The sequence below is a fragment of the Somniosus microcephalus genome, chromosome 6 (assembly GCF_052327205.1).
Source record: "Somniosus microcephalus isolate GS21.2 chromosome 6, FLI_Smic_1.0, whole genome shotgun sequence".
Lineage (NCBI taxonomy): Eukaryota > Metazoa > Chordata > Chondrichthyes > Squaliformes > Somniosidae > Somniosus > Somniosus microcephalus.
Window position 1 is genome coordinate 6,306,741 of NC_140992.1, and position 131,151 is coordinate 6,437,891.

The 131,151-nt window shown below is 45.1% G+C and overlaps 2 protein-coding genes and 1 pseudogene across 2 annotated transcripts; all 3 read right to left on the reverse strand.

Moving 5' to 3' along the window:
- Positions 1-13,449: 13,449 nt before the first annotated feature.
- Positions 13,450-67,674, reverse strand: LOC147115403 (extracellular calcium-sensing receptor-like; annotated as a pseudogene).
- A 10,539-nt stretch (positions 67,675-78,213) lies between these two features.
- On the reverse strand, positions 78,214-85,962 carry LOC147115404 (extracellular calcium-sensing receptor-like). Its single transcript, XM_085989408.1, has 6 exons — positions 85,754-85,962; positions 83,044-83,335; positions 80,965-81,798; positions 80,574-80,796; positions 79,228-79,356; positions 78,214-79,121 (listed from the first exon to the last, which is right to left on the reverse strand). Exons 1-6 carry the CDS (start codon positions 85,960-85,962, stop codon positions 78,214-78,216), a joined length of 2,595 nt encoding a protein of 864 aa, XP_085845534.1.
- A 22,335-nt stretch (positions 85,963-108,297) lies between these two features.
- LOC147115405 (extracellular calcium-sensing receptor-like) lies at positions 108,298-118,270 on the reverse strand. Its single transcript, XM_085989409.1, has 6 exons — positions 118,062-118,270; positions 114,325-114,616; positions 112,685-113,518; positions 112,274-112,501; positions 109,474-109,597; positions 108,298-109,380 (listed from the first exon to the last, which is right to left on the reverse strand). The coding sequence occupies exons 1-6, from the start codon at positions 118,268-118,270 to the stop codon at positions 108,476-108,478; spliced, it is 2,592 nt and encodes an 863-aa protein (XP_085845535.1). The 3' UTR covers positions 108,298-108,475.
- Between the last annotated feature and the right edge of the window lie 12,881 nt (positions 118,271-131,151).

The following is a 131,151-nucleotide window of genomic DNA, read 5'->3' on the forward strand; positions in this document are numbered from 1 at the left end:
TTTGCCCCGGATTATTGTCTCTAAAAGTTTCCCCACCACCAAAGTTAGGCTGATTGCCCTCTAATTGCTGGATTGATACCTTTCCCCTTTTCAAACAAGATTGCAACATTTGAAACCTCAAGTCTTCTCTCACTACCCCATATATAAGGAGGATTGGACGTTATGGCCAGGGCCTTCAAAATTTCGAACCTTAATTCCCTCAGTAACCTAGGATGCCTTCCCAAGCCTACACTTGCACGTCACTCCTCACACCAACCTACCTTGCAGCTGCACCCATCCCTCACTGTCTATGCACCTACTCCACATCTGACTAACCACCACTGACACTGACCCTTAGCCTAAAGCAATCCTAGAAAGCAACGCCTATTTGGCAATTTCATGCCACTTCCTGATAGTCGCCCTCTACAGATGTAGCCCATCTATTCCTTACTCTCATTGCATCACTCTCACTCATAGTTCTCCTCTTTCCTTCCTTCCAGGAGAAGAGAGAGCAGAACAGGAAAGAAAGTGAAAGGACCGTAGGTAGCCATCCAATATACACTAAATTGAGGCCAACTGTGGAAAATGCGATTGAAATAACTGGCATGGCAAATCTGCTGGCGGTGGTAGACGATGGGGGACGTCCCAGCAACCTGGTGACAGAACTAAATATCTCACATGGCATTCAACAATCACTCATGGCAACTAATGTGAGTAGCCAGTGAAATATCATCATATGCATAAAGGTAAAATTACACATTCTTATCATAAGACTTCTAATTCATGTATTTACACTCCCACAGGTCAATCAAGTGCCCACCCACACCCAACCACCGCCCCGCCCCCACTCTCCAGCCAGAGGAGGAAGATGACTCTTCAGAGGAAGCTTCGTTCTCTTAGGGTGCACCGTCATCAGAACCATGTGCACCCAGCAACAGCAAAGATACGCGCAAGTTGTTGGGTCCTGCGAGAAAAAGGCCCAGAAATTCGGGTCCCAATGCATCAGTACGCACGGGGTACTCACAAGTGGACCCGATGGAAGTGCCGGTTTCTTGCATGCACTACGCATGCGCGGGAAACCGGCACTTCCGATCCTCTGAACGAAGGGGTTCAGAGGTCGAATGCGTGCACGCGGGAGTCTGCGCGTGCGCTTTGAACTTTCTTTGTTTTTCCATGTTTTTCCATGAGGGTAAGTCTTTATATTTTAGAAATGTAAAAACCATGCGGAAGGACTTCATTTTAAAAGGTAAGTAGTCAATTAATTAAAAGTAAAACATTTTTTCCACAGGTTTATTACTTTTAAATACTTTAAAGCAAGGTAAGTTTATTTTTAGCCCAGTTTTTTTGTAAAATTATTTTTTTCAAAAATTTAAATTATTGTTTAAAATAGTTATTTAATGTAATTTATAGTTTATTTTAAAAGTGTGATTTTACTTTAAATTTATTTGAAAGTTAAGTACTGTTTTGGGGGCCGGAGTATTCATAAGTTTGACAGGTCTTTCTGTCAATCATATGAATGGGCTTTTCCCTCCTCCGATTGGCTGCCCATGGCTCACGTGATCCCAGGGGATGCATCGCACTAACTACACCCCTGGGATACGCAAGCACTGCGTGCCGGGAGCTGGACCGGCCAACAGAGAGGAAATCCATGGAGCCCTAAAGCTCAACTGCCGGCGCGCAATATAAGTGTAGGTCGGGGGCTTGCGGGGGCCATAGAGTAGTGTTGTCACCTGGTGACTCATATATCACAAGTGAGCAAGAGCAGATGGTGGAAACAGGGACAGCGGTGGAGAGTCCTCGCTGGAGGGTGCAGGACGCTCCAACCTCTGCTCACCTGGATACAAATGCTGAACCTTGGGGGCAGTCGACAAAGAGTTTGATCTTGGGGGAGCAGAAACAAATGCGCAAGGCTCTGGCAACTTTTCCAGCCATGTTGTGCGTGATTGTAGAGAGAATGGAGGAATCCATCTCCAACAAGAGTGGCACCATATTGCAGGCGATGGTGGCGATGTGCTTTTCCATGGAAACGATGGCCACTTGCAAGGGGCAGCTAATGCACCAGTCAAACGATTGCAGATTCTTATTGACCCAATCTATAGAAGGGATAGCAATGTAGACTTGGGCATTCATTGCCCCATTGATGTTAAGCAATGTGCTGTCCAGCTCCTAGCTAGCAGGGATATGTGGGTGACCCATGAGAATGATGATGGTGAGAGAGCACATGGAAGTGGGGACTCTGCTCAAAGCGTGCCCACTTCTCCACCGTTACCTTCCCATTAGTCAGAGCCCCACATGCTGCCTCGGATCCCAATGGCCGAGTCTGCCCCTGCACAGTCGCAGGAGGAGCTGTCTTTGGCGGGGCCCTCACAGGCTCCAAAACCCAGTTTCTGTCCGCCAAAAGTGTGGAAGCAGTCACAGCAGGCAAGCCTGCCTTTACCTCTGCTAAAGCCACAGGTGTTGTATCTCGTTGTAGCACTCGGAAAAGAAAACAGACACAATCGTCGATGCAAAAGGGTATGCACGTGGGTGTTTGCCAAAATGTTTGTGTTAAGTTTCAGTTCTACTTATTTCGCACCTAGATTTATTTATTTGCACCACTTTCCTGACTTCTCCATTTTTGCCTGTTACCTGGGAAGTGGCCTTGTCAGTTGGAGTGAATATTGAGGCAATACTTAACATCGAGTAATAGGTTTGCGTTTGACAGGAATGCTTTGGTCATTTTAGGACTGCTTTGTGGTGTTGTTGGGGGGCGGAGGCATTGGTACCGCATCTGGGAGTCAATCGGACCATTATGAGGCAGTCCCCGGGCTCCCAGGCGGCAAAGTGCGCTACTGTTGGTGCCAATCCACCTCAGGTTCCTCCTCCTCTTCGTATTCCACCTATTCCGACTCCTCTGAAGAGTCTGTGCGCTCTGTGCCATACTCCTCCTGCAGCTCCAGTCCTCACTGCTGCGCTATGTTGTGCAGCACGCAGCATACAGCGGTGATTTTGGAGATGCTGGCTGATGTGTACTGAAGGGCTCCTCCAGATCTGTCAAGGCATCAGAAGCACAAATTCAACTTGCTGAGTGCTTGCTCTATGACACATCTGGTCGACATGTGGCTTTCATTATAGCGCTCTTAGGCCTCATTGCTTGGCCTCCTCAAGGGTGTCATCAGCCACATATTCAGTGGATAGCACTTGTCGCGAAGCAGCTAGGCAATAAGTCTGTTCAGAGGTGTGAAGAGCTGATGGAGGGTGGACTGGCACAGGAGGAAAGAGTCATGACAGCTCCCTTGATGATCTTTTTATGGTTGCAGATGAGCTGCACATTGAGGGAGTGGAAGCCCTTCGGTTCACAAACATTTCTGGGCGACCTGGAGGTGCGTTGATGGCCACATGTATGCAGTCAATGGAGCTCTGCACCTGTGGGGAGGCAACCTGAACCGCAAAGCCGAGCGCCCACTGAGTAACACTGGCTTCATCAGTGGCAAAGTGTACATAAGTGGCTGACTTGTGAAATATGGCAGCATCACGGTATCATGTCTGCTTCAGGAAGCTCAGGCCATCGTGCCAGGTCGTCGTAGACATTTATAGTTTCCTGGAACGAGACCTGCTGCTCAATGGACCTAGTGGACATGCATTATCAGTGGCTGTCAAAATCACCACCACCCTTAACTTCTTCGCCTCAGGCTCCTTCCAGGGATCTGCAGCAGACATTTGCAGGATCTCACAGACGGCCACTGTTATAGACCGAAAGAGTCATGACAGCTCAATGGGGCGACTGGGGGATCCTGCAAATGTCTGCTGCAGATCCCTGGAAGGAGCCTGAGGCAAAGAAGTTGAGGGCGGTGGTCATTTTGACAGCCACTGGTAAGGCGTGTCCACCAGGTCCACTGGGCAGCAGGTCTAGTTCCAGCAAGCTAAATATGTCTACAAAGACCTGGTGCAATGGTCTGAGCCTCCTGAAGCTCTGCTGCTCAGCTATGTCCAGGAAGCTCATTCTCTGAAATAACAACAGAAAATGCTGGGAAAACTCAGCAGGTCAGGCAACATCCGTGGAGAGAAATTTGAGTTGACGTTTCGGGTCGAAACCCTTCTTCAAAACTGGAAAGAAAAGAAAATAGATCGAAGGCAGGGCTGTGATCAGACAAAAGAAGTGAAAGAAACAAAAGAAGTAAAAGAGACAATAAAAGGTATTAGAAGCTAGACGAGATGGTAATAGGCTGAGATTAGGTGTAAAGTGTACTAGCAGGGCAGGAGATAGCTGCCAGGTGTGAGAGAGAAACAAAATGAAAGGGGGTGGGGAAAGGAGTGGAAAAATTACAATAAAAAATCTAATAGGGGCCGAGGTTATGATCTGAAATTGTTTAACTCGACATTGAGTCCGGAAGGCTGCAGAGTGCCTAATCAGAAGATGAGCTGCTGTTCCTCGAGTTTACGTTGAGCTTCCGTGGAACAATACAAGAGGCCAAGGACAGTGAGGTCCGAGTGGGAATGGAGCGGTGAATTAAAATGACAGGCGACCGGAAGCTCGGGGTCAACCTTATGGACTGAATGGAGGCGTTCCGCAAAACGGTCACCCAATCTGCGTTTGGTTTCCCCAATGTAGAGGAGACCGCATCGTGAGCAGCGAATATAGTATACTAGATTGCACGAAGTACAAGTAAATCGCTGTTTCACCTGGAAGGGGTGTTTGGGGCCCTGGACAGTGGGAAGGGGGGAGGTATAGGGGCTGGTGTTACATCTCCTCCGCTTGCACGGGAAGGTGCCAGGCAAAGGGGAAGGGCTGTTTGGGGTGATAGAGGGGTGGACTAGGATGTCTCGGAGGGAGCGGTCCCTATGGAATGCTGAAAGGGGAGGGGAGGGGAAGATATGTTTGGTGGTGGGATCACTTTGGAGGTAGCGGAAATGCCGGAGGATGATCCGTTGAATGTGAAGGCTGGTGCGGTGAAAGGTGAGGACAAGGGGAACCCTATTATGGTTCCGGGAGGGAGGGGCAGGGGTGAGGGTTGAAGTGCAGGAGTTAGAACTGACACGGTCGAGGGCAGTGTCAACCACGGAAGAGGGGAATCCTCGGTTGCAGAAAAAGGAAGACATGTCTGAAGCACTGGTGTGGAAGGTGGCATCATCGGAGCTGATATGGCAGAGACGGAGAAACTGGGAGTATGGAACAGAGTCCTTACAGGAATCGGGGTGGGAGGAAGTGTAGTCCAGGTAGCTGTGGGAGTCAGTGGGCTTGTAGTGAATATTGGTCGATAACCTATCCCCAGAGATGGAGATGGAGAAGTCGAGGAAGGGAAGGGAAGAATCAGAGATGGACCATGTGAAGGTGATGGAAGGGTGGAAATTGGAGGCAAAGTGAATGAAATTGTCAAGTTCGGGGTGAGAGCAGGAAACGGCACCGATACAGTCATCAATGTATCGGAAAAAGAGGTGAGGGAGGGGACCCGAGTAGGACTGGAACAAAGATTGTTCCACATAGCCCACGAAAAGGCAGGCATAGCTAGGACCCATGCGAGTACCCATGGCAACACCTTTGATTTGGAGGAAATGAGTGGAGTTAAAGGAGAAGTTGTTCAATGTGAGAACAAGTTCAGCCAGGCGGAGGAAGGTGGTGGTGGATGGGGACTGGTCAAGCCTCTGTTGAAGGAAGAAGCGGAGCGCCCTCAGGCCATCCGGGTGGGGGATGGAGGTGTAGAGGGATTGTACGTCCATGGTGAAAAGGAAGCGGTTGGGGCCAGGAAACTGCAAACTGTTAAAGTGGCGGACGGCGTCCGAGGAGTCACGGATGTAGGTGGGAAGAGACTGGACAAGGGGAGAAAAGATAGTGTCAAGATAGGAAGAGATAAGTTCCGTGGGTCAAGAACAGGCTGAAACGATGGGTCTACCAGGGCAGTCCTGTTTGTGGATCTTGGGAAGGAGGTAGAAGCGGGCTGTGTGGGGTTGGGGAACTATGAGGTTGGTGGCAGCGGGGGGAAGATCTCCAGAGGAGATGAGGTCAGTGACAGTCTTGGAAACGGTGGTTTCATGTTCGGTAGTGGGGTCATGGTCCAGGTGGAGGTAGGAGGAGGTGTCGGAAAGTTGGCGTTCAGCTTCCGCTAGGTAGAGGTCAGTACGCCAAACGACAACAGCACCACCCTTGTCAGCAGGTTTAATGGCAATGTCAGGGTTGGATCTAAGAGAATGGAGTGCTGCAAGTTCAGAGGGATGTAGGTTGGAGTGAGTGAGGGGAGCAGAGAAATTGAGACGGCCGATGTCACGGCGGCAGTTAGCGATGAAAAGATCTAGAGAGGGTAAGAGGCCAGGGGGAGGGGTCCAGGTAGAACGGGAATTCTGCAAGCGGGAGAAAGGGTCAGTCGTGCGGAGGGAAGACTCCTGGCCAGAGAAGTGGGCACGGAGATGAAGGCGGCGGAAAAAGAGCTCAACATCATGCCGAGCTCGAAATTCATTCAGCTGGGGGCGTAAGGGGATGAAGCTCAGGCATTTGCTGAGGACTGATCGTTCAGGGTCAGAGAGTGGATTGTCAGAGGGGATAGTGAAAATGCGGCAGGTGGTGAGATTGGGAGAAGGGGGGTCAGAGGAAAGTGAAGGGGAAGAAGGTTCCGGAGGGGCGTTGGTGTCCAAGAGTTGATGGAGCTTGCGAACCTTGACATCGGAAAGGAAGGAAAAAAGTTTTTTGTTGAAGCGTCAGATGAGTCGAAGGATGAAATGGAACTGTGGACCCGAACACCTTTGAGATAGAGTGCGCTGGTGTTGCTGAAGGGAGAAGTCGAGAGTGTTCATGTGGCGCCGCATGGCGTTGAGCGTGGATCTCAGTATGCGGCGAGAGCAGTAGTTCGAGGAACGAGGAATATCTTGGAGATATTCTGTGCCTGTATACCCTCTGTCCATTGTATTGCATGTGGATTTTTCCAGCCTCAGCGGGTCCTGGGCGGGCGAAGTCAGTGGCGTGTGGGGACTTTGCATCTGTCTCCATCCCGGACTCCAACTAGATATTCTGATAATAAGAAGAGGGTCTGATGACGCCATTTGATGATGCGTTCCTTAAAGGGGACATGACCAAATTGATTTTGACAGTTCTGCTGTCAGTGTTCTGCAGCATTGAGGTGCTGCAAACACTAACAAGCACTGCACAAAGGTGTACAGCTGCATCTGGGCTCTCCCATTACTCCCGCCATCTGCTTTTGGAGTGGGTCAAAGCATGCAGTGGGGTTATCTTCCCTTCCAGTAGGCGGAAGGCACCTCCCCAGCACACCAATGCAGCCTGGTGGTACATTGCACAGGAGGATACAAGCAGGGATGCCATCAGGAGGACCAGGCTGCAGTGGTACAAACCTTTCAATGATCTCAGTAGATCATGAAACGTTACTGCCATGTCACACTCAACCTCATCCTGCTGTGCCACTCATCACATCCCCATCAATCTGCCTTCCCTACCCTAATCCTGCACATTTTTACTCACACCAAATAAACTTGCACCTCCACCCATCCCTCTCTATCTACATTCTCACTTCCCCATCTCACTAGGCACCCTCATCCTACTGCAAACATACCAACTAACAACACACAAGCGTAAGCACTTGGGTGGTGTAGCCAATGTTCATGTGAAGTTTCTGGTAAGGTGCTGTCAAACATTGAAATATTTAATTTCAACACTGCGTTCTTGGACAGATTTGTGTGCACCTTTGAAGGTGTTTGAGTGAGCTGCAGTGAATGGTGAGACATAACATCCCCCCTCCACCCCCCCCCCCCCCAATGGTGATGAGTGTGAAATGACTGGCTTTGACATTGTCGGGATGCTTTATGGTGCTGGTGTGATTGCATCATGTAGCAGCCAGGGTGTCCAGTGTTAAGTGAAGCTAATCTGGACATGGTAAGTCCATCGCTGGCATCCTGGGCAGCAATGCGCATGGGTGATGATGCCTTTTGTCCAGTGCAGCATCAGTTGATTGCGGAGAAGGTTGGTGTGGATGTTGGTAATCTTGTGTGCCCGGCGATGCTGTGTTGGGGCTGATCGTTTTGCAATTCTGAGGAGCAAGCTCAGATTTTCTCAAGAGCACCAATAACGATGGATTAGGTGGCAAGTGAGGGTAAGATGACAGACGTAATCTGTCAATGTTGAGATAGGTCGTTCCAACGAGTGATAGTGGATAGAGAGATTACTCCAAATAGTTCAAAAGTGCATAAAGCTCAAAAGTGGGTTCTAAATACTGAAGCCTGAAGCTTCTGAGATTGCAAACAGACCAGATATAAAATGGCAGGTCTGAACCACTTTTGCAGCATTCACCTATTGAAAGAAATGCAGAGTTGTTCAGAACCCGACATACTTACCTAGCGTGAGCCCCGAGCGACGGGAACCTCGAGGAAAACTCGGCAAAATGCTTTGGAACTTGGAAAATTGGGAATTAATTACGGTAAACACACTCCTAACAAGCACAATTGAATGACCCACCGCTTAGTGCGGTGTCTGCAAAGCGCAGGCAGAAATCGCACTTGTGAAACTGACAAGGAGGCGGGATCAGATACCGGCCCCTGTCAATCTTTTTGATTTTGACAGCGGACCTATACCAAACCAGTCCTCTGGCCGCGAATTTATTTCTGGAGGCGAGATGGGGGCGGGACAGCTGGTTTCCGGGTTACGGTCCAACTCCCTGCTGCCTCCGCTCGACTGTTATTTTTCCTTGATTGGCTTTGTTAAGCCCGCCCTGCGGTTGAACGGCCAATTAACAGGAAGCGCGTCTGATACCATCAGTTGATAACGCGTCGTCAGCCGGTTTCCTTAAAGGGACCACGTTCACATGGAGTTTCACAGTTGTTCTGTCAGTGTTTGACAGCACTGATGTGCTGCAAACACTGACAATCACTGCACAAATGTGGACGCTTGTACCCAGGCTCTCCAATGACTCCCTCCATATGCTTATGGAGTGAATCACAGCAAGCAGGGAGGCTCTCTTCCCTTCCAAGGGCAGAAGAGACCTCTCCAGGACACCAACCTACCTGCTGTCAATCTTTGCGGTTTTGCCAGCGGATCCGCCTCCCAACCCGCCCCTTCAGAGCGATTAAATTCGCGGCCTCTGAGCGCCTTCTCAGCCCATTGTGTCTCGGGCCGCATTTAAATTTGGCTGGTGAACTGCAGATGCATTTGGTTTTTCCCACACAGCTGGCCGGTGAATCAACATTAGATGTTTGTTCGCTGTATATAACGGCTGCAGTCCTCAGGTGAGTTGTGGAGGATGGGGTGGGTGAAGCGATTGACAGGGGGAAACGATTGGGAAAGGCTGAAGTGATCAGGAATGAGGGGGCAATTAGGAATTAGTGGGTAATTCCGAGGATAGGGGTGCTTGGGATAGGGGGTGGCTTTTGCTGGAGTCATTTGGGAGGAGGACAAGCAGGAACTAGCAATTATCTCTGGCACTGCACTGGAGCCAGGAATCATAATCATAATCAACTTTATTGTCATTGTTAGTGCACAAGTGCAGTACAACGAAATGTAGGCTTGCGGCTCCCGAGAGTGTACATTTAAATTAAGACATTTAAACATTCAACATTCATTTGGCTTGTAATACATTAACATAAACATAACCATAATAAAGTGCATTGGCAGATGTGCAGGCTTTAGAGTTTATTTGTGGAGTTCAGTAGGATGACAGCCCTGGGAAAGAAGCTGTTCCTAAATCTGGTCGTTCGGGTGTGAATGCATCTGTAGCATCTCCCAGATGGCAGGAGGGTGAACAGACTGTGGCTGGGGTGGGTAGGGTCTTTGATGATGGTCCGTGACCTCCGTAAACAGCGTTTCTGGTATATGTGCTCTATGGTCGGTAGCCGGGTGCTGGTAATGCGTTGGGCAGTTTTGACTACCCGCTGCAGGGCTTTCCGGTCATAGTAGCTACAGCTGCCATACCATACTGTGATACAGTTCGTCAGGATGCTCTCTATTGTGCAGCAGTAAAAGTTAGAGAGGATCAGGGGTGACAAGTTACATCCCTTGAGCCTCCTTAGGAAATATAGGCGCTGCTGGGCCTTCTTCACCAGAGAGGAGGTATTGAGGGACCAGGAGAGGTCTTCCGTGATGTGGACTCCGAGGAACTTAAAGCTGTCCACCCTTTCCACCACAGCCCCATGGATGTGGATGGGGGTGTGACTTCCGCCTTTAGACTTCCTGAAGTCCACAATGATTTCTTTGGTTTTCTTGATGTTAAGGGCCAGGTTGTTATCGGCGCACCACTTCACGAGATGCTGGACCTCCTCCCTGTAGGCTGACTCATCGTTGTTGGTGATCTGGCCTACTACCGTGGTATCATCCGCAAATTTGATGATGGTGTTAGAACCATGAACAGCCACACAGTCGTGGGTGAAGAGGGAGTAGAGGAGGGGGCTCAGCACACATCCTTGTGGGGCCCCCGTGTTCAGGGTCAAGGGGGGGAGGTGTGGTTACCTAATTTGACAGACTGGGGTCTGTTTGTTAGGAAGTCCAGGGTCCAGTGGCAGAGGGAAGTGTTCAGGCCAAGAGTGTGGAGTTTGGTGGCCAGCTTGTTGGGGACGATAGTGTTGAATGTTGAGCTGTAGTCTATGAACAGCATTCTGATGTAGGTCTCTTTACCATCTAAGTGATTCAGTGCAGAGTGTAGAGCAGTTGTGATTGCATCCTTCGTTGATCTGTTTGCACAATAGGCAAACTGGTGTTGGTCAAGAGAGGCGGGAACACTGGCTTTGATGTGAGCCAGGACCAGTCTCTCGAAACACTTCATTATGATGGGTGTGAGTGCGACAGGTCGATAGTCGTTCAGGCACGTCACAGCCGTTTGCTTTGGCACAGGATTAATGGTAGCGGTCTTGAAGCATGTAGGGACTACTGCCTGGGCCAATGACAGATTGAAGATGGCGGTGAAGACATCAGCCAGCTGATCAGCACATTCCTTGAGTACCCGTCCAGGGATGCTATCCGGTCCAGCAGCCTTTCGTGTGTTCACTCCGCGTAGAACACCCCTTATGTCGGAGGTCGACAGAGTGAGCACCTGGTCTTCCGGGGGTGGCAAGGCTTTGGTAGCACTCCTGCACTTCTCAGCACCACATTCAGGTGAGAATCTTTTAACAAACGTACCTTTTTGGTGGCAGCCTCCAGTAGTCCCTTTAAGGACTACTGATTAGGCCACATGTAAACACATTTTCCTGAAAGCAGGAGGCACGTCACTCACTAAGTTCATGGCAGGCCAGTTTTGGTAAGGTGGCTGCACACTGAGTTTAGGACCCCTATATGCATAAGCAATGGAACCAACGCTTCTTTCAGGTGCCGGCCCTGGCCGCCTCATTAATGTCTTGATCAATATGTTGGGCAGCGTGCAAGTCCTCCGCCATACCGGATGCTTATTTTTACGCCTGCAATACAGGCGCGGCACCAAACAATTTCCTCTAGCCAGTCTCCCTTAGCTTTGTGTCATGTGCAAATATACCGTAACTCACCCTCAATAAACTGACGGGATCGGGTGCATCATTGGTTAAACACAACGCCCGAATTACTCTCCATTGCGAACGTTGAGGTAAAAAGTCCAATCAACATCGCTCACCAGCATATGCGCAATTACAGAAAATTCTGACTAAGATAAATTGTGAAATATGTTATATTCAAAGCTAAAAACTTAAGCGTTAATGCATCAGATTGCATAATGCCCTGGCCAACTTTAAAGGTAGAATGTTGTTTGCTGTATTATTTGATTCTCTCTTAGAGTTGATGGTAATTATTGTTTCACCTAAAACACGTCCTGAAAAAAATCAGAAATAAATTGATGCAGATATCAATCCACTTTTCTCAATTGTTACATGCGATATTTCAGTATCAGCAGTTAAAGTGTATGCTTGACAGATTTCAGTATCACTTTTAAAAAGCAGGCGCCTTTTTTCCACAGGTTTATTATTTTGAAGTACTTTAAAGAAAGGTGAGTTTATTTTTAGCCCTGTTAGAAAATGTAATTAATTTTTACAAAAATTTAAATTATTGTTTAAAATAGTCATTTCATGTAATGTATAGTTATTTTAAAAATGTGATTTCTTTTTTAATTTATTTGAACTTTTAGTGATGTTTGGGGCTTATAGTATTTATAGGTTTGACAGCTCTTCCTGTCAAACTCATGAATGAAGCATTCCCTGCTTCCATTGGCTCTCCATGGCCCTCGTGATGCCAGGGGACGCACCGAACTAACTACGCCCCTGGGATAGGTAAGCACTGCACGCTGGCAGTTGGAGGAAGCCCAGGATTGGAACCCCACGCGGGCCCACAGCACAACGGCCGGCGCGCTAGGTAACGCCAATGCGTTCAGAGTACTTGCAGTAAGATTGCTAACAGTAATTTTTGGGTGTGTGTGCGCATGCGAATGAAGTATAGAATTATGCAAGGACACAGGGGGAAATTTTAACTTCGGGCGAGTGTGTGAAACGAGCGCTATCGAATTTGCCGCCTGTTATACATCACGTCCGAATTTCCTTGTGTTGAAGTCAATTGAAATAATAATAAGGACAAATGTAAAAGGAGCTCCTCAAATGTTTTACACGATCGCACAAAGTCAAGATCTACCCCAATGTGAGTCCAACCTGATCATGGTGGGTGAACTTTCTACTCTGCAGCTACCAGACTCACGCAGGTAGTTTATAGCATAACAGCAGACTGCGACATACACAGAGGGATAATTGAATTATCAATTGACAAGTTCCATTTTGTGTAATAGGTCCGTATACGTCTAAAAAAATCAGTGTTCCTTATTATGAACACAACGGGAAATTGCTGTAATGAAAATGTAAACTTGTTATTGTCGACTGCATTTATTAAGTCGTTGTGAACAGCAGTTCACTTTTCCCTTAATGTCGTCAACATTTGCTCTAGGATTTGGAAAACAAATTCAGCTACTTTTTATTTCAGTGCATAAATTAAGCGTTTATCTTTATGGAAGCAACATTTCCCATCATGCTGTGTGTGAGGCGTCTCCCTCTCAAATGTGCGAACACACATGTGAAACAACGATTGAACAATCAAGGATGAACTCACCATCATTTCAACGTCAATTACTTTACCCGGAGTAGGCTGGGACCATGAAGTTAGTTTTAAAACCCGGTAACAGCAAAGAAGAAGATCAGCTCACTCGTCACGAAAAAATGAACCTGAGATCTTCCAGATCTGCGACTCAGTGCCATACAGGGTGGAGCCAGTACCGTGCTATCAATGCATGGATGTGGAATAATTAAATGCGGAACAAAATTAACGTTTGACAGATGAGGTTTCAGTCCAATATGTTTATTAATTATATGTTGGCTTTTAATTCCAATCATTAAAGTCGATGTTTCCAGCACAATATAGTAGAGCAGATCCATCACACTAAAACATATACTTGAGCTTGATAAATGAATCGATTTTTAGGTTTTGATCTAATTGCTACACAAAGCCTTCGAAATACAAATTATGTGCCAGCAAATTTTTATGCAAACAAGTTTTATCGTTCTTTAAAGTTTCTTTTCAATCCCTTTACCCATTAGGTGCTTCTTTGTATTTTTCTCTAGAGTTATCATGATAATGTAAAATTTCGGACCAAAAATGCAGAGCAGCAATCCGAAGCTGGAGGACAGAATCGCAAACACTTCCACCGCTACAGTGTATTTCCCAGGAGAACTCACAGAAGCCGGAATAAAAGTTATCCAAACAGCACAAAAGTTAAGCATGCTGAAAGTTATACATTGAGCCTCGTTGAAATTATCTGGCAACTTCCGGGCAAAAACCACCAAGAGAAAACAAACACACGATAACAAAGCGATGTAACCTGATACAGAATAGAAGGCTGCAGAAGATCCCGCATCGCATTCTAAAATAATAATGTCCCTGTAATAGTTTGTGTTTCTCATGGGAAATGGCGGCGCAGTGATCAGCCAAAGGGCACATATTAAACCCTGAACGAATGTTAGGAGCAAAGCACTTACACGCTGCTGTTTTTGTCCAAACCATTTTATCCTGTTATTGCTGGGATGCGTTGCCTTAAATACCATCAGCACCAGGATAGTTTTAACAAAAATGAAGGAAATACACAGCACAGATGTAACACCGAACGCTGTGTAACATCTGTGGAGGGAGAAACAGAGTTATAGGCCCAGAAATTCGGGTCGGGGGCTTCCCGCGGGTGTAAGCCCCCGACCTGTACTTACCTTGCGCGCCGGCATTTGAGCTGTAGGGCCCCGTGGAATACCGATCCGGGGCCTGGCCCAGCTGCTGGCGCAGTGCTTGGTGTCCCAGGGGCGCAGTTAGTTCGATGTGTCCTAGGGGCGCAGTTAGTTCGATGCATCCCCTGGGATCACGTGGGCCATGGGCAGCCAATCGGAGGAGGGAAAAGCCCATTCATAAGTCTTGACAGGAAGAGCTGTCAAGACCTATAAATACTACGGCCCCAAAATAGCATTAAACCTTCAAACAAATTTAAAAAACATTACATTTTTAAATAAAATGTAAATTACATTAAATAACTATTTTAAACAATTATTTAAATTTTTGAAAAAAATAATTTTATATTCTAACGGGGCTAAAAATAAACTTACCTTGCTTTAAAGTATTTAAAAATAATAAACCTGTGGAAAAAATGTTTTAATTTTAATTAATTGACCACTTACCTTGTAAAAAGCAGGCCATACGCCTGCTTTTTAAATTTCTAAATTCTAAAGAATTACCCTCACGGAAAAACCTGTAAAAAATCGTAATTTCAAAGCACACGCACAGACTCCTCTGCGCACGCGTTCGCCCTCTGAACCCCTTCATTCAGAGGAACGGAAGTGCCGGTTTCCCACGCATGTGCAGTGCATGCACGAAACCGGCACTTCCATCGGGCCCACGCGTGAGTACCCCATGCGTACTCACCCGTGGAGACCCGAATTTCTGGGCCAACGTATCAGGTTGAGAACCTTTCATCAGAGCTGGAAAAAAGCAGGAAAAGGAATTAATATTAAAGCAAGTTAGGGGCTGGGAAAAGAGGGAGGGGATGGAAGATCAAAAGGGAAGGTCAATGATAGGATAGAAAGCAGGAGAGATTAAGAGACATTGAGAGACATTAAGAGATATTCAAGGCAAGATGAGATGGTAATGGGACAGGTTAAGGAACATTGGATGGTCCTGGATGAAGTGTGAATTGTGCTGGCAGAATGAAGGACACCTGCCATGTGGGAGGGAAGAAATAAGGCCAAACAAACGTGTGGATAAAAAAATTATATATATATATATATATGTGATGGGGCCGAGGTTATGACCTGAAATTGTTGAACTCTATGTTGAGTCCAGAGGGCTGTAGAGTGCCTAATCGAAAGATAAGGTGCTATTCCTCGAGCTTACACTGAGCTTCCGTGGAACAATGCAAGAGGCCGATAACGGTGAGGACTGAGTGGGAATGGAGTGGTGAATTAAAGTGACAGGCCACTGGGAGCTCGAGATCCTGCTTACAGACTGAATGGAGGTGTTCCGCAAAGCGGTCACCCAAACTGCGTTTGGTCTCCCCACTGCAGAGGAGACCACATCGTGAGCAGCGAATACAGAATACAAATTTGCAGGAAGTACAAGGAAATCGCTGTTTCACCTGGAAGTGGTGTTTCGGGCCCTGGGCAGTGGGAAGGGGGGGCGGTATAAGGGCATGTGTTGCATCTCCTGCACTTGCATGGGAAGGCACCGGGCGAAGGGGAAGGGGTGCTGGGGTGGTAGAGGAGAGAACCAGGGTGTCACGGAGGGAGCATCCCTATGGAATGCTGAAAGGGGAGGTGAGGGGAAGCTGTGTTTGGTTGTGGGATCACGCTGGATGTGGCGGAAATGGCAGAGGTTGATCCATTGAATGTGGAGGCTGGTGGGGTGAAAGCTGAGGACAAGGGGAACACTATTGTGGTTCCATGAGGGAGGGGCAGGGATGAGGGCAGAAGTGCAAGAGATAGAACGGACATGGTCGAGGGCCGTTTGAACCACAGTAGAGGGGAATCCTTGGTTGAGGAAAAAGGAAGACATGTCGGAAGCACTGGTATGGAAGGTGGCATCGTCAGAACATCTATTTGCGCAGCTAATTCATCCAGCTTATTATGAATGCTCCTCGCATTAAGACACAAAGCCTTCAGGCTTGTCTTTTAACACTCTTAGACCTTTTAGAATTATTGTTTACTGTAGCCATGTTTGATTTACACCCTTGATTTCTCTTCCTTCCACTTTTGCTTTTCTCCTTCCTGTCTTTTGCTTCTATCCTTGCTTCCCTTTCCTCTGTCTCCCTGCACAGGTTCACAACATCCTGCCATTTTAGTTTAAACCCTCCCCAACAGCACTAGCAAACACTCGCCCTAGGACAGCGGTCCCGGTCCTGCCCAAGTGCAAACTGTCCAGTTTGTACTGTCCCACCTCCCACAGAACCAGTTCCAATGTCCCAGGAATTGGAATCCCTCCCCCTTGCACCATTTTTCTGGCCACGTATTCATCTGAAATGTCCTTCTATTTCTACTCTGACTAGCACGTGGCACTGGTAGCAATCCTGAGATTACTACCTCTGAGGTCCTATTTTTCAATTTACCCCCTAACTCCCTATATTCAGCTTTTAGAACCTCAACCCATTTTTTACCTATATCGTTGGTACCTATATGCACCACGACAACTGGCTGTTCACCCTCCCCCTCCAGAATGCCCTGCAGCCGCTCCAAGGCATCCTTGCACCAGGGAGGCAACATACCATCCTTGAGCCTCATTTGCGGCCGCAGAACTGCCTATCTATTCCCCTTAAAATAGAATCCCCTATCACTATAGCTCTCCCGCTCTTTTTCCTCCCGTCCCGTGCAACAGAACCACCCATGGTGCCAGGAAGTTGGTTGCTGCTGACATCCCCCGATAAGCCATCTCCCTCACCAATATCCAAAGTGATATATCTGTTTGAGGGTGGGAAGGCCACAGTGGACCCCTGCAGTACCTGCCTGCGCCTACTACTCTGCCTGGCGGTCACCCATTCCCTTCCTACCCGTGCAGCCTTTACCTGCGGTGTGACCAACTGATTAAATGTGACATCCACGACGTCCTCAGCATCGCAAATGCTCCAGTATGTATCCATTCGCAGCTCCAGCGCCACAATGCGGTCTGCCAGTAGCTGCAGATGGATACACTTCCCACATGCATGGTTGTCAGGGACACAGGAAGTGTCCCTGATTTCCCACATAGTGCAGGAGGAGCATGCCACGGGGCCGAGCTTTGCGGTCATGACTTACCCTTTAATTAATTTAAATAAAATCAATACCACCAATTATACTACAATTAAATGATATACTCAAGGGCCCTTGTTTCCTACCACTCCACGCTCCACAACAGAGACCTTAGAAACTATAACCACAAAATTAAGACAGTGTACAATTCTGTGTGCAGTGCAAAGGAAAGCAAAGAGACTGAGCCCTCGGAATGTCGGCGAGGCACGATCTGCTGAGCTCTGGCTGTCCACTCACTGAAACCCAATTCTCAGGAGGTCCCTTGTGGAGGTAAATAATACAGGAAAATATGAATTGCTAGACGAATAAAGATCAAGGGCCATGTAGTTCACCTTCTACCTTCCTGGTACAATGGTAATGGAGTTGTTGACTAATCATAGCAATCAATCTATACGATTCTATGGCCAGTCTCTATTAATTAGTCTACAACAGACATAGGAGTGGGGAGGAAACCACCAGTGGTGGAAAGCTTTCTGGACCATAGTTTCAAAGTTGCCTGCATGTTTCTGATTTCCTACACTACAACAGTGACTACACTTCAAAAGTCTTTATTGCTGTAGATGGCTTTGCTACGTCCTGCGGTCGTGAAAAGCATGAAATAAAGGCTATTTTTTTCTTTATAACCTGGTGATAGGTGCCTTGCAATAATGTAATGATTCAGTTCGTACTTTTTTTCTGTTCCTTCCAAGCATGATACATTTTCCACTCCATGTCACAAATTACTCATATATTGTACTGCAACGTATCATTTTCTGATGGTATAGTAGGCCTAGAAATTCCGGTTGGAAGCGTAGCTCTGGCCTCAGCTCTGGAGGCAGATGGCAGCTTTCAGGCCCACAGATCCCAGGGATGAAGGTGATTCAGAAAGGTCCCTGGGATCAGGTGGACCCAGTCCTCCAATTACGAAGGACAATTCCTATTGCATCATTTAAAAACGTAATCCCCTAATGATGTGAAATGGAATGTACAGAAATGTAATAATTTAACAATGTACTGAATTGCAAATTTATTCATAAGTTCCTTCATCGCAGTGTTAGATTCGAATTTTGGAGAAACTCTAGATGGAGACGGAATTGAGGACAAATACAGATTTTATTAAACAACTAAAAGAATACGTGTGCACACGGGAGCGTCATCCTGCTTCCTCAAACAAGAGATACTCTCCACGGGATAAACAGTGATTCATTCAAGTTATACAGTTCTATAAGCAACGCCCACTTACCATAGAATGGGCCGCATACGTATAAACAGTGTCATAACAGTTGCTCTTTATTGGTTTATGTGGTTAGTCACTCAGCTGTCGGGTCCACCCTTCAACTGTCGGACCAACCCCCTTGAACTCAGGTAACCCCTGACCATGCTAGCCACAAATGTGGATCGTAATTCTACTCCCGCATTTCTGTTATCTTTTCCTCGCTACAGGCCTTGTTTATAGTTTGCAACTTAGTACAATGTTGGTTTTTAAATTGTACCCTTATCTCCAGGGGAAAAGGGCAGTGTTTAGACACTGCTCTACTTAAAGGGCTGCAGACACACATATTCCCATGCCGTTATCACTTCTATATGTCTTTGATGTTTAATATTCGGCATTGCTGACATTTCTGCTATCCGTTCCCAGCTGCATTTTGTCAGTCTCTGTTATAAGACTTAAAAAAAACATCTTTGCCTTAAGCGGCTAACATAGTCAAGTATCCCAGAGTTCATTGGGAACAAGTTGAACCTTTCAGTTTAACATAGTCAAGTATCCCAGAATTCATTGGGAACTAGCTGGATCCTTCAGCAGCAACCTCAATATAAAATTAACGTTTTTGTAAATAATGTTAAACATCTTAATCCGGGCAAATATTTGCATCAACTCATTTAAAGTGTACGTGCATAATTTTGGATTTTTAAATGTTTTATTTAAGCCTTGTATATACCCTGTCATGAATCATACCATTCATGTAGAAATAACTCATGAGATAACACTGGGCTGCCAGCTGGTGGTGCCGTCCAAGGAAGTATAAATACTCGGGCGTGGGCCCAGCTTGCTCAGGATGTTTCTGTAACCAGGAACCAGTGATGTAACTAGAACTCATGGTTGTGAAACAGTTGATTAAAACCTTGTTTTATACTCAAACCAACTGCTTAGTAGCTTTCTTTCGTCATACCATTACACTGATGCAAGCAGGCCCTAAGTAAGCTTTTACCAGCGGTAAGAGTTGCCTGGGCAATTGCTGGTGTTGAGTTTCTGGGTCTGTGCCAATTAATCCTTTCACTCCTAAGTTCCAAAAGATTCGACTTGACCTGTATTTTTGGCAGTGATTACATTGTATTCGCTAAAGAGAGACTTGATACATTACAGCTTCTGAGCATTAGTTAAACAAGGTGCAATCAAAGTCTATAATACCCGTTGGGCCCTGGGTAGAAAACGCAATCTCCACGGGTCAAACCCCGTTCGACCTGTCCTTTAGGCTCGCTCACCTACCCGGTGTGATGCGTGTGTGTCCTCTGCCAACCCGAACCCCTCCTTGGCTCGACTGGTGGACGTTCTAAACCTTCTTGCCGAATGCCTCTACATCATAAGTGTTTCAGAGACCCCTTCTTACACTTCTTCTTCCCAGCAAAGCCGATGGAGACCAGTTAACCCAATCATACACTTACACATTAAAATCCCAGTCCAATTACAGAAACGCCACGCACCTAAAGATCGTGCCTACCCCTGTCAGGTCCTCATCTCAGGACACCATGACATCATCTGTTTTTGAACATTAAGACTCATATCTGGGGTAGTTATGGCAATACAAATGGAACATTTTTCCATATATAGAGATACATGTCCTTTCTTCTCACTGCGAAAGGCCTATGGGTTTAATTCACTGAAAATATCATAACATTCCAACACATAGGCAGCCACACATTACCTTGCTTCCCATGCCAGCGGACTGCTGTTTGTGCCAGAAAGTCTGCTGGCTGTACATTTAATGCGGCCAAGCTTCGGTTTCTTCCATTTTAAAATATAACTGCTTCTACACAGGGCATATTTCACTAATTTTAAAAGCAAGATTATTCAAGCATCATTGTGCATTGCGTATCAGTTACATAATAAAAACAATCAGATCCCGAGCAACCACATCTGCAGTAAGTGCCTGCAGCTCGAGGAACTTCGGCTCGGAGTTGTCGAGCTGGAATCCGAACTGCAGATATTGCGATGTCTCAGGGAAAGGGAGAGTTACCTGGACACTTTGTTCCAGGAGGCAGTCACGCCCCTTATGTTAAGCAGCACTTTAGAGTTAGTCAATGGTCAGGGACAGGCGAGTGCAACTGCGAGTCAGGAACATATGGGGACAGAGGGCATAGTGATGGAGGAGCGTCAGATCTTGACCTTCTCCAACAGCTGTGAGGTACTTGCTACCTGTGGGAATGAGAACAAGGACTGCAGGGAGGATGGGCAAACTGACCACGGCACCGTGCTACAGGAGGCCATTCAAGGGGGGGTGTAAAAAGGAATGTGTTTGTGTGCGGTGACATATAGTCAAGGGGATACTGTTCCCTGCAGCCGCAACAAGGAGTACCAAAGGCTGTGTTGATTGCCCCGTGCCAGAGTTAAAGATATATCTTCGTGGCTGGAGAAGAACTTGAAGTAGCAGGGGGAGGATCCAGTTGTCGTGGTCCATGTAGGAACCAACGACATAGGTAGAACTAGCAATGGAGTTCTGCTGAGGGAGTTTGAGGAGCTTGCATCCAAGTTAAAAAGCAGAACCTCAAAGGTAATAATCTCTGGATTGTTATCTGAGCCACGTGCAAATTGGCATTGGAACAAACAAATTAGGTGTTTAAATGCGTGGCTCAAAGTGTGGTGTGGGAGGAAGGGGTTTCAGTTTATGGGCCACTGGCACCAGTACTGGGGAAAATCGTACTGGTGGCAGTGCCCCATAATCGAATAACTAGGGCATTAGACATGTCTTTAAACTAATCAAGTGGGGTGGGAGGATTCAGGAAAGAGTTAATTTAAAAGCAGCAAGAATAATGTCATGGCGCTAGAGCAGAGTAGATTTTGAGGTAAAAAGAAGCAGAGTGAGTCAAAAAGGGACATGATGAATAATAAGAAACAGGGCATCAGTGGCTCAGGTGATATCAGGGAAAAATAGAAAAAAGTCAAAGGTAAGGGCACTATATATGAATGCGCGAAGCATTCACATCAAAATAGATGAATTAATATCGCAGACAGAAATTAATAGGTTTGATCTGATAGCCATAACAGAGACGTGGTTGCAAAGTGACCAAGGTTGGGATCTAAATATTCCAGGATACTTATCTTTTAGAAGAAATAGGCAAAATGGAAAAGTTGGAGGAGTAGCCCTGATATCTTAGAAAGGATCTTAGAAAGGATCTTAGCTCTGAAAGTCATAGTTTTAGTGAAGCTTATAAACAGCAAGGGGCAGAAAACATTGGTGGCAATTGATTATAGGCCCTTAAAGAGTGGTTGTAATGTAGTGCAGTGTATAAATATTGAAATTAGAGGCGCATGTAACTAGTGTAATACATTAATCATGGGGGATGTTAATCTACATATAGACTGGGCAAATCAAATTTGCAGTAATAGTGTGGAGGACGAATTCATGGAATGTTTACAAGATAGTTCTCTAGATCAGTATATTGAGGAACCAACTGGGGAACAGGCTATTTTAGATCTAGTATTGTGCAATGAGGAAAGGGTTCATTAATAACCTTGTTGTAAAGGAGCCTTTAGAGAAGAGAGACCATAATCTGTTATAATTTTAAACTCATTCTGAAAGTGATTTAGTTAAATCCGAAACGAGGGCCTTAAATCTAAACAAAGCAAACTATGTAGGTATGAGGGGCGAGTTGGCTACGGTAGATTGGCAAACTACATTGAAAGGTATGATGGTAGTGTTAGTTTCGAATTTCGGAGTAAAACCATACAGAGAGACGGAACTGCTGACATAGTTAAAGTTTATTAGAAAACGGTCAGAAGGCCTTGTGCACAAGGGAGAGGAGGGAGCCTCCTCAGACTCGCACCTGGCTCTCTACCGAAATATGAGAGCAGAGTTGACTAAAGTGGACTGGGAAAATAGATTAAAGTGTAAGACGGTACATGAGCAGTGGTGTACATTCAAGGAGATATTTCACAACTTTCAAGAGAAATATATTCCACTGAGGAAAAGGGGGCGTAAAGGAAAAGACAGCCATTCATGGCTAAGTAAAGTAATAAAGGATAGTATCCGACTGAAAACAAGGGCATATAAAGTATACCAAATCTAGTGGGAGGATAGAAGATTGGGAAGCATTTAAAAGCCAGCAAAGAATAACTAAAAGATTAATTAAGAAAGGGAAGATAGATTATGAAAGTAAACTAGCAAAAAATATAAAAACAGAGTTTCTACAGTTATATAAAAAGAAAAAGGGTGGCTAAATTGAATGTTGGTCCCTTAGAGGACGAGACTGGGAAATTAGTGGTGGGGAACATGGAGATGGTAAAAACACTGAACAAATATTTGTATCAGTCTTTACAGTAGAGGACACTAAAAATATCCCAACACTGGACAAACAGGGGGCTATAGGGGGGAGGAGCTAAACACGATTAAAATCACTAAGGAGGTGGTACTCGGTAAGATAATGGGACTAAAGGCGGATAAATCCCCTGGACCTGATGGCTTACATCCTAGGGTCTTGAGAGCAGTAGCGGTAGGGATTGTGGATGCATTAGTGGTAATTTTCCAAAACTCCCTGGATTCAGGAAAGGTCCCAGCAGATTGAACAACTGCTAATGTAACGCCCTTATTTAAAAAGGGCAGTAGACAAAAGGCTGGAAACTATAGACCAGTTAGCCTAACATCTGTGGTTGGTAAAATGTTGGAGTCCATTACTAAGGAAGCAGTAACTGGACATTTGGATAAGCATAAATTAATCGGACAGAGTCAGCATGGTTTTATGAAGAGGAAGTCATGTTTGATAAATTTGCTCGAATTCTTTGAGGACGTAACAAACAGGGTGGATAAAGAGGAACCAGTGCATGTGGTGTATTTGGACTTCCAAAAGGCATTTGACAAAGTGCCACACAAAAGATTACTGCACAAGATAAAAAATCACGGGATTGGGGGTAATATACTGGTATGGGTGGAAGATTGGCTATCTAAGAGAAAACAGAGAGTTGGGATAAATGGTCCATTCTCGGGTTGGCAATCAGTGACTAGTGGTGTTCCGCAGGGGTCAGTGCTGGGACCCCAACTCTTTACAATCTATATTAACGATTTGGAGAAGGGACCGAGTGCAACGTATCCAAGTTTGCCAACGATACAAAGATGGGAGGGAAAGCAGTGAGTGAGGAGGACATAAAAAAACCTGCAAAAGGACATAGACAGGCTAAGTGAGTGGGTAGAAATTTGGCAGATGGAATATAATGTTGGAAAGTGTGAGGTAATGCACTTTGGCAGAAAAAATCAAAGAGCAAGTTATTATCTAAATGGAGAGAAACTGCAAAGTGCTACAGTACAAAGGGATCTGGGGGTCCTGGGGCATGAAACACGGAAGGTTAGTATGCAGGTACAGCAGGTGATCAGGAAGGCCAATGGAATCTTGGCATTTATTGCAAGGGGGATGGAGTATAAAAGCAGGGAAGTCTTGCTCCAGTTATACAGGGTACTGGTGAGGCCACACCTGGAATACTGCGTACAGTTTTGGTTTCCATATTTAAGAAAAGATATACTTGCTCTCGAGGCAGTTCAGAGAAGGTTCACTCGGTTGATTCCGGAGATGAGGGAGTTGACTTATGAGGAAAGGTTGAGTAGGTTGGGCCTCTACTCTTTGGAATTCAGAAGAATGAGAGGTGACCTTATCGAAACATATAAGATTGTGAGGGGGCTTGATCGAGTGGATGCGGTGAGGATGTTTCCACTGATGGGTGAGACTAGAACTAGGGGGCATAATCTTAGAATAAGGGGCTGCCCTTTCAAAACTGAGATGAGGAGAAACTTCTTCACTCAGAGGGTAGTAAATCTATGGAATATGCTACCTCAGAGAGCTGTGGAAGCTGCGGCATTAAATAAATTTAAAATGGAGATAGACAGTTTCCTAGCTGGTAAGGGAATTAGGGGTTACTGGGAGCGGGCAGGGAAGTGGATGTGAGTCTAGCTTCAGATCAGCCATGATCCTATTGAATGGCAGAGCAGGCCCGAGGGGCCGTATGCCCTACTCCTGCTCCTACTTCTTATGTTGTTATGTTATGTTCTTATACAGCATAAAAGCATTTATTATATCTTTAAATAAGCGATGCCCACTGGTTACAAAAGTGGGCGTACACATACAGACAACGTCACTACAGTTATTCGCTTATTGGTTGAGTGATTAGTCACTCAATGTCGGGAGCTGCCCTGAGGTGTTCTTTGCCTTCCAGCATAACACCTAGTTTCTAGACATCTAGCTTCTGTGAGCAAGGCCGCTTAATTTTTGAGATAATAAACAATGTCAGCTTTTGGTTGCAAACAGACATTACAAAAGAAGATAAGGTGTTTGAGGCAAAGATAGAAATGGCTGACTTCCTATGAAGTTTAGTTTCCCTTATCTCTCAGAAAGTCAGCTGCATTAAACACTGCTTCTGTAACACTGATAAAACAAAGACAGAGACCAAGAGTCTAGTAAATATGCTGTGGTCCACTATATCTACAGTACTTAGTTAAAAAGGGTTAATGATGGTCAAGTGTCCCATCATGCTTTGCAGCTACCTAAATACTACATGTACGTTTTATATATATATTTCCTAATACGTGAAGCTCAACATCCGTTGAATATGATTTCTAATACTACAGCCCTCCCTACAGCTTTGGTTAATGTATTTAAAGACTAGATGATTCAGGCTTTGGTTCACAGGCCTATTTTTGCGATCTAACAGTAGACAAGCAATGGCTAGCATTTAAAGACTTAATACATAATTTACAACAAATATACATTCCTTTAAAACACAAAAAAACCCACAGGAAAAGTGGTCCAACCGTGGCTAACAAGACAAGTTAATGATAGTATTAGATCAAAGGAAGTGGCCAAAGGAATTTTCCCAACAAGAGTAGTAAACCTGAGGATAGGGAGGATTTTAGAATTCAGGAAAGGAAGACCAAGGAATGAATAAGGAAAGAGAAAAAAGAATATGAGTGTAAATTAGTAGGAGACATAAAAACAGATTGTAAACTTTTCTATAGGTATGTAAATAGGAAGAGATTAGTGAAAGTAAACGTGGGCCCATTAGAGGCAAAGACAGGAGAATTTATAATGGGCAATAAGGAAACGGTAGAGACATTAAACAAATAATTTGTATCTGTCTTCACGGTAGAAGACACAAAAAAAATTGCAGAAGTAATGGGGAACCAAGGATCTAGAGAGATTGAGGAACTTAAAGAAATCAGTATAAGCAAAGATATAGTACTGGATTAATTAATGGAACTAAGTGTCTGAGGACCTGCATCCTAAGGTTTTAAAAGAGGTAGCTGCAGAGGGAGTGGATGCACTGGTATTAATCTTCGAGAATTCCCTAGATTCTAGAACAGTCCACAAGGATTGGAAGGTACCAAACATAACCCAGCTATTTAAGAAAGGAGGATGAGAAAACCGTGCATAACTATAGCGGCACGGTGGCATAGTGGATGGCGGCACGGTGGCATAGTGGATGGCGGCATGGTGGCATAGTGGTTAGCACTGTTGCCTCACAGCGCCAGGGACCCGGGTTCAAATCCGGCCTCGGGTGACTGTCTGTGTGGAGTTTGCACATTCTCCCCGTGTTTGCGTGGGTTTCCTCCGGGTGCTCCGGTTTCCTCCCACAGTCCAAAGATGTGCGGGTTAGGTTGATTGGCCATGATAAAATTGGCCCTTAGTGTTAGGGGGGATTAAATATGTGGGGTTACGGGGATAGGGCTTGGGTGGGATGGCTGTCGGTGTAGGGACCGGGTGCTAGGGTTTGGATGATCAGCCATGATCTCGTTGAATGGCGGAGCAGGCTCGAAGGGCCGAATGGCCTACTCCTGCTCCTATCTTCTATGTTTCTATGTTTCTATGTTTCTATAGGCCAGTTAGCCTGACATCAGTAGTAGGCACAATTCTGGAATTTCTTATTAGGGACCTGGTAACATGACACGTGGAAAATCATAATATGATTATGCAGAGTCGAGGGAACGGTAGCATAGTGGCAATGTTACTGGGCTAATAATCCAGAGGCCTTGACTAATGACCCAGAGACGGGAGTGCAAATCCCAATACGGCATCTGGGGAATTCAAATTCAGTTAATTCAATAAATCTGGAATAAAAAGCTAGTATCAGTAATGGTGACCATGAAATTATCAAAAGCATCGACTTTGGCACTGGCTTCGGACACGGCGATGGCACACCCAGCCCAGTCGGCCAAGCAAATTCCTCTTCACGAACATCTGGGGACATGTGACAAAATGCGGAGAGCTGAATCATACCTCTCAGCCAATGACCCAGATTCCTCCATCACCATCCCTATATATGTCCTGTCCCACCGGCAGGACAGGCCCACCAGAGGTTGCGGCACAGTGGTATACGGGACAGAGGGTGTGGCCCTGGGAGTCCTCTACATTGACTCCAGACAACATGAAGTCTCATGGATTCAGGTCAAGCACGGGCAAGGAAACCTCCTGCTGGTTACCACCTACCACACTCCCTCAGATGATGAATCGGTACTGCTCCATGTTGAACACCACTTGGAAGAAGTACTGAGGGTAGCAAAGGCACTGAAAGACAAGGCTGAAGTTTTTGCAATCAGCTTCAGACAGAATTGCTGAGTGGGTTTTCCATATCGGCCTCCTGCCATCACAGAAGCCAATCTTCAGCCAATTCGATTCGTTCCACGTGGTATCAAGAAATGGCTGAGTGCACTGGATACAGCAAAGGCTATGGACCCTGACAACATCACGGCTGTCCTGCCGAAGACTTGTGCTCCAGAACTAGCCGCACCTCCAGCCAAGCTGTTCCAGTACAGCTACAACACTGGCATCTACCCGACAATGTGTAAAACTGCACAGGTATGACCTGACCACAAAACGCAGGACAAATCCAAATCGGCCAATTACCGTCCCATCAGTCTACTCTCAATTATCAACAAAGTGATGGAAGGTGTCATTGACAGTGCTATCAAGCGGCACTTACTCACCAATAACCTGCTCATCAATACTGAGTCTGGCTTCCACCTGGACCACTCGGCTCACCTCATTACAGCCTTGGCACAAACATGGATAAAAGAGCTGAATTCCTGAGGTGAGGTGAGAGTGACTGCCCTTGACATCAATTCAGCATTTGCCTGAGTGTGGCGTCAATGGGCTCTAGTAAAATTGAAGTCAATGGGAATCATGGGGAAAACTTTCCACTGGCTGGACTCATACCTAGCACAAAGGAAGATGGTTGTGGTTGTTGAAGATCAATCATCTCAGCCCCACGACATCGCTGCAGGAGATTCTCAGGGCAGTGGCCTCGGCCCAATCATCTTCATCTGCTTCATTAATGACCTTCCCTCCATCAAAAGGTCAAAAATGGGGATGTTCTCTGATGATTGCACAGTGTTCAGTTCTGTTCGCAACTCCTCAGATAATGAATCAGTCCATGCCCGAAAGCAGCAACACCTGGATGACGTTCAGGCTTGTGCTGATAAGTGGCAGCTAACATTCACGCCACACAAGTGTCAGGCAATGACTATCTCCAACAAGCGACATTCTAACCACCACCCCTTGACATTCAACGGTATTGCCATTGCCAAATCACCCACTATCAACAACCTGGGGGTCACGATTGACCAGTAACTTAACTGGACCAGCCACATAAATAATGTGGCAACAAGAGCAGGCCAGATGCTAGGTATTCTGCGGTGAATGTCTCACCTCCTGACTCCTCAAAGCCTTCCCACCATATACAAGACACAAGTCAGGAGTGTGATGGAATACTCTCCACTTGTTTGGATGAGTGCAGCTCCAACAACACTCAAGAAGCTCGACACCATCCAGGACAAAGCAGCTCACTTGATTGGCTCGCCATCCAGCACCTTATACATTCACTCACTTCACCGCAGGCACACCATGTATGCAGTATGTACAATCTACAAGATGCACTGCAGAAACTGACCAAGGCTTCTTCGGCAGCACCTCGCAAACCCACAAACTCTTCCACCTAGAAGGACAAGAGCAGCAGATGCATGTGAACACTAACATCTGCAAGTTCCCCTCCAAGTCACACACCATCCTGATTTGGATGTATATCGCCTTTCCTTCATCGTCACTGGGTCAAAGTCCTGGAACTCCCTCCCTAACAAAACAATGGGAGCACCTTCATCACATGGACTGCAATGGTTTAAGACGGCAGTTCACCACCACCTTCTCAAGGGCAATTAAGGATGGGCAATAAATGCTGGCCCTGTCAGTGATGCCCACATCCCATTATCTAATATTTATAAAACACGTTTTAAACTGCCGCTTGATAGAACTGTTGACGAGATCTTCTATCACATTGCTGCTGATTGAAAGTAGACTGAAGAGGTGGTAAATGGCCGGATTGGATATGTCCTGCTTTTTGTGGAGAGTACATACCTGGGTAATTTTCCCCATTATCGTGTAGATGCCAGTGTTGTACCTATACTGGAATAGCTGGCTACAGGCAAGGCTAGTTCTGGAGCACAAGCATTTAGCACGACAGCCAGGATGTTGGCTGGGCCCATAGCCTTTGCTTTATCCAGTGCGCTCGGGCGTTTCTTTATATCACTTAGAGTGAATCCAATTGACTGAAGACTGACTTCTGTGAAGATGGGGACCTCAGGAGGTGGCTGAGATGGATCATCCACTCGGCACTTCTGGCTGAAGATGTTTGCAAACTCTTCAGCCTTATCTTTTGCACTCATGTGCTGGGCTCCTCCATCACTGAGGTTGGAGATGTTCATGGAGCCTACTCCTCCCGTTAGTTGTTTAACTTTCCACCACCATTCGCGACTGGATGTGACAGGACTGCAGAGCTTTGTTCTGACCCGTTGGTTGTTGGATCACTTAGCTCTGTCTATAGCATGCTGCTTCCACTGTTTAGCATGCACGCTATCCTGTGTTGTAGCATCCGCAGGATTGGTCCCCTGGAATGAAGTTAATGTTAGAGTGAGGGATATGCCTGGCCATGAGGTTACATATTGTGGTGGATGACAATTCTGCTGCTGCTGATGGCCCACAGCGCCTCATGGATGCCCAGTTTAGCACGGTGGTACTGCTGCACAGCAAGATGGAGGGTGTCCTCATACTGAAGACATGAATTCGATTCCACAAGTACAGTATTGGGAGGTGGTCAGTCCTACTAATACTGCCATGGACAGATGCATCTGTGACACGTAGATAGATGAGGTTTTTCTCTTGTGTTGGTTCTCTGACCATCTGCCGCTGGCCCAGTCTGGCAACTATACACTTCAGGACTCGGCCATCTCATTCAGCAGTGGTGCTACCGAGACACTCTTGGTGATGGACATTGAAGTTCCCCACCCAGAGTTTATTCTGTGCCCTTGCTACCCTCAGTACTTCTTCCAAGCGGTGTTGATTCATGGAACAGTACTGATTCATCAGCTAAGGGAGGGTGGTATGTTGTAATCAGCAGGAGGTTTCCTTTCCATGCTTGACCTGAAGCCATGAGAATTCCTGGGGTCCAGAGTCAATGTTGAGAACTCCCAAGGCTACACCCTCCCGACTGTATACTACTATGCCTCTAGTCGGTCTGTACTGCTGTGGGACAGGACATACCCAGGGATGGTGATGGAGGAGTCTGGGACCACGGCTGAAAGGTATGATTCTACGAGTGTGGCTATGTCTGGCTGCTGCTGGATTAGTCTGTGGGACAGCTCTCCCAATTTTGGCACAAGTCCTCACATGTTAGTGATGGGGTATTTGCAGGGTCGACTGCGCTGGCTGTGCATTTTGTGTGTCCAAAGATGGTGTCCGTCCAGTATTATTCTTGTTATTGTTACTGTTTTCCTTAGCGGTTTGGTACAAATGAGTGGCTTGCCAGACCATTTCAGAGGGCAGTTCAGAGTCAACCACACTGCTGTGGGTCTGGATTCACTTATAGGCCAGATGATGGCAGAGTTCCTTCCCTAAAGGACATTAGTGAACCTAATGGGTTGTTATGACAATCCGGTAAATTCATGGTCACAAGCTAGCTTTAATTCCAGATTTATTTAATTAACTGAATTTAAATTTCCCAGTTGCTTTGGTGGGATTTCGCACTCACGGCTCTGGATCATTAGTCCAGGCCTCTGGATTACTAGTCCAGTAATTTTCCAACTATGCTACCATACCGGGTAATTATTAAAAGAAAGAAATCAAGTTTTTGAGGAAATATGGGTATATAAGGTAATATGGAGAAACCAGTTCGAAAGAATTTAAAATTGCAGCTTAACCAGGAACAGTGGATCCATAGGAACATAGGAACCTAGCTTTGTATCATCAGCAAACTTGAATACATCACACTCGGTCCCTTCATCTAGGTCATTAATATAGACTGTCAATAGCTGAGGCCCCAACACTGATCCTTGCCGCACCCCACTAGTTACAGCCTGCCAACCTGAAAAAGATCTGTTTATCCCTACTCTCTGCTTTCTGTCCGTTAAACAATACACTGTCCGTGCTATTATATTACCCCCACCCCCATGAGCCCTAGTCTTGTGTAATAACATTTTATGTGGCACCTTATCGAGTGCCTTTTGGAAATCAAAATATAGTACATGCACTGGTTCCGCTTTATCTACCCTCTTAGTTACATCCTCCAAAAACTCTAATAAATTTGTCAAACACGATTTCCCTTTCGTAAAACCATGCTGACTCTACCTAATCATGTTATGATTTTCTAAGTGACTTGATACCACTTCCTTAACAATGGATTCCAGCATATTCCCGTCGACTGATATCAGGCTAACTGGCCTGTAGTTCCCTGTTTTTACGCTTCCTCCTTTCTTGAAAAGCGGTGTTACATTTGCGAACTTACAATCTGCTGGGACCATTCTAGAATCTCGTGAATTTTGGAAGGTCAAAACTAATGCATCCACTATCTCTTCAGCCACCTATTTTAGATACCCTAGGATGTAGACCGTCAGGTCCAGGGGAATTGTCGGTTTTAGTCCCATTACTTCCTCTAGTACTTTTCTTATACTTATATTAATTACATTAAGTTCCTCACCCTCATTAGACCCTTGGTTCCCCACCATTTAATGTGTGGCTGATCTACGACCTAACTCCATATACACGCCTGTACCCAACATCCCATAATAGCTTTGGATAACAAAAAGCTATCAATCTCAGATTTAAAATTAACAATTGACCGAGCATCAATTGCTGTTTGCGGAAGAGAGTTCCAAACTTCTACCACTTTTTAGGTGTAGAAGAGTTTCCTAATTTCACTCCTGTAAGGTCTGGCTCTAATCTTCAGACTATGCCCCCTAGTCCTAGACTGTCCAACCAGCAGAAATAATTTCATCTTATCTACCCTATCTGTTACCCTTAATATCTTGAAAACTTCGATCAAATCAACCCTTACCATTTTAAATTCTACGGAATACAACCCTAATTTCTGTAATCTCTCCTCGTAATTTAACCCCTGAATCCGGGTATCATTCCGAGTAAACCTACGCTGCACTCCCTCCAAGGCCAATATACCCTTCCTAAGATGTGGTGGCCATAACTGCTCATGGTGCTCCAGGTGTGGTCTAAACAGGGCTTTGTACAGCTGCAGCATACCTACTGCCCCCTTGTATTCTAGTCCTCTGGCTATAAAGGCCAACATTACAATAGCCTTTTTGTTTATTTTCTGTACCTGCTCATGGCATTTTATTGATCTATGTACCTGGTCCCCCAAGTCTCTTTGGACCTCCAATGTTTTTAGCTTTTCACCATAAACTACCCTGTTCTATCCATTTTAGGTCCAAAGTGGATGACCTCACATTTGCCTTCATTGAAAGGCAATTGTCAGAGTTTTGCCCATTCACTTAATCTATCTATATTTCTTTGTAATTTAATGCTTCCATCTACAATGCTTACAATGAGCCTATCTTTGTGTCATCGGCAAATGTGGATGTATGGCTTTCTATCCCACCATCTAAATCGTTAAAAAATAAAATAAAGAACTGAGGATCCAACACAGATCATTGCGGGACGCCACTAGGCACATCCAACAAAATAGATTACCTGCTCGTTATACTTGCTCTCCATCTCCTGTCGCTCAGCCAATTTCCTAACCAGGTCAGTAATGTGCCTTCACTTCCTTGCAATCCAGGAAGGTAAACTACAAGAATTTATAGTAGGCTTTTCCAGACCAACGAGTATTCTCTTACTGAGAAAACATTGAGATGCGAAACTCGCTATCTTGGTATTTTCCTCCTCAGCGCAGCCATGAGTACTATAGAATTCACATTCCTTTCTCCAATGTATAACCGTTTATAATATCGGGCCTTGGTAGATTACATTTAATTTCTTAGGTTTGATAGGCCACAGTTACATACATTGCTCTAATTAAGTTAGGAAAGGGAACTATGTTTTGAGAAGTGATTGTAACGCTATTAGTTTCAAAGCCTGCAGGATGAGACATTAATCCAGAGATAATAGAAACTTGTGGTGAGACTGAAGACATAGATAAGGGAGGCCCGTACACCGTCTGTTCCTGGACATGAGCGTATCATCAATTTGTTTGGGATAGTTGGGGATTATGAGAGGAAACGTGATTAGACGAATACTGCTGCCGGTCCTGTTTCTGGGGTGCATCCGGTGTGATTGGGAACACCCCCCGTGTAGAAGATTCAACAGCAAACACCTGCCGGGTGGACGACGACGAACTGTAGCGGCTATTTGGAATGGAATCAAAACTTCAACCCAAGGAACACTGCCGTAATATAATTCTCAAATGTACCTTGTAAACTGCTGCTCAAATATTTTAATGTCTTATATCAAATAAAATCAACCACTGTTACCAATAAGGCGTCAGCCTCGGATAGTTGGATATAGTCCAAAAGGGTTATAACTGCTTCCTTCCTCATTGGGCTGCAAATCTACTGATCAAGAAAGTTCTCTTGTGCACACTTTTGATGTATAATTCATCGCAAATTATTTTCCAAGCGTATCCACCGTGAGGACGTTCAGTTCTTCTTTTCAAGGTGGGTTCTGACGAAAGATAATCGACCTGAATGTTAACTATACCTTTCACACTCCACCGATGATGCCTGACTTGCTGAGAGTTTTTGTTATTTTCTGATGTCACGTAAATAGCATGTTGCAAAATGGAAAGAAATTGGGACATGAACAACACCTAATTAATCAGCAAAATAATGAAATAGGATGGGGGGAAATGGCATGTTAGTGGGTGTGGAGCCTCAAAACAGCAACAAGAACAACTTCAACGTAGTAATACGTCCCAAGGCGCTTCACATGTGTGGTATAAAACACATTTTGACACGGAGCCACATAAGGAGAACTCAGGGCAGATGAGCAACAGCTTGGCAAAGAGGCACGTATTAAGGAGCGCCTCAAAGGCGAAAAGAGAGCAAGAGAGGCTGAGAGTTTTAAAGAGTGAATTCCAGAGCTTAACGGCTCGACAGCTAAAGTCACGGCCGTCAATTGTGGAGCCATTAAAGTTAGGGATGCTCACGAAGCCAGAACTGGCGGAGCGCAAATAACTCGGGGGGGTTTGGGGCAGTAGGAGATTACAGATTTAAGGAGGGGTGAGGCAACATATTGTAGGGCAGATGAATCACATGGAAACGTAAACTTGAGCTTTATAAATGAATCGATTTGCAGGATATGAGTTAATTGCTCCAAAAAGCCTTCGAAGTAAAATTATGCACCAGCAAATATTCATACCAAGAAATCTTACCGTTCTTTAAAGTTTCTTTTCAATCCCTTTACCCATTAGGTATTTCTTTGTGTTTTTCTCTGGAATTATTATGATAATGTAACATTTCGGAGCAAAAATGCAAAGCAACAATCCGAAGCTGGAGGCCAGAATCGCAAACACTTCCACCGCTACAGTGTATTTCCCAGGAGAACTCACAGAAGCCGAAATAAAAGTTATCCAAACGGCACAAAAGTTATACATTGAGCCTCGTTGAAATTATCTGGCAACTTCCGGGCGAAAAACGCTAAGACAAAACATACACAGGATAACAAAGCGATATAACCTGATACAGAATAGAAGGCTGCAGAAGATCCCGCATCACATTCTAAAATAATAATGTCCCTGTAATAGTTTGTGTTTCTCATGGGAAATGGCGGCGCAGTGATCAGCCAAAGGGCACATACTAAACCCTGAAAGAATGTTAAGAGGAAAACACTCACACGCTGCTGTTTTTATCCAAACCATTTCATCCTGTTACTGCTGGGATGCGTTGCCTTAAATGCCATCAGCACCAGGATGGGTTTAACCAAAACGCAGGAAATACACAGCACAAATGTAACACCGAACGCTGTGTGTCGTAACATACAAGACCAGCCGGACGGTTCGCCAATGAATGTAACTGAGCACAAAATACAGCATGTTAGTGCTAAAAGAAGGAGGAAGCTCAGCTCGGAATTGTTACCTTTAACTAGAGGTGTCTCTCGATATCGAAAGAATAGAAGAGCTATACTTATAGACATGCACACTCCAATCAATGCAAGAGTCACCAATACAATTCCCAGGATCTCTGTGAAAGCCAGATATTCTATATTCTTTGGTATGCATTGACCTTTCCGCTCATTGGACCAGTATAACACAGGACATCTGATGCACTCTGTGGAGTCTAAGTAAAAAGGAGAACATTATATAGTGAAGAAGCTCAGTTTTAGATATCTCTGAGGACACTTGCCGAATCACGTATATTAAAATATAATCTGTATTCGACTCACCTGTAGTGTTACTAATCTCCCCATCCGCACAGGGAGTGCAGTCAAAGCAACAAACAGGTTGTCCTTTCCGAGCCTTTTTTCTTGTTCCAGGAGAACAACTTTCAGAGCAAACTGCACGGGGGATCTTAAAGGAAGGAAACGATAGTTTATCGACCTTGTGATGTTGATAGATACACTGTACAAGCACTCATTCGTAACATCAATATCTGTCTCTTCATTGGTAAAATTGCATGTTTACAGTTAAGATTGAAGTTCATATCGTATTTCGAGACCTTCATATGTTTTACTGACTAAAGTCCTGTCATTTATGAAGACCAGGGGAGCTCTCCCTAGCCGCTTGCTAACAGTTGTCACTCAATCAATATCATCACAAACAGATTAACTGGTCATTTAGCTTCATTATTGTTTGTTGCTATCCTCCAAATAACTAAAAAACTACAGGGACTATACTTCAAAAACAATTGCTTGGTTGCGCAGCTCTATGGTATGCCATGAGGAGGTTAAAAGTTCTATATTAATGACGTTTTGGGATTTTTTTAAGTTGAACTACAGTTGCCACATATTTGCCCAAGCCTCTAATCTATCCCCTTTCAGTCGCCTACATGCACTCCAGTCTGTCATGACTTCGTGTTGTCCTCACATTTTGATAATATCGCAGGGCTTTCGGCAGCTGCACTCTCCAAGCCCAGATTTTCTTGTCCACCAACAATGATGTGGGAATAAAGGCCAAACGTGTGCTTCAGAGGAAAACCATGCATGTTGGACTACACGGCTAACTCTATCTTGTCAATCAGAAAAAAGACGCCCAGTTACTCCTATTCTGTTTTCTTTACGTCAGACATTTATCTACCATGTTACCAATTCATCTGTAATATAACACGTCTTAATTTCACTAACTAGTCTCTTATGCCGAATTTTATCAAACGATGCTTTGAAATATTACCTGACCCAAAACATTCCCTGCGACGGTAGACAAGTGTAACCTATCCCGCCAGTCGGGACACTGACGGAAACGGGTGAAATGCTGGTTTTGCTCCACCCCAAATGTTACTCTGCATTGAAGACCACTGTGAGTAATATTGGGCGGAGAGTAAGACCAGCGTTCCACCCAATCCCATGGGTTCCCAGCCCGGTGAGTTAGATTAAAATTATGCAGTGATTATTTACAACGCATCTTTGACGCTGTCTGTGCATGTGCACCGATTTGGTAACGCTCATGCCCACTCTTTCCGGTCACGGATACACAGTACCATAAGGTGCCGTGGTTGCGGCCTGCCCCGCCACACTTCCCTCAGCGCCGTGCGGCGAAGGTCAGAGGATCGGATGGGGCTGGGAAGAGAGGAGAGATGATCGAAGGGGGAGGAGAGGAGATCTAAGATGGAGGACAGAGAAGGTTAGAAGCTGTGGTGAGAAAGTCAGGAACTGGGGTGGGGAGGGCTGGAGGAAGTCAGGCACCCAGGGGAGAGAACGTCTGGAACTTTTGTTGGGGAGGGAAAAGGTCAGGAACTAATTGGGGAGGGGAAGGTCAGGAACGTGTTGGGGGACGGTCAGGAATATTTTTGGGTGGGAGAAGGTCCTAACCAGCGAGGATGAGCCCTGTCTGTTCCCTGAATGCAGTACTGCGAGCTCTGTCTGGAGCCTGGCAGACAGAATGAAAGGATCAAATTACACATTGCAAAGCACTTCATTACTCAGACAGCCAGATCTAATAACACAGTCCAGACAAAATGCTGGGTGTGTCTTCTCCTCCAAGGGGACGAATTAGAATTTTGGTCGTGTCATCCAAGGGGACAAATCAAAACTATGGTGTTGCAAATAAACACTGCTTTAAAATTACCCCTCCACCGTTGTCTAAATCTGGTTAATTTCCTGCATGAAGTGTCAGATTAGTAATGCCTGATCCACCCTTTATAAACGGCTGTAGACTGGGTCCTGCTATCGGTTTTCTGAGGCTTTTCCCTATTACATGGAAGATAGGAGCAGGAGTAGGCCGTTCGGCCCCTCGAGCCTGCTCCACCATTCAATGAGATCATGGCTCATCATCCAAACTCAGTACCCTGTCCCTGTCTTCTCCCCGTATACCCTGATCCCTTTAGCCTTAAGAAATATATCTAACTTCTTCTGGAATATATTTAATGAATTGGCTTCAACTGCCTTCTGTGGTAGAGAATTCCAAAGGTTCACCACTCTCTGGGTGAAGAAATTCCTCCTCATCTCTGTCCTAAATGGCTTACCCCTTACCTTTAGACTGTGACACCTGGTTCTGGACTCCCCCACCATAGGGAACAGCCTTCCTGCATCTAGTCTGTCTAGTCCTGTTAGAATTTTATAAGTTTCAATGAGATCCCCTCTCATTCTTCTAAACTTTAGTGAATATAAGCCCAATCGACCCATTCTCTCCTCATACGTCATTCCTGCCATCCCAGGCAACAGTCTGATGAATCTTCGCTGCACTCCCTCCATGGCAAGAACATCCTTCCTCAGATAACCGACCAAAATGCACAAATACTCAAGGTGTGGTCTCACCAAGGCCCTGTACAACTGCAGCAAGACATCCTTGTTCCTGTACTCAAACCCTCTTGCTGCGAAGGCCAATATACCATGTGCCTTCTTAACCACCTGCTGCACCTGCATGCTTACCTTCAGCGATTGGTGCACAAGGACACCCTGGTCTCATTACACCTCCCCTTCTCCCAATCGATTGCTGTTCAGATAATAATCTGCCTTCCTGTTTTTTCTTGCAAAGTGGATAACCTCGCATTTATTCACATTATACTGCGTCTGCCATGCATCTGCCTAATCACCCAATCTGTCCAATTCACACTGGAGTTTCTCGGCATCCTCCTCACAGCACACACACCCACCCAGCTTTGTGTCATCTGCAAACTTGGAGATATTGGCCCAGAAATTCGGGTCTCCACGGATGAGTACGCACAGGGTACTCACCCGTAAGCCCAATGGAAGTGCTGGTTTCCTGCATGCACTGCGCATGCGTGGGAAAGCGGCACTTCCGTTCCGCTGAAAGAAGGAGTTCAGAGGTCGAACGCGTGTGGGGTAGAGGCTGCACGTGCGCTTCAGTCTTCGGGTTTTTTTACAGGTGTTCCCGGGAGGGTAAGTCTCCCGAAGTTAGACATGTAAAAAGCAGGTGTAAGGCCTGCTTTTTACAAGGTAAGTGGTGAATTAATTAAAATTAAGACATTTTTCCAAAGCTTTATTATTTTCAAATACATTAAATCAAGGTAAGTTTATTTTTAGCCCCATTAGAAAATAAAATTATTTTTTTCAAAAATTTAAGTTATTGTTTAATATAGTTATTTTGTGTAATTTATAGTTTATTGAAAAAAAGGGGTGTATTTTTAAATTTATTTAAAGATTTAGTTCTTTTTTGGGGCCGTTGTATTTATAAGTTTTGACAGCTCTTTCTGTCAATCTTATGAATGGAGCACTCCCTGCTCTGATTGGCTGCCCATGGCCCATGTGATCCCAGGGGATGCATCGATCTAACTGCACCCCTGGGATACGCACGCACTGCATGCTGGCAGCTGAACCAGGCCCCGGATCGGAATTCCACAGGGGCCCACAGCACAACGGCCGGTGCACAAGGTAAGTGCCGATCAGGGGCTTGCACCCGCGGGAAGCCCCCGACCCGAATTTCGGCCATTACATCTAGTTGCCTTGTCTAGATCATTAATATATATTGTGAATAGCTGAGGTCCTAGGACCGATCCCTGCGGTACCCACTAGTCACTGCCTGCCACTCGGAAAAAGACCAGTTTATTCCAACTCTTTGCTTCCTGTCTGCCAACCAGTTCTCTATCCAAGTCAGTACCTTGCCCCCAATCCCATGTGCCTTAACTTTACACGCTAATCTCTTATGCGGGACCTTATCGAAAGCGTTCCGAAAGTCCAAATACACCACATCCACTGGTTCTCCCTTATCTATTCTACCAGTTACATCCGCAAAAAATTCCAGTAGGTTAGTTAAGTAGGATTTACCTTTTGTAAATCCATGTTGACTTTGTCCGATCCTGTCACTGTTTTCCAAGTGCTCTGCTATTACATCTTTCATAATGGACTCTAGCATTTTTCCCACTACCGATGTCAGGCTTCCTGGTCTATAATTCCAGGTTTTCACTCAACCACCTTTTTTGAACAGTGGGGTAACATTTGCTACCATCCAATCCATGGGAACTGTTCCAGAGTCTATAGAATTTTGATTGGACATCAAAAGCTATTATATAAAGTAAAATTACAGCCAGTTTAAATTGGCAGACATACCTCCTGCTCCCCACCTCGCCAGACAATTTGCTTCGGTTTCAGCACCAGTTCTTTCCCCGGAAGTGCTGATCCATTATAATGTCCAACTATCTTTACTTCAATGCCTCCATTTTCATTCATTTGCCAGTTTACAAAGTCGTACCCGGCTACTGGATTTCCACTATCATCAAAATATACCTTCTCACCAGCTTTCGTTATGAAATATACGGACTTTATGTAATGGAGCAGCTTTAGAAAATAATAGGACAGAGTTGTTTAGAGACTTTACATGAAAAGAGTGTATTTTTTGTATTTTAAGATGATACCGTTCGAAAAATATATTCAACAACGTTATTTCACAGATTTTTTTTACGTTGAATAACCTATTCTGCAGTTGAAATGAATGAAAATAAATGGGCTATATTCCCTACCTGCCACGGTTGAAAGTTTGAAACATGTGCACATGTATTATTTATAAATGGTCCTTTGTCATTTTCACACGAAAACATGTGGTGCAGCGCGTGTGCGAAAGTATAGACTGCTTTATATACATTGTAGGAAATTCCGTCCATCGTTAAGTCAGTATAGACTTTGTATATTTCATTCAAAGTTTCATTTCCGGTGCATTGAGGGAGCCGAGAAGAGGAACCTACTTGGCTTCTGTTGTTATCTAATATTAGAGTGCATCTGAACGTCGTTTCCCAAAACTCCCTTACTAAACTATCCCCGGGAAACATAGAAGGATGGACCCTGAGCAGGGAGTCCCGCAGACCTGGAACTTCTACCACACGCACCGCAGTTCCGATTGCCCCGGGAAGGAACCTCGATCTTTTATCTGGAGCAATAATATCCGCTGTGATCCAAGCTTCGCTTCCTATCCACTGAATGCCGGTGAGGTTTTGCCGTAAAATCTCCTCAAACAAAACGCGCATATCCCCTGGTACCGCAAAAGCCATCACGACTTTTGTGGTCGACGCTTTTATCATTCGTACAATTTTCGTAATCTTTTCTGCGGGATCGGTTCTGTAAAACGATTCGGAGAAGGCAATTCAAATGCCGAAATTAACTGCAGCTTCTATAAACGCTTTCATTCCCGAGTTACCATAGTCATTGTCGCTGCTAATGGTTCCAATCCAAGTCCATCCAAACCTCTTAACAAGTTGCACCAAAGCCTTGGATTGATGGTAGTCACTTGGTATTGTTCCATAAAAGGTTGGATATTGGTTCCTATTACTGAGACATACACACGTGGAAAAGTAACTAACCTGCGTTGAGTCAAACAGGAAAGAAAATCGAAGTAGGTTATTGGAATGCGGGTGAAATAATGATATTTCACACTTCCAAATATTCGAAATTCATCGGAATCAGAAAGAGTAACCGCCACCATAATAGCACATTTAGCGACACCGCGAAATCACCTTTTCCCTTTGATAGCATCAAGGAAAAAACATAAAGATGCAGGTGTAGTGTATGTGCCTTTAAGAGCCCCCTGTGTACTGTAATGCACCCGGTAATGGCCACTCGGGCTATATAAGCCTATATATTGTGTTGTATCAGTTAGTTCACCTCCAGACTTTGTTCAGTAAACACCTGTGAAACCAACTCCTGCCTTCAGTGTCTCTATTAACACACGGATACGAGAGCAAGGAAGAAAAAACTTGCATTTATATTGGGACTTTCACGAACTCGGGACATCCCAACGCACTTTACAATCAAAGAAGAAGTTTTGAAGTGTAGTCACTATTGTAACGTGTTGAAATCCAACAGCCAATCTGTGCACAGCAATGTCCCACAAAGAGCAATGTGATAATGATCAGAAAATCTATATTCGTGATACTGGTTGAAGGAAAAATTTTGGCAAAACAACGGGGCAAACTCCTCAACTCTTCTTCAAATACATAGAATCATAGAAACATAGAAACATAGATGATAGGAGCAGGAGTAGGCCATTCGGCCCCTCGAGCCTTCTCTGCCATTCAATGAGATCATGGCTGATCATCCAAATTCAGTACCCTGTCCCTGATTTCTCCCCATATCCCTTGATCCCTTTAGCCTTAAGAAATATATCCAACTCCTTCTTGAATATATTTAATGAATTGGCCTCCACTGCCTTCTGTGGTAGAGAATTCCACAGGTTCACCACACTCTGGGTGAAGAAATTCCTCCTCATCTCTGTCCTAAATGGCTTACCCCTTATCCTTAGACTGTGACCCCTGGTTCTTGAATCCCCAGCCATTGGGAACATCCTTCCTGCATCCAGTCTTTCCAGTCCTGTTAGAATTATATAAGTTTCAATGAGATCCCCTCTCATTCTTCTAAACTCTAGCGAGTATAAGCCCAATCGACCCAATTTCTCCTCATATGTCATTCCTGCCATCCCAGGTATCAGCCTGGTGAATCTTCGCTGCACTCTTTCCATGGCAAGAACATCCTTCCTCAGAGAAGGCAACCAAAACTGCACACAATACTCAAGGTGTGGTCTCACCAAGGCCCTGTACAACTGCAGCAGGACATCCTTGTTCTTGTACTCGAAGCCTCTCGCTACGAAGGCCAACATACCATTTGCCTTCTTAACTGACTGCTGTACCTGCATGCTTACCTTCAGTGACTGGTGCACAAGGACACCCAGGTCTCGTTGCACTTCCCCTTCTCCCAATCTATTACCATTCAGATAATAAGCTGCCTTCTGGTTTTTGACACCAAAGTGGATGATCTCGCATTTATCCACGTTATATTGCATCTGCCATGCTTCTGCCCAATCACCCAACCTCTCCAAATCATACTGGACTGTCTCGGCATCCTCCTCACAGCACACACGCCCATCCAGCTTTGTATCATCTGCAAACTTGGAGATATTACATCTAGTTCCCTCGTCCAGGTCATTAATATTTATTATGAATAGCTCGGGTCCAAGGACCAATCCTTGCGGTATCCCACTAGTCACTGCCTGCCACTCGGAAAAAGAGCCGTTTATTCCAACTCTTTGCTTTTTGACTGCCAACCAGTTCTCTATCCAAGTCAATACCTTGCCCCCAATCCCATGTGCCTTAACTTTACACGCTAATCTCTTAGCTCCAGCTTTGACCCTCCAAGCTCGAAAGTGACTGTTTCATGTTGTTTCTGGAAATCGTCTCCCAGGAGCACATCTCTACATAGGTTTTTGAGCACCCTGAACCGGGTGGAGCAATAAGTGCGGCCATTGAGAATAAGGTCAACAAGACAAAAGCCGGAAGAGTTGGTGGTCAGTGCCATCAGAGTCATTGCAACTTCCCTGTCACAGGGGTAAAGCTGCAGTTTTAACTTACTGACAGCCCGCTCACTAATGAAGCTGTCAGAGCTGCATGAGTCGATTAATGCACTCAAAATGTGTCCATTTACCGAAACCTTTGTGGCTGCATGGGACAGACTTTGGGGAAAAACAGCTGTGATAGGAGGAGGGGCAGTTTTACCCTTGACAGCTGTAACCTTAGTAGTGGTTCTTGGGGGAGGAGCAGTTTTATAGATTGCAGCTGTAACCTTAGTAGTGGCTCTTGGGGGAGGAGCAGTTTTATAGATAGTAGCTGCAAAAGTAACAAGAGCTCTTGACCGGTATCCCTTAGAAAAGTGGCCTTTCTTACTAATTGCAGCTCTTCACAGAATCACAGAAGAGTCACAGAAACCCCACAGTGAAGATAGAGGCCATTTCGGCCCATCGAGCCTGCACCGACACATATCCCACCCGATCCCCGTAACCCCTACACCAACACATATCCCACCCTATCCCCGTAACCCCACGTATTTAATCCCCCTAACACTAAGGGTCAATTTATCATAGCCAATCAACCTAACCCGCACATCTTGACTGGCATACCTTAGAAAAGTGACCTTTCTTGCTGCAATGATTGCAGGTTGCGTTACGAGCAGGACAAAATTTCCTATAATGGAACACACCTCCACAGAAGAAACACTTTCTTCCAGATTGCCAAGATGCTGCTAGGGCAGAGTAGTCATCAGTGTAGGTTTCTAGGGTAGGGTTGTCATCAGTCAGGTTGGAGTCATCATCCATGAGGGCTTCTGCCCGAGGCCTATCGAAGGATTCACTAAAAGTGATAGCAGCATCCCGTGCCCGTAGTGAAAGATAGGTTTCTGCATTCCTCTTTGCTAAGTCCAGAGAACATGCCTGTTCATAGGCAGCCTGTAACTTGAGGGTTTTATTCTCCAACAGACGCTGACGTATGAAGGGAGATGCAATCCCATTAATAAAGGAATCACGAATTAACTCCTCCTGGTACTGCTCAGCTATAGGTGCTTTAAGATTACAATCCTTGCTGAGCCTGCGAAGTTTCTGAAAGAATTTGTCAAGTGATTCCCTGGGTTGTTGTCGAGTTGTGGGCAGTAGATGCCGAGCAAAAATTTCGTTTGGGGCCTTAACATATAGTTGCTGTAGTTTTTGGATAGCGGCATCATAGCCTACACAGTCTTCGATATAGTTAAACACATGAGGGGATACATAATTGGCAAGCATTCGTAACTTATTAGGAACATTCGCACCACACTCCCCAAGGAAGTTGCTGAAGGTATGATACCAGTGTTTCCATACCTTAGCAGCTGCAAGTGAATTTGCGTCCAGGTCGAGACGGGCGGGTCTGAGTAGTTTCTCCATGATGGATTGATTACTTCATCCGTGTTCCCTTCTACAATTTGAGTCATAGCCGTCTGTTCCCAGAACCACTCAGAGCGTGGAGCAGGTCAGTTGGTTAAATTGATGTAAAAAGACTACTGAGCACTCGGTTTGAGTATAAAACAAGGCTTTAATCAACTGTTTCACAACCAGGAGATTCTAGTTACATCACTAGTTCCTGGTTACAGAAATATCCTGAGCCAAGCTGGGCCCATGCCCGAGTATTTATGCTCCTTGGACGGCGCCACCAGCTGGCCACATAGTGTTGTTTCTTGAGTCATTTCTCCATGAATGATAAGATTCATGACAAGCACATTAACTGAAACTTTACACAAACAGTGGCTAAAACACCCAAGTGGCTACCCTTGTGAATCTACTTGTGCATCATCTTTCTCTGCTGTGTGCTTCTACCAGCTGCTAGCCTTGTGGCTTCAGCAGAGGTACACGCAGCCTGCTCATTTCCCTGCCGCCAAGGAGCTGGAGAGCACTTTGCTGCACATCAGTGGGGCCATGAGGACCCACGTCTACGCTGACATCCCTCCTAGAGAGGAAGTGTATGATCCCCTGCAATCTATTCTTCTAGCGAGAATGAGAAACTGAAAGAAATTGATAGCAGTAAAAAAATTAGTGCCGGATCAATTAATGGGACTGAAAGCCATTAAAGCCCTAGGATATGATGGCCTACATCCTAGGGTTTTAAAAGAAGGTGGCTATAGAAATAGTGGATACATTGGTTGTTATGTTCCAAAATTCCATACATTCGGGAACGTTTCCTGCGGATTCGAAAGTAGCAAATGTAAACCCACTATTTGAGAAAGGAGGGAGAGAGAAAACGGTTAACTACAGACCAGACAGCAGTAGTAGGGAAAATGCTAGAATTTATTATTAAGGACGGGGTAACAGAGCACTTAGAAAATAATAATAGGATTGGACAGAGTCAACATGGATTTATGAAAGGGAAATCATGTTTGACGAAGCTGTTGGAGGTTTTTGAGGTTGTAACTAGCAGAATAGATAAGGGGGAACCAGTGGATGTGGTGTATTTGGATTCTCAGTAGGCATTCGATAAGGTGCCACACAAAAGGTTATTAAACAAAATTAGGACTTATGAAATATGAACATAGGAACATACGAATTAGGAGCAGGAGTAGGCCACTCGGCCCCTCGAGCCTGCTCCGCCATTCAATAAGATTATGGCTGATCTGATTACTCCACATTCCCACCTACACCAGATAACCTTTCACACCATTGCTTATCCAGAATCTATCTACCTCTGCCTTAAAAATATTCAAAGACTCTGCTTCTACCGCCCTCTGAGGAAGAGAGTGCCAAAGACTCACGACCCACTGTGAGAAAAAAATTCTCATCTCTGCCTTAAATGGGCGACCACTTATTTTTAAACAGTGATCCCTAGCTCTAGATTCTCCCACAAGAGGAAACATCCTCTACACATTCAAGCCCCCTCAGGATCTTACATGTTTCAATCAAGTCAACTCTTACTCTTCTAAACTCAAGCGAATTCAAGCCTAACCTGTCCAACCTTTCCTCATAAGACAACTGCCCATTCCATGTATTAGTCTAGTAAACCTTCACTGAACTGCTTCCAAAGCATTTACATCCTTCCTTAAATAAGGAGACCAAAACTGTGCACAGTACTCCAGATGTGGTCTCACCAATGCCCTGTATAACTGAAGCATAACCTCCCTACTTTTGTATTCAATTACCCTCGCAATAAATGATAACATTCTATTAGCGTTCCTAATTACTTGCTATACCTGCAAAGTAACCTTTTACGATTCATGCACTAGGACACACAGATCCCTCTGCATCTCAGAGCTCTGCAATTTCTCACCATTTAGATAATATGCTTCTTTTTTATTATTCTTGTCAAAATGGACAATTCCACATTTCCCCACATTATACTCCATTTGACAGACCTTTGCCCGCTCACTTAACCTATCTATATCCCTTTGTAGCCTTCTTATCTCCTCTTCACAATTTACTTTCCTACCTATCTTTGTGTCATCAGCAAATTTAGCAACCATACCTTCGTTCCCTTCATCCAAGTCATTTATATAAACTGTAAAAAGTTGAGACCCCAGCACTGAACCCTGTGGCACTAGAAAATGACACATTTATGCCTACTCTCTGCTTCCTGTCAGCTAGCCAATCTTCTATCCATGCCAATATGTTACCAGCTACACCATGAGCTTTTACTTTCCACAATAACCTTTGATGTGGCACCTTATCAAATGCCTTCTAGAAATCTAAGTACAGTACATCCACTGGTTCCCCTTTATCCACAGCACATGTTACTTCTTCAAAGAACTCCAGTAAATTGGTTAAACATGATTTCCCTTTCACAAAACCATGTTGACTCTGCCTGATTACCTTGAACATTTCTAAGTGCTCTGCTATATCGTCTTTAATATTAGCTTCTAAAATCTTCCCTATGACTGATGTGAAGCTAAATGGCCTGTAGTTTCCTGCTTTCTGTCTCCCTTCCTTATTGAATAAAGGAGTTACATTCGCTATTTTCCAATCTAATGGAAACTTCCCCGAATCTGGGGAATTTTGGAAAATTAAAACAAACGCATCAACTATCTCACTAGCCACTTCTTTTACGACCCTAGGATGAAGACCACCAGGACCCACGGACTGGTCAGCCCGCAGTTCCAACAATTTGCTCAGTACCACTTCCCTGGTGATAGTAATTTTCTTTGCCTCCTCCCTCCCTTCAATTCGGGGTAATATACTAGCCTTGATTGAGAATTGGTTAACAGAGAGAAAAGAGAGAGTAGCAATAAACTGATCATTTTCGGATTGACAGGCTGTAACTAATGGGGTACCACAAGGATCAGTGCTTGGGCCTCAGCTATTCACAATCTATATCAATGATTTGGATGAGGGGACCAAATGTAATATATCCAAGTTTGCTGATGATACAAAGCTAGGTGAGAATGTAAGTTGTGAGGAGGATGCACAAAGGCTTCAAAGGGATATAGACAGGCAAAGTGAGTGGGCAAGAACATGGCAAATGGAATATAATGTGGAGAAATGTGAAGTTGTACACTTTGGTAGGAAAAATAGAAAAGCAGAGTATTTTTAAATTGTAAGATATTGGGGAATGTTGTTGTTCAGAGGGACTTGGGTGTCCCTGTACACGAATCACTGAATGTTAACATGCAGGTACAGCAAGAAATTAGGAAAGCAAATGGTATGTGGGCCTTTATTACAAGGGGAATTGAGTACAAGAGTAAAGACATCGTACTGCAATTATATAGGGCCCTGGTGAGGCCACACCTGGAGCATTGTGTACAGTTTTGATCTCCTTCCCTAAGGAAGGATATACTTGCCATAGAGGCAGGGCAACGCAGGCTCACCAGACTGATTCCTGGGATGGGGGATTGCCCTATGAGAAGAGATTGAGTAGACTAGGCCTATATTCTCTGGGTTCAAAAAATACGGTCCAATTGTTCTTAGGTGAATTGGCATAAATCACCTGGGTGCAATCTGGTATTAATGTAAATTCTTGTGAAAGTCTGGGAAGTGTAGTAAGCTTTCTCTGCGAGATGTTTGTGTCATTGCCTATACTGAACAATAAGAAAACTGAGTTTGATAGGCTGGCCACTAATCGAGACATCAGGACCAAGCAAAGGGAGATGAGCAAAGATGTCCAGATACCCCACGATCTTTTGATAAGATCACCAGAGAATGGCTTGGATCAGATCCCACGTGTGACATGATATTGGGATATCGTTGTGTGTGTGAACGAACGAATCTCAGATATGCTCAGTTATCCAAGACAGCACAACATGAAATGGCTAATGTGGCTCAGGAGAGTGAGGCAACTTCTTAAATCATCAAGGCCATGACACATTCTCGATAGAGAAACGGGCTTTGAAATAATCAGGATAGAGTTAAACACACTGCTACCTGTCAGAGGCATTAAAATTAAAGGTAAAGAAAATGCTGACAAAACCAGGATTTCCTTACAGCCAGAATGGTCGTCAGTTTCAAGGCCTCCACTAAGTACTGAACAAAACAAACCTGTAGGGAGGCTAAAAATAAAAAAAATCAGGGAGGTCGATGTCTGTCTCTGTATGGACAAGGTGGCCATGGTTGTATACAAATCAGCTACAAGCTGAAGGTGGGAGACAAGGAGGCCATACCTTACAGGTTCGAAAACAAAACATGGATCCAACTGAGAAGGGTCCTCCATGAGGAAGCAGAGGACCTCAAAAGCGTTAGGTTTGGAATCAGTGATAAACCGAGGTATAGCCTCTCAAAAGCATAATATCTGGTAATAGAGAAAGAACCCTAAAGCGGGCTCCTTGGGAAGATTGGGAGTCCCGTATGCGGGAGACCAGGAAGACGCCCCTGAACCAGATGGCATGGATAACACCCTGGCCCCAAACACTAAACTGGTCATGGAATTAATAGGGTTCAGTTAAAGAATTAGTGTCACACTAGGACAAGAAGTAATTCAAGAACATTGTAAAAGACTTCAATGCAAACTGAAAAGATAATAATAGCAAGGTATTTTAAAGTAACAAATGTCTTATGTTGATGAGTAATATTAACTGTTGGTTTGCCAAGTCCAAACGCTGATGCTGATCATCATAACACTAAAACGTATGTGGGGAGAAAAAATACATCCCAACTCACAAATTAACTCTACCTGTCTGATCCAGCAAAATAACGCAAATGTTTATGGGCTAGAAGTAACTGAACCAGGAAATGTATTATATAACGATGTGTGTTTTGAAATCATATCAGTTGCGTTAAACATGATCTTGAATTTGTCAAATAGATTATGTGAAGGGAGTAATTCACAATTAATAGACAAAATGGCAGGAGAATTAGTAAAGGACGTGTTAGTAAAGAATAGAAAACAGGAACCAATGGCTGAGGAAGATATGGGACATAAGGAGAATCAGTTTAAATCACAAAGAAAGTGAGGGCTGACAGAATGGCTAGGAATAGGAGCCATGGCAAGGTTAGCAGGAGTAAACAATAGATATAGAAAGTATATGTGAACACGATGAGGTAATGAAGAGGCAATTAAAAGGAATATTGACAAACAATGAGGTTAACCTGAATCAAGACCTTAATAGGCGTATCATGTGTAGCCTCTATGCGACATTTATGATGCATGTGGTACAGAAGGGACTGGACAACGTTGAGACTAATCAAATCCCATTGTTCATTCATGAAGAACAACTGAGAAAATGGTTCAAAGAACCGCGACATAGACTGAAATATGATGCTCCAGATGGGAGTGGCATTATTGGCCCTCTGAAATGAGGACAGGGACGAGGAAATCATACCGCTGGTACTGGCACTACTCTTGTCAGCAAAGAATGGGAGTCAGCCTTGGGAAGTTTACTGGGTAGTAGAGTCTATCGAAGTGAGTAAAGACTCTGAACTAGGCCCGATACACAAACAATATGAAGAAAACCCAAGCCACCTGACGAAGAAGGCAGGAACTTGGATAGCACGGGACATAGAGTGCTGCACCCTAAACGGGACCACTTGAGTTTGTAGGTGTTGTAATGATCAGTAACATGTCATTCTAGAATGGTACACTAGGTGGAGCTGTATGCTGAATGTTAAGTAGTGGGCTACCCACAATGCACTAGGCTACCCAGAAGGCAGTAGTCAAAATGGATGCTGTATACTAGTCCACATGGCTGAATAAATGAGTAGCTCAAGCTAGCTGTTCATAATGAAAACGTCTATTTATTTATGAACATAACATACAATTGACAAGGGATGATGTTGTCAGGATTGAGGATCCAGATGCATGGAACAGGAAAGCTACAGTTCTTGAGGAAGTAGGACCAAGGTCATACACTGTTAGAACTGAGGAAGGAGAGATTCTCAGGAGGAACCGCCGTTCCATCCTGAAAACACAAGAAACTATCCAAGAGCAAATCGATGACAATGCCGCAACTGAATCTTGTCACTCACCACCAGAATAATCTAACACAAACACACATACAGGCTCTCATGAAAACACATCAGACTTACCTGTGCTGAGAAGATCCACACGTGAAGTCAAAAAGCCTGATAGACTTAATCTTTGAGTGTAAAGAAAACTATATTGAAAATGTATTGGCTGTTGTGAAGATGTTTATGTCGATATGATTGATTGATATTGATTGATATTGATTTTGTTTAACCTCAAAGAAAGGGGGATGTAATGATCAGTAGCATGTCATTCTAGAATGGTACACTAGGTGAAGCTGTATGCTGTATGTTTAGCAGTGGGCTACCCACGATGCACTAGGCTACCCAGAAGGCAGTAGTCAAAATGGATGCTGTATACTAGTCCACATGGCTGAATAAATGACTAGCTCAAGCTAGCTGTTCATAATGAAAACGTCTATTTATTTATGAACATAACAGGTGTGATGTGGAACAAAGACATACCACTCCAGCCTGTGAGTTTATAATTGATGAGGAATCATCCAATTGTAAGATGAGTAAAAGACCCTGGGAAGAGGGACGGACTAATACAGCCTACAGAGGCAAGGAAAGATACTGTGAGACCACCACAGCTGCTTTTAGGACTGTTGGATTAACAAGATGACGCAGACTGGAACATTGATTCTGTGTGTTTCCAGCAGGGAAATAGCCAAATCGGTGATAAAACATTGGTGCCGGCACACCATCATAATGTGACCTACCTCCAACTGACCAGATTTTGGAGAGTGAGACGATTCAAGCAACCTCACGCAATGAACATTATATACCCCCTCTAGCCCTCAGTTTGAAATCCATAATCTACAGGACGAGAGCCTCGCATATGCTGCAAAATAATAAACAAATAGAACAGGTGATTAAGAAACTAGGGAATCATGAATGGTGTGGAGTTACACCCATGGGTTGGATTAATTCAAATGGAATTGGTGATAGGCCAGATAATAGCATTAGCGACCCTGGCCAGTGCATTATGTCGTGTGAGAAAATCGATGAGGGACGTAGAAAATATAAGGAGAGATAAAGAGATAGCAAGGGCGCTAACAGGAAGCCAGGATTATTAAAGACAAAGAAGGATATATAACACTTTACTAAGAGGTAACGTATCACATTGGAAAAAATAGTAGGACATATTGGCATCTGGAAATCGGTTAATTCAGCTTCTGAATGGTGTTCATGTTTAGTTCATTCGATATAGGAGGGAAATGTGGTTGGTATCATTAGTGAGAGAGAGGGAGATAGAGAGACACTGATTTCACTTAGCAACAGCTGGTGTTTGGTAACTATGGCCTTGGATATATTCATATAGTTTAACTTAGAAATGTTCTGTTAGGTTAAGAACGAGACTGGAGCTCCACTGCAAGGTCACGATGCTTCTAACGTTGTTGATGTATGTTGAAGAAAATGCAGACTTGTGTCTCTGGACTATGCAGTAGCCAGAGACTGTCATATTAGGCATTGTCTGCTCCAGCCTGCTGAGAAAATGGTGCACAAATGTAAGCTTTATCCTTTGTTCAAACAGCACGAAAATCACATGGCTAGTATTGCACGGTCTGTCTGTGACAATGCTCCACTTTTAAATTGCTTTTTATACTGCAGTTAAAGAATAAAATGATTATAACAGAAGACTGAATTCGTCACTACTCAAGTGAACAAACAGAAGTATGTTTAAGACAACATGAGGGGCTGCAGTTACGTGGATAGACTCGAGAAGCTGAGGTTGTTCTCCTGAGAGCAGAGAAGGTTGAGAGGAGGTTTGATAGAGGTGTTCAAAATCATGAGGGGTCGGGACAGAGTAGATAGAGCGAAACTGTTCCCGTTGGTGGAAGGGTCGAGAACCAGAGGACACAGATTTAAGGTGATTGGCAAAAGAACCAAAGGCGACATGAGGGAAAACCTTTTTACGCAGCGAGTGGTCAGGATCTAGAATGCAATGCCTGAAAGGGTGGTGGAGACAGACTCAATCGTGGCTTTCAAATGGGAATTGGATAAGTACCTGAAGGATAAAAATTTGGAGGGCTACGGGGAAAGGGCGGGGGAGTGGGACTAGCTGAAGTGCTCTTGCAGAGTGCCAGCATGGGCACGATGGGCCGAATGGCCTCCTTCTGTGTTGTAACCATTCTATGATTCTATGGTAAATCACTCCATGTTCAAATAATGTTCCTCTATTATCTTCCCTTTCGGAAAAAAAACTCTGTTAGACCCCCCCCGCCCACACCTATTGCAGGATAAGCAGTCTAGTTTTCAGACCGATTCCGTGAGTATAACCTTTCATTCCTGGTGACTTTCTGAGGTACCCTCGCTGTATCTTTCCCAGGACTCCAATGCCCTCCTATAATACGATTCCCAAAAATACAGTAAAACTTTAAATGTATGTAAAATGATGAAATATATACAGTGCAATGGGCATTTGCAATAAACAATCATATGAATTTGAGTTGCAACTCACTAAATGTGTTTCTACATGTCCTAAACACAACAATATTTCAGCTCTCCACATCATTAATGGGCAAACTAAAATTGGAAAAACTATTAGGTCTGGATGATACTTTTGGAGAGCATGAAGTGACACTGAATGTGTTCTACGATGTCCTTGGTCAGATTTCTCTGTGAACGGTATATTATTATTGATAGAATCAAAGAACTGTACAGCAGACATGAAGGCCATTCGGCCCATCGTACCTGTGCCGGGTATTTGGAAGATCTGTCCAAGTAGTCCCACTCCAATGCTCTTTCCCCGTCGCCCTGATTTGTTTTCCTTTTCCAAGTATTTATCCAATTGCCTTTCGAAAGTTCCATAATCTGCTTCCACCGCCCTATCAGGTCGTGTAATCCACATCACAATAACTCGTTGCATATTTCTTTTCCTCATTTCCCCTCTGATTATTTTGCCAATTACTTTAAAACTGTGTCCTTTGGTTACTGATCCTCATGTCAGTGGAAAAAGCTTCTCGATATGTACTGTATCAAAACCCTTTTTTCATCTATTAAATTTTCCCTTAAGTTTCTCTGCAGTAAAGAGAGCAATCCCAGCTCCCCTAGACTCTCCAGATAACTGCCTTTCTAGTAAATCTACCCAGGATGTTCCAACTATCTTCTGACCTACCTTCATACCATAAATGCGTTTAATATTATGGTTAACCAAAGTTATGGCAAAATAAATTGGATTTAGTTATCTGGCTAAGGCAAATTATTGTAGTGATCACATAAAACCTGATTGTATGGCTCCTCGTATATTAACGTTTTAATCATCAGAAAATTAAAAGTTGGGGAATTTCTTGAATGGTAAGTTAAGATATAGACAGGCTAGGTGAGTGGGCAAGAAAATGGCAAATGGAATATTATGTGGAGAAATGTGGAGTTATCCACTTTGGTAGGAAAAATAGAAAAGCAGTGTATTTTTTAAATGGTGAGAGATAGGGAAATGTTGGTGCTCAGAGGGACTTGGGTGTCCTTGAACAAGAATCACTTAAAGTTAACATGCAGGTACAGCAAGCAATTAGGAAAGCAAATGGTATGTTGGCCTTTACTACAAGAGGATTTGAGTATAAGAGTAAAGACGTCTTACTGCAATTATATAGGGCCACACCATATGAGACCACACCAGGAGTATTGTGTACATTTTGGTCTCCTTACTTAAGGAAGGATACACTTACCTTAGAAGGACTGCAATGAAGGTTCACCAGACTGGTTCCTGGGATAGGGGGATTGTCCTATGAGGAGAGAATGAGTAGACTAGGCTTATATTCTCCAGAGTTGAGAATAATGAAAGGTGATCTATTTGAAACATACAAAATTCTTACAAGGGTTGACAGGGTAGATGCAGGGAGGATGTTTCCCCTGGCTGGTGATTCTAGAACCAGAGGTCAAAGTCTCAGAATAAGGGGTCGGCCATTTAAGACAGACATGAGGAGAAATTTATTCACTCAGAGGGTGGGGAACCTTTGTAATTCTCTACCCCAGAGGGCTGTGGAGGCTCAGTCATTGAGTATATTCAAGACAGAGATCGATAGATTTTTGAATATTATGGGAATCAAGGGATATGGTGATAGTGCAGGAGATGAGGTAGAAGATCAGCCATGATCTTATTGAATAGTGGAGCAGTCTCGAAGAGCCAAATGACCTACTCCTGCTCCTATATCTTATGTTCTTAATAATAATAACTTAAATGTAAACTGAGTTTTCCATACATTGCAATTCACTCAAGGGACGAGGAAGCGATGCCTGGGGTGCTAGAAATAAAGGTGTTGAAAAGGAAGGTGTTTCCTCAAGATCTACTGTTGGAAATTCTACCACAGGTAAGTTGGTCTGTCATAGAATCACAGAATCATAAAATGATACAGCACAGAAGGAGGCCATTCGGCCCGTCGTGCCGGCTCTTCGATAGAGCAATCTGATTAGTCCCACTCCCCTGCTCTTTCCCCATAGCCATGTTACTTATCAAGTATTTATTCAATTCCCTTTTCAGAGTTACTATTGAATGTGCGTCCTCCACCCTTTCAGGCAGATCATTCCAGATCACAACAATTCGCTGCATAAAATAAATCTTTCCTCATGTCCCCTCTGGTTCTTTTGCAAATCACCTTAAACATGTGTCGTGTGGTTAACAACTCTTATGCCACTGGAAACAGTTTCCCCTTATTTACCCGATCAAAAACCTTCATGATTTTGAATACCTCTATCAAAAGTCCTCTTAACCTTCTCTGCTCTAACGACAACGTCTCAGCTTCTCCAGTCTCTTATAATAATTGAAGTGCCTCATCGCTGATACCATTCTAGTAAATCTCTTCTGCACCCTCTCTAAGGCCTTGACGCCCTTCCTAAAGCGAGGTGCCCAGAATTCAACATAATACTCCAGATGAGGCCTAACTATTGTTTTATAGAGGTTTTGATAACTCCTTTGTTTTTGTACTCTATGTTTCTGTTAATAAAGCCAAGGATCCAGTTTTCTTTAACAGCCTTCTCAACTGATCCTGCCACTTTCAAAGGCTTGGGAGCATACACCCATAGGTTTCACTGTTCCTGCACCCGCTTTAACATTGAACCACTTCGGTTATATTGTCTCTCCTCATTCTTCCTACCAAAATGCAGCATTTCACACTTCTCTATGTTAAATTACATCTGCAATGTGTCGAGACGCTTCACCAGTCTGTCCATGTCCACCTGAAATCTGTTATTACCTTCTTCATCGTTTACTACATTTCCAAGTTTCGTGTCATCTGGAAAACTTGAAATTATCTCTTGTATACCCAAGTCCAGGTCATTAATATATATCAACCAGAGCAGTGATCAAAATACCGACCTCTGGGGAGCTCCACTGTACACTTCCTTCCAGTCAGAAAAGCAACCGTTCACCACTACTCTCTGTTTTATGTCCCTTTGCCAAATTCGTATCCAGGCTGCCATTGTCCTTTTATTTATATGGGCTTTAATTTTGCTAACAATTCTATCATGTGGTAACTTGTCAAACTCCTTTTGGATGTCCATATACACAACATCAATCGCACTATCCTCATTAGCCCTCTCCATCACTTCATCAAAGAATTCAATTTAGTTAAATCCGATTTACCTTTAACAAACCCATGCTGACATTCATTTATTAGCCCATAATTTTCCAAATGTCAATTAATTTTGCCCGGGATTATTATCTCCAGAAGTTCCCCCACCACTGACGATAGGCTGACTGCCCTCTAATTAATACATCTCCGCTTTTTCTAACAGGGGTGTAACATTTTAAACCCTCCAGTCCTCGGCACCACCCCCATATCTATGGAGGATTGGATGATTATGGCCAGAGCCTCCACAATTCCAACCCTTAATTCCCTCAGTAACCTAGAATGCATCCCATCCAGATCGGGTGAATTTTCTACTTTGAGAACTGTCATCCTTTAAAGTTCCCCCTTTGTATCTCTTTTCATCCTATCCAGTACCATTACTGCCTCCTCCTTTGCCGTGACATTGGCAGCTGACTCTTCTTGAGTGAAGTCAAATGCCAAGTATTCATTTAGTGCCTCAGCAATGCCGTCTACCTGCACAAGAATATTTCCATTTTGGTCCATAATCGGCTCCACACTTCCTTTGACTAACCTTTTACTATAAGTGTTTATAAAAGACTTTTGGGACCCCTTTTATGTTACCCACTATTCTATTCCCATTCTCTCTGTTTGCCGCTCGCATTCGCCTTTTTGGATCTCCTCTGTACTTTCTGTACTTCTTCTTAGGCAGTCACTCAGAACCGAGGATGACTTGCTTCCACGCTAAAAATGAGCACTCGAGTGACTGATGAGTCCAATGCGGGACCTACAGTCTCTGTCACAGGTTGGGCAGGCGGTGGTTGAAGGGGCGGGTGGGTGGGGGGCTTGGGTTGACGTGAGATCCTTGCGCTGTTTGCGCTTGGCTTCTGCTTGCTCCCAGCGAAGAGACTCGAGTTATTCGGCGCCTTCCCGGATGCTTCTCCTCCACTTTGTGCGGCCTTGGGCCAGGGATTCCCAGGTGTTGTGGGAATGTTGAACTTTTCCAAGGAGGCTTTGAGGGTGTCTTTAAAGCGTTTCCTCTGCCCACCACTTGCTGTGTCAGAGCTCCGAGTAGAGTGCTTGTTTTGGGAGTCTCGTATCAGGTATAGAAACATAGAAACATAGAGATAGGAACAGGAGTAGGCCATTCGGCCCTTCGAGCCTGCTCCGCCATTCAATGAGATCATGGCTGATCTTCGTCTGAGATCATAGCTGATCTTACCAGTTCAGTACCCCGTCCCCGCCTTTTCTCCGTAACCCTTAATCCCCTTAGCCTTCAGAAATATATCCAATTCTCTCTTGAAAATATTTATTGAATTAGCCTTCACAGCCCTCTGTGGCAGGGAATTCCACAGGCTCACCACTCTTTGAGTGAAGAAATTCTTCCTCATCTCTGTTTTAAATGATTTGCCCGCTATTTTTAGACTGTGGCCCCTGGTTCTGTGCTACCCGGCCATTGGAAACATTCTCTCTGAATTCAGCCTGTCCAGGCCTGCCATAATTTTATATGTTTCGATGAGATCCCCTCTCAATCTTCTAAACTCCAGTGAGTACAAGCCCAAACTATTTAATCTCTCTTCGTAGGTCATTCCCGCCATTCCAGGTATCAGCCTGGTGAATCGCCGTTGCACTCTTTCCATGGCAAGAACATCCTTCCGCAGATGGGGCGACCAAAACTCTACACAATACTCCAGATGCGGTCTCACCAGCACCTTGTACAGCTGTAGTAAGGTATCCCTATTCCTATACTCGAACCCCCTTGATATGAAGGCCAACATACCATTTGCCTTCTTAATCGCCTGTTGCACCTGCATGCTCTCCTTCAGTGACTGGTGCACAAGAACACCCAGGTCCCTCTGCACTTCCCCATCTCCCAATCTATTGCCATTTAGATAATAATCTACCCTCCTGTTTTTACCCCCAAAGTGGATAACCTCGCATTTATCCACATTATAGTGCATCTGCCACGTATCCGCCCATTCCCCCAACCTGTCCAAATCGCACTGTAGCCTCCTGACATCCTCATCAGAGCCCACCCCTCCTCCTAGTTTAGTGTCGTCAGCGAATTTGGAAATATTGCATCCAATTCCCTGATCCAGATCATTTATATATATTGTGAACAGCTGGGGTCCCAGGACAGATCCTTGCGGCACCCCGCTGGTCACTGCCTGCCACTCCGAAAACGAGCCGTTTATTCCAACTCTCTGTTTTCTATCCGCCAGCCAGTTCTCTATCCACGTTAATACTTTGCCCCCAATCCCATGAGCCTTAATTTTGCATGATAATCTTTTGTGTGGAACCTTATCGAAGGCTTTCTGGAAGTCAAGGTACACCACATCCACTGGCTCTCCCCCCTCTATTTTACCAGTTACTTCCTCAAAAAATTCCAGCAGATTAGTCAAACACGATTTACCCTTTGTAAATCCATGTTGACTCTGTCCGATCCTTTCCCCATTTGTCAAGTGCTCCGCTATTTTATCCTTAATAATGGACTCTAGCATTTTGCCCACAACCGATGTAAGGCTTACTGGTCTATAATTCCCTGCTTTCTCTCTACCCCCCTTTTTAAATATTGGGGTAACATTAGCTACCCTCCAATCCACGGGTACTGTTCCCGAGTCAATGGAGTTCCGGAAGATGATCCTTAGAGCATCTGCTATCTCCAGGGCCACCTCCTTAAGTACCCTAGGATGTAGTTTATCAGGCCCCGGGGATTTGTCGGCCTTCAGTCCCTTCAACTTACCCAACACCATATCCCTAGAGATACTAATTTCTGTCAGCTCCTCCCTCTCATTAGTCCCTATGTTTGCCGATATTCCTGGGAGGTTATTTGTGTCCTCCTTTGTGAATACAGAACCAAAGTATGAGTTTAGTTGGTCTGCCATTTCCTTATTCTCCATTATATATTCTCCCGAATCGGACTGCAAGGGACCGACTTGGGATTTTACCAGTCTTTTCTTCCTGATATACCGATAAAAGCTTTTGCAGTCTGTCTTTATGTTTGCTGCAAGTTTACTTTCGTATTCTATTTTCCCCTTCCTGATTAATCCCTTTGTCCTCTTTTGCTGTATCCTGTACTGCCCCCAATCTTCCGGTCTGGTGCTTTTTTTTGCCAGTTGATATGCCCTTTTTTTTTATTTTATGCTGTCCCTAATTTCCCTCGTTATCCACGGTTGAGTCACCTTTTTAGGTTTATTTTTATGCCAAACCGGTATAAACATGTTCTGGAATTCTTCCATTCTTTCTTTGAATGCTTGCCATTGTCTATCCACTGTCAATCCCCCCAGAAACACCACCCAATCAATCTTACCCAATTCCCGTCTCATACCCTCGTAATTCCCTTTATTTAAGTTCTGGACCTTAGTCTCTGATTCAATTTCCTCACTCTCCATCTCGACTGAGAGCTCGATCATATTATGATCGCTCTGACCCAAGGGGCCTCGTACAAGAAGATTGCTGATAAGTCCCTTCTCATTGCACAATACCCAGTCTAAAATGGCCTGATCTCGAGTCGGCTCCTCGACATATTGGTCCAGATAACCATCCCGAAAACATTCCAGGAATTCCTCCTCCTCAGAATTTTTACTAATTTGGGTAGTCCAATCAATATGTAAATTAAAGTCACCCATGATGACAGCTGTGCTCTTATCGCACGCTTCTCTAATTTCCCTTTTTATGCCTTCCCTCACCTCCATATTACTATTTGGAGGCCTATATATCACACCCACTAACGTTTTCCTCCCCTTGCTATTTCTCATTTCTACCCATACAGATTCCGTTTCATCCGAGTTAATATCCTTCCTTTCCATTGCATTAATCCCCTCCTTTACCAGCAATGCTACCCCACCTCCCCTACCTTTTTGCCGATCCTTCCTAAATATTGTATATCCCTGGATGTTAAGTTCCCAGCCTTGCCCACCCTGCAGCCACGTTTCTGTAATCCCAATCAAATCATACTTGTTTACCTCTATTTCCACAACTAATTCATCCACCTTGTTCCTAATGCTTCTAGCATTAAGATACAAAGCCTTCAGGCTTGCTTTTTTCACACTCTCATTATGAATTAGTTTGGCCCTTTGTGTTTCTCTCCTTTGCTTATTGCTTCTCACCTTTCTACCATCTATTTCTGACTTCATATGACTTCCCTCTTTTCCACTACCTAGGTTCCCATCCCCCTGCCAAATTAGTTTAAATCCTCCCGAACCACCCTAGAAAATATTACCCCGAGGACATCGGCTCCCTCACAGTTCAGGTGTAGACCGTCCCCTTGGTACAGGTCACTCCTCCCCAAGAACTGGTTCCAATGCCTCAAGAATTTAAATCCCTCTCCCTTGCACCACTGCTCAAGCCACGTATTTAGCTTATCTATCTTACTCTCTCTAAACTTATTAGCTCGTGGCACTGGTAGCAATCCAGAGATTACTACCTTTGAGGTCCTACTTTTCAATTTAGCTCCTAACTCCCTAAATTCAGCTTGTAGGACCTCCTCCCTCTTTTTACCTACATCGTTGGTACCTACATGTACCACGACAACTGGCTGATCCCCCTCCCCCTTCAGAATGCTCTGCACCCGCTCCGAGACATCCTTGACCCTTGCACCAGGGAGGCAACATACCATCTTGGAGTCTCGGTCTCGGCCACAGAAACTCCTATCTATCCCCCTTACAATTGAATCCCCTATCACTATAGCCCTATCCCTCTTTTTCCCGCCCTTCTGTGCAGCAGAGCCAGTCATGGTGCCCTGAACCTGGCTGCTGGTGCCTTCCCCTGATAAGTCATCTCCCCCAACAGTACCCAAAACGGTAAACCTGTTTTGGAGGGAGATGACCGCAGGTGACTCCTGCACTACCTTCCTGCCTTTACCCTGCCTTTTGGTCACCCATTTACTGTCTGAGCTAGCCTTTACCTGCGGTGTGACCAACTCACTGAATGTGCTATCCACAACATCCTCAGCATCGCGTATGCTCCAGAGTGAGTCCATTCGCAGCTCCAGCTGCAGCTTGACACACTTCCTGCACACATAGTTGTCAGGGACAGTGTCCCTGATTTCCCACATGGCACAGGAGGAGCATGACACGGGTCCGAGCTGCCCTTCCATGACTTAACCCTTACAATACCCTTTTATTTACTACGATTTAGCTTAATTATTGAATTCTACTTAGAATAAGTTTGTGAAAGTACTCACCAACCAGTCACCTACCTGTTTTCTGGTGTTGTATTTTCACTGCCGCCTCCTGTCCTGGAACCTTTTCCACCTAGGTTAGGCTCCTAAAATAAAATAAATTGAACCTACCTTTTCAACTTCCCCTAACCCCTAAAAGGTTAGAGGAGGTGGAAGGGTGGGAGACACTACACTGTCGTGTTTCGGGTTTAGCAACAGCTCCACCTATATAAGAGTTACTGGCCTCCTGCTCTCCCGACTGCACCAGCTATGAAAGAAAAAGCCCGCGAAAGGTGAGCTTTTAAACTCACCAGTTACTGGCCTCCTGCTCTCCCGACTGCCCCAGCTGTGAAAGAAAAAGCCGGCGAAAGGTGAGCTTTTAAACTCACCAGTTACTGGCCTCCTGCTCTCCCGACTGCCCCAGCTGTGGTCTCGGGCCTCGCCTCTCTCCGGTTTTTATACCGGGCTCCGACTCACTGCTCCCGACTGGTCTCGGGCCTCGCTGGTCGCCGGGTTTTCTCCCGAGCTCCTCCTCGCTGCTCCCGCTGGTCCCGACTGGTCTCGGGCCTCGCCTCTCTCCGGTTTTTATACCGGGCTCCGACTCACTGCTCCCGACTGGTCTCGGGCCTCGCTGGTCGCCGGGTTTTCTCCCGAGCTCCTCCTCGCTGCTCCCGCTGGTTCCGACTGGTCTCGGGCCTCGCCTCTCTCCGGTTTTTATACCGGGCTCCGACTCACTGCTCCCGACTGGTCTCGGGCCTCGCTGGTCGCTGGGTTTTCTCCCGAGCTCCTCCTCGCTGCTCCCGCTGGTCCCGACTGGTATGTGGACGATGTGGTCCATCCATCGGAGCTGATCGAGCGTGGTCAAAACTTCAGTGCTGGGAATGTTGGCCTGAGCGAGTACATTGACATTGGTGCACCTATACTGCCAATGGATTTGCAGGATCTTCCGGAGGCAGCGTTGGTGGTACCTCTCCAGTGCTTTGAGGTGCCTGCTGTATATGGTCCATGTCTCTGAAGCATACAGGAGAGTGGGTATCACTACTGCTCTGTAGTCCATGAGCTTGGTGCTGGGATTGAGGTCATGGTCTTCAAAATTTCAAACTTTCTGTATGCAGCTAGCTTCTCTACTGTATTATGAACCTTACTGTGGTGATTATTCTTCATGTTTAGTAAGAAGTATTGTGATTGGTTGTTTGTTTCCTGCCTTGGGATATATGCTGTAATCTCATTGGTAGTTGATGTCATGTGATTTGTGGTGGCCATCTTAAATTCAGTTCTTTCCAGCCTTTAGTTGGGACTGGGTGTTGAAGATGTGCTACAGGATTTTTAAGTTAATAAAGCCTAGATTAGAAAGGCAAATCTATTCTTTATTTCAATTTATTAACTTTATGTCAGAATGGAGCGATATCTTCAACCAGAACGATTCAATGCTGACCCTAATTCTGCAGGAGTGGATGATAAATGGAAACATTGGTATTGTACATTTAAAAACTTTTTGGGCGTGTTGGATCAAGAGTCTCTAAATAAGCTAAATATGCTGATCAACTACATTGCTCCGGATGTGTATAAGTATATTTTGGACTGTAAAACTTACGAAGTGGCTATTTCTACATTGGAAAAGATTTTTGTTAAACCAAAGAATGAGGTATTTGCACATCACCTTCTATCTGCCCGTAGATGGGAGAATCTTTGGATACTTATTTACAAACGCTTTGGTGCCTTAGTGTTAACTGTAATTATAAGGCCGTGATGGCTGAAGAATATAAGGAAGAATCGGTACGGGATGCTTTTATTAATGGATTACTGTCCAGACCAATTCGTCAGCGGTTGTTAGAAAATAAGACTTTGGATCTTAAGAGTGCTTTTGAGCAAGCTTCTACATTGGATGTGGCTCAGAGAAGTTTGGACTCTTATGTTCTTTTTAATCGGCCTGCGACTGTGGTTTTGGCAGTTCCGGATGAAAAGGAATTATGTGGACTTAATAGGAGTGGTTTACTAGATTCTGAAACAGTTTCTACTTCAGCAGCTGTTGCCTCTAGGATTCAGAAGTGTTATTTTTGTGGGAACGTCCGGCACCTTCGTCTGAAGTGCCCTGCTCGGGAGGCTGTGTGTAGTAAATGTGGCAAGAGAGGTCATTACGCACGTGTGTGTAAATTATCAGGTTCAATTACCTCCTCTGTGACTATTCAGCCTTTAGATAGGGCGTTTATTGCATCAATTTCTGCTGCATTTGCTCATGGCCTAAACAAAGCTATAGTTACGGCCCAAGTTAATGGGTTGGAAGTGAAGGCCCTTATAGATACGGGCAGTACCGAGAGTTTTATAAGTCTTCAGTTTGCAAAGGAGAAGCATTTGAAAATTTCGCCTGTTTCCTATCAGGTGTGTATGGCTCAGACGACTCTCACTTCACAAGTAGCTGGTTGTTGCCTTGTGAAATTGATTCTTCTAGGTAATACGTATACTGATATACGCCTATCTGTTTTGCCTAATCTCTGTGCGGATATTTTGATTGGTCATGATGTGCTTCAGTTACATGAGAGTCTCAGTCTTTCATTTGGAGGGACTAAGCCACCTTTATCTATTTGTGGGTTAACCTCTTTATCCATTTCTCCATTATCACTTTTTTCCAATTTGATGCCGGATTGTAAGCCAATTGCTACCAAGTCAAGAAGGTATAGCAGTCAGGATAGAGAATTTATTAATTCTGAAGTTCAACATCTCTTATTGGAAGGAATCATTGAACCTAGTTGTTCGCCTTGGCGGGCACAGGTAGATGTCATGACTAACGAGAGACACAAGAAACGAATGGTGATAGACTATTCCCAAACTATTAATAGGTATACTCAATTAGATGCGTACCCTTTGCCTAAGATTGATGAGCTTATCAATAAAGTATCTCAGTATAAGGTTTTTAGCACTATTGACCTAAAGAGTGCTTATCATCAGATTCCTATTGTTAAGAAGGATCAACCATATAAGGCCTTTGAGGCTGGTGGAAAGCTGTATCAGTTTTGCCGAATACCATTTGGTGTTACTAATGGTGTTGCTTGTTTTCAACGGGCAATGGATGCTTTTATAAGTGATAACTCTCTCTCTGACACCTTTTCATATTTAGATGACATCGCGGTGTGTGGCAAATCAAGGGTGGAGTATGATTCTAATTTAGAAAGATTCCTTCAAGCTGCGGAAAAAGTTGGTTTAACTTTCAATAAAGAGAAGTGTACCTTTTCGACCACTGAGGTAAATCTACTGGGGTACATTATCTCGGGAAACAAGATTAAACCAGACCTAGAACGTCTGCGACCATTGATTGATTTACCTTGTTCTACTAATTCTAAGGCTTTGCAACGAGTTGTTGGACTGTTTTCTTACTATTTTAATTGGATTGCAAATTTTTCACAGAAGATCCGGCCTCTTATTCGGGTTACGACATATCCTCTATCATGGGAGGCCAGGACGTGTTTTGATAATTTTAAAAAGGATATCCTTGGAGCAGTTGTGCATTCTATTGATGAGCAGGTTCCTTTTGTGATTGAGACGGACGCTTCTGATTTTGCAATTGGGGCTACTCTGAACCAAAATGGAAGACCTGTGGCCTTTTTTTCACGTACCTTGAACAATAGTGAAAAAAGGCATTCTTCAATAGAGAAAGAGGCGTATGCAATAGTAGAAGCATAGCGTAAATGGAGACATTATTTATCGGGGTGACATTTTATGTTGGTAACTGATCAAAAGTCTGTGTCCTTTATGTTTGATGTCAAACATTTTGGAAAGATTAAGAATGATAAAATAATGAGGTGGAGGATTGAGTTGGCTAATTACCATTTTGATATAGTTTATCGTCCGGGGAAGGATAATGTTGCTGCTGATGCGCTGTCGAGGGCTTATTGTTCTGTGATTCACGGAGATACGCTTATTAATCTTCACAATGCCTTATGCCATCCTGGGGTTACGAGGATGATACACTTTGTACGCAGTAAGAATTTGCCCTTTTCAGTTGAAGACGTCAAGCGGATGACTTCATCATGTTCTATCTGTGCTCGGTGTAAACCGAATTTCTTTAAGCCTCAACGAGCTCATCTTATAAAGGCTACTTCTCCTTTTGAACGTTTGAGCGTCGATTTCAAGGGGCCTCTTCCGTCAACTACTCAAAACCGATATATATTTACTGTTGTGGATGAGTTTTCAAGGTTCCCTTTTGCTTTTCCTTGCGCAGATGTATCAGCTGCTACAGTTATCAAATGTCTGACTCAACTTTTTGTCATCTTTGGGATGCCTGCATATATCCATTCGGATCAGGGAAGTTCTTTTATGTCTTCCCAGTTGAAGGAATACCTTCAGAGTCGGGGAATTTCTACTAGCAGAACTACCCCGTATAATCCCCAGGGTAATGGACAGTGCGAACGATACAATGGGGTGACCTGCAAGGCAGTTATGTTGGCTTTGACATCCCAGAACCTTAAGAATACACAGTGGGAAATGGTACTGCCTGATGCCCTGCATTCCATTAGATCATTGCTTTCAACGGCTACTAATGTGACCCCCCATGAATGGCTCTTTAACTATCCGCGGAGATCTACTACGGGATATTCGGTGCCTTCATGGCTTACTATGCAGGGACCTGTGCTGCTTCGATGCCATGTTAGATTGTCAAAATATGATCCTTTAGTGGAGGAGGTGGAGCTGTTGGAGGCAAATTCCCAATATGCTCATATTCGATTCCAAGATGGGAAAGAAAGTACCGTTTCAATTAAAGACTTGGCTCCTTGTGGTGGCCAGCCCTCTTCTGAGGATATTAACAAGAGTCATGATTCAGATAATGTGGATGCTGTTACAGATACTACGAATATTTCCAATCCGACTGCAGATAATTATACTTCTATTAGTCAGCCCTCGATGGATGTTCATGACCATCCCAGTTTACCTCCTGATGGGATTTCTAATCCGGAAACCGTTGAAAATCGGGATATGGGTAGCCTTCCTGCAGAAGATACTTCTGTGTCTCCTGGTGTGGGAGGGCAAGGAATTTCACCAAGGTTAAGAAGGTCGACACGAACAAGATATCCGGTCGACCGATTGAAAATGGACTTTTAAATTGATAGTAATGTTTTAAAATTGTTGAAATATTATATTATATTGTTTTAGTTGAGAGATACTTAATACTTATGTGCAGTGTTACTATTTGTTGTTGCTCACTTAGTATTGTGTCATGTTGAATAGTTTTATTTTGTCTGTGCATAGTTTTAGTTGTAAATAATTAATTATAAATTGTAAAGGTTATTTAGGTTGGAGTATATTTTAAAAGGAGGGGTGAATGTGGTGATTATACTTCATGTTTAGTAAGAAGTATTGTGATTGGTTGTTTGTTTCCTGCCTTGGGATATATGCTGTAATCTCATTGGTAGTTGATGTCATGTGATTTGTGGTGGCCATCTTAAATTCAGTTCTTTCCAGCCTTTAGTTGGGACTGGGTGTTGAAGATGTGCTACAGGATTTTTAAGTTAATAAAGCCTAGATTAGGAAGGCAAATCTATTCTTTATTTCACTTACCTTGTCAGATGTCTCCTTTTTCTACCTTATTTTAATCTCTATATCTTTAGTTATCCATGCAGCTGTAGCTTTGAATGTCCTGCCTTTCCCCTCGTGAGAATGTGTCTACTCTGTACACAAACCATCTCCTCTTTGAAGGCCTCCCATTGTTCAATTAATGATTTACCTACCAATTTTTGATTCCAAGCCACCTGAGCCAGATCCTTTTTTACCTCAATTAAGTTAGTCCCCTCCAGTTAAGTATTATTACTCCTGATTGTTCCTTGTCCTTTTCCATAACTATTCTAAACCTGGTGATATTATAATCACGATTCACCAAAGGCTCTGCCACTGAAACTATCAGTACAACATTCTTACTAACATCAATTAAGAGTGGGGATATTCAGTTGTAATCGCTAACATCAAAAGACAGTGTTCCTGAAGACATCTGTTCTGAACATTTCACATTATCCTTCCAGAGTGACAACCTAATCAGCTTCCTATTACAGCATCTAACTGCTCCATAAATTAGTCCATTTTCCTGGTCTCAACCACCCTCCAATGACAATGTGGTTCTGATGTTGATTGTGTTCTGTTTAAAAGAAAAACGTCCTGCCTTCTAATATAACCTTTCCCTTTAAAACCATGAGCATCTACTCACCTGTCCTGGTGATTTGAAATCAGTGGAAAGGAAAATTGGACGGTTTCTATACGGGCGGACGATCCGCAACACCAATTTCACACCTAGGCTGCAAATTGATAATCTACCCGTATATGTCTAAAAGATTTGTAGCGGGTTTATTTTCTCTTTCCCATTAAGCGTACCATGTCCCTCTATAAGGTAATCTCTGAGATGGTTTTTTTCCAGATTGAAAGGCTTCATCTTAGGCATATTTACAACACCGAGGATCAGATAGGTTTTCTAAGCTGCACCACTTTTTTCCATTTATTCACGGGATGTAGGCGTCACTGGCAAGGCCAACTTTTATTGCCTATCCCTAATTGACCTTAAGAAGGTGGTGGGCTGCCTTCTTCAACCACTGCAGTCCGTGAGGTGAAGGTGCTCCCAAAGTGTTGTTAAGGAGTTCCAGGATTCTGACCCAGCAACAATGAAGGAACGGCCGACACATTTCCAAGTCAGGATGGTGTGTGAATTGCAGGGCAGCTTGGAGGTGATATTGCTCCTATGCGACTGCTGCCCTTGTCCTTCTAGGTGGTAGAAGTCTCGGGTTCGGGAGGCCATGTGGATGCCTCACCACATCGCATTCCTCCTGCTCCCCACCTCTCCAGACAATTTGCTTCGGTTTCATCACCAGTTCTTTCCCCGGAGGTGCTGATCCATTATAAGGTCCAACTATCTTTACGTCAATGCCTCCATTTTCATTCATTTGCCAGTTTACAAAGTCATACCCGGCTACTGGATTGCCGCTATCATCAAAATACACCTTCTCACCAGTTTTCGTTGTGAAATATGCAGACTTCATGTAATGGAGCAGCTTTAGAAAATAATGGGAGAGATTTTTTTAGGGACTTTACCAAGGCCCTGTACAACTGCAGCAAGACAACCTTGCTGCTGTACTCGAATCCTCTCGCTATGAACGCCAACATACCATTTGCCTTCTTAGTCGCCTGCTGCACCTGCATGCTTACCTTCAGCAACTGGTGCACAAGGACACCCAGGTCTCGTGGCACTTCCCCTTTTCCCAATCTATTGCCATTCAGACAATAAGCTGTCTTCCTGTTTTTGCCACCAAAGTGGATAACCTCGCATTTATCCACGTTATACTGCATCTGCCATGCATCTGCCCAATCACCCAACCTGTCCAAATCGCACTGGAGTTTCTCGGCATCCTCCTAACAGCACATACACCCATCCAGCTTTGTGTCATCTGCAAACTTGGAGATATTACATCTAGTTCCCTCATCTAGATCATTAATATATATTGTGAATAGCTGGGGTCCTAGCACCGATCCCTGCGGTACCCCACTAGTCACTGCCTGCCACTCGGAAAAAGACCCGTTTATTCCAACTCTGCTTTCTGTCTGTAAACCAGTTCTCTATCCAAGTAAGTACCTTACCCCCAATCCCATGTGCTTTAACGTTGCACGCCAATCTCTTATGTGGGACCTTATCAAAAGCCTTCTGAAAGTCCAAATACACCAGGTCTGAGTGGGAGTGGAGCGGTGAAATAAAGTGACAGGTGACCAGAAGCTTGTTACCCTTACGGATTGAACAGAGGTGTTCCACAAAGCAGTCACCCAATCTGCGTTTGGTCCCCCCAATATAGAGGAGACCTCACCGTGAGCAGCGAACACAGTATACTAATTTGCAAGACATACAAGTAAATTGCTGTTTCACCTGGAAGGGGTGTTTGGGGCCCTGGAGAGTGGGAAGGGGGGAGGTAAATGGGCATGTGTTGCATCACCTGTGCTTGCACGGGAAGGTGCCGGGTGAAGGGGAAGGGATGTTGGGGGTGATAGAGGAGTGGACTAAGGTGTCGCGGAGGCAGCAATCCCTATGGAATGCTGAAAGGGGAGGTGAGGGGAAGATGCGTTTAGTGGTGGGATCACACTGGAGGTGCTGGAAATAGCGGAGGATGATCCATTGAATGTGGAGGCTGGTGGGGTGAAAAGTGAGGACAAGGGGAACTCTATCGTGGTTCTGGGAGGGTGGGGCTGGGTTGAGGGCTCAAGTGCGGGAGATAGAACGGACATGGTCAAGGGCCGTGTCAACTACTGTAGAGGGGAATCCTCGGTTGAGGAAAAACGATCCTTTGTGTCTTAACCTGCCCCGTTACCACCTCCTTTTGGCTTAAACATCTCTTAATGTATCTTAACTTCTCCTGCCTTCTATCCTATCACAGACCTTCCCTTTTGTTCCTTCATCCCCTCCCCCATTTCCCAGCCTCTACACTTGCTTAAAAATCTGTCCCATTTCCTGCTTTTTTCCAGTTCTGACGAAAGGTCATCAACCTGAAACGTTAACTCTGCTTCTCTCTTCACGTATCCTGCCTGACCTGCTGATTATCTCCAGCATTTTCTGTTTTTATTTCAGATTTCTGCATCTGCAGTATTTTCTTTTTGTAAGAGAATAAAGACACTGCACCGCAGTCACTCAGAAGGAACACCCGGGTTCGATGAACAGTTTGCGACTATCTTCTTGTTAAGTATTACTTCTTTGTGCTGGATGTTTAATGCTTAATAAACCTATTTTACTGATACACAATATACCTGTACCTGTCGTCAAATATACCTGTACCTGTCGTCAAGAACAAGTTATTCTGAAGAGCTTTTAAAAGCTACACTAACTGCCTCTCCTTAACCTTTAATGGCATTACCATCGCTGAATCCCCCACCATCAACATCCTGGGGGTCACCATTGACCAGAAACTCAACTGGACCAGCCATATAAATACTGTGGAAATAAGAGCAGGTCAGAGCCTGGGTATTCTGCGGCGAGTTTCTCACCCCCTGACTTCCGAAAGCCTTTCCACCATCTACAAGGCACAAGAAAAGAGTGTGATGGAATACTTTCTAATTGCCTGGATGAGTGCAGCTACAACAACACTCAAGGAGCTTGACACAATCCAGGGCAAATAGCCCACTTGATTGGCCTCCCATCCACCACCTTAAACATTCACTCCCTCCACCACTGGTGTACCGTGGCTGCAGTGTGTACCATCTACAAGATGCACTGCAGCAACTCGCCAAGGCTTCTTCAGCAGCACTTCCCAAATCCGTGGCCTCGTTCCCTAGAAGGACAAGGGCAGCAGGCACATGGGAACACCATCACCTCCAATTCCCCTCCAAATTACACATCATCCTGACTTGGAAATATATCAACGTTCCTTCTTCGTCACTGGGTCAAATTCCAGGTACTTCCTCCCAAACAGCACTGTGGGAGCACCTTCACCTCACGGACTGCAGCTGTGTAAGAAGGCAGCGCAGCACCACCTTCTCAAGGGCAACTAGGGATGGAGAATAAATGCTGGCTTTGCCAGCGATGCCCACATCCCATAAACGAAAAAAAATAAACATGGCAGGCCAGCTGAGGGCCGTCTCATGTAAGTGGAATATCAGAACAGTTTGTGTGTCCTACAAAACCACATATGCAGGAATTGCCATCAACAGCTCGAGCTCGAGCTCAGAATTATAGAGCTTGAGGGGCGGCTTGCATCATGACACTGCATATGGGAGGCTGGGAGTTTTGTGTAAAGCTTGTTTCAGGAGGTGGTCACCCCGCAGGTACAGAGAGTTCAGGAGGAGAGGAAGTGAGTGACCACCAGTCAGACTAGGAGGAGCAGGCAGGGAATCCAGGAAACCCCTGGGAGTGAGGCACTCATAAGCCTGCCTTCAGAGTTGAATACCAGTGAGGATAAGGAAACCTTTGGGTAAGTGTAGTCAGAAGTAACTCCAAGCCACCATGAGCAACTTGGCTGCACAGTGGGGACAAGAAGTTGTAGAAATGCAGTTGTTATAAGGGATTCGATAGACAGGGGGTGTATACAGCCCTATCTGCAACCACAGACATGAGTGTGTTCCTTCCCTGGTGCCACTGGTTATCACTGAACATTCTACGAGAGGAAGGGGAACGGCCAGAGGTTGTGGTCCATGTTGCAACCAATTACACAGGCAATCTTCTGCTTCTTCGCCCATCCCCCAGAGTGATTAAGAAGACCAATGGAATGTTGGCTTTTATTGCTAGGGGAATGGAATGTAAAAACAGGGAGGTATTGCTGCAGTTGTACAAGGTATTGGTGAGGCCGCACCTGGAATACTGCATACAGTTTTGGTGTCCATACTTAAGAAAAGACATAATTGCTCTCGAGTCAGTACAAAGAAGGTTCACTCGGTTAATCCCGGGGATGAGGGGGTGGTCATATGAGGAGAGGTTGAGTAGATTGGGACTCTACTCATTGGAGTTCAGAAGAATGAGAGGCGATCTTATTGAATCATATAAGATTGTGAAGGGACTTGATCGGGTGGATGCAGTGAGGATGTTCCCAATGATGGGTGAAACTAGAACTAGGGGGCATAATCTTAAAATAAGGGGCTGCTCATTCAAAACTGAGATGAGGAGAAACTTCTTCACTCAGAGGGTGGTAGGTTTGTGGAATTTGCAGCCCCAGAAAGCTGTGGAAGCTACATCATTAAATAAATTTAAAACAGAAATAGATAGTTTCCTAGAAGTAAAGGGAATTAAGGGTTACGGGGAGCGGGCAGGAAATTGGACATGAGTCTAGGTTCGGAATGGTCATGGCCCTGTGGGTAGTGGAGTGGGCCTAGGGGCCGTGTAGCCTTGTTCTGCTCCTACTGTGTTCTAATTCTGTGTTAGATTTCAGGAGATGGTTTTATTCCTGTTCCTGGCTGGGGTGGAGATCGCCTTTACAGAAGGTAAGTACTGTAGAAAATATAGGGACAGAGTGATCTCCTGGAAGAATTTCGATCGCCTAGATGGGTCGGAGAGGAATTTCCCAGATTTTTTTCTCCCAAATTGGCCATTGGGTCTTTATCTGGTTTTTCGCCTCTCCCGGGAGATCACATGGGTTCGGGTGGATGCAGAGTGATAGAAGATTTGAGGTTAGGATCAGATCAGCCATGATCTTATTGAATGGTGGAGCAGGCTCGAGGGGCCGATTGGCCTACTCCTGCTCCTATTTCTTATGTTCTTATGTTCTTATGACCTGCTTCCACTGCAATATTGTGGGTTCGAAGGTGACTAATGAGAACTATGCGGGATCTACAGACTCTGCCACTGGTGGGGCAGGCAGTGGTTGAAGGGACGAGTGGGTGGAGTGCTTGGTTTGTCATACATTCCATCCATTGTTTGTACTTAGCCTCTGCATGCTCCCAACAAAGAAACTCAAAGTGTTCAGCGCCTACTCAAATGCTTCTTCTCCAATTTGACTGGTCTTGGGCCAGGGATTTCCAAGTGTCGATGATGGTGTTAATTTTTTTAAAGCAGGCTTTGTGGACATCCTTGAAGCGTTTGCTCTGTCCTCCTGGAAATGGTTTGCGTTGACAGAGCTCGAAGTAGAGTGTTTTTTTCGGGAGTCTTGTATCAGGCATGCGGACAATTTGGCCCATCCATCGGAGCTGATTGAGCGTAATCAATGCCTCAATGCTGGGGATGTTGGCCTGAGAGAGATTCTGCGGAGGCTAAGTTCTCCAATGCTTTGAGGTGCCTACTGTACATTGTCAATGTATCTGAAGCATACACGAGGGTGGGTATCACTGCTGCTCTGTAGACCATGAGCTGGGTGCCGGGATTGATATTTCGGTCTTCAAACACTCTTTTCCTCAGGCGACCAAAGGCTGTACTGCCACACTGAAGGCAGTGTTGGATTTCATTATTGATGTCTGCTCTCGCTGACAGAAGGCTCCCAAGGTATGGAAAGAGACCCACACTGTCCAAGGTCTCGTCATGGATTTTGATCTTAGACTGGGTATCATGTAACAAGAAAGGATTAATTAGCAATCTTGTTGTACGAGGCCCCTTGGATCGGAGTGATCATAATATGATAGAATTCTTCATTAAGATGGAGAATGAAGTAGTTGACTCAAAGACTAGGGTTCTCAATTTAGTTAAAGGAAACTACGATGGTCTGAGGCACGACTTGGGTAGGATTGACTGGGGAATGTCACACAAAGGGTTGACGGTGGTTAGGCAATGGCAAACATTCAAAGACCATATGGATGAACTACAGAATTTGTTCATCCCAGTTTGGCATAAAAATAAAACAAAAAAGGTGACTCAACCGTGGCTAACAAGGGAAATTAGGGATAGCATAAGGTCCAAGGAGAGGACATATAAATTGGCCAGAAAAAGCAGCAAACCTCAGGATTGGGAGCAGTTTAGGATTCAACAAAGGAGGACAAATGAATTAATTAAGAAGGGGACAATTGAATATGAGAGTAAGCTTGCAGGGAACAGAAAAAGTGACTGTAAAAGCTTTCATACATATGTGAAGAGAACAAGATTGGTGAAGTCAAGCGTAGGTCCCTTGCAGTCAGCATCAGGAGAATTTATAATGGGGAACAATGAAACGGCTGACCAATTAAATACATATTTTAGTTCTGTCTTCACAAAGGAGGACACAAATAACCTCCCAGAGATGTCGGCGAAAATAGGGTCTGATGAAAGGGGGAACTGAAAGAAATCAGTATTTGTAGTGAAATTGTGTTAGGGAAATTGATGGGATTGAAGGCCAATAAGTCCCCAGGGCCTGATAATCTACTTCCTAGGGTAATTATGGAAGTGGCCCTAGAAATAGTAGATGCATTGCTGATTATCTTCCAGCATTCGATGGAATCTGGAACAGTACCAATGGACTGGAGGGTAGCTAATATTACCCCACTATTCAAAAAAGGTGGTAGAGAGAAAACAGGGGATTACAGACTGGTAAGCCGGACATCGGTAGTGGGGGAAATGCTAGAGTCCATTATAAAAGATGTAATAACAGAGCACTTGGAAAACAGTGACAGGATCGGACAAAGTCAACATGGGTTTACAAAAGGTAAATCGTGCTTGACTAATCTACTCGAATTTTTTGAGGATGTAACTGGTAAAATAGATAAGGGAGAACCAGTGGATGTGGTGTATTTGGACTTTCAGAAGGCATTCGATAAGGTCCCGCATAAGAGATTAGCATGCAATGTTAAGGCTCATGGGATTGGGGGCAAGGTATTGACTTGGATAGAGAACTGGTTGGCAGACAGAAAGAAAAGAGTTGGAATAAATGGGTCTTTTTCCAGTGGCAGGCAGTGACTAGTGGGGTACCGCAGGGATTGGTCCTTGGGCCCCAGCTATTCACAAATTATATTAATGATCTAGACGAACGAACTAGATGTAATATCTCCAAATTTGCAGACGACACAAACCTGAGTGGGCGTGTGTGCTGTGAGGAGGATGCTGAGAAACTCCAGAATGATTTGGACAGGCTGGGTGATTGTGCAGAAGCATGGCAGATGCAATATAACGTGGATAAATGTGAGGTTATCCACTTTGGTGTCAAAAACCGGAAGGCAGATTATTATCTGAGTGGCAATAGATTGGGAGAAGGGGAAGTGCAACGAGACCTGGGTGTCCTTGAGCACCAGTCGCTGAAGGTGCAGCAGGCGGTTAAGAAGGCAAATGGTATGTTGGCCTTCGTAGCGAGAGGGTTTGAGTACAGAAACAAGGATGTCTTGCTGCAGTTGTACAGGGCCTTGGTGAGACCACATCTTGAGCATTTTGTGCAGTTTTGGTCGCCTTATCTGAGGAATGGTGTTCTTGCCATGGAGGGAGTGCAGCGAAAATTCACCAGGCTGATACCTGGGATGGCAGGAATGACGTATGAGGAGAGATTGGGTCGATTGGGCTTGTACTCGCTGGAGTTTAGAAGAATGAGAGGGGATCTCATTGAAACTTATAAAATTCTGACAGGACTGGACAGACTAGATGCTGGAAGGATGTTTCCGACAGTCGGGGAGTCCAGAACCAGGGGTCACAGTCTAAGTATAAGGGGTAGGCCATTAAGGACAGAAATGAGCAGGAATTTCTTCACCCAGAGAGTGGTGAACCTGTGGAATGCTCTACTACTGAAGGCAGTAGAGGCCAATTCATTAAATATAATCAAGAAGGAGTTGGATATATTTCTTAAGGCTAAAGGGATCAAGGGGTATGCGGAGAAGGCAGGGACCGGGTACTGAATTTGGACGATCAACCATGATCGCATTGAATGGTGGAGGAGGCTCGAGGGGCCGAATGGCCTCCTCCTGCTCCTATCTTCTATGTTTCTATGATAGTCTGGGGGGCAGTGTTGTGCGATGGGAGCAGGTTGATAAAGAACCTTTGTCTATCGGATATTTAATGTAAGGCCCATTCCCTTGTATGCTTCAGTAAAGGAGTCAACGATGGCTTGGAGTTCGGCCTCCGAGCGTGCACAAGCACAAGCGTCATCTGCATACTGTAATTCAATAACAGAGGTTGGGACATCCAATTCCAATTTTTTCCAATTCAAATGCTTTATTGGCATGAAAGTTTACAGAGAACCATATTGCCAAAGCTTACATAGCAAAAAGGTACATTTTCAAACATTCTGTAGGTGCCAATCGATTTGACATTTGTTGGGTACATACAATATTACTTTTAAACAATATTAATTTTAAACAGTCTTTGTACTTCATTTGGTACGTTCAATATTAATTTTAAACAGTCTTAATTTTAAACAGTCCTCAGGTTGTGACATGTTGTTACATATTTGGCCCCAAGGTATGGTCTGTCTCCTTCTCCCAGGTTCTGGACAGAAGACGATGGAGATTGACCAATTTTCCATTCGTCCTGTAGATTTGCTCTACATTGGTAGGAAGCTTGTTAGAGTTGTGATGAAATATTGCAGCAAGAAAGTTTGAGAAGAGTGTAGGTGCAATGGCACAGGCTGGCTTGGCCCAGATCTTCACTTGTATTGGGTCTGTGATGGATCCTTAGTGAGGATCACAGCTTGCATGTCATCATGGAGCAGACAGAGGGTGGTAACGATTTTTTGAGATCAGTCGAATTTGCGAAGGACACTTCGTAATTCCTCTCGGTTGACGGAGTCAAAAACCATTGTGAGGTCAAAAAAAGGCCATGTACAGAGGATGATGCTGCTCCATAGATTTTTCTTGGATTTGTCACACACTGAAAATTATGTCCACTGTGCCTCTTAGTGAGCGGAATCTGCATTGTGAATCTGGGAGGAGCACTTCAGCCACTGGGAGGAGACAATTGAGGAGGATTCTTGCAATGACTTGCCCTGTGTCAGACAACAAGGAAACTCCTCTGTAATTACTGCAATCGGACTTGTCTCCTTTCTTGAAGATGGTCACAATTACAGCATCTCTAAAATCCCAGGCATGCTCTCCTCCTTCCAGATAAGGGAGATAAGGTCATGGATTTGCACCAAGAGTGCTTCTCCGCCATGCTTTAGTACTTCGGCAGAGTTTTATCTGCTCCAGAGGCCTTGTTGTTTTTCAGTTGTCAGATGACCTTTTCAACCTCGTGCTGGGCTGGGATTGTGCCGAGATAGTGGCGAATTGTATGCTGTGGGATGGAGTCAAGGACACGTACATCGAAGATGGAGTCTTGACTGTGGAGATCTTTGAAGTGCTCCTTACAGCGGGCACTGACTGCCTCTCTGTCCTTGATGAGCACCTCACCATTCTTAGCTCTCAGCGGGATAGATCCTTGGGTACTTAGGCCATAGATTATCTTCACTGCACTAAAGAATCCACGCACGTCATGGTTGTTGGCTAGTTGCTGGATCTCCTGCACTCTTTCCACCCTCCATCTGTTCTTTAGGTCACGGGTTTTTTGTTGGACCTGGGCCTTCAGTTGTCTGTAAATCTGTATTCTTTCCCTTGAGTTCTGATGATGTTTCCAATTCAAGAACGCCTTATGTTTACGATTTATTAGCTCCTGGATCTCCTGGTCGTTCTCATCAAATCAGTCTTGATCTGTCCTGGTAGAGAAACCAAGAGTCTCTTCGCAGGTGCTAATTATGATGGACTTAAGGGCAGACCAGGCACTATGGACACTCTATGGCTCCCGTTCATTGGAAGCCGTCAGGTTAGCTGTGAAGCGTTGACTGAATAGGGCTTTTTTCGCAGGGTCTTTTAATCCTTCAGCGTTGATTTTTCTGTGGCAGCATTTCTGTCGCCTCTGCCATTTTGAGGCTACGTTGATGGAGATAATGGAATGGATTAAGTGGTGGTCAGTCTATCAGTCATCAGCTCCTGTCTTGGTGCGGGTGATGCAGACATCCTTGCGGTCCCTCGCTCAGATGATGACGTAGTTCAACAGATGTCAATGCCTGGAGCGAGGGTGTCATGATAAGGCCTTGTACTTATCTCTGTGACGAAACAAGGTGTTGGTTATGACAAGACCATGTTCTTAGCATTTCGTTAGGAGAAGGATTCCGTTGGAGTTGATTTTCCCTATTCCTTCCCTGCTAATCACACATCTGCAGAGATTTGTGTCCTTTCCAACTCTGGCATTAAAATTGCCAAGGAGAATCAGCTTGTCTCGCTCAGGGCGGTGATGATGATGTTGAAGTGTCTGAGTTCCCAGGCTATGATAGTGGTGCAACGTTCAGGTCTGTTGCTGTTCAGGTCTGTCACTATGAGGGTCCTGACGTTACAGGTCACAACGTTCATTTTCAAGGGGTGGAGGATGCCTGTGCGTCAATTATTTTAACGTGAGTGGCCGTTGCACAGCAGTTACCACACGAACTTGACAGAGCAAGGCCTTGGTCCAATGGCAAGGAAACCAAAACAATTGCAGACCAGGTTCTGCTGCATGGGCTTATCACAAACACACTCACATACTCCCACTAACCCCTCCCTCGGGTCCGCACACCCTCACACCCCCACCTTCTTGGCTCCCCTCACCCCTTTACATTATTTTGTATTATATTAAAATTATATTAAAATGCAGCTTTTTGCAGAGGTACATACACTAAAGTTATATTAAATGCAGATTTTTAAGAAATGCATGCGCTAAAATTAAATTAAATTAAAATGCGGCCTATCTGCAGAAATGCATACACAGATTATGATAAGTTGCATCTCTTTCTGCTCTCTGAGCGCCGCTGCCTTCATTCCGCCCCTCACTCCCTTCCCCGGGAGCGCAACAGCTTTACAGGTAGTAAAAGATTTGTGGTCCTACAGGCAGAGTTTCAAGAGCTAGGAAAAAAATGATAGAACATTACATCCAAGGTGATAATCTCTAGATTACACCCAAAGCCACGAGCGAAGGGGTACCGAAACAGGAAGATATTGACACCAATATATTTATTACTCATACGTTGAATTTTATTTCCACACTTTAAAGTCGATGTTTCCAGCACAGTAAGGTAGAAAAAAGAACTCCGTTTAAAACATATACTTGAACTTGATGAACAAATTGATTTGTGGGATGTGACATAATTGCTGCACAAAGCCTTCGAAGTACAAATTATGCGCCAGCAAATATTCATACCACCAAGTCTTATCGTTCTTTAAACCTACTTTTCAATCCCTTTACCCATTAGGTACTTCTTTGTATTTTTCTCTGGAGTTATCATGATAATGTAACATTTAGGAGCAAAAATGCAAAGCAGCAATCCGAAGCTGGAGGCCAGAATCGCAAACACTTCCACCGCTACAGTGTATTTCCCAGGAGAACTCACAGAAGCCGGAATAAAAGTTATCCAAACGGCACAAAAGATAAGCCTGCTGAAAGTTATACATTGAGCCTCGTTGAAATTATCCGGCAACTTCCGGGCGAGAAAAGCGAAGACAAAACATACGCAGGATAACAAACCGATATAACCTGATACAGAATAGAAGGCTGCAGAGGAACCCGCATCGCATTCTAAAATAATAATGTCCCTGTAATACTTTGTGTTTTTCATGGGAAATGGCGGCGCAGTGATCAGCCAAAGGGCACATATTAAACCCTGAACGAATGTCAGGAGGAAAACACTTACACGCTGCTGTTTCTGTCCAAACCATTTCATCCTGTTATTGCTGGGATGCGTGGCCTTAAATGCCATCAGCACGAGGATGGTTTTAACCAAAACGCAGGAAATACACAGCACAAATGTAACACCGAACGCTGTGTGTCGTAACATACAAGACCAGTTGGACGGTTCGCCAATGAATGTAACTGAGCACAAAAAACAGCATGTTAGTGCTAAAAGAAGGAGGAAGCTGAGCTCGGAATTGTTAGCTTTAACTAGAGGTGTCTCTCGATATCGATAGAATAGAACACAAATATTTATAGCCATGCACACTCCAATCAATGCAAGAGTCACCAATACAATTCCCAGGATTTCTGTGAAAGCCAGATATTCTATATTCTTTGGTATGCATTGATCTTTCCGCTCATTGGACCAGTAAAGGACAGGACATCTGATGCAGTCTGTGGAGTCTAAGGGAAAAGGAGAACATTATATAGTGAAGAAGTTCAGTTTTAGATATCTCTGATGATACTTGCCGAAACACGTATATTAAAATAAAGTCTGTATTTGACTCACCTGTAGTGTTACTAATCTCCCCATCCGCACAGGGAGAGCAGTCAAAGCAACAGACAGGTTGTCCTTTCCTAGCCGTTTTTCTTGTTCCAGTAGAACAACTTTCAGAGCAAACTGCACGGGGGATCGTAAAGGAATGAAGCGGTAGATTATCTACCTTGTGATGCTGATAGATACACTGCACATGCACTTACTGGTAAATTATCTTTATCTTCATCGGTAAAAATGCATGTTTTCAATTAAGGTTAAAGTTCATATCGTATTCCGAGACGTTCATATGTTTTACTGACTAAAGTCCTGTCATTTATGAAGACCAGGGGAGCTCTCCCTACCCGCTCGCTAACAGTTGTCGCTCAATCAATATCATCATAAACAGATTAAATGGTCATTTAGCTTCGTTATTGTTTGTGGGATGTTGCTGCGCACCAAATATCTACAAAACAACAGGGACTATACTTCAAAAATAAAGTATTGGCTGTGCAGCTGTATGGTATACCATGGGGAGGTGAAAGGTGCTATATTAATTAGGTAAAAAGTAGAAACTGCTGAAAATACTCAGCAGTTCAAGCTGAAAGGTTAACTCTGGTCTTCGACCAAAACGTTAAAACTGCTTCTCTCTCTACAGATGCTGCCTGGCCTGCTGAATATATCCAGCGATTCTGTTATTACTTCAGATTTCCAGCATCAGCCGTATTTTGCTTTTATATTAATGAATTTTTCGTTTTCCTTCTATAGATTGAACTGCATTTGGCACAACTATTCCCTGTCCGTTTACTGCTAGTCTGTGCTTCAGCTAAGTTTCTACCATGTGACCACTTTGTCTTTAATATAATGCATCTGAATATTGCTAAATAGTCTCTTTTGTGGAATTTTATCAAACGATGTTTTGATAGATTACCAGAACCAAATCACTCCCTGCAACCAGAGGCAATTGTAACCTATCCTGCCAGTCGGGGCATTGACGGAAACGGGTGAAATGCTGGTTTTCCACCAAGCCAAATTTGACTCTGCATCGAAGACAAGGGTGAGTAATATTGGTCGGGGAGTAAAACCGGCGATCCACCGGATCCCGTGGGTTCCCAGCCCGGTGACTTGGATACTATTATGCCCTCCGTCCCTTGTCTAAATCTGTCTAATTTCTGGATGAAGTATCGTATTAGTAAAGTCTGATCCGCCCTTTATAAACGGCTGTAGACTGGGCCTAGCTATCGGTTTTCTGGGGCTATTCCTTATTATGCTCTTTAGTAGATTTCTTGCTAAGATTCTATTCCAAATTATAATGATTAGACATTAACAACTATGAAATACAGTAAAATTACAGCCAGTTTCAATTGGAAGCCATACCTCCTGCTCACCACCGCTCCAGACAATGTGCTTCGGATTCAGCGCCAGTTCTTTCCCCGGAGGTGCTGACCCATTATAATATCCAACTATCTTTACTTCAATGCCTCCGTGTTCATTCATTTGCCAGTTTACAAGGTCGTACCCGGCTACTGGATTGCCACTATCATCAAAATACACCTTCTCACCAGTTTTCGTTGTGAAATATACGGACTTCATGTAATGGAGCAACTTTACAAAATAATAGGACAGATTTCTTTAGGGACTTAACATGTAAACAGAGTTTTTTAAACTTTAAGATCATATCGTTCGAGCAATATATTTCACAGACTTTTTTTTACATTTGTCAACTTATTTTGCAGTTGAAATGAATGATATTAAATGGGGTATATTCCTTACCTGCCACGGTTGAAAGTTTGAAACATGAGCACATGTATTGTTTATAAATGGTCCTTTGCCATTTTCACACGAAAACATGTTGTGCAGCGCGTGTACGAAAGTATCGACTGCTTTATATACATTATAGGAATTTCCGTCCATCGTCAGGTCAGTATAGACGTTGTATATTCCATTCAAAGTTTCATTTCCGGTGCATTGAGGGAGCCGAGCAGATGAACCTACTTGGCTTCTGTTGTAATCTAATATTAGAGTGCATCTGAACGTCGTTTCCCAAAACTCCCTCACTAAACTATCCCCGGGAAACATAGAAGGATGGACCCTGAGCAGGAAGTCCCGCAGACCTGGAACTTCTACCACACGCACCGCAGTTCCGATTGCCCCGGTGAGGAGCCTCGATCTTTTATCTGGAGCAATAATATCCGCTGTGATCCAAGCTTCGCTTCCTATCCACTGAATGCCAGTGAGGTTTTGCCATAATATCTCCTCAAACAAAACGCGCATATCTCCTGATGCCGCAAAAGCCACCACAACCTTTGTGGTCGACGCTTTAATCACTTGTACAATTTTCGCAATCTTTTCTGCAGGATCGGTTCTGTAAAACGATTCGGAAAAGGCAATGCAAATACCGAAATTCATTGCAGCTTCTATAAACGCTTTCATTCCCGAGTTGCCATAGTCATTGTTGCTGCTAATCGTTCCAATCCAAGTCCATCCAAACCTCCTAACAAGTTGCACCAAAGCCTTGGATTGATGGTAGTCACTGGGTATTGTTCTATAAAAGGTTGGATATTGGTTCCTATTGCTGAGACATACACACGTGGAAAAGTAACTAACCTGCAATCAATTAAGTAGGGGGAAAAAATCAAACAAACCATGCCGTTGAGATAAACATATTTCGGACGTGCAGATATTCTAGAGTCATTGCAATTATTAATAAATTGTAAATGAATGCTTACTGGGGCACGGTAGCATAGTGGTTATGTTACTGGACTAGTAATGGCCTGGGTTAATAATCCAGAGATGTGAGCTCAAATCCCACCGCAGCAGCTGGGGAATTTAAATTTAATTAATTAAATAAATCTGGAATTAAAAAGCTAGTGTCAGTAATGGTGACCATGAAACTACCGGATTGTCTGAAAAACCCAAATTGTTCATTAATGTCCTTTAGGGAAGGAAATCTGCTGTCCTTACCTGGTCTGGCTTATATGTGGCTCCAGATCCACAGTAATGTGGTTGACTCTTAACTGCCCTCTGAAATGGCCCAGCAGTTGTACCAAACCACTGCAACAAAGTCAACACTTTGGGAGTACCTTCATCTCACAGACCGCAGTGGTTTTAGGGATGGGCTAAAATGCCGGCCTTGCCAGCAACGCCCACATCCCGTGAACGAATAAAAAAAAATTGCGAAGACGTGTCCATGCTATATAATTAATGCAATAATGAATGGCCAGTGACCAGCCCTGACCCTAGTAGTACAGTTAGCGAGAAAACCGAAACACGCTTTCACTTTGATAAATTCAAGAAGTAACATAATGAAATAGGAAAGAAGGAACTTGCATTTATATAGGGGCTTTCACGATTTAAGGACATCCCAACACGCTTTACGCCAAAGAAGCTCTTTTGTAATGTAGACACTCTTGTAATATTGGAAAGCCAACAGCCAGTTTGTGCAGAGCAATGGCTCACAGACAGTGAATTGATATGACCAAGTAATATATTCTAATGTTGTTAGTTGAAGGCAAAATAGTGACCAGGACAACGGGGAGAGGTCCCCGCTATTCTTTAATTCGTGTCATAGAACCTTTTACGTGGACCTCAGAAGGCAGATATCGGATTAACAGCTCGTCGGATAGACGGCACTTCCGATAGTGCAGCACTCCCTCAGTACTGAACTGGAAGTGTCTGCCTAGATATTGTGCTCAAGTCTCATGGAATGGGACTTGAACCCACAACCTTCTAAGTCAGAGGTGAGGGTGCTACCCACTGAGCCACAGTTGACACTTAAGTATACATCTAGATATATATCTAGCAATTAACTATTTATATGATAGTAATCGGCGTAATTTAACGGAATCTCACCATTGGCATTTTAAAAGGACCGATTGTTCTTGCCACTGCAATAGACTCTGAGGATCCATCGCCACCAACAATACCAGCGACATTGAGAGTCCTGTTACAGACACGAGCCTCATATGTATCTTCCTGCCCATTAACCTGAGCCAGAGCGACTTTTGTTGCAATCTTGGGAGACGCGCAGTCGTCGTGAATCCTGTAGCCCAGTGTAATGTTCGGGAGAAGAGTCTCGTCATTGTTTATTTCCTCTATTGCAAAAATCATGGACTGCACATAGCGAAACGCCCTTAATTCAAAACTGAGGAACAAGCACAGTTGATGTTTAGAGAAGTTAGTTCAGATTTCCTGTGCACGTCCTAACACATTGGAATATTCGCAACGTAAATAACCCTAAAGCACGCAATGTTCATTTAAAGCTACGTAGTTGGTATGGGTCGTGCAAATAGGAACCATTACGTTCCTCATACTATTCTAGAAAAATCTATCGTATAATTTACTTTCCTTTACTAACAAAGTAAAACAATGTTGGCAAAGTATTTACTGTTTGGTTCAGGTAGTTCTGCAGTTACTTTGAAAATTTTTGAAACTAACAGCATCATATCATCGGCCAACGATAACATCACATTTATATACAGGTTATTAGCAATTAAATCACATATCCGCTGCTGCAGTTTCAATTTTACATTATTAATGCAAAAACTGTTTGGCCGATGTTGATATTTACAAATAATCATATGAAGCTTAATGAACAAATCTCATGTAGAACCCTGATTAAATGTATCGTAGCTCAAAATTTAAAAAAAACCAAATGTACAATTAATGGATGATATGTGCAGAAGGCATCTGATAAATGGACTGTTCTTTCTCGCTGGTGTTTGAAACGAGCAACGAATGTCAGAAGTAGTTTTGTGCTGCTGCTTTTGGTTGTTAATATAGTCCCACAAAAAACAAGTATTGCGGGAAATATGTTCGCAGTCCGTCTGTAGATTATCGCGGCGGTTCTCCTACCCGTCCACCTTAACTACGGCGTAAGAGCAGCGAAACCCCCGGGAAAACAGAAGGGACGGCTATGCCGAAGTTACGGCGGATGATTGACAGGATCCCCGCCGAAATTCACCTCCATATTTCAGGTCAGAATACTAAATCTGCTGCAAATTCCTCACCCCAATATAGCACATGTTATGAATTAAGTCTAGTATCAGTAAACGATTACATGACGATTACGACGATGACGATGGTGATGATGATAATTATTGTTATGGGTAAATGCAAAATATAACTTGGTTATTCACTGACATAAACGATCTGCCGGGCATTTCAACAAAACCGAGTCAAATAAAGCTTTTCTATTGCATTTACTTCAAGACTATACACGTAATGTTAGTTATCCGATTGGCGGAAGTGTCGAGAACCAGAGGACACAGATTAAAGGTTATTGGCAGAAGATCCAAAGGCGGCATGAGGAAAAACTTTTTTACGCTACGGGTGGTTAGGATCTAGAGTGCACTGCCTGAAAGGGTGATGGAGGCAGATTCAATCGTGGCTTTCAAAAGGGAATTGGATCAGTACCTGAAGGAAAAATAATTGCAGGGCTGCAGAGAAAAGGCGGTAGAGTGGGTCTAGCTTTGCAGAAAGCCGGCATGGGTTCGACGGGCCCAATGGCCTACCTTTGTGTTGTTACCATTCTATGATTCCACTGTTATGTATTATTTCAATTGGTCCTGGTTGTCATCATTGTAACCATAATAATGTGTAGCTGGGAGAAGATTACATAGAACTACATAGAATGCACAACGCAGAAACAGACCATTCGGCCCAGCTGGAGCTTGCCGGTGTTTATGCTCCACACGAACCTGCTCACATCCCTCTTCATCCAGTTCTATCAGCATAATCTTCTCTTCGTTTCTCCTGAATTCCCTATTGGCTTTATTAGTGACTATTTTATATTAGTGGCTCCAAGATTTGGTCTGTCCCACATATATGGGCAATACAAACTGCTTAGTAGAGACTAAAGTATAGGATCATATTAAGTGTTTAATAATTTAGCAATTTACAGTAGTATTACAAAATACTACAAAGTATTTACAGCACAGAAACAGACCAGTCGGCCGAACAGATCCATGCCAGTGTTCACGCGTCACACGAGCCTCCTCACAATCTTCTTCATTTAACAACATCAACATAACTTTCTATTCCTTTCTCCCTCACGTGTTTATCTAGATTCCCCTTAAATACATCTGTGCTATTCGCCTTAACCACTCGCCGTGACAGCGAGTTCCACATTCCAACCACTCTCCGGGGAAAGGAGATTCCCTGACTTCCCCATATGATTTATTAGTGGCTATCTTATACTTATGGCACCGAGTTTTGGTCTCGCCCGTAGTGGAAACATCTTCGCTATGTCAAATCCTTTCATAATCATAAAGAGCTCTATCAGGCCACCCCTGAGTCTTCACATTTCTGGAGAAAAGAGCCCCAACATGTACAAACTTTCCTGATAGCTAATTGCAAACGATTAGCCAGAATACAATAAAAAAACAAATGTGTTGAGCAACTTAGCGTAGTTCCAAACTGGCACCCTAAATAGAACATAAATAGGAAAGTATTTAACAAAATATCACTCCTAATGGAATACATATATGACCATATACTCGAGCAGGGCTATTAGTTAATACTTGAGCGCAACTACGAAAGGTCACACCAGAACTGAACTAACCTTCCACATCTGGTTTCTTCGGGTGGCTTTGTAAATAAATTGATCTGCTCAAACCTGTTCGAGTGCACGTTAAACAACCCTCCTAGCACGATGTCCCCATCCTTAGATATATTGGGTAAATAGAATCTTTCCCGAAGTGTGCAGGTTCGCTCATCTGATCTCCAAGCAAAAAACACCGTCAGAAGCATCCGCGACATAAACTGAAACATCGCAGAATTGAAGACAACTGTTACGGATTATTTTGCAACACGGTAAGAATTCTGTTTATGCTCTTTATATACTGTCTCTGAACATGAATTGATGGGGCACTGCATTTCAAATGCTGAGAGAGATAACCTCAATAGGAAAATGTTTTTTCCATTAGTTATTGTGTCTGCCTCCGGGAAATTAGTCAATATCCTGAGCGAATACAAATGCCTTTGTGACTACGGAATGCTCCACCATATCCCATGTGTCAGTTTGTAAGTGATCGGTGAATGGTTCATTTTTCAATTAAGCCGAAAGCCAATAAAATAATAAGAAACAAGAACAAGAATTAATGAAGAAATTATGCGGGAGATGCAGGACGAGTCCATGAGTTCAGCAAGGCCAATGCAAATCAAAATGCTGCCAAATGAATTGACAAGAAAATTAAAATATTCGGAAGGAAAGTATTTACAAAGCTCATAGGGTGAAAATGGGTTTGAACATTTAACGTGTACATGACATTGGTCTGAAAATATTTTGCGTGTGCCAAAGAGGCAAGGGAAAGGATTACAGCACAAAATGCAAAACTTAACTCCAAAATATTCTTCCATTACTATAAAAGCAAAAGACTGGTCATTGATTAAGTTAATGCCTAAGGGCACCCTGTCCATTTGAACATGCGGGTGAACAGAAGCTAGTTAGATACTAAATGCGTGCCTCTTGAATTCTGGCAATGTGCCATCCAACATCAGGTGCACCTTGTTCATTTCCAAGACTCTGACTTTAGTAAAACGTTAAATTGGATGGGCTGAAAGTTAAAAACCAATAGATTTGATGGGTGATTAATTAGGGAGAAAACAAGGGCCATTTGCGATGCGCTAAAGGCCATTTTAAGGGAATAGGTGCATACTAGTAAGATTTGAAAAAAGGCAAATGTAATTTTCCGATTGGAGAATTAGCCAGGCATCTCAATAATCCAAATAGAATCAGCCTAAAAATGACAGCCAAATGCCCATTTAGTTGAAATTCTACCACCCTGGTAGATGCATGATACAATGATAATGGAGTTGTTGAATTTTTTGTATTCGTTCATGGGATGTGGGCGTCGCTGGCAAGGCGAGCATTTATTGCCCATCCTTAATTGCCCTTATGAAGGTGGTGCTGAGCTGTCTTCTTCAACTGCTGCAGTCCTTGTGGTGAAGGTACTCCCACAGTGCTGTTCGGGAGGGAGTCACTGGTATTGGACCCAGTGACAATGACGGAACACAGGATGGTGTGTAACTTGGAGAGGAATTTGCAGGTGATGGCATTCCCATGTGCCTGTTGCCCTTATTCTTCTAGGTGGTAGAAGTCGCGGGTTTGGGAGGTGCTGCCGAAGAAGCCTTAGCGAGTTGCTGCACTGCATCTTGTAGATGGTACACACTGCAGCCACGGTGCGCTGGTGGTAGAGGGAGCGCATGTTGAAGGTGGTGGATGGGGTGCCAGTCAAGCGGGCTGCTTTGTCTTGGATGGTGTCAAGGTTCTTGACTGTTGGTGGAGCTGCAGTCATCCAGGCAAGTGGAGAGCATTCCATCACACTCCTGACTTGTGCCTTGTAGATGGTGGAAAGGCTTTGGGGAGTCAGGAGGTGAATACCCAGCCTCTGACCTTCTCCTGTTGCCACAGTATTTGCTAAGTCTAGCTAAGGTTCTGGTAAATGGTAATGCCCACGATATTGATGCACGGGGATTCGGCGATGTTAATGCCATTCAATTTCAAGGGACGTGGTCACTTTCTGGTAATTTATGGGATGTTAACAATATAAAGAGAGTGTTTGTGACTCAAAATAATTTGATACCCACGGGAACCAGGGGAAAAGGACAACGGGTCCGGGTTTTGAAGGACAAACTTACGATCCAATTCAGCAAATATTACTTTACATAGATGCTGCTGAGCATGAAGTCTTGATCGAATGAAAGCTTCGAGCATTTTGCGTTTTATTTTACATTTTCAGCGTTTGCAATATTTTGATATTTCTTTTAGAATCACAGAATCAAAGACTGATACAGCAGAAAAGGAGGCCATTCGCCCCATCGTGCCTGTGCCAGCTCTTTCAAAGAGCTACCGAAATCCTTTTTAAAATTCGTTCATGGGATCTGGCATCGCTGACAACGCCAGCATTTATTGCCCATCCCTAATTGCCCTTGAAAAGTTCGGGTGCTGAACGTACTCCAGCAGTGCTGTTAGGGAGGGAGTTCCAAGATTTTGACCCAGCGACGATGAAGGAACATAGAAACATAGAAAAATAGGTTCAGCAGTCGGCCATTCGGCCCTTCGAGCCTGCTCCGCCATTCAATATGATCATGGCTGATCCTCTATCTCAATACCATATTCCCGCTCACTCCCCATACCCCTTAATGTATTTTGTGCCTAGACATCTATCTGTCTCCTTCTTAAATTTATTCAGTGACTTGGCCTCCACAGCCTTCTGTGGTAACGAATTCCATAGGTTCACCACCCTCTGAGTGAAGAAATTTCTCCTTAACTCGGTTCTAAATGTCCTACGCCATATCCTGGGACTGTGACCCCTCGATCTAGACGCCCCCCACCCCCCCCCCCACCCCCACTCCCCCAGCCAGGGGAAACATTCTTCCTGCATCCAGTCTGTCTAGCCCTGTTAGAATTTTATACGTTTCAATTAGTTCCCCTCTCATTCTTCTAAACTCTCGTGAATACAGGCCTAATCGACCCAATCTCTCCTCATACGAAAGTCCTGCCATCCCAGGAATCAGTCTGGTGAACCTTCGCTGCACACCCTCTATGGCAAGTATATCCTTTCTTAGGTAAGGAGACCAAAACTGCACACAAACTACTCCAGGTGTAGTCTCACCAAGGCCCTGTATAACTGTAGTGAGACATCCTTGCTCCTGTACTCAAATCCTCTTGCAACGAAGGCCAACATACCATTTGCCTTCCTAACTGCTTGCTGCACCTACATGTTTGCTTTCAGTGACCGATGAACAAGGACACCCAGGTCCCTTTGTACATCAACATTTCCCAATCTATCACCATTTAATAATATGCCTTTCTGCTTTTCCTGCCGAAGTAGATAACTTCACATTTATCCACGTTATACTGCATCTGCCATGTATTTGCCCACTGACTCAACTTGTCAAAATCGCCTTGTAGCCTCTTTGCATTCTCCTCGCAACTCACAATCCCACCTACTTTCGTGTCATCAGCAAACTTGTTAATATTACATTCGGTTCGCTCATCAAAATCATTGATATAAACTGTGAGTAGCTGGGGCCCAAGCACTGATCCCTGCGGTACCCCACTAGTCACAGCCTGCCACCCCGAAAAAGACCCATTTATTCCGACTCTCTGTTTCCTGTCTGTTAACCAATTTTCAATCCATGCCAGCATATTACCCCCAATCCCATGTGCTTTCATTTTGCACACTAACCTCTATTGTGGGACTTCCTCAAAAGCCTTCTGAAAATCCAAATACACCACATCCACTGGTTCTCCCTTATCTGTTCTACCAGTTACATCCTCAAAAAACTCCAGTAGGTTTGTCAAACACGATTTCCTTTTCATAAATCCATGTTGACTTTGTCTAATCCCATTGATATTTTCTATGTGTCCTGTTATCACATCCTTTAGAATGGACTCTAGCATTTTCCCTACTACCGATGTTAGACTAACTGGCCTGTAGTTACCTGTTTTCCCTCTCCCTCCTTTTTTAAATAGTGGGGTTATATTTGGCACCCTCCAATCTTCAGGAACTGTTCCATAATCTATAGAATTTTGGAAGATGACAACCAATGCATCCATTATTTCCATGGCTACCTCTATTAGTACTCTGGGATGCAGATTATTGGGGATTACCTGGGGATTCATCGACTTACACTCCCATTAATTTCTCAAGCACTATTTTTGTACTAATGCTAATTTCCTTTAATTCCTCCTTCTCACTAGACCCTTGTTTCCCTAGCATTTCTGGGAAGTTATTTGTGTCCTCTTCTGTGAAGACAGGACCAAAGTACTTGTTTAATGGCGATATACTTCCAAGCCAGTATGGTGTGTGACTTAGAGGGGAACTTGGAGGTGGTGGTGTTCCCATGCGCCTGCTGCCCTTTTCCTTCTAGATGGTACAGGTCGCGGGTTTGGAAGGTGTTGTCGAAGAAGCCTTGGCAAGTTGCTGCAGTGCATCTTGTAGATGGTACACACTGCAGCCATCGTACGCCCGTGCTGCAGGGAGATAGGGCTAGATTTTCAGTAGCTTGCGCCAGCAGTTAGCGCCTTAAGAGAAGTGATTTCCGGGCGCTATGCGTGTAGCGCCCGGGCGCAGCGCAGTTTGCGCCCCGCCCCAAATTAAGTTGCCCGTTAGCGCCGGCGCAAAGTTTAGCGCCCGCCCGGATGCGCGCGCAGAAAATGACGTCACATCCTCGTGCAACGCCCTTTGGCCACCCCGATTGCAAACTTCAGTCGGACCGCCCCATTGTGCGGCAGGCGGCCGGTGCGTTTGGAAAAAGGAACGCAACACAACCAGCGCGGGCCCCGGGGGGCGCTAATTAAAGGGAACGTCCTCTCCAGTATAAAGGCCATCCTTTTTTCAGAAAACAGTCTTGTGCAACGCATTTCTGGAGACACAACAAGGAGGATAGCTAACTGGTTTCAAGCAGCAAGAGGCAGGTATTTTTGGACTCAGGCAATAGCGCTGCAAGTGGCCATTTGGAAATTAGACTGTTTGCCAGGATTTGATGGGGGCTGCATGGGGTGCCAACGCGCAGCTGCAGCGCCACATCCGTAGGGCTCGCAGACGCATTGTGAGAGGGGCAGCCCTGGCTAGAGGCAGAGGGGGCTACAGGCATCGGCCACGTAGGCCTTACCCAGTCAGGCTATACTGCCAGCAGCGCTCCTACCTAAACATGAGTGCCGCGCGATGTGTTAGAAGGCTCCGATTCCGAAAGGAGGTGATTGCAGAGATCTGCCACCTGCTTCGCCGAGATCTGCGGCCAAAGCTCAGGTGCAGGACGTCTCTGTCGGTGGAAGTGAAGGTGACGGTGGCATTGAACTTCTATGCCACCGGCTCCTTCCAATACGCTGCTGGGGACATAGCAAACATCTCCCAGTATGGCGCGCATCGCTGCATCCGCCACGTGACTGAAGCACTGTTCAGAAGGAGAAGCCAATTCATCTCCTTCCCCATGGCCCTCGAGAGCCAGCATCAGCGCGCATTGGGATTTGCCAGACTCGGGGAATTCCCCTTGGTGCAGGGCGCCATTGACTGTACGCATGTGGCTTTGCGGGCCCCTCTGGAGCATGGCGAGCAGTATCGCAACAGGAAGGGCTACCATTCTCTGAATGTGCAGCTGGTCTGTGACCACAAGCAGCGCATCATGGCAGTCAATGCCAGCTTCCCAGGCAGCAGCCTGCGGCAGAGTACTGTGCATGACATGTTCCAGGCACAGCCTTCCCCAAGAGGATGGCTCATCGGGGACAAAGGCTATCCTTTGTGCACCTGGCTCATGACCCCGCTCCGCGTGCCCAGGACCGCTGCTGAAGAGGCCTACAATGAGAGCCATCAAACCACCCGCAACATCATCGAGCTAACTATTGGGGTCCTCAAGCAGCGGTTCTGCTGCCTTGATCGCTCCGGAGGAGCTCTCCAGTATTCGCCGGACCGGGTCTCCCAATTTGTGGTGGTTTGCTGCATGCTACACAACCCGGCTATCCACAGGACTCAGGCACTGCCACCTGACGTTGGACCAGCACCTCAGGAGGAGGAGCAGGAGGAGCATGAGGAGGAGGAGGAGGAGCAGGAGTACGTTCCCAGGAGGGAGCGACCAGGGCCAAGGGCCGCACGACGCCACCTTATTACACGGTACTTCTAAGCCCCCTGTCAGGGAATGGCCAGGGGCCATGAGGGAAGATGAATGCAGCCGCTCCGCAAGCCCTCAGCCGGCGAAGCCAACAAACACTAAGAAGAACAACCATGGAGACTGCATGAATAAAGATAATTTTTTATTGCACAAAAATGAAAAGCCCTTCCCACATGAATCCCCAAAAACAATAAACGGGCCCCACAAAAAGCCCAACAAACGACTCACTCGCACAAACTGGGGAGGAGCCACTCCACCTTTATTGAAACCGGGCCTCAACGTCGGCCTAACGCAAAAAATAAGCCCTCCAAAAGCACAACCATGGGCAAAATAAAGATGGCCACCGCCATATTAAAGGAAAGCTGCCCACACCCTCTACTGAGTGGCCCGCGAGGGCGAGACCTTGGCCAGCATTTTGACTCCCCTGCCCTGCCTGCTGCTCCTTCGCAAGCTCTGCCCAGTGGCTGCTGCGAGGCTGGGGGAAGGCGCCTGAGGCTCAGATGCCCTTCCGCCAGATGCCGCTGGGGGGCGGCCTACACGGCGTTTGGGCCTCGAGGGGCCGTCTGCTGAGTGGCGCACCTGAGCCTGGCCACCATCAGCTGCAGCCGCTTGCCGTTGACGCCCCAGAGGGGGAATGGCGGCGACGGATGGCGCAATGTGAGCCAGCTGGCGTCTGGGATGCGCTGGCTGGTGCTGTGGCACGGTGGCACTCGGCCGGGCCCGCACTGCAGGATCCGCAGCAATCAGCCGACGGGCGGCTTGCTGGGATGGTCCAGCGCGGCACCTGCCCTGGCGATGCCTGCCTGAGACAGCGCGTGTGGCAGCAGTGAGTGGCCCTGTGGTCCTGGTGTGCGTGCGCATCACATCCGCCAGGGTCTTGACGGCATCAGTCAGCATGCGGCCAGTCGCGGCAGTTGCTGCCCCGAACTCGCGCACACTGGTCGCCAGCGACTCGATGGCCTCAGGCATGCGCCCCACCACGCTCATGAGCTCCGTGTGGCGCCGGTCCGAGTCGTCGGCCATCTTATCCAGCTTCCGCACCTCCTCCGAAGTGAAGGTGTCCGGACTGGAGTCGCGACTCTCCCGCTGGGGAGGAGGGGGCCGAACTAGGGGACCCTTGCCGCGTTGGTGACGGCGAGTGTGCCGAGCAGCAGCACTCCCCTCTGATCCTTCCCCCCTTTGGGGGGAAGGCCGCGGGCCACGCGCACAGCTGCTGGGTGGCTGGACGCCACTGGTCCCAGAAGCTGCATTGCCCTGCGACAGTTCCTCCAGGCACTCGTCCAGTGAGGAGGTGTCAAGCATTTCCTCCTCTCCTGCGGGACGTGACTGTTCCCCCGAAGGTCCGGCTTGCTCCTCCTCCTCCTCCTGGTCGGAGGTGCTGTCACTGGCAGCTTCAGGGTCCTGGTCGTCACCAGCTGAAAGCAGGAATGCACAAGAGTAGCTTCAGAGTGAGGAGACGGCATCAGCGAGGGAGTTAGGACTGGTGGGATTCAGCGCATTGGTGGGACAGTGGCAAAGGAGGTAGCTCGGATGGGCCAGTGCGACGCGAGAGGGCCAAAAGGCGAGGTCCTTACCATTGCCGGGCAGTGGAGGGTCGGATACACCGCACGCTGTGGGGACAATCACACGGGCTCCCATGAGCACACACACGCGCTCCTCCAGCCGAGTGAGCTTCTGCAGCTTGGCGCGGCCACCCCTGGCACGGGCCTGGTGATTAAACGCTACTTTAGCCTGCAAGAGAAAGGACGGGCTGTAAGTGCGCAGTGAAGCCCTGATGTAGTGTGCACTGCCTCCCATGGTGGAATAGCTTGGACAGAGTGAAGCCCTGATGTAGTGTGCACTGCCTCCCATGGTGGAATAGCTTGGACAGAGTGAAGCCCTGATGTAGTGTGCACTGCCTCCCATGGTGGAATAGCTTGGCCAAAGTGTAGAGTGCCGAATGGCCATTTGATGCTCATGACTGTCCCAATGCTGCTGGCTGAGGGCTGGCCAATAGGACTTTCAGGTCCCTTTGCCCATCATGTCAGGTGTACATGCAAGAATGAGGAGGAGACTGGAAAGGCTACTCACCTTCACAATCCTGGTCAGATCATTGTATTTCTTACGGCATTGTTTGTGGGTCCTGGGGGCCTCGCCGGTGAACGTCACCCTCTGGGCGATCTGCTTCCAGGCTTTGGTGTAGTCATGGTGGGTTGGATTCCTCCCACTCTCTGGAAACAAGATCTTGCGCCTCACCTCCAGAGCTGTGACCATTATGTCCAGATCACCCTCTGAGAAGCGCAGGGCACGCTGACGGGCCTTCTCTGGCGTTGCCATGACTCCCTGGGGCTGAGCAGCAGTGTTGAGGCCTCTTTGCAAGGCTGCAGTGTGCAGGGCGTGGCAGCAGACCAATTCGTCCCTTCCCCCTTTAAGAGCTGGTCGGCACCACGGGGTCTGCTGTCAGTGCAAAAATGACCGCACCCGTGCTGCGCCCCGCCTGGGCGCTATCCCTCTGGACCGCCGGCTTAGCGCCTAAAAGTAGGAGTGCAACGCCTCTTTTAGCGCTCCACCACTCTCTTAGGGCGAAGCCACTGAATTTCCGGCAACGGGGCGCTACTTTGGGGCGGGCGCTAACTTCGGGCGGGCGCTAAGGTTAGCGCCCCAAAACTGTCTATACTGAAAATCTAGCCCTTAATGTTTAATGTGATGGATGGATGCCAATCAAGCGGGCTGCGTTGTCCTGGATGGTGTCAAGCTTCTTGCGTGTTGTTGGAATTCCACTCATCCAGGCAAGTGGAGAGTCACACTCCTGACTTGTGCCTTGTAGATGGTGAAAAGGCTTTGGGGAGTCAGGAGGTGAGACACTCGCCGCAGAAAATCTAGCCTCTGGCCTGCTCTTGTTGCCACAGTATTTATGTGGCTGGCTGGTTAATTTTCTGGTCAATGGTGACGCCCAGGATATTGATGGACGGGGATTCGGCGATGTTAATGCCATTCAATTTCAAGGGATGTGGTTAGACTCTCGCTTGCTGGAGATAGTCATTGCCTGGCACTTGTGTGGCGCAAATGTTACCTGCCACTTATCAGCCCAATTAATCCCACTCACCCGCACTTTCCCCATGGCCCTGTATTTTTCCCATTCAATTATTTATCCATTTCCCTTTTGAAAATTACTATTGAATCTGCTTCCACTACACTTTCAGGCAGTGTATTCCAGATCATGACAATTCGCTGCCTCAAAATTGTTTCCTTCATGTCGCCTCTGATTCTTTTACCAATTACCATAAATCTGTGCCCTCTGGTTAGCGACCCTTCTGCCACTGGAAACAATTTCTCTCAATTTACTCTCACAAATACCTGTCATGATTTTGAACACCTCTATCAAATCTCCCGTTAACCATCACTGCCCTAAGGAGAACAATCCCAGCTTTTCTAGTCACTCCACATAACTGAAGTCCCGCATTTCTGGTACCATTCTAGTAAATCTCCTCTGCACCCTCTCTAAGGCATTGACATCCTACCTAAAGTGTAGTGCTAGAATTGGCCACAATACTCCAGCTGTGGCCTAACCACTTTTTAACAAAGGTTTAGAATACCTTCCTAGCATTTCCACTCTATGCCTCTATTTATAAAGCCAAGGATCCCTTATCCCTTGTTAACAGTTTTCTCAACTGTCAAAAAGATCAGTGGTCCTAATAACTTCAGTTAATTAAATAAATCTGGACTAAAAAGCTAGTGTCAGTAATGACCATGAAACTATTGGATTATCGTAAAAACCCATCTGTTCTTTAGGGAAGGGAAATCTGCTGTCCTTGCATGGTCTGAGCTATATGTGACTCCAGATCCAGAGCAGTGTTGGTTGCCTCTAAATGGTCCTAGCAAGTAAGAATAAAACCAAACAGATCGACCTTGGCACTGGCTATGGTCATAACAACTGTACACACAGCCCAGACTCGACCTTGCAAAATCTGAGGATGCATGCCAAAATTAGAAGAGCTGTCCCACAGATTCGTCAAACAACAGCCTGACATAGTCATCCTCAAAGAATAATGGGCTAGAAATACAGTAGGCTTTGCGCCCAGTTTTCGGCCAAAGAGGGCTTTTGCGCCACTTGCTGAGATTGCGCCGATATTCAGCGCTGCGGTAATGGCGGCGTTAGCCAGTAGCGCTGCACCACCACCGATGATGTCATCGGTGTGCACAGTGCCCCGCTACCGGCCCGACTGCCATATTTAGTTGCGGCCGCCTCTTCCGCAGCGGCCGCAAACAGCGATCTGAAAACGGGGCCGTCCTGCAGCCTTAGTGCGGTGAGTTAAGGCGGAGGTGCGTCCGGCCGCTTTTTCGGCGGCCGCCTGCCCGCACCTCCTTCCCCGGCCTCCTCCACCACCACCCCCCCCCCCCGCGGCATTGCCGGCTGTTTTCCGGGAGCCCGGCACTTTTCCATGGTGCCGGGCTCATTTGCCGGCACTAGCGAGCGGCGATCTCGCTGTTGCAGGCACCTCCCCCTTAAGAGAGGGAGGAAGGCCTGCAGAACCGCAGCCTGCCGCTCCACAGCGGGTGGCGCTGCGGGCACCTAGCGCGCCGAAATTCAGTTTCAGCGCCCCAAGTGGGGGCGGCCACACCCTTGAATAGCGGCCGGCTTTGACTTGGGGCGCTGAAACTGAATTTCTGGCGGGCGCAAGTGGCTCCGCGTGCAGCGGTAACTTCCGGGTGCAAGCGAGCTGGCGGGCCCAACCTGAATTTCTAGGCCAATACCTTTCAGAAAATGTCCCAAACTCCTCTGAACAAAAGAGCTTTTTCCAGAGGTGAGAGTGACTGCCCAGCCCTTGACATCAAGGCAGCATTTGAGTGTGGCATCAAGGAGCCCTAGTAAAACTGAAGTCAAGGGGGAAAAATCTCCATTGGCTGGAGGCATACCTAGCACAAAGTAAGATGGTTGTGGTGATTGGAGGTCAATCATCTAAGCCCCAGGAGATCGCTGCAGGCGTTCCTCGGGGCAATATCCTAGGCTGCTTCATCAATGACCTTCCCTCCATCATAAGGTCAGAAGTGGGGATGTTTGCTGATGACTGCCTCAGATAATGAAGCCGCCTATGCCCACATGCAGCAAAACCTGGACAACATTCAGGCTTGGGCTGATAAGTGGCAAGTAACATTCGTGCCAGGCAATGACTATCTCCAAAAACCGAGAGTCTAACCACTGCCCCTTGGCATTAAAATAGCCGTAATCCCCTACCACCAACATACTGGGGGCCACCATTGACCATTCACACCCGCGTACCGTGGCAGCAGTGTGTACCATCTACAAGATGCACTTCAGCAACTCACAAAGGCTTCTTCAGCTGCAGCTCCCAAACCAGTGAACTCTTCCCCTTAGAACGACAAGGGCAGCAGGAGCATGGGGAAACCATAAACTGCAAGTTACAGACCATCCTGACTTGGAAGTATATCACCATTCCTGCGCTGGGTCAGAATCCTGGAACTCCCTCACTAACAGCATTGTGGGAGGCCCTTCACCACATGGGCTGCAGCAGTTCAAGAATGTGGCTCACCACCTCCTTCTCAAGAGCAATTAGGGATGGGCAATAAATGCTGGCCTTGTCAGCGACGCCCACATCCCATGAACGAATATAAAAAAAGACCCTTTAACCCTTCAGGTTTGTTATGTGGTACTTTATCAAACGCCTTTTGAAAGTCCATATACACATCAACCACACTACATTCATCAACCCACTCCAGTACTTCATCAAAGAATAAAATAAAGTTAGCCAAACATCATAATTTACTTTAAAAGTTTCATGCGGGCTTTCATTTATTAACGCTTATTTTTCCAAGTGCTAATTAATTTTGAGCAGTATTATTGGACTGAATTTTTACCTTGGAGTCATGATGGGTGCGGGGTGGGAGAGGTGGACGTGGATTGCGTTGGGAACCCGGAAGTTGGAGAGGCCACTGCAATTGATTCAGACTTCCGAATTACCCAACCAAATAACTGGAGCAGGTCCAATGATGACACGGATGACTCGACTTCAGCTGAGTACCTGAAAGAAGCAATGGACAGATGTCACTTGAAGGCTGGTGGAGGTGGAAGCCAAAGTGTGATGGGTGAAATTATTTGCGCTATAGCACTTTGACAATACTAAATCGTTAATTATGCAGCGTCAATGGCAGAAAGCAGCCCTTAGGTTTAGTAATGCCTCCATGGGCATATTACTCCAAGGATTGAAGGCCCGCAGGGACATCCTGTACACTGCTCCTGGGAGGAAGAGGCCTGCGGCCCTGACCAAACTGCATAGCTGGAGATAGCAGAAGAAGTGAGCAACAGGAGTGTTGTTCAAAGGATATGGGTCCTGTTTCGGAAATGTTTTAATGACCTCATAAAATCAGGAAAGGTGAGTGAAATGCCACATTGCCCTACATACTCATATGCATGACAACCTAACCCCCTCACTCTGTCTTCACAAGGCTACTCCTGCACATCACTCCTGACACCAACCTACCTTGCAGGTGTACCAATCCCTCATTGTCTATGCACGTGCTCACCTCCCCATCTGACCATCTGCCACTGACACTCACCCTCATCTTAATGCAATGTTATGCCTCTCCCTCATAGTCACTCTGAACAGATGTTTCCTGTCCATCTCTCACACTCATTCCATCACCCTCATTCGAAGGTCTCTTGTTTCCCACCTTGCAGAAGGGAAAGTAGAAAACTGGGGAGAGGCAGCGAACTCGTGGTGCTTCACCAGTCACCACACCGCTGATTTCAGCAGAGGAGGAGGCCCTGCAACTCAACAACATTGCAGATCTGCTGGCAGTGGAAGATGGAGAGAAAGGAACATCCCAGCTTCCTGATGACATAGTCAAATTATACAAAGCTACATCTCATACAACAGTCACTCATGTTGACTTGAAGTCAGCAGCCAGTGAAATATGATCATGTGCATAATGGTAACTTAAAAGTTCTTATCATGACAGTTCTAATTCATGTCTTTACTCTCCCATAGGCCCATCAAGTGTCCCCGTGCTGTCCATCAGAGGAGGAAGACAACTCCTCAGAAGAGGTCATGGACCCTGAGGGTGCACCGTCACACGACCCATGCACACCAAGCACCAGCACAGATACTCACACAGTCAGTGGGTCCAGTAAGAGAGAAAATAGCTTTGTCACCTGGTGCCTCACAGGTCACATGTGAGCAAGAGCAGATGGTGGAGATGCGACAGCAGTAGTGAATCCTCGTCAGAGGATGCAGGATGCTCCAAGCAGAATTCAGCTGGAAAAAGATGCTGAACCTCGTGGACCGTCGACAAAGTGGATGATTCTTGAGGAGCAACAAAAAATGCAGGAAGCTCTGGCAGCTTTTCCAGCTGCGATGATTGTAGGGAGAATGAAGGAGTCCATTTCCAACATGAGCAGCGTGATCTCGCAGGCCATGGCTATGATGTGATCGTCCATGGAAAACGTGGCCACCTGCATGGAGCATCAAATGCGCCAATCCAACGTGTGAATACTTGCTGTGGCTACAGCCTGCAGACTCTGATATCTAGGATGGATTGAAACCTAGAGTTGGTCCTTAATCGCCCCACTATGTGCAGCAAAGTGCTCTCCAGCTCCTTGCTAGCAGGGAAGTACGGGTGGGTCATGAGAGAGATGAAGGTGAGAGGGGACATGGAAGTGGGGGCTCTGCTCAAAGCACTCCCAGTTCTCCCCGATGCCCCCACCCCAAGTCACTGCTCGTATTCCGATGGCCGAGCTTTCCCCTGTACAGTGGCAGGCGGAGCAATCTTTGGCGGGGACCTCACAAGCTCCAAATCCCAGGGGACGTCTGCCAAAAGTATCTAAGCAGTCGCAGCAGGGAAGTGGGCAGCCTGCCTCTACCTATGCTGGAGCCACAGGGTTTGCACCTCGTAGGCGTTCTACAAAGAGTAAGAAGATGCAATTATACATGCATAAGGGTATAGAAACATAGAAACTAGGAGCAGGCCATTCGGGCCTGCTCCGCCATTCAACGAGATCATGGCTGATCATCCAAACCCTAGCACCCGGTCCCTACACCAAAAGCCATCCCACCCAAGCCCTATCCCCGTAACCCCGTGTATTTAATCCCCCCTAACACTAAGGGTCAATTTTTATCATGGCCAATCAACCTAACCCGCACATCTTTGGACTGTGGGAGGAAACCAGAGCACCCGGAGAAAACCCACGCAAACACAGGGAGAATGTTTAAACTCCACACAGACAGTCACCCGAGGCCGGATTTGAACCCGGGTCCCTGGCGCTGTGAGGCAACAGTGCTAACCACTATGCCACCGTGCTATACATGCATAGGCATGTTATAAAATGTTAGATGGTGAAGTTTCTGTTGCAGCTACCAGCCACGTAAACTTATTTTTTGCACATCTTTCACATCTTGTCCATTTTTACCTGCTGCCTGGCAAGTGGCCTTGTCAGTTGGAGTGAATGGTAAGACATTACTTAACCTCGAGCAATGCGTGTGTGTGACAGGAATGGTTTGGTAATTTTAGGACTGCTCTGTGGTGGTGGTGGGGGCGGGGGTTCAGCATTTGGGTGCCATGTAGCTGCACTGGAGCAACTTAATTTAATCGTGCCATGATGAGGCCGTCCTGAGCCTCCTGGTCAGCAATGTGCACCGCTGCTGGTGACATTTCCACTTCAGGTTCCTCCTTCTCCTCCAAAGAGGCTCTGTGCTCTGGGCCTTGCTCCTCCTGCAGTTCCAATCTTCACTGCTGTGTTGTGTTGTGCAGAGCGCAGCATACAACGATAATTCTGAAGACCCTGGCTGGTGCGTATTGAAGGGCTCCTCCAGATCTATCCAGGCATCTGAGGTGCAACTTCAGCATGCCAATTGCTTTCTCTATTAACACATCTCGTCGTCATTTGGTGTGGATTGTAGCACTCTTCAGCCTCATTGCTTGGTCTCCTTAAGGGTGCCATCAGCCATGTATTCAGTGGATAGCCCTTGCCTCCAAGCAGCCAGCTGGTATGTCTCATTGGAGGTGCAAAGAGCTGAGGGAGGGTGGACTGGCGCAGGTGAATGAATCATGGCAACTCCTTGGGAATCTGGCACACACATCAAGATCTTTTTGTGGCTGCAGACGACCTGCACATTGATGCAGTGGAAGCACTTACGGTTCACGAACATTCCTGGGTGGCCTGGGGGTGCCTTGATGGGTATGTGTGCAGTCGATGGCGCCCTGCACCTGCGGGAAGCCAACCAGAGCTGCGAAACCGAGCGCCCACTCAGTCTGAGTGTACTGCCTTGTCACACATGGCATCAGTCACCCTGGTGATGCATTTGTGGGTGGCCCACTGCGCAATCCTGCAAATGTCTCCTGCAGATCCCTAGAAGGAGCCTGAGGTGAAGAAGTTGAGAGCAGTGGTCACTTTAACAGCCACTGGTAATGCGTGTCCCCTGGGTCCACTTAGCAGCGTGTCCTCTTCTAGCAGGCTACAAATATCTGCCACGACCTGATGTGATATCCAGAGCCTCCTGTGGCACTGCTGTTCAGTCATGTGCAGGAGGATAATCCACTGCCTATATACCCTGTGTTGTAGGTATCACCTCCTATGAGTTGCACCACTGTGCTCATCCCCTCCCTCCTGTGGAGCGGCAGATTGGTGAGGAGAAGGCTGCTGTTGCTGCTGCTGCTGCTACTCCTGCTAGTGTGTCTGGTGTTGTTGCTGCTGGGGCTCATCTTGGTTCGAATCTGAGGTCCAAGATCAAACAGCATAAGTTGAACACATGCTGATCTGATAGTTACCAGGTAAAGCAGAGATCAGAGGCACAATCCTCCAATGGCCGCTCTGCTCTCGCCTTGCTTTCACTGCTCGAGGTTCAGCAAGCCCGGGAATCCAGTGGCCAGCCAGCAACAGCTGCAAAATCAGGTTCAAAGGCTGTTAAATCTACTGAATGAGCTCTAAAGTGCTTTAATTAAGTCACCCACCTCTCCCGAGCAGGTCTCTGCTGACCAACGCGCCCGAGTTAAAGTTGGAAGCCGAAGGGTTGAAGCCAGCTTCTCGACACATTGTCAATTTCAACACTTAACTGCTCACCCGTTCGAAACCCACACACTCTTCAAAGTAAAAATTTAGCCCAAAGTTGTCTCTAAAAGTTTCCCCACACCGCCTTCAGGCTGACAGCTCTTTATTTGCTGGATGTATCCCTCTCCACTTCACTGAACAGGGGTTCAACATTTGCAGTCCGCCAGTCCTCCAGCACCAAATCCATATCCAAGGAAGATTTGGAGACTGTGGTCAAAGCATCCGCAATTGCCACCCTTACGTCACTCAGCAAACTCGGAGGAATCTCATCTACGCAACGCGCTAAAAGAAGGACCCCACCCACAAAACTGGCTACAGCCCCCAGGATGAATTAATCACCATTGGGAGGTTCTGCTAATGGCGCTCATTTGCGGGACTTCGAGGAGGCTCGAAAGGTTAAGCTAGTTCTTTTGGGTGTAAGGATACTAATAGGTACATTTTAATAGCTTTCAGTTTAGTAAGAAACTGATTGCTGTAACCCAATATAACTATCAAATGGTTCAGCTTTTTTTAAATTAATTTTCAGTCCTTTAAAATCGGTTACTCACAGGTTGTGGATTAACACTGTGATTAAAAATGGTTATTTTTGTGATAAACCCATGTTCAGCTGTATTAATCAAACTGTACTAAGTTTCCACTCAAATATATCAAGGAATATTTTTTAAAGAATTTTTTTTAATGTTCTAAAACGCTGCTCGATTGCGCTGCTTCATTGCGGGTTTTCCGTTGGGCAATATGCAAATGAGTTTGAGGAGAAACACGAGAAAAACAAACTTTTCAAAACGGACACTAAGTTGGGCGCAATTTGCAACCGGATCGCCGATTGCGCCCAAAGTGGAAACTCGTGGCCAAAGTTACGACAACTGGCTTCAACGTTACTACAATTTTCTTAAGGATGGAAATCGGCACGAGTTCCCACTCCTGATGGCTACCCAGTGACCCCTGCTGATAATATGGATATCTAAGGGTCAATTGAAGGCACCGCTCATGCCTGCTAATAATGGTATAGCCTGCCAATCCTTGCTATCTCAACTCAGACATGACGAATGCTCATTTGCTAGAGGTAGCATGGTGGGGGCCAATGATGCTTAAGTCGTTTCCATTGTGACTTGCTCCAAATTGAAATTAGTGGGGATGGCAAACAGGTTTCATAGTCGCTGGGTCAAAATCCCGGAACTCCTTCCCAAACAGCACTGTGGGAGCACCTTCACCACACGGACTGCAGCGGTTAAGAAGAAGGGCCCCACCACCTTCTTTGCGGCATTGAGGAATGGCCTTGCTACAGATGCCCATATCCCCAGAATTTATTTTAAAAATTGCACCAATAATGAAACTGAACACCCTAAAGCAGCGCAGGTAATACCCAAGTCACATTTAATGCTGCCAATTGCACGTTGCCAGGAGACAGCTCTTCAAATCCGTACTGGTTCCTCGGTGCCAAGAGGTCCATTGCCCACGCAAATTATTTTATTGTTAAGCATCTATTTTCTCTCAATATTAAACAGATTGAATATGAACTTGATCAACTGCCCAGCAATCCAACTAACAGCTTCCAGAATCTTAAGCACAGATTCACTTCAACTTTGGGGTTATACTCCACGGAATGAAAATCCCACACGGTATAAAATGGTTCCTTTGATTGAGTCTCTTGACTTTAGTGCACTCTCGCACTGGACTAGAGCCTAACTCCAAAGTCATCCTGAAATGTTGCACCTGAATTTGCAATCGGAGGTTTCCGCGGCGAAATGCCTCCGAGCCGCAAATAAAATTCTGCCTCGGGATCCACGAAACTCGCACTCCTGGGCCTTTAGGCGGAGACATGTGTCGAGACCCACGTACCCCAGGGGCGCAGGTAGTTGGCAACTGCCTCTGCGATCATGTGGGCTGGCCCAACCAATGAAAGAAGCGGGATCCCCATTCACGCTTATGGGGGATGCCATTTTCTTGTGGAATCCCCATAAGCATGAATGGGGATTACATAAAAAGCACATTTAGATACCAAATAAATAAAAATAGGTGCATATTTAAAATTAATTAACAAACAATTTAAGTAAATATTTAAAACAAAAATTTAATTTTTTGAAAAATGAATCTGAATGTTTAAAGGGGTTAAATATAAACGCCCGTATTTTCCCCTCTCTACGCATATCTACCTGGTGTGTACACACCCATAAGGGCCCCACAATATCCGGGTTTTCGCGCATGAAGCACACGCGCAAAAACACAGAACTTGCGATCTGTCAAGAATCATCTTGTCAGATTGTAGCCATCCCCGAGAAATGGGCAAGGTGTTTTATAAGTATATTAAGGGCAAGAGGATAACCAGGGAAAGAGTAGGGCCATTAGGGACCAAAGTGGCAACCTGTGTGTAGAGCCAGAAGATGTAGGTGGGGATTTAAATGAATATTTAGCATCTGTGTTCATTATGGAGAAGAACCATGTAGGCATAAAAATCAGTAAGGGGGATTGTGATATAATTGAACAAATTAGTATTGAGAGGGAGGAGGTACTAGCGGTTTTAGCGGGCTTAAAAGTGGATAAATCCCCAGGCCCAGATGAGATGTATCCCAGGCTGCTGTGTGAGGCAAGGGAGGAGATTTAAGGAGCTCTGACACTGATTTTTAGAACCTCTCTGGCCACAGGGGAGGTGCCAGAGGACTGGAGAACAGCTAACGTAGTACCATTATTCAAGAAGGGTAGCAGGGATAAACCAGAGAATTTCAGGCCAGTGAGCCTAACATCAGTGGTAGGGAATTTATTGGAAAACTATCTGAGGTACAGAATTAGTCTCCACTTGGAGAGGGAAGGATTAATTAAGGATAGTCAGCGTGGCTTTGTCAGGCGGAGATCATGTCTGACCAATTTGATTGAATTTTTCGAGCAGCTCACTAGGTGTGTGGATGAGGGTAGTGCAGTTGATGTGGCCTACATGGACTTCAGTAAGGCTTTTGACAAAGTCCCGCATGGAAGACTGGTCAAGAAGGTAAGAGCCCATGGGATCCAGTGCAACTTGGCACATTGGATCCAAAATTGGCTAAGTGGCAGGAGGCAGAGGGTGATGGTGGAAGGTTGTTTATGTGACTGGAAGGCTGTGTCCAGTGGTGTGCCGCAGGGATCGGTGCTGGGCCCTTTGCTGTTTGTAGTGTACATTAATGATTTAGATATGAAGGTAGGAGGTATGATCAGTAAGTTCGCAGATGACACAAAAATTGCTGGGGTGGTAACTAGCGAGGAGGGAAGCCTCAGGCTGCAGGACGATATAGACGGGTTGATCAGATGGGCAGAACAGTGGCAAATGGAATTTAACCCTGAAAAGTGTGAGGTGATGCATTTTGGGAGGACTAGCAAGCAAGGGAATACGCAATGGCCCAGAAATTCGGGTCGGAGGCTTCCCGTGGTTTCAAGCCTCCGACCTGCATTTAGCTAACACGCCGGCCATTGTGCTGTGGGCCCGCGTGGGATTCTGATCCTGGGCCTCCTCCAACTGCCGGCACACAGTGCTTGCATAAATTGGGGGGCAGTTATTTTGAAGCGTCCCCTGGGATCACATGGGCCATGCAGAGCCAATCGTAGCAGGGAATCTCTATTCATAGATTTGACAGGAAGACCTGTCAAATTTATGAGTAGAGTTCAGCCCCAAAACCTAACTAAAACTTCAAATAAATTTCTTTTTAAAAAATCTCATTTTTAAAGTAACCATATATTACATAAAATAACTATTTTAAACAATAATTTAAATTTTTGAAAAAATTAATTACAGTTTCTAACGGGGCTAAAAATAAACTTATCTTTCTTTAAAGTATCAAAAAATAATAAACCTGTGGAAAAATGTTTTAATTTTACTTAATTCACCACTTACCTTTTTGAAAGCAAGCCTTGCAACTGCTTTTTAAAAGCATAGCTGCTGGAGACTTACCCTCCTGGAGAAACCTGCAAAAAAAATGGAAGTTCCAGGCGTACGCGCTGCCTCTCCGGTGCACACCTTCGACCTGTGAACCACTTCCTTTAAGGGAACGGAAGTTCCGGTTTCCCACGCATGCGCAGTGCATGCACAAAACCGGCACTTTCGTTGGGCCTACGCATGAGTACCCAGTGCGTGGGGAACAGAAGTTCTGGCCCATTAATGAATGGTAGGACCCTAGGAAGGACAAAGGATCAGAGGGACCTTGGTGTGCATGTACATAGATCCATGAAGGCAGCAGGACAGGTAGATAAGGTAGTTAAAAAGGCACATGGGATACTTGCCTTCATTAGCCGAGACATAGAATATAAGAGCAGGGAGGTTATGATGGAGCTGTACAAAACGCTAGTTAGGCCACAGCTGGAATACTGTGTGCAGTTCTGGTTGCCACACTATAGGAAGGATGTGATTGCATTGGAGACGGTACAGAGGAGATTCACCAGGATGTTACCTGGGCTGGAGCGCTACAGCTATGAAGAGAGACTGGACAGGCTGGGGTTGTTTTCCTTAGAGCAGAGAAGGCTGAGGGGGGGACCTGATTGAGGTGTACAAAATTATGAGGGGCATAGATAGGGTAGATAGAAAGGAACTTTTCCCCTTAGTAGAGGGGTCAATAACCAGGGCCATAATTTCAAGGTAAGGGGCAGGAGGTTTAGAGGGAAATTTGCGGAAAAGCTTTTTCACCCAGAGGGTGGTTGGAATCTGGAACTCAGTGCCTGAAAGGGTGGTAGAGGCAGGAACCCTCACAACATTCAAGAAACATTTAGATGAGTACGTGAAACGCCATAGCATACAAGGTTACGGACCAAGTGCTGGAAAATGGGATTAGAATAGACAGGGCTTGGTGGCCAGTGCGGACGCAATGGGCCGAAGGGCCGCTTTCTGTGCTGTATAACTCTATGACTCTATGACTCTATGACATCAGCGGGTGGAGAGTTGGGCTATTTGCCCATCTACTGACCAGCGAATGCCCATGAAATTCTTACTCCTGGTAAAAGCAAGTGTAGGGCCTGCTTTTACCAGCGTAAGAGTTTAAGTGAATATAAAAATGTATTTTTTCAATTATTTAAACATTAAAACACCTGTAAAATAAGTTAAAGATATTTTTAGTCCCTTTAAGGCATTTAAATTTATTTTTCTAAGAATTTAAATTTCTTTTAAATGTTTAATTAAGTTGTATTTTAATTAATTATAAACATGTTATTTTTTTTAACTTATTTTGTATATAAATGTGTTTTATATGTGATCCCCATTCATGCTTATGGAAATTCCTTACGTAAGGAATCCCTAGAAGCATGAATCAGAATCCGTTTTCTTTCATTGTTTGGGCCGGCCCACGTGATCCCGGGCTGCTTGCGATCCAACTGCGCCCCTGGGGTACGTGGGCCTCTGCACATGTCTACGCATAGGGCCCAGGAGCGTGAGACTCCGTGGATCCCGAGGCAGAAGGTAGGAACGGATTTTATTTCCGAATCGGAGACATTTCCCCGCAGGAAGCCTCTGCCCGCCAATTCAGGCGCAACGTGTTAAGAATTTGAGAGCGGACCTTTGCACGGATGTCATTGTGATTTTTCTGGGCTTAGTGAACGGAGGAATTCCTTCTCCCTACACAGATGCTGCCTGGCCTGCTGAGTATTTCCAGCTTTTGCTGTGAATATGCAGATTTCCAGCATCCGCAATATTTTGCCTTAGTTTTAAATAACTGTTAGCTAAAATGGCAGGACAGCTGAGGCCCGTCGCATGCATGTGGAATATCAAAACAGTTTGTGTGTCCTACAAAACCACATATGCAGGAATTGCCACCAGCAGCTCGAGCTCGAGTTCAGAATTTCAGAGCTTGAGGGGCGGCTTGCATCATGACAGTGCATATGGGAGGTTGAGAGTTTTGTGTAAAGCAGGTTTCAGGAGGTAGTCACACCGCATGTACACAGAGTTCAGGAGGAGAGAAATTGGGTGACCACAGGTCAGACTAAGAGGAACAGGCAGGGAATCCAGAAAACCACTGGGAGTGAGGCACTCACAAGCCTGCATTCAGAGTTGAATATCAGTGAGGATAATGAAACCTTCGGATAAGTGCAGTCAGAAGCAACTCCAAATCACCATGAGCAACTTGGCTGCACAGTGGGGGGCAAGAAATTCCAGAAATGCAATTGTTATAAGGGATTCGACAGACAGGGCAAGATACAGCCCTTTCTGCAACCACGGACGTGAGTGTGTTCCTTCCCTGGTGCCAGGGTAACAGTTATCACTGAACATTCTGCGAGGGAAAGGGGAACGGCCAGAGGTTGTGGTCAACCAGTTACACAGGTAATAAAAGAGCTGTGGTCCTACTGGCAGAGTTTCAGGATCAAGCAAATAGATGAAATAACACTCCATCCAAGGTGATAATTTCTGGATTACTCCCAGTGCCACGTGCTAATGAGTACCGAAACACGAAGATATTGACTCCAATATGTCTATTAATCATATGTTGAATTTTAATTGCACATATTAAAGTCGATGCTTCCAGCACAATATAGTAGAACAAAGGACTCCGTTTAAAACGTGTAATTGAGCTTGATAATCGATTTGTAGGATCTGAGTTAATTGCTCCAGAAAGCCTTCGAAGTACAAATTATGTGCCAGCAAACATTCATAGCAAGAAATCTTATCGTTTTTTAAACCTACTATTCAATCCATTTACCCATTAGGTACTTCTTTGTGTTTTTCTCTGGAGTTATTATGATAATGTAACATTTCGGCGCAAAAATGCAAAGCAACAATCCGAAGCAGGAGGCCAGAATCGCAAACACTTCCACCGCTACAGTGTATTTCCCAGGAGAACTCACAGAAGCCGGAATAAAAGTTATCCAAACGGCACAAAAGATAAGCATGCTGAAAGTTATACATTTGGCCTCGTTGAAATTATCTGGCAGCTTCCGGGCGAGAAAAGCCGAGACAAAACATACGCAGGATAACAAAGCGATATAACCTGATACAGAATAGAAGGCTGCAGAAGAACCCGCATCGCATTCTAAAATAATAATGTCTCTGTAATACTTTGTGTTTCTCATGGGAAATGGCGGCGCAGTGATCAGCCAAATGGCACATGTTAAACCCTGAACGAATGTTAGGAGGAAAACACTTAGACGCTGCTGTTTTTGTCCAAACCATTTCATCCTGTTACTGCTGGGATGCGTTGCCTTAAATGCCATCAGCACCAGGATGGTTTTAACCAAAACGCAGGAAATACACAGCACAAATGTAACACCGAACGCTGTGTGTCGTAACATACAAGACCAGTCGGACGGTTCACCAATGAATGTAACTGAACACAAAAAACAGCATGTTAGTGCTAAAAGAAGGAGGAAGCTCAGCTCGGAATTGTTAGCTTTAACTAGGGGTGTCTCTCGATATCTAAAGAATAGAACAGCTATACTTATAGCCATGCATACTCCAATCAATGCAAGAGTCACCAATACACTTCCCAGGATTTCTGTGAAAGCCAGATATTCTATATGCTTTGGTATGCATTGATCTTTCCGCTCATTGGACCAGTATAGCACAGGACATCGGATGCAGTCTGTGGAGTCTAAAGGAAATAGAGAACATTATATAGTTAAGAAGTTCAGTTTTAGATATCTCAGAGACACACATCTTAAAATAAAATCTGTATTCGACTCACCTGTAGTGTTACTAACCTCCCCATCCGCACAGGGAGAGCAGTCAAAGCAACAAACAGGTTGTCCTTTCCGAGCCTTTTTTCTTGTTCCAGGAGAACAACTTTCAGAGCAAACTGCACGGGGGATCTTAAAGGAAGGAAACAATAGATTATCTACCTTCTGATGTTGATAGATACACTGTACATGCACGTATTTGTAACATCAATATCTGTGTCTTCATCTGTAAAGTCGTGTCTTCAAAGGGAATCCAAAAGTCTTCGGTAGGCATATAAATAGTAAACGGGTAGTAAGAGGAATGGTGGGGCCAATTAGGGGCCAAAATGAACACCTACGCATCGAGGCGGAGTGCATGGCTGATGTATTAAATGAGTACTCTGCATCTGTCTTCACCAAGGGTGAAGATGCTGCCAAATTCATGGTGAAAGAGGAGCGAGTTGAGATACTGGATGGGATAAAAATTGACAAAGAAGAGCTACTGGAAAGGCTGGCTGTACTTAAAGTAGATAACTCACCAGGACTGGAAAGGATGCATCATAGGACGCTGAGCGAAGTAAAGGTGGAAATTGCGGGGCTACTGGCCATAATCTTCCAATCCTTCTTTCGATTCGGGGGTCGTGCAGAGGACTGGAGAATTGCAAATGTTACACCCTTGTTCATAAAGGGGTGAAAGGATAAACCCAGAAATTATAGGCCTTCAGTTTAACCTCGGTAGTGGGAAAGCTTTTAGAAACGATAATCCGGGAAAAATTAACAGTCACTTGGACAAGTGTCGATTAATTAAGGAAAGCCAGCACGGATTTGTTAAAGGCCAATCGTGTCACTTACTTGATCGAGCTTTTTGATGAGGTAACAGAGAGGGTTGATGAGGGCAATGCGGCTGATGTGGTGTGCATTGGCTTCCATAAGGCGTTTGATAAAATGCCACATAATAGATTTGCCAGCAAAGTTGAAGCCCATGGAATAAAAGAGACAGTGGCAGCATTAAAACGAAATTAGCTAACTGACAGGAAACAGCGAATAGAGGTGAACGATTGTTTATCAGACTGGAGGAAGATACACATTGGTGTTCCCCAGGGGTCGTTACTCGGACCACTGCTTTTTTTGATATATACCAATGATTTAGACTTTGGCTTACAGGGCACAATTTCAAAATTTGCATATCACACAAAACTTGGAAGTATAACGAACAGTGAGGAGGAGAGTGGCAGACTTCAAGAAGACATAGACAGGCTGATGGAATGGGCGGATACGTGGCAGGTGAGGTTTAACGTGGAAAAGGGCGAAGTGATACATTTTGATCAGAAGAACGAGGAAAGGCAATATAAACTAAAGGTACAATTCTTGAGGGGGTGCATGAACAGAGAGACCTGGCGGTATATGTGCACAAATCGTTGACGGTGGCAAAGCAGGTTGAGAAAGTGGTTAAAAGAGCATACAGGATCCTGGGCTTCATAAATAGAGGCATAGAGTACAAAAACACTGGTTCGGCCTCAACTAGAGTATTGTGTCCAATTCTGGGCACCGCAGTTTAAGAAGGATGTGAAGGCCTTAGAGAGAGTGCGGAAAAGATTTACAAGAATGGTTCCAGGGATGATGGTCTTCAGTTACGTGGATAGACTGGAGAAGCTTTGGTTGTTCTCCTTAGAGCAGAGAAGGTTCAGAACAGATTTGATAGAAGTGCTCAAATGAAGATGGGTCTAGACAGAGTAGATAGAGAGAAACTGTTCCCATTGGCAGAAGACTCGAGAACCAGAGGACAAACATTTACGGTGATTGGTGAAAGAACCGAAGGCGACCTGAGGAAAAATTGTTTTACGCAGCGACTGGTTAGGATCTGGAATGCGCTGCCTGAAAAGGTGGTGGAGGTAGATTCAATCGTAGCTTTCAAAAGGGAATTGGATAAGTACCTGAAGGAAAAAACTGCAGGGCTGCGGGAAAGGACGGGGCAGTGGGACTTGCGCTGAAGTGCTCTTGCAGAGAGCCGTCATAGGCTGGACGGGCCAAATGGTCACTTTCTGTGCTGTAATCATTCTATGATTCTATGATTGAGAACAAGGTGCACATCTTTGGACTACACGGCTAACTCTATTTAGTCAGTCAGAAAAAAATACATCGATTTACCCCTACTCTGTTTTCTATGCTTCAGCCATTTTTCTACCATGTTACCAATTCAACTGTAATATAACGCGCGCATTTTAATTTCCCTAACTAGTTCTGCTGATAGGGTTAAATGAGGAAGACAGGAATCTTTCGGGTGGAGAATAAAAGCCGGCATGGTCTGGTTCGGCCGAATTGCCTGTTTCTGTGCTGCCTTTCCTATGTAATCCTGTGTAGTTTCTTATGTGGAAGTTTATCAAACGATGCTCTGAAAAATTACCAGACCCAAATCATTCCCTGCGACCGCAGGTTGGGGTATTGACGGAAACGGGTGAATTGCTGGTTTTGCAGCACACCGAATTTTACTCTGCGTTGAAGACAAGGAAGAGTAATATTGGGACGGATGTAAAACCGGCGTTCCACACGATCCCGTGGGTTCCCAGCCCGGTGAGTTAGATTATCATGATGCCATCCTCCCTTGCCTAAATCTGGCTAATTTCCTGTTTGAAGTATCGGATTAGTAAAGCCTGATCCGCCGTTTATAAACTGCGGAAGACTGGGCCTAGCTGTCGGTTTTCTGCGGCTATTCCTTATTATGCTCTTCAGTAGACTTCTTGCAAAGAATATATTCCAAATTATAATGATTAGACATTAACAATTATTAAATACAGTAAAATTACAGCCAGTTTCAATTGGCAGCCATACCTCCTGCTCACCACCGCTCCAGACAATGTACTTCGGATTCAGCGCCAGTTCTTTCCCCGGAGGTGCTGATCCATTATAATGTCCAACTATCTGTACTTCAATGCCTCCGTTTTCATTCATTTGCCAGTTTACAAAGTCGTACCCGGCTACTGGATTGCCACGATCATCAAAATACACCTTCTCACCAGTTTTCGTTGTGAAATATACGGATTTCATGTAATGGAGCAGCTTTAGAAAATAATGGGACAGATTTCTTTAGGGACTTTACATGTAAACAGTGTTTTCTTTCTACTTTATGATGATATCGTTCGAACAATATATTCTAAAACGTTATTTCACAGACTTTATTTTATATTGGACAACTTATTTTGCAGTTGAAATGAATGCAATTAAATGAGGTTTATTCCCTACCTGCCACGGTTGAAAGTTTGAAACATGTGCACATGTATTATTTATAAATGGTCCTTTGCCATTTTCACACGAAAGCATGTTGTGCAGCGCGTGTGCGAAAGTATAGACTGCTTTAAGTACATTGTAGGAACTTCCGTCCATCGTCAGGTCAGTATAGACGTTGTATATTTCATTCAAAGTTTCATTTCCGGTGCATTGAGGGAGCCGAGAAGATGAACCTACTTGGCTTCTGTTGTTATATAATATTAGAGTACATCTGAACGTCGTTTCCCAAAACTCCCTCACTAAACTATCCCCGGGAAACATAGAAGGATGGACCCTGAGCAGGAAGTCCCGCAGACCTGGAACTTCTACCGCACGCACTGCAGTTCCGATTGCCCCGGTGAGGAACCTCGATCTTTTATCTGGAGCAATAACATCGGCGGTGATCCAACCTTCGCTTCCTATCCACTGTATGCCAGTGAGGTTTTGACGTAAAATCTCGTCAAACAAGATGCGCATATCCCCCGATTGCGCAAAAGCCACCACGACTTTTGTGGTCGACGCTTTAATCATTTGTACAATTTTCGAAATCTTTTCTGCAGGATCGGTTCTGTAAAACGATTCGGAGAAGGCAATGCAAATGCCGAAATTCTTTGCAGCTTCTGTAAACGCTTTTATTCCCGAGTTGCCATAGTCATTGTTGCTGTTAATGGTTCCAATCCAAGTCCATCCAAACCCCTTAACAAGTTGCACCAAAGCCTTGGATTGATGGTAGTCACTTGGTATTGTTCTATAAAAGGTTGGATATTCGTTCCTATTACTGAGACATACACACGTGGAAAAGTAACTAACCTGCATTCAATTAAATAGGGAAAGAAATTAAACAAACCATGCCATTGAGATAAACATATTTCGGGCTTGCAAATATTCTAAAGCCATTGCAATCAAGAAGAAGAATTATTAATAAATTGTAAATGAATGGTTACGGTAAATTGCGAAGATGTGCCCATGCTAAATAATTAATGCTATAATGAATGGCCAGTGACCAACCCAGACCCTAATAGTGCAGTTAGTGAGAAAACCAAAACACGCTTTCACTTTTATAACTTCAAGAGATAGGAAAGAAGGAACTTGCATTTATATTGGGACTTTCACGAGTTAAGGGCATCCCAACACGCTTTACAGTCAAAGAAGCTCTTTTGAAATGTAGGCACTGTTGTAATGTTGGAAACCCAACAGCCAGTTTGTGCAGAGCAATGGTTCACAGACAGCGAATTGATATGACCAGGTAATATATTCTAATGTTGTTAGTTGAAGGGAAAGTAGTGACCACGACACTGGGGAGAAGACCCCGCTATTCTTTAATTAGTGTCATAGGATCTTTTAAGAACACCTCAGCAGGCAGATATCGGATTAACAGCTGCTTCGGAAAGGCGGCACCTCCGATAGTGCTGCACTCCCGCAGTACTGAACTGGAAGTGGCAGCCTAGATTTTGTGCTCAAATCTCTGCAGTAGGAGTGGAACCCACAACTTTCTGACTCAGAGGTGAGGGTGCTACCCACTGAGCCACAACTGACACTTAAGTATACATCTAGATATATATCTAGCAACTAACTATGTATATGATAGTAATCGGAATAATTTAACCGAATCTCACCATTGGCATTTTAAAAGAACCGATTGTTCTTGCTACTGCCATAGACTCTGAAGATCCATCACCACCAACAATACCAGCGACATTGAAAGACCCGTTACAGACACGAGCCACATATGTTTCAGCCTGCCCATTAACCAGAGCCAGAGCGACTTTTGCTGCAATCTTGGGAGATGCGCAGTCATCGTGAATCCTGTAGCCCAGTGTAATGTTCGGGAGAAGTGTCTCGTCCTTGTTTATTTCCTCTACTGCAAAAATCATGGCCTGCACATAGCGAAACGCCCTTAATTCAAAACTGAGGAACAAGCGCAGTTGGCATTTAGAGAAGTTAGTTCAGATTTCCTGTACACGTCCGAACACATTGGAATATTTGCAACGTAGAGGACCTTAAAGCATGGAATGTCCTTTTAAAGCTGTTTAGTTGGTATGGGTGGTGCAAATGACACCATAAGAACCAATACGTTACTAATACTATTTTAGAAAAATATATCGTATAATTTCGCTTTCTTTTACGAATACAGTAATACAATGGTGGCAAAATATTTACTGTTTGCTTCAGGTAGCTCTGCAGTTATTTTGAAATTTTTTGTAACAACAGCATTGCACCAATTAATATCATAGGCCAACGATAACATCACCTTTTTGTACAGGTTTTGAGCAGTTAAATCACATATCCGCTGCTAATTTCAAATTTACATTATTAATACAGAAACTGTTTGGCTAATATTGATAGTCATTGATTTACAAATAGTCATACCAAGATTAATGAACAAATCTCATGTAGAAACCTGATCAAATGTATGGAAGCTCAAAATTTGAAATAAAAACGAATGTACAATTAATGGATGATATGTGCAGAAGGCATCTGATAAATGGGCTGTTTTTCCTCGCTGATGTTTGAAACGAGCAACGAATGTCAGAAGTAGTTTTGTGCTGCTGCTTTTGGTTGTTAATATAATCCCACAAAAAACAAGGATTGCGCAAAATATGTTCCCAGTCCGTCTGTAGATTATCGCGGCGGTTCTCCTACCCGGCCGCTCTAACTGCGGCGTAAGAGAAGCGAACCCCCGGGAACATAGCAGGGACGGCTCCACCGAAGTTACGGCGGATGATTGACAGGATCCCCGCCGAAATTCACCTCCATATTTCAGGTCAGTATACTAAATCTGCTGCAAATTCCTCGCCCCAATATAGCACATGTTATGAATTGCGTCTAGTATCAGTTAACGATTACATGACGATTACGACGATGACGATGATGTTGATGATGATTATTATTATGGGTAAATGCAAAATATAACTTGGTTATTCACTGACATAAAGGATGTGCCGGGTATTTCAACAAAACCGAGACAACAAAAGCTTTTCTATTCCATTCACTTCAAGACTTTACACTTAATGTTAGTTATCCCATTGGCGGAAGAGTCGGGAACCAGAGGACACAGATTAAAGGTGATTGGCAGAAGATCCAAAGGCGGCATGAGGAAAAACCTTTTTACGCTGCGAGTGGTTAGGATCTGGAATGCACTGCCTGAAAGGGTGGTGGAGGCAGATTCAATCATGGCTTTCAAAAGGGAATTGGATCAGTAGCTGCAGGAAAAAAATTGCAGAGCGACGGGGAAAGGGCGGGGGGAGTGGGTCTAGCTCTTGCAGAGAGCCCGCATGGGCTCTACGGGCCGAATAGCCTCCTGTGTTGTGACTATTCTATGATTCTATGATTCTACCGTTATGTATTATTTCAATTGGTCCTGGGTGTCATCATTGTAACCATAATAATGTGTAGATGGGAGAAGATTACATAGACCTACATAGAAGGCACAGCGCAGAAACAGACCATTCGGCCCAGCTGGAGCTTGCCGGTGTTTATGCTCCACACGAACCTGCTCACATCCCTCTTCATTCAGTTCTATCAGCATAATCTTCTCTTCGTTTCTCCTGAATTGCCGATTGGATTTATTAGTGACTATGTTATATTAGTGACCCCACGTTTTGGTTTGCCCCATATAAATGGGCAATACAAACTGCTTAGTAGAGACCAAAGCATAGGATCATATTAAAGGTTTAATAATTTAGCAATTTATATTAGTATTACAAAATGCTACAAAGTATTTACAGCACAGAAACAGACCAGTCGGCCCAACAAGACCATGCCGGTGTTTACATAGAAACAGAGAAACATAGAAGATAGGAGCAGGAGTAGGCCATTCGGCCCTTCGAGCCTGCTCTGCCATTCAATGTGATCATGGCTGATCATCCAAATTCAGTACCCTGTCCCTGCCTTTTCCCCATATCCCTTGATCCCTTTAGCCTCAAGAAATATATCCAACTCTTTCTTGAATATATTTAATGAACTAGCCTCCACCGCCCTCTGTGGCAGAGAATTCCACAGGTTCACCACTCTCTGGGTGAAGACATTCCTCCTCATTTCAGTCCTAAATGGCTTATCCCTTATCCTTAGACTATGACCCCTGGTTCTGGACTCCACGGCCATCAGAAACATCCTTCCTACATCTAGTCTGTCCAGAACTGACAGAATTTTATAGGTTTCGATGAGATCCCCTCTCAATCTTCTAAACTCCAGTGAGTATAAGCCCAATCGACACAATCTCTCCTCATACGTCATTCCTGCCATCCCAGGTATCAGCCTGGTGAATCTTCGCTGCACTCCCTCCATTGCAAGAACGTCCTTCCTCAGGTAAGGTGACCAAAACTGCACACAATACTCAAGGTGCGGTCTCACCAAGGCCCTGTACAACTATAGCAAGACATCCTTGTTCCTGTACTCGAACCCTCTTGCTACGAAGGCCAACATACCATTTGCCGTCTTAACCGCCTGCTGCACCTGCATGCTTACCTTCAGCGACTGGTGCACAAGGACACCCAGGTCTCTTTGCACTTCCCCTTCTCCCAATCTATTGCCATTCAAATAATAATCTGCCTTCCTGTTTTTGCAAAGTGGATAACCTCACATTTATCCACATTATACTGCATCTGCCATGTTTCTGCCCAATCACCCAACCTGTCCAAATCGTACTGGAGTTTCCCAACATCCGCCTCGCAGCTTACCCTCCCGCCCAGCTTTGTGTCGTCTGCAAATTTGGAGATATTACATCCAATTCCCTCGTCCAGATCATTAATATATATTGTGAACAGCTGGGGTCACACGAGCCTCCTCACAATCTTCTTCATCAAACAACATCAACATAACTTTCTATTCCTTTCTCCCTCATGTGCTTATCCAGCTTCCCCTGAAATACATCTGTGCCAATCGCCTTAACCACTCGCTGTGGCCGCGAGTTCCACATTCCGACCACACTCCGGGTAAAGAAGATTCCCTGACTTCCCCATATGATTTATTAGTGACTATCTTATATTTATGGCACTGACTTCTGGTCTTGCCCGCAAGTGGAAACATCTTCGCTACGTCAAATCCTTTCATAATCATAAAGAGCTCTATCAGGCCACCCCTGAGTCTTCTCATTTCTAGAGAAGAGAGCCCCAACATGTACAAACTTTCCTGATCTGTAATTGCAAACTACCGGCCAGAATACAATAAAAAAAACAAATGTATTGAGCAATTTACCGTGGTAACAAACTGACACCCTAAATAGAACATAAAAAGAAAAGTATTTAACAAAATATCGCTCCTAATGGAATACATATATGACCATGTACTCGAGCAGGGCTATTAGTTAATACTTGAGCGCAACTACGAACGGTCATAGCAGAACTGAACTAACCTTCCACATCTGGTTTCTTCGGGTGGTTTTGTAAATAAATTGATCTGCTCAAACCTGTTCGAGTGCACGTTAAACAACCCTCCTAGCACGATGTCCCCATCCTTAGATATGTTGGGTAAATAGAATCTTTCTCGAAGTGTGCAGGTTCGCTCATCTGACCTCCAAGCAAAAAACACCATCAGCAGCACTCCCGACATAAACGGAAACATCGCAGAATTGAAGACAACTGTTACGGATTATTTTGCAACACGGTAAGAATTCTGTTTATGCTCTTTATATACTGTCTCTGAACATGAATTGATGGGGCACTGCATTTCAAATGCTGAAAGAGATAACCTCAATAGGAAAATGTTTTTTTCCATTAGTTATTGTGTTTGCCTCCGGGAAATTAGTCAATATCCTGAGCGAATGCAAATGCCTTTGTGACTACGGAATGCTCCATAACATCCCATGTGTCAGTTTGTAAGTGATCGGTGAATAGTTCATGTTTTAATTAAGTCGAAAGCAAATAAAATTAGAAAAAAGAGCAAGAATTAATAAGTAAGTTATGCGGGAGATGCAGGACGAGTTCCTGTGTTCAGCAAGGCCAATGTAAATAAAAATGCTGCCAAATGAATGGACAAGAACATTAAAATATTCTGAAGGAAAGTATTTACAAAGCTCACAGGGTGAAGAATGGATTTGAACGTTTGACGTGTACACGACATAGGTCAGAAAATATTTTGCGTGTGCCAAGGGGGGAGGGGAAAGGAATACAGCAGAAAATGCAAAACCTAACTCCCAAATATTCTTCCATTAATATAAAAGCAGAAGCCTAGTCATCGATTAAGTTAATGCCTAAGGGCACCCTGTCCATTTGAACATACGTGTGAACAGACGCTAGTTAAGTACTAAATGCGTGCCTCTTGAATTCTGGCGATATGCCATCCAACATCAGGTGCACCTTGTTCAATTCCAAGACTCTGACTTTAGTAAAGCTGGATGGGCTGCAAGCTAAAAACCAGTAGATTTCATGGGTGATGAATTAGAGAGACAACAGGGGCCATTTGCGATGCGCGAAAAGCTATTTTAAGGGAAGGTTGCGCACTGGTAAAATTTGAAAAAAGGCAAATATAATTTTCCTATTGAAGAATTAGCCAGGGATCTCAGTGATCCAAATAAAATCAGCCTAAAAACCACAGCCAACGCTGCTTAACAAAAGACTTGTTTTTCCTCAAAAACATACTTAACAGCAAAGCCACACAAAGCGTCATTCGAAAAGCATCTCATGAGGAACTCCTGTACAAACTAAACGTGAGCATATGTAAGAAGATATGAAGGTGAATGAGTAACTAGTAAGTAAAGTGCTGATAGAGTTAAATGAAGAAGGATAGGAGGAGGCTCGAGTGGAGCATGAACGCCGGCATGGACTGTTTCACCTGAATGGCTTGTTCCAATGCTGTATGTTCTATGTAATTTTATGTAACAATGGGTGTTTAAGAGGGATACTGTTTCTGTTGTAAATTAATGGCTTGAAATCGCATTCTTAACTCCGGACAGTTAAACTCGCAGACGAAACAAGAGAGCGAGAAATGCGATCTTAGATTAGTCAGCTAAAAGCATTGGGCAGGCTTTGCGCCATTGCTGATCTTTAGTTTATTACTTTCAGTAGACAAATATTACATATTATGAAAGGAAAAATAGGAAACACGTGTACTCAGTGGGTGAGATGGAACTTCGGAATAAGGCAATGTAAAAATATCTTCTGATCTGTAGTTCACCTTGTTTAAACAATGTGAGGCGGCCAGAAAAAAAAGACCTGAGATACTGGGTTATATCGCCAAAGAAACTGTTAAAGCCTCCAAAACCATGTTAACATCATGCAGTGTCCTGGACAGTCCGCGTCTGGCCTATTGTTTACAATTCTGTGTAAAGTGGTAAAGGAAAGCAAGGAGACTGATCCCTAGGAGTATCACTGAGACACAACCTAATGAACTCTAGCTGATCAATCTCTAAAATCTATGTCGCTGAAGGCCCCTTAGAGTGAAATATAACATAGTAATTGCTCGAGGAATAAAGAGCAAGGTCCATTTAGTTGAAATGCTACCATCCTGGTAGATGCATAATACAAGGATAATGGAGTTGTTGACATGTTTTATTCGTTCACAGGATGTGGGCGTCATTTATTGCCCATCGCTATTTGCCCTTGAGAAGGTGGTGCTGAACCACCTTCTTGACCTGCTGCAGTCCGTGTGGTGAAGGTACTCCCACAGTGCTGTTACGGAGGGCGTTCCAGGATTTTGACCCAGCGACCATGAAGGAACCGCCGATATATTTCGAAATGTGGATGGTGTGCAACTTGGAGAGGAACTTGCAGGTGATGGTGTTCCCTTGTGCCTGCTGCCCTTGTTCTTCTAGGTGGTAGAAGTCGCGGGTCTGGGAGGTGCTGCCGAAGAAGCCATGGCAAGTTGCTACAGTGCATCTTGTAAATGGTACACACTGCAGCCACGGTGTGCCAGTGGTGGAGAGGGTGCATGTTGAATGTGGAGCATGGACTGCCAATCAAGCGGGCTGCTTTGTTCTGGATGGTGTCGAGCTTCTTGAGTGTTGTTGGAGCTGCACTCATCCAGGCAAGTGGAGAGTATTCCATCATACTCCTGACTTGTGCCTTGTAGATGGTGGAAAGGCTGTGGGGAGTCAAGAGGTAAGACAGTCGTCACAGAATGCCCAGCCTCTGACCCGCTCTTGATGCTACAGTATTTATGTGGCTGGAACAATTAAGTTTCTGGTCAATGGTGACCCCCAGGATGTTGTTGGTGGGGGATTCGACGATGGTAATGTCGTTGAATATTAAGGAGAATTGGTTAGACTCTTGCTTGTTGGAGATGGTCATTGCCTGGCACTTGTGTGGTGCGAATGTTACCTGCCACAAATCAGTCCAAGGCTGAATGTCGTCCAGGTTTTCCTGCATGTGGGCAGAGATGGCTTCATTTTCTGAGGAGTTGCGAATGGAACAGAACACTGAGCAATCATCAGCAAACATCTCCACGTCTGACATTATCATGGGGGGTGTTGTGTCCGTGTATAATAAGACACAGACTGCAGGAGAAACGGTGCAACAGGTGTTTACTCAACGTGGCTCACAGTGGAACTGCCTGTACAGATTACTACTCAGTGCTATAGACAGGTGTGGTCACTGCCGGTACTACAGTATACATGAGCTGTAAAAAGTAGTTCCCCCCTTAAAGGTATATACATTACAATTCCTCCCCTTTTAGATTAACAGTACCATAACACTCATTTAACAATTAAATATCAAACTAATTACAATTAACACTTTTAACATGCAACATTAGCTGAAAATAGTCTATTTATATATTCAGTCTTTGGGGAGGCTTCCTGATCCTTTCTGGATAGCGCCTTTCCCGAGTGTCTTGCTCTTGGTGCGGAGGCGATTCTGGCCCCCTGTCGTCGGTTGGTTCATCAGCTTCCGATGCTACTGTTTCTGGGGCAGATTCAACCTCTACGTCGGGTTCATCACCAGGTACGTATGGGCGAGCCATGGGGTTGACTTGTTCCTGTGACTCTAGGATCTGGTCAGCATGGCGTCTCACGATGCTCTCCCCAACGTCCACTGTGTACATTAGTGGGCCCTGCCATGTGCATATCATTCCTGGCTGCCATTTTTCTGTTCGGTAGTCACGGGCCAAGACTGGTTGCCCTACATTGAAGCTCCTTGTTGACTTCTCATGGATGTGCTGGAATTGCTTACTCTCAACATCTCTTCGTACGTTTGGTCTGAGCAAATCCAGGCGAGATCTTAACCTTCAGTTAAAGAACATCATGGCTAGGGCCTGGTTCACAGAAATCACAGAAATCACAGAAACCCCACAGTGCAGATAGAGGCCATTTTGGCCCATCGAGCCTGCACCGACACATATCCCACCCGATCCCCGTAACCCCTACCCCAACACATATCCCACCCTATCCCCGTAACCCCACGTATTTAATCCCCCTAACACTAAGGGTCAATTTATCATAGCCAATCAACCTAACCCGCACATCTTTGGACTGTGGGAGGAAACCGGAGCACCCGGAGGAAACCCACGCAAACACGGGGAGAATGTGCAAACTCCACACAGGCAGTCACCCGAGGCTGGATTCGAACCCGGGTCCCTGGCGCTGTGAGGCAACAGTGCTAACCATTATGCCACCGTGCTGCATGTGTCCCATTCCGGTAGGTGAACAGGAAATTGTCCACTTTGTGCTGCAGCGGAATGTTGTCATTGTACATAGCCTTTATTGCCTTCTTAAAGGTTTGTACGAACCCCTCAGCCAATCCATTTGTGGTTGGATGATACGGGGCGGATGTGTAATGCTTTACCCCATTCTTTTTCAAGAACCTCCGGAACTCTTCGGACACAAACTGTGGTCCGTTGTCGGAGCAAATCTGTTCTGGCAAGCCATTCCTGGCAAAAATGGTCCGTAGGACTGCAATAGTTTTCTCCGTGGTGGTGGAGGACATTTTGATGACCTCAGGCCATTTCGAGTGCGCATCCACGGCTATTAAAAACATTGAGTCCATGAATGGACCAGCAAAATCAATATGCACCCGTTGCCATGGAGATGAGGGCCACTCCCATGGGTGTAGAGGGGCCTGTGGTGGTGCATTTTGGACTCTGGCATCCTGAGCAGCTCTTGGTCAGGTCCTCGATTTGTTTATCGATTCCCAGCCACCACACATAAGCCCTGGCTAGGCTTTTCATTTTTACTCCTCCCAGATGACCCTCTTGAAGCTCATTGAGCACTCTATCCCTTAACTTGGGTGGAATTACCACTTGGGATCCACACATCAAGGTCCCCCGGCACACTGACAGCTGTTCTCTCCTTGTTGAGAATGCTGGCAACAGTGGGTCACCATGTGCTGGCCATCCCTTCACCGTCAAGTCATATACCCGAGACAGTGTTGGGTCATTTCGGGTTTCCTTTTCGATACAAGCGTTAGTTAGTGGTAGGTATTCAACTATAGTCGAATGGAATACTTCGACAGGATCCACTGCTGGTGCTTCCTCCGCAGTAGGCAGTGGCAGGCGTGATAGCCCATCAGCATTTCCATGCTGTATCGTGCCCTTATGTTCAATCTCATAGTGGTGCACCCCTAGAAAAAGTGACCATCTTTGTAGTCGTTGTGCAGTCATCACCGGAACGCACTTCTTCGGATTAAAAATGGAGACAAGAGGCTGGTGATCAGTCAGCAAGGTGAATTTCTGCCCGTGCAGATAGTGATTGAACTTTTTCACTCCCCACACTAGGCTGAGGGCCTCCCTGTCAATCTGGGCGTAGTTACGCTCGGCTGAGGTTAGTGATCATGACGCAAAGGCTATTGGCCTCTCTGAGCCGTCCGAGAATTTGTGCGACAGCACCGCTCCAATGCTGTAGGGTGACGCATCACATGCCAACCGAATTGGTAATGCCGGGTTGTAATGGGCCAATACCTCTTTCGATGTGATTAGTGTTTTGCTCTTCTGGAAAGCTCGTCTACATTCGTCACTCCACTTCCATGGCACCCCAGTTTGCAGTAGGGTGTTCAGTGGGTGTAGTATTGTAGACAAATTTGGCAAGAACTTATGGTAGTAGTTTACCAGCCCGGGGAACGACCTCTGTTGTGACACATTTTTCGGTGCTGGAGCCTTGACTACTGCCTTAACCTTCTCTGGGGACTTATGTAACCCCTTTTATCAATAACGTGGCCACAATACGAGATCTGTTTTCTAAAAAACTCGCATTTTGGGCGGTTAGCTCAGAGCCCATATTTCTGCAATCTAGTGAGTACCTGCTCCAGGTTGGCAAGGTGATCACTGTCATTTTCGCCCGTGACCAGGATGTCGTCCAAATAACACTGGGTCCCTGGGATCCGATGCAGGACTTGTTCCTTTGCCCTCTGCCAAATAGCCGGAGCTGATGCTACCCCGAATACCGGCCGGTTGTATTGGTAGAGACCTTTATGGGTGTTGATTGTGAGGTATTTTTTTGATGCTTCTTCTACCTCCATTTGCAGATATGCCTGGGCCAGATCAATCTTAGTGAAGCGTTTCCCTCCAGATAGCAAGGCAAAAATATCTTCAATCCGCGGAAGTGGATATTGTACGGTGTGAAGGACCGGGTTCACTGTTACCTTAAAGTCCCCACAGGTGTGAACCTTCCTTGGTTCTGCAGGCGTGCTGCTCAATGACTTTTTCATCACAGGGACGATGGGTGTAGCCCACTCGCTCCAGTCTACCTTGGACAGTACTCCTGAACGTTCCAGACTCTCCAGCTCTGCTTCGACGGCTGGGCGGATCGCATAAGGTCTGGCCTTAAAAAATTTGGGGCTTGCGCTTTCTTCAATTTTAATCATCGCTGTCATGCCGTTTAGTGTTCCGAGTCCTTGCTGGAACACTTCTTTTGCATCAGTTAGGATCTTTGACAGTCGCCCAGGTGTGACGTCGTCATCCTTTTTGTCAGCCACAGTCAGTGCCTGTATGGAATGCCAATCCAGTTGTATTTTTCGGATCCATTCATGTCCCAGTAATGTTGGTCCTCCATCTTGTAATACATACAGGTCTAGTTTTGGTGTTTCCTTACCGTTATATATAACGGTCACCCTTATTTTTCCTTTGGGGTAGACATTTTGCCCCGTGTACATCTTCAAAATAATTTTTGTGTCTCTCAAGGGTATGTGTGAGAATAGCCGCTCGTAGTCCCGTCGGTTTATGACTGTTAGGGCTGATCCTGTGTCCAATTCCATGTTTACCTGGACTCCTGCTATCTTGAGAGTTACCCAAATGGTTCAGTGATCCTCCATTGTGATCACATTATGTAGTTTCAGACAACTTAGTTCCCTGCTTACGGAGTCATTATCACTCTTTTGTTCGTCTGAACTATTCTCCGTCATCGTATGTACTTTCTTGTACTTTTCTTTGGTAGGTTTCTTATTGCTGGTTTTCTTTCCCGACCTGCAGACTCGTGCTATGTGTCCTACTTTTCCACACTGTCTGCACACTTTGTCTTTGAACCAGCAATCATTCTGGTCATGTGCTGTTCTGCCGCAGCGATAGCACTTCTCTGTTCTATATGACATTTCATTTGTGCCATATTCTTGCGGTCTCTATTGTATCTCTGCAGCGCCCCGTGCTGCTGCTTCATATGATACCGCAATGCTGAAAGCCTTTTCCAGCGTAAGGTCCTTTTCAGATAAAAGCCGTTTCTGGGTTCCTTCACTTTGAAGCCCACACACAAACTTGTCCCTTAAGGTATCTGCCAGTCCCGCTCCAAACTGGCAGTGTTTCAATAGTTTGCACAGTTCTGTTAAATAATCAGCATTGCTTTCATCCTTATGCTGGTTCCGTTTGAGAAACTTGAATCTTTCTGCTATCAGCAGCGGTGTGGGGTTTAAATGTTCCTGTAGTATCGTTACTATGTCTTCAAAACTCTTTTCCATTGGCTTCATTGGGGTTACCAGATTTCGTAATAACCCATTAAATTTAACAATACTGACACTTTCTTGTCATCTGACACCTCATTTGCCTTGCAGTATACTTCTATTCGTTCGACATATGTAGACCAATCTTCAACTTCATTGTCAAATGCAGTAACACTGCCACTCTTCGGCATTTTGGGTGTGATTTAAAATGGCGCCTCCCAATGGCTTAAAATGGCGTCTCCTGCACTTTCCTTCCTCCCCCGCTGCTGCCAACGCCGCTCCCGGCGGTTCTCGTGGCAATGGTGGCGCCCTGTAGGTTTCGCGCACTTCTCCTGCGCTGCTGCCAACGCCGCTCTCGGTGGTCCTCGTGGCAATAGCGGCGCCTCACGGGTTTCTGCGCATTTCTCTCTCCCTCTCTTCGATGCTGCTCGGCCCCTGAACACCGGCTGCGCCCTGTGCGCTCTGCCCTCTCTCTCTCTCCCCCATTGACTCTGCTCGGCCCTTTGCTGTGCCGCTCGGTCGGGCTCTAGCCCGCCGCTGTCCGGGAAGGGTCTGCACACTACCTGTTGCCAGCCCGCCTCGCTGGACCACCCTGACTGGAAAGCCAAGCCTGGCTCTTGACAACCTCCCCCGCAATTCTCGAGACTCTGCTGGATGACTGGGCGGTTGCCCGTGGTCGACGCCCGAGTCTCTGGCCTTGACCTCCAATCCACTGATCTCCAGGAACGAATCCCCGGGAGGTGATGCAGAGTTGCAGGTAGGTTCGAACTCGCCTTGTCGCCAATGTTGTGCCCATGTATAATAAGACACAGACTGCAGGAGAAACGGTACAACAGGTGTTTACTCAACGTGGCTCACAGTGGAACTGCCTGTACAGATTACTACTCAGTGCTATATACAGGTGTGGTCATTCCCGTACTACAGTATACGTGAGCTGTAAAAAGAAGTTCCCTCCTTAAAGGTATATACATTACAGGGGGAAGGTCATTGATGAAGCAGCTGAAGATAATGGGCAGTGTCCTAGGACTAATAATGGCAATCAATCTCTGTCATTCTATGATCAATCTCTATCAATTAATCAACAACAGACCCAAGCGGCAAGGAAAACCCCAGTAGTGGAAAGCTTTGGGAACCATAGGTCCAAAGACATCTGCATGTTTCTTGTTTCCTACATTATAACACTGACTATACATGAAAAGTAGTTAATTGGCTGTAAAGCATGTTAAAACGTCCTGAGGTCATGAAAAGCGCTATCTAAATGCAAGTCCTTTCTTTTACATTTTAACCGGTGACAAAATCTCATTTTCTGGTGGTATATAGGATGTTAACACTATAAAGAGAGTGAATGTGAATCAAAACATTTTGAAACCCACGGGAAACAACGGTTCCGAGTTTTGAAGGGTAGACTTAGCACAGATATCAGCAAATTACTTTACATAGAGGCTGCTGAACATGAAGCATTGACGTGCTGAGAGTTTCCAGCACTTTGCATTTCATTTCTGATTTCCAGCTTATGCAGCATTTAGATTTTTCTTTTAGAATCACAGAACCAAAGACTGATACAGAAAAAAAAGGAGGCCATTCGGCCTATCGTGTCTGTGCCAGCTCTTTGAAAGAGCTATCCAAATCGTCCCACTCACCCGCTCTTTCTCTTTATCCATTTCCCTTTTGAAAGTTACTATTGAATCTGCTTCCACTATACTTTCAGGCAGTGCATTCCAGATCATGACAACTCGCTGCCTCAAAATTGTTTTCCTCATGTCGCCTCTGATTCTTTTACCATTTAGCATAAATCTGTGTCATCTGGTTAGCGACCCTTCTACCACTGGAAACAGTTTCTCTTAATTTAATCTATCAAATACCTGTCATGATTTTGAACACCTCTATCCCTTAAACTTCACTGCTCTAAGGAGAACAATCCCAGCTTTTCTAGTCTCCACACATAACTAAAGTCCCGCATCCCTGGTGCCATTCTCGTAAATCTCCTCTGTACCCTGTCAAAGGCATGGACATCCTTCCTAAAGTGTGGTGCTAGAATTGGCCACATACTCCAGCTGTGGCCTAACCATTTTTTAATAAAGGTTTAGCATACCTTCCTTGCTTTTGCACTCTATGTCTCTATATATAAAGCCAAGGATCCCTTATCCTCTTTTAACAGTCTTCTCAACTATCAAAAAGAACAGTGGTGATCATACCGACCACTGGGGTCACTACTGTATACCTCCCTCCAGTCTGAAAAACAACCCTTCACCACTATTCTCTGCATTCTGCACTTTAGCTGCTTTTGTATCCACGGGGAATGGTAGCATAATTGATATGTTACTCAACTAGCAATCCAGAGACCTGCACTAATGATCCAGAGACATGAGTTCAAATCCCACCACAACAGCTGGGGAATTTAACATTGGTTAATTAAATAAATCTGGAATAAAAAGCCTGTATCAATAATGGTGACCATGAAACTGTCGGATTGTCTTAAAAACCTTCCGCCCTTTAGGGAAAGAAATCTGCTGTCCTTACCTGGTCTGACTGATATGTGAATCCAGACCCACAGCAATGTGTTTCACGCTTAACTGCCCTCAACAAGCCATTCAGATGTACACAACCGCTAAGAAAAACCATGATAAGAATAAAACAGGACAGACCAAACGGCATCGACCTATCAGCACTGGCTATGGTCATGACAACTGTACACCTAACCCAGTCGACCCTGCAAAGGCCTCCTCACAAACATCTGGGGGCTTGTGCCACAATTGGAAGAGCTGTCAAGCAACAGCCTGACATAGTCATTCTTGGGTCGTAGCGATCATAATATGATAGAATTCGTCATTAGGATGGAGAGTGAAATAGTTGACTCAGAGACTAGGGTCCTGAATTTAAATAAAGGAGACTACAATGGTATGAGGTGCGAGTAGGGTAGGATTGATTGGAGAATGTCACTCAAAGGGTTGACGGTGGATGTGCAATGGCGGACATTCAAAGATCGCATGGATGAACTATAGAATTTGTTCATCCCAGTTTGGCATAAAAATAAAAGATAAAAGGTGACTCAACCGTGGCTAACAAGGGAAATTAGGGATAGCATAAGAGCCAAGGAGAGGACATATAAATTGGCGAGCAAAAGCAGTAAACCTGAGGATTTGGAGCAGTTTAGGATCCAACAAAGGAGGACAAAGGGATTAATTAAGTGGGGTAAAATAGAGTATGAGAGTAAGCCTGCAAGTAGCATAAAAACTGACTGTAAAAGCATTTATAGATATGTGAAGAGAAAAAGATTGGTGAAGTCAAGCGTAGGTCCCTTGCAGTCAGAATCAGAGGAATTTATAATGGGGAACAAAGAAATGGCAGGCCAATTAAATACATACTTTGGTTCTCTCTTCACAAAGGAGGACACAAATAACCTCCCAAAGATGTTGGGGAACATAGCGTCTAATGAAAGGGAGGAGCTGATAGAAATCAGTATTTGTAGGGAAATGGTGTTAGGGAAATTGATGGGATTGAGTGCCGATAAATCCCCAGGGTCTGATCATCTACATTCTATGGTATATAAGGAAGTGGCCCTAGAAATAGTAGATGCATTGCTGGTCATCTTCCAAAATTCGATAGACTCTGGAACAGTACCCATGGATTGGCGGGTAGCGAATGTTACCCCACTGTTCAAAAAGGGTGGTAGAGAGAAAACGGGGAATTACAGACCGGTAAGCCTGACATCGGTAGTGGGGGAAATGCCAGAGTCCATTATAGAGGATGTAATAGCAGAGCACTTCGAAAAAAGTGACCAGATCGGACAAAGTCAACATGGCTTTACAAAAGGTAAATCGTGCTTGACTAAGCTACTGGAATTTTTTGAGGATGTAACTGGTAAAATAGATAAGGGAGAACCAGTGGATGTGGTGTACTTGGATTTTCAAAAGGCTTTCGATAAGGTCCCGCATAAGAGATTAGTGTATAAAATTAAGGCACATGGGATTGGGGGCAAGGTATTGACTTGGATAGAGAACTGGTTGGCAGACAGAAAGCAAAGAGTTGGAATAAACGGCTCTTTTTCTGAGTGGCAGGCAGTGACTAGTGGGATACCGCAGGGATCGGTCCTTGGACCCCAGCTATTCACAATATATATTAATGATCTCGACGAGGGAACTAGATGTAATATCTCCAGGTTTGCAGATGACAAAAAGCTGGGTGAGTGTGTGCGCTGTGAGGAGGATGCTGAGAAACTCCAGTATGATTTGGACAGGTTGGGTGATTGGGCAGAAGCATGGCAGATGCAATATAAAGTGGATGAATGCGAGGTTATCCATTTTGGTGTCAAAAACAGGAAGGAAGATTATTATCTAAATAGCAATAGATTGGGAGAATGAGAGGGGAAGGGGGAATCATCAGAGTAGATGCGGCGCAGATGGAGAAACTGGGAGAATGGAAGAGAGTCCTTACAGGAAGCAGGGTGTGAGGGAGTGTAGTCCAGGTAGCTGTGGGAGGAAGTGGGCTTATAGTGAATGTTTGTCAATAACCTATCCACAGAGATGTTGACTTAGAAGTCGAGGAAGGGAAGGGGAGAGTCAGAGATGGACCATGTGAAGGTGATGGACGGGTGGAAATTGGAAACAAAGTGAAGGAAATTTTCTAGTTCAGGGCGAGAGCAGGAAACAGCACCGATACAGTCATCAATGTACCAGAAAAAGAGGTGAGGGAGGGGACGTGAGTAGGATTGGAACAGTAAGTCAGAATGACCAGTCGGTCTCAGGTGTTTAGGTCGGGGTCGCCCCTGGAGGTGTGGGCTCGCATCCCACTTCTGACGTTTACTCCTTTGTTTATATAGCACGATTTTGTGAGAGGTCATTTTTCGGCCCTTTTGATTATTGCTTCCAGAAAACGAAGCCGTCTTCCATCCAGGGCAGATTTGTTTTATTGGTTGTAAGTATGTATTGTGTTGGGAGTCAAAAGAACAGGGCCCGTGGAATCAATCCATTATGCTCAAATTTGCAGTAATCCACGCAAGAAGTTATCGGACAGGACCGAAATCATTCCACAACAATCTCCAGCGGTTCTGGAAGAAGGTCACTGCAAACCACGATATTGATATCAAGCCTTTAAAGACATCAATTAATGTCTTTCTTAGCAATCAATTACCTGTGGTCCTTGTAAATATAATCGGATGTGTCCATGTTAGATAAAGATGTATTTGTGAGTTGCTGTTGTGTTGAATGTAAGTGATTTTGCGTCTCTGTAAGTTGCTGATATACTTAGATGTGTCTGTATTATTAGTAATGTATTGGTGGGTGATCTGTGTCAGTTATAAATGTATTTCTGAGGTCTGAAAATGTCCAGTCCGGCACGATTCTACCTTCTCATTGCCCCACGTGGGGTACGGTAGACTATCTGTTACATTCGGATTCAACATTTGCTTTTAGTAACTATGTTGACATTTAGATATGTGATAATTATAAAAAAACAACTCTTGTTCTACCAGCCTCTCTGACACCGCTTCCGCGTCACATAATCTCTCTGCTACCTCCCAAGTGTCCCTCAATCTTTCTAATACAACCTGAGTGTTCATTACCCACTCTGATATCTCCATAGCATTGCTCACCCTCGCTCATAGATCCTCAGCGTCTCCTACATTCTTCGGTACATCCGAAGCGTCCCTTA

Coding starts and splice junctions, on each gene's coding strand:
- LOC147115404 (XM_085989408.1), bottom strand. CDS start 85,962: ATGTTTCAGTTTATGTCGCGGATGCTTCTGACGGTGTTTTTTGCTTGG. Junction 80,797..80,964: donor CAAACTTTCAACCGTGGCAG/GTAAGGAATATA, acceptor TATTTTGTAAAG/TTGCTCCATTACATGAAGTC. Junction 79,122..79,227: donor GGAGATTAGTAACACTACAG/GTGAGTCAAATA, acceptor CTTTTCCCTTAG/ACTCCACAGACTGCATCAGA.
- LOC147115405 (XM_085989409.1), bottom strand. CDS start 118,270: ATGTTTCCGTTTATGTCGGGAGTGCTGCTGATGGTGTTTTTTGCTTGG. Junction 113,519..114,324: donor GTTCTTTTAAAATGCCAATG/GTGAGATTCGGT, acceptor AATTGAATGCAG/GTTAGTTACTTTTCCACGTG. Junction 109,381..109,473: donor GGAGGTTAGTAACACTACAG/GTGAGTCGAATA, acceptor TATTTCCTTTAG/ACTCCACAGACTGCATCCGA.